Below are 144,179 nucleotides of genomic sequence, written 5' to 3'. Positions count from 1 at the left end.
CTACCTACAACCTTCTCCAGCTTCAAAATCAATCATCCCTTTGGGAATCATTGAAATGGAGGAAATATCAAACATTGATTTAAGCATTATCACCAAATGTGGACTTGTTAGATAGTTTCGGCTGTCAAAAGGGCTAGAGAGAGGGATGGACTGGCCAAAGCCCATGAAAAACTTGGGTTGAGCCTAAATAAAGGACTTAATTTGGGCCTATGCAGGCAACAAAAATCTTTGCAAGCTAGTCACACCATCTAGCTTTGTTGCTGTCAAATGATATCTTCAAGGGTTAATTAAATACTCATGACATTTATTTTTTTTTACTAATTAAAATTAAGATCCGATCCACATGGGACCTAAGAAGGCACATGTTCCCTTCAAAAATGAAAATAAACAACACAAAAACAGTAGTCATGAGTGCCAAGAAAATGAATACAAGACTGTCTTAAGACAATGATTAACCCCTTCACTCATGCCATGGAGGAGAATAAGAGTATGATGAAGCTTTTTTTTTCTTTTTTTTTAAATTTTAATATCCTCAAATCTCTACCCTTCATGATGAATTTTTGGCTGCACTACTGATTAAGGGTACTCAGTATAAGACCTCCTTCAAGACATTTAGATGAAGTAGTTATCACTTTTTGTCTTTTTTTTCTCCTTAATATACTTGCTGTCGAATAAACACGGCTACTCTCTCCGGATCAACCGGACAATTATGGCATGGATTTTGAATTTTTAGGAGGGGCCTGGTTGGTAGACTCCAATAATTCCAATCCGAACCCAAACGATATAAGATCGCTTGTCAATTATTTACATACTCGGGTGTTAAGGCTGCCATTTGGTCCACACTACATGGGGACTTTGAGTATATGCCACTCAATCAACCTGGACTTAACGAAAAATGGTGAATGAATCGATTGGAACTTAGTCGTTGGCATTTTTCTTTCTCAAGTACAATTGAGATGTTTCAATAGACGTGGTCCATGGCTTACCACATTTGCTGTAATATGCCAACAAATGAAAAATGTTCTTACACTCCAAAAAAAAAAGATTTGAATGGTCTGTTTCACGAGTATTGACATTGGTCATTCACATGACGCCAAAAGAGGAGCCGAGATTTTAGCCAACACCAAACCCCACTTTTCAACTCTAAAATTCGTCTATATGAACTGGCCTCAGCATTTACGACTGTCATGTCAAATAGTAGCATGAAGAAGATATGATTTATGCTTAAATAAACTTTCACATTGCCCTTTAGCAAAGAAGGGAGCGGTCATTAATCTACTTTTACATCTTTTTAAATAAAGTTTAAGAGTGAAATTAAAAGAAGAATAAAGGTAATTATAGAAATTTTCTTGTTTTGGAACTTTTTTCTAAAGGAACTTTAACACAGAAAATTATGTTATAACAAATATGACTATTGCATCCATTTTTCATAGTGAAATGAATCACTTGAAATTATTAAGAACTTTTTTGGCGGTGATTTTAAAAGGTGTTACTAGTTTTTTCTAACACTTAAAAACACTCTTTCCATACAAAAATTTAAATGGTTAAAAAATTAAAAATGTTTCCTAGAATTATTTTATCTATATTTATATGTGTGCTTGCATGTGTTAGAACAAAACTTTCCAATAAACCATTTTTTCCAAATTGCCCTTCGGAAACTACATAGAGTATTGTACAGAGTTTGTCTAGTGCACAACTTCACACTCCTTGAGTAGCCTCTTGCAAACTAAAGAAAATATCGGACGGTATATATCTAGAGGTGTCCAAGGGGTCGAGCTGCCCATTTTGGTCCATGGCCAAACACGACCCAATTACTATAGTGGCTCGGGTTGGCATGGCTCAGAGGAGAGGGTCGTGTTGGGCCTAAGGAAATAGTCCACCATGCCATCGTGTCGACCCACCATGTTGGCCCACTGTGTCAACCCACCGTGTCAGCCCATCGTGTTACCCCATTGTGCTAGCCCATCGTGCCGACCCACTTCACCCTTTAAATATCACTTTTTACTATTTTTAAAAACAAAAAACTAGCATTTTTATAAATTTTACGATTATAAATTTGATAGATATAAATATAAAAAATAAAAAGTATAATTATTATAAGTGTATAAAAAATAAAAAGTATCATTATTAGAGGTGTTTAAAGTAACAAAAAAAATTAATAATAAAAAAACTTAAGACAAAATGACTTAAAAAAATTAAATTAAAATTTTTAATAAAGTGAGTGGCCCATGGCCACAGCCCACTGGCACAACACGACACGACCTGATTAACCTATGGGCTGTGTCGAGCCACCTATTTGGCTTGCATGGACTAGCTTGGCCCGACACGAATTTTAAGTGGGTTGTACCCGGCCCAACATGACTCATTGGACACCTCTATTAATAATATATCCCCTTTCAAATTGTCAAATTAGCACCAAAGTTATAGAAAGAAATAAATTTAAAAAAAAATCCAAGGAAGATAAAGATGGGTTAAGAATGCTAAATGTGTCTTATGTCGACCTCAAGCTACATATCTACATATAATTAGGAGAAGCTTAATGAATTATTGACACATGCACTTGTCTCTTGAGAGAGTGAATGGCATTAGTAAGTAACCTTTCTTAGGCTCCACACAATGGCAACACATTCATTCCATGCGAGTACTCATGGAAGGTGCCACTACAGAAATATCTATCCCTTCTGCAAAAAGACAAACAGAAAATGAAGGCCACGATATCCATCCGTCTTGATGAAGAACAAATGATGGGAAAAATGGCTCAATCCCATGTTTCTATTTGGGGGCTATGAGAATGAATAGAATATGGATGAAGTTGATCTTTTAATTACACATACGAACTTCTCCTCTGCTTGGAGAACTTGGGATATGAAATATAGCTCCTTCAATAGTTTTTTTTATTCTTTATGCCCATTCTAGGGGAGCATTAAAGCAGGAAAATTTATAAGGGACTATTTCGCTTCTAGCTCTTATTTGAGCCACCATTGGTTTTTATTTTTATGCTGTGGGGCATACATACTACACATGGTGTCAAGGAATGATTATTGTTTCCCTGACAATCAATGAGTTTTCCCCTCATTATGGTCTTTTTCTCCCGTATTTATTATGTTGCCACCATATGAGATTTCGTACACTTTGTTAAGGTTCACCCAACTTATTATCTTCTGAGGGTATTTCAAGAATCCTGGAGATGATGGAGATGATAATGGAAGAGGGAAGCCCACCTACAAGGGTATTTGCTGTGTATGGGTCAACAACACCTAAGATGAATCTATCCATATTGATATCCCTTACTATAAGGACATGATGGACAACTTGAGGTTACAAATCACCAAATTTAGGTATGATGTGAAGGATGGTAGGACATGTTACACTCGGGAGTACTAAGTAGCCATGCAAAATTGAGAACATCAATCAGAGGAATGTAAATGAGAACATCAGTGTGTTGTGAAGGTAGGTCTTGGCATATTAAAAAATGGGGTCAGTCGATCCTAACACAATCTAGTCCTTCGGGTCATGCTAGGCTTAGGGGCATGCATGATCCCTTCGTATTTGCCTATCATTGTGCCCCATCATGTTAGCCCACCATGTTCACTCATTACATCTGCCCACTTAGCCCATTTTAATACTACTTTTGTTTTTTTCCTTTTTCATGTCAAATGTCATAACGTCATGAGCATCCCTTCTAACAACGATATAACATCTAGTTTAAGGGGTAAATAAGTAAATCAATTCCTATTTTTATTTTTCATGTGAAATGCAATTCTTACTTATTTCCCCTTTTTTCATGTAATTTATTAAAATATTCATGGACATATATTTCATTTTCTTTTATATTCCAACATTTTAAATTTATTATTATTATGATCAACAATAAATTCAAATATGATCTTTTCTATTTTTAAAAGCAAAGAATTAAAATTTTATAAATTTTATAATTACAAATTTCGATAAACATAAAAATAAAAAGTGTAATTATTTAAGATGTTTGAAGTGTCAAAAAGAAATTTCACTTAATAATAATAACAAACCTAAGACAATAGAATAACTTGACAAAATAAATTTAATATTAACAAAGTAGGGTGACCCATTGAAGTGACCTACCAACATGGTCCACTACCTCAACACAACATGGCATGACTATTATGTAGGATCATGAGTTGTGTAAGGTTGGCTCAACACGACCCATTTAACATCTCAAAGATAAATCCATCCGGCTCTCAAGCTCCACAAGTAGTCAAAGAACCTCTCATAGAAAGTCTCTATATACTATAGAGAATGGAAATAATGAACAAAAGATCATCCATGGAATATGAAGCATGTACAAATCTCTTAAGGCATGGTGACCTAAAGGGAAATGAAAGTACCCTTCTAGTACCACTATGAGGAGCTATGTAGAAAATCGAGAGAATCTAGAAGAATAGGAACTAACATGAGAAAGTGAATAGCCAAAGGTGTTCTAGACCTAGTACAAGAAAACCCTATGAAAACAAATTTAAGGCGACACGAATGAAAATTGAGAGTTAAAAACACTTAGAATATGAGCGGAATGAGAGTATGAAGAAATAATACGTGAAAAGATAAAGGAAAAGTGAAGAAATGACCATCGATACACCTTATGTAATAGAGACATTCGAATGCCCTATTTAAAATTTTTAAATATCTTATATATATATATATCCAACATTCAAATACTCCATGTAGAGCATTTGAAAACTCTATTCTTGCACACTAATAATCTTTTGTATGATTTCGAGCATTCGAAATGTCTATAGTGATATAAATTAAGCTCCTAAACCCATTTTAATCAAAACATTCACATATTATTGCTTAAAGCATCTTGAGATACACATAAGTACTTTGAGGATTATGATTTTTGAAAAATGATATAGTAACAATCTATAATTGAGAATGCCATGATATGAAAAAATGTTTACAAAATCATGAAATGAATCAAGTTAATTTGATTTCTTGAAATCAATAGTATTTCTAGTTTATATAGAATATAACATGTGTAATAATAGTAAGATTCAATTACTTAGTTAGAGATATTACTCGAAACTCAAATCCTTTGATTTATCAAACTTCACTATTTCAATAAATTAATCTAAGGTCTAGAAATGTATGAACATTCAATTTGATATCATTCAATTGGATTTCTACTTGCTACTTTTTAGGAGGTCATTGAAGAACTTTGCTTCCCCATGAATTACTTTCAATAATACTTCTTATGGTGCGACTTGGATATAGAATGAAAATTACCTTTCATCTACAAATGCCTACTCTACCATGGGGACATTTCCAATGCTATAAGTGATAGCTTTCATACTTGGTTTAAATATTGGAATGTAAGATTTCATTAAGGTGGCCTTTTTCACTTTAGGAACTTTAATTGAATAATATTTTAAATCATATGAACAGAATTAAACAATGTTCATCACTTTAAGAAACAATTCAGTACTACTAAGCACTATTTAGTATTAAGTTTTACTTAAAATTAAGTAAAACAAAAAAAAATCACTTAAATAGTTAAAGATCACTTATGTAACATTTTTATGAGTTTCTTATATTATTGGTTAATGGTTAACTAAAGTGGACAGCTGATTCACCTTGATTGTTATCTATCAATTGAGCAACTTGTTAACTAATAAAAGTCTCAATGGTCACCTAAAAATGCTAATGGTTGGTAAGTGGTCAATCACGATTTAAACAAATTGAGTAAAAAAATATGCCTAATGGCTAGTTTTCTAAAGTTATAAGTAGGACCATTGAAACTCATTTTATAACGAACCAACAACTTGCAAATCATTATTACTTTGAATTTAAACTTTCCATGAGCATTTATTGAGCATTAAACCCAAAATTTTATACTCTTTGATTGTACTCAAGTTTAAGTATATTTTACTTTATATATCTACTCTTCAAAGAGAGTTCTTTATTCCCATCTTTTCTTGAAATCTTATAAGAACCTTGTGAATATTGTAAAGAGCTTGTAAAGGTGTAAAGATGACATCAAGAACTTATACAAATCCCTCAGTGCAAGAGTATGAATTTGAATCTTGGTTAAAAAACACTTGAAGGAATAGTGAAAACTTCTTAGGGCTTGAATAAGAAGCTTGGGAGCATGGAGGAAGGTAGGATTTGCCAAACCACGATCAAAATCTTTATCTAAAGTCTCTTTCCCTATCTCTTAACTATTCTTTTCATCTTCTTATTGATTCTAGCTTTATACACATGTTCTTGCATAAACATCAAACTATAATAACAAATCTACATTATATTACTAAGATGAATGAAAATACTAACAATCTCCTTATCAATCAATTAATTATCTTAGAATTGAACAAATGAATTTAAAGACAAAAACAAATAAAATAATTCACATATAAAATTATTTTCATAAATCCAATCCTAAAATTGGTAATATTTTAGAAGGACAAATCCAATAAAGTATCTAAGAGAACATAACATTTATTTAAAAATAAATGTTATTATTGTTGTTTGTGAAAAACCGTCGAAAGTCCAATAAAAAACAGCCAGAGAAGGGTGAACAGATGTTTGCACCCAAAAAAAAAAAAAATGATTTACACTCAAAAACTTGAATGGCCTGTTAATAATTATTTGCTTATCATAATAATATAAGTAATCGATGGGCCTTCGAGTTAGTAAATACATGTCCACAGTCTCAATCACGTGAACCAACCACTAGCCGGAATTTTAGCCAACACATCCCCACTCAACCCTTAAATCCCATGATACACAGCCACTGCGCATGAATACCTCAGCTATCATGTCCATCACTACTCAAATTTTGGAATGATTTTACTAATTACTCTTATTATAAATTTACAATTCTTTGGGTGTGATTCTAGGAAGCCATTTTAACTTATGAAGTATTTTTTTTAAAAAGTTAGGTTTTGACAAAATTTTAAAAATATTTTTAAAAATATGAAAAATCATTTATAGTATTTTTAATAATATAAAAAAAAAAACTTAATAGATGATCTCGTAGAATTATTTTTATTAAAAATACTTCAAATAAAAATATTATCAAACACATTCTTAAAGTGTGTTTGATAGTAATTACATCGCTTCTAACGTTTTTAATATTTGAAAATTTTTATCTTTTAAATTTTAAAAAAATTAAAAATATTTTCTATAATCATTGTCAAAGAGACTTTTGAATTACGTTTATAATGATTTTAAAAAATGTTAAAAATATTAAAAGTACTTATTAAAAGTATTATTAAAGTTACTCTTAGAATATTAAATTCTTTCCTTAAAGAAGATAGGATCGATTATGAATCCGCGGTGTAAATAATTTATTTTTTGTTATCATATTTATTATATATTCTAAGTAATTATATTAACTCATATGGATTCAAACCCATAATAATTGCATTATGGTTCTTATAATATTTATCATTATTATTCTATGTCTTTGTACTAAGACTAATGGAAGGGACTGAACCAATATTATATTATACAAAAATTTTATTAGTTTTACAAGCGCCTATAAATTTATACAAAATTTCAATGTTCTAAATGAATATTTATGAAACTTAGAACATGTTTGGTCATGTGATTTTACAATAATTTTCTATTTTTAAAAATAGAAAATTGTTTTTAAAATTTTCTAACATTACGTGGTCGTTGTTTTTTGAAAACAATTTTTAAAAACAAAATGAAATAAATAACAATTTTTAAAGAATAAATAGGAGTTGTTTTAAAAAACAAAAGGAAAATATGGGTACGTTTGATCATGTTTTTTTATACTTGTTTTTAAAAATTACTTTTAAATTAAAGAATAAAAAACAATTTTTAAAAACAAATTTTAGAAAACATGACCAAATAGCCCTTATAATCTCGAACCGTTAAAAGTGTACGGTTAAATATATGTTATTAATAAAGATATAAATATTTAAATGACATATAAAGTAATGTGAAGACATGACATATTGTGATTAATCGGACCTTTTGATAAAAACCGATCTAATGTAGTAATGAAACTCATGTGAGGTAATTAATGGTTCCTTTGGTTATTTTTAAATCATATTTTTTTTTTAAATTTATATATCATGTTTAATAAAGGAAGTTTCACTTTTATTTCAACGTAATCTCTAAATTGATTTATTTTTAAATATTAATTATAAATTATGTGCACATGTTAAATAACCTAGTTAAAAATGCATATGATTTATGTACATAGATATTAAGTATAAGATAAAACTTATATTTATATACTTATATTATATGTAACGCCTACACATTAATCACATGGTTTTTCATATATATATGTTACTTGATATATAAGCATAGTTTAACATTGATGTCACTTTAAAGAATTAAAATGATTTGCATTCAAAATTAATTTAGTCAAAATCAGTCAGGGTTAATTGAAAAGAATAGCGTGGATACAATGAAAGAAAGCAAAAATCCAAATGTGGAAGATGGGATGAAGCCAATGGGCAGGTTAAAAACACTGAAAATTTCAAATGGGCGCATCCAAAGGGACATAGAACCCTAAAATTAAGGGGCGCTTTAGGCCAAAAGAAGAAAAAAAACGAGCGAGGTGGTGGGGACTGTGCCCTGTGCAGCTGTTGCCCTTTTCCGCCCTTCCGATCGCTCAATTATGACACCACCCCCCTTAACCGCATCACAACTCACAAGCAGCAAGCTTTGACCACCATCACTATCCCGTGTCCACCCTCTCGTCCAAATTTCAAAGCTAAATTACAAATGATGCAACCCCCACATCTCTGACACCCCCCATCACCACTACCACCACCGGCAGCATCCAGCGGGGGCTTCCTTCACCGTGACCGTCGCTTGCGCGTGACGCTCAGCTGTCGTCATCATCACTGCCCAGTCACGCGCCTCTCATCATACCACGTGTACGGCCAGCAGCCTCACTTTTTTCTTTTTTCTTTTTTTCCTTTTTTCCTTTGTGGGGGAAAGTAATAATGAGGCGTGTGGGGGAGTGTTGCCATTTGTGGGTGGGTCCCGCATACATGATAAAGATTCCTGCCCCTTCTGTTCACAGCGGGGACATCTCCGCCGTTTATCATCTTTCTCTCTCCCTTTCCCCTTTTGCCCCTCCCCGGTATTTACTATTTACCATCCCCCGATAATATTGAAAAAAAGGTCAAATTTAATTGTTCGATTTGACCTTGTTTCTTAGGCATGTTTAAAACGTTACAATAATGTTAATATTTTTGTTCATAAATTGATTGAATTAGCAAGTCTACGACTCTACTGTCCACCCTGGTGTAAAACATTATAATAATGCTGACATTTGCTGTTATTATTAAATCGGAGGAGGGTGGGGAGGCAGGTGCAATTCTGAAAATGCTCCGAGGAATGCTTCCAATTATTGGAAACTTAATAGGAGGCGAGTACAATTATTTATTCCTTTCTCTTTTTTCATCTTTCCACGGTTTTACCTCCCCCCATTGCGGCTTAGCTTGGCTCGGCTAAGCGACCGCGCTTCAACAGTACTATTTATCCAAGAGAAAAAATAAAAAACCGTAGAAAAGACAAAAAGAGAGCAGAGGAAAAAAGACAAAAGGTTGAATTCCGTGTAGCGAGTGCAGAGGAGTGTCCGGTGTGTCGCAGATCAGAACGTGGGTTTGTACTTTTCCAATTTTATTTTACGGGAATATCTTTCTAGAGATATTTTAGCAGATAGGTTTACCGATGAAGACGTGGTTCCAGGCCGAGGTCAGCATTCTCTGGAGGGTATTATTGTCAAATCTGTCTAGTTGGTACACAGTGGATTCAGTACACTGCAAACGGCCGTATTAAATTGTGATGCAAGTTTCAAGAAGAAGGGAGTGTAGGGCCCTCATCCACTGTACATAATCGTGTAGGTTAAAAACGTATGCAGTGCAACATCACATGAATAAACCCTTGCTATTTGCGTTGAAGATATGTTTTTCTTGTTTTTGTTTCCGTTGCTTTGAAATGTTGCCGAAATCAAATCAATTCGAAAGTTTCATTCAGTACTTACGTTTCTCTTTTTCTCTTTTTCTCTTTTTCTCAACCATATCGTATAGAAGAGAAGTGAAGTACCATGAAGAGACGGAATTAGATGTTGTTTCACATACACATGAAGCCACTACGCCCATTCCAAGCTTTTTGAAGGGCAGAGGGGTATAGCAGAGGGTACCGTCCTAACACATAAGAATATGGGGGGGGAGACGGGCGACCGAGTACTGACAAGGGTGCGTGAGGCAGAGGAGTGTGTTGGGTTGGCATGGCTCGGCACCGGTTCAGTCAGTGCCCCCCATCATGCCTCCCATGTGATTCCTTCTGCTAATGTCTTGAAGGTTGAGCTTTGAATGTAGAATTCTCCTAGGAAACGCACACCCTTTTTTGACTTGCATCATTCTATATTATTTGTTTATCCACCAATAAATCAATCATGCACTTCATCTTTAAAACCCAACTTTTTTTTATGGCGGAAAATAACCTTAGGAGGAAGTAGGTTGCAGTGCATGGCCCAATTAATTGACAATGCTTGGCTACTCCACCACGGATTCCAAGGCCTATTGGTTGAACACACTGGACGCTCTATTCCTATTTTCCAATTATTAACCATATTCAGGAGTGAGCCAACAACTTCTACGTAGATATCATTGGAGCTGATAGATTTAAAACGCTTCAAGTGTATCACATCAAAGGGCTATTTGGATGAGGTCCGATAGATATGGCATGCCATAATTTTTGGATAAGGACGTGAATATTTTGCAATAGAATTGTGGAGTATGCTGTCTTTTTCCCTCCATTATTGATACGCATAAATAACTATAAATAATTGATGTTCTAGAATTCATCCCAATTCATCAATAATCGCTGCGGAGTAATGGAGGGCGCACTGAAATCACCTTTGCCATAATAATTTATGGCTTTAATCTATTCTACTATGCCTGGTTTTCCGGTGAAAATGACACAGCGTGCCATCTCTCAATTTATAGGTAACTGGTTAGATTTACTTTTGGAGCTGACAACCATGTTTCTCCTACTCTATTGACCAAGTCACCTTTCCCCCTTTTCCCTTTTTTTTTTTTTTTTTTTGTCAATTTTTTTGTGAAATTTCAGTTCATGTTCTCAACAGGTCTTTTTATTTTTTAATCAAACCATTATTAATACAATAGTTATAAGTGGATTTGTTATACTATATGACTCATATTGAGTGAAAGTTATATAAAAAAAAAAAAGGTAAATGTCGGAATGGAGCAACGATATTTACCATCCAAGCTTGTATTTTTATTATTAAAGGTGAATGATGGGTTGAAGGGTAGGGCAACATTCGAAGATATTTTTAAAATTTCATTATATGAGGGTTAGTATAAATATCCTTTTATGTAATTTTAATTTGTAATATAATAAAAGTATTTTTTTCATGTTCTCTTGACATAAACAATCTGTCAAACCACGTTAAATATGTGAGTTTTCTTTTTATTTTTATTCTTTCTATTTTTTCATCATGAATTATTACACAAAAATCAACGAGATTTGCAAATAAAAACAAAGCTAGGAAGAGATTGAGGGGGCAATATATGAAACTTATATCAAGAGTATAGAATAACATCAAATTATTTAAGTAACCTAGTGGTAAGGGAGCTAATTTCTTTAAAATTTGAAGTTGGGGGCAGCTGTCTTGCCTGGATCCGCTAGTATTTGCCCATGGTGAATTTATTTTATAGTATCCACTACTTCCTTACTTTTGGACAGTAATAAAAATAACAATAATGCTTATAAATAATATATATATATATATATATATATATATATATATATATATATTAGTATCCACCAAAACCACTTGTTCTTTGTATCATCATATTATGAGGACTGTTGTCTCACACTATGGAGCATCGCATAAATAGTGTCCCACGATGTCGACCTCCCACATTTGTTTTTGGTCTGTAGTCTTCCGCAATGTCGGCCTCCCACCCATCCCGCCTTACAAAATTGTCTTTTTCACATGCCCACATACATGACAATCAATCATCTAATCTTTTTGTTTAGTCCAAATTCCAATTATGGAGAGTCACCATCAAAATATCTCAAGTAAATAAGGAACAATTTGGTAGCCCATTAAGCATTGGGCTAGATGGCAAGGCCTGCAAGTTTGGTTTGGGCCAAAAAGCCCATGTTTTGGAACAGTTTGCCAACTTCTATTTTTAGTTTTAATCCAAAATTAAAGTTGAAGTCGAAGTCAAAATTTTTTAAGAATGATATTACATTATAAAAAAATTTTAACATGAGAGAATTTTTTATATAAATCAAAATAGAATTTCCATGAAAATTTATTTATTTTTATTTTCCATATTAAGTTCTTTTTTAAGAAAATGTCGAGTAAAATTTAATCCTTATTATTTCATAACTTAAATTAACTTTAAATTAAATTATATTTAAGTTGTTGATTTCAAAATTATTACTTTAATTATTTATATAAATATTAAAATTATTTATTAAAATTAACTTAAAACTTATTTAAATAATCAAATTAACATATTTATCCTTATAAATTATAATTATAATAGAAAAGTTGAATTAACAGTGAAGATTGTGAAGTAATAAAAGAGATCGTGGAAGTGACCAACATAAATGAGAAAAAAATATGAATTTAAAAATAAATTAATTATTTTTAACTTTAAGTCTTACCATTAAGTCATTTTACTAAAAATATATTTAATGACTTAAATTAAGTTATTAAGTCATTTTAAATTATTAAATTGATTTATCAATAAATTATTTTTTTTTTTCTTTTTTGATAAAATAAGCTAAACATATATAAAAACTCTTATTAAGCTTAAAAATAATTTTCACAAAATTCCAAGTGAGAACTGGATTGAGCAAGGTGGCTCCTAATTATTATGAATGAAGAAACTTAGCTCTCTCGTCCCCTTTCATTTTTTTGTTTATTCCATGATGGAGTGGTTGCTTTCAGAGACACCCATTATGCTTGTCTCCATCTGGTTGAGAATGCCGACATCAAGACAACTATTTTTGTGATATTTAATATTCCTACACCCTTTTCCAAGATTTCATTTTCCAATTAAGTCACTTTTCATGGACATTTAAATCTCTAGAAATATTTTCCAACTACTAGAAATTTTTTTATCCTTTCAATAGATCTAATTAATTACTAGGTAATGAAGTGCATTTATGATCCAAAATACAAAAAGAAAAAATTACGTCAAAAGATTTCTAGATTGCTTACTTTTAATGTAATCGTCTTGTCTGATATAAATTAAGATCTAATGAATATTCTCTTATTCATAAATAAACAATCTGAATGTCAACTAAAAAGTCAAAATCTTATATAAAATGTCGATAAAATGATACCCTCTAAATAATTAGGATTAATATTTATTATAATATTTTTTTGTCTTAATCTTTTTTCTTGTAATCATTTTGTATCAAGAAAATTAAATTTTCTTTCAAATAATTATAATTTCTTTGAAATAAAATTGAAGCCAATATTTTTAAAATCAAAATTTTCAATAATTAAATCATATATACATTGATAATCAAATTATTTAAATCACCTTTATTTATTCTACATTATCCAAGATGATATTAATATATTATGGAAGTATTGAATATTCATAATGTAAGTCCATGTTATCACGTGGGCCTCACATGTCCACGTGACCTTCCAATTTTAAAAGTCTTAATAATTTATATATATATATATATATATATATATATATATTTAGAGCTTGAGCTCACCTTCTATTTTATTTCAACAAAAAGTGTGTTTTGTAGTAGAAGTTTGAAAAAAAATATTAAATACCAACATTTAAAAATAATTTATATTTCATGTGTTTTTAAGTTAAAACTCAGAAAGTATTAAGAAAAAAAAATTAAAAATAATTTTTATATATTTGTTTTTATGGTGAAAAATATATAAAAAATTAAATATAATTATAATTAGTTGAAAATTTATACATTTTAAATTTATATAATTTTTATATAATAAATAAAAATAATTTATTGATTTTGAATATATTATTTATTTTTATTTCCTCTCTTATATTTTCTTTTAAATTTTCTTCTTAACAAATATAGCCTAAAAGATAGTAATGAATTACATTTTACATGCATTTTCAAATAGGAATACTAAAAGAGGCTTTTCCCTTTATTTCTTCGTTATTTCTCTTCTTAGCTTATATTGTTTTCTTTTCCTTTTCCACCTCTCAACTTTTGAAAACCTTCACACTTTTCTCCTAACTTCCCAAAATCCAAGTCCCGTTAACCAATGATAATATTTTTGTTTTGGGTTTGGAGGAGGAAATGGTCTCTTCCTTTATTTTGATTAAACTAAAGAAGTGTAGTGTTAATGGTGATTCCAAACTTGGGGAAGATGGTCACAGGGTCAGTATCTTTTAACAAAGTAATGATTGTAACAAGGCATTAGGCATCTCCCAAAATCCAAGACCCACGTGAATGAACATACATAACTGAAAAGTCATCAAATGAACAGCTTATAATCCACAGCTTTTTGATATTTCTTTGAACTTAATCAAAGTTTCAGACAACTCGAAAGCAATCATTCTCTGTAGCACTAGTCCTATCTGTCTTTCTATTTTTCTTCTATTTATATTATATTTATTAATAATCTTCCTCTCCATTCGTAGCTGCCCATTGTCTTTTGCCTAACTACTCATTTTATTAAGCCACAGTCAAAGACACACTACTATCGTATCTGGTGTCTCCCCCGAACACCTCTCCATTCTTCCAGGTGACTGATGCCAAACGCTTCAGACAAAGGCACTCAATATCATGATGCCCCTCTGTCCCTTTCCTTCGTCCCCTTCAACACCCAAGATTTCAATTTTTATTTTTATTTTTTTTGAATTTCTTCTTGGCATAGACACAGCAGACAACAAGGGTCTTCTGAGTTTTAACCCATATCGTGTGTAGGGATGGCAATGGGGGATCTGCACGAGATATGACAGCCCATCTTCAAAGTTCATGCTTCAGTTTGTTCAATTAATCTGTAGTTATATTGTCATTTTTCTTTGTCTTTTCAAGCTAAGACTAGAGCGTGTGTGAGTGTATAAGAAGAATCTAAGATAAATAATTCAGTGTTTGTATGCCACGCTGTGTAGTCTTCATATCAGTTTGTGGAGACATGGAATGGGCTCCAAGCTTTAAACCGTAGACCCACCCTGGCTGGTTGGACTTTATCGAATTGAGGAGTAACTCGGAGTTTTCGTATTGCTTTTGGCTTGTTGCTTTGTTGTCTGCCAATACCCTGTTATGGGATTGCGGCTTCTTGCCTAATTTCTCAGTTCTTGAGTTGTTGCTATTATAAAATCACATGCAGTGATGCCATATTTTGACTTTAACCTTTCAGGTAATGTATTTTAAACATATGATATAAATAATTCCCATCATCAACTCAATTGCACATCACCTTCTATTCGGTCCTCTCCTAATCCATAACAAAATAATAATATATGTAAAAAAAGAAGAAAAACCCTCATATTCAAACACAATACCCACTTCAAAAATCATATAAACGATGCAAAAGCCTGGCATTTTCATAGAATTTGAGGGTGGGTTGAATTTGAATCCAAAAGAAAACAAATGAGCAGCAAGTGTTTGACAAAAGGTCCCCTAGGCCTTTCATGCGTAGAGAATGGTGCAGGCTCCACTTTTTAAAGTTTCGCTTTCGATTTTCAAACGAATAGTAAACGTGGACGTGCACCAAAAATGTCAAGTCATGGGGAGAAAAGGGCTCTTCATGGGGTCAAAATTCCAGCTATATATCTGCCATGTGATGCAGATCTTGTGTAGCACAAAGTGAAGTAGTGTGTGGCCTCGTGCCCTCTCCCACTCCATTTTGGATTCATCACCCAACAAAGAAATGGGTCCTCTACGTGAGTCTCAGCTATATAGCCCAGGGTTGCTGCCATTATCCTGATACGATTTTGGAGGATAAGTGGATGAAAATAAAATAATACCACGTTTGTTTTTGTACCACAATTGGTTAATTCCAAGATATGCGCGACAAATCAGTATGGTTTAGCTTGTAGAACATCAAATCAACTTTTTTAAATTCACGCTTTTGTATGACATGTGTAATGTATTTGACGCAATAATTGAAGATCATTCACTTTCATGATATTATTTATTCATGTCTATGATTTGAAAAGCCAGGTGAAGAATTCAAATGCTTAGGACTCAAGTTTCACTCCACCCAATGAATCATCATCATCATCATCAAATATCAAATATGCATGTAAGTGACTTTAAGTCTCCCTGTGTGATCAACTTTCATGGACATGGCCTACCCTAAATTACCCAACCCCATTGTGGTAGGCCCTTTCAACGCCCTGCACAGTTTGTTTTTGGACATTATGGTGCTTTTTTTCAAGTGGGGTTATCTCCAGTTTGTGTGTTCAGGTCTTAAAGCCTTCTATCCAAATTTTGACCTTTTTGCATCTCTTTTTTTTAACTACTTCGAGCTTTTTCCTCATACATACATTTTTTTTTATAAAGTGTTTAATTGCATGGTAAAGGGCTTTCAAGGTGTTATAAAGTATTTCTAGGGTTACTCACTGCAGCTCAAAATAGTCTTTTGAGATAGATTTTTGTAATAAAAAATTAATTTTCCTAATTTTATTAACTTATCATAAGATGATAATTGAAAATTAGCTTCAAATAGAAAAAGGAAATGCAAATTATGAAAAGGAGGCAAAACCCGAGACCTAATGTCAAATCAAGTTTTGATGTTATGTTGAATTATCAATTTTTCTAAAAATTTAATCTTATAGAATTTAGGTTCGATATGCATATCATGCTACTCAATATTTATGATATTAAATTTATAATTTAAAGGTCAAAATTTTTTAAAAAATATTATAAAGCTTGAATTTAAAGATGATTATTATTTATTTATTTAATAAAATTTATAAATATTATAAAAAGGCATTCAAAATCTTAACAACCATATCGTAAGGATCCCAATATTAAGTGATTTAATATACGGAAGTAGGCCATATCAATCAATGTTTTTTTATCCATAATTCTAAGAATGAAATGTTGGTGTAACTAAAAACTAGGCTAAAACCATCATAAAACCTTTGAACTAAAATGATATTGTGATCTAAAAATAAAAAGAAAAAGGGATAGAAATTCGAAACCATTGATGCTTGAGCACAAATTAGGTCAAGTCCTTGGTGCAAGGGGACATTGGGTGCTTGTACTAATGTAGTGGTTGAGACTATTTTTATCACTCACCTTTGAAAGGACAAGTGAAGCAAAGAAAATCAAAGTAAAATATGAGTTTATTTGGTCCCTAGTAAGTGGATGGATGGTGGAACATCCACTAGGGCTAATCCAAGGGAAATTTTGGTTACTTTTGATGATTAGAGTTTCGAGCTTGTCAACAGTTAGAATACACACACTTGAACCAATAACTTCGTGCTCCAATATTTTTTTGGGTGCGTTTGTCCCACTTAGATTGGGAGTATCATCATCTTCGTGTCTAGCCATCTTCTTTCACTTCCATAGTCCTTATAATAAGATTCCACCCTACAATATTTACATCTAAAGGTGTCTTCAAGGGGAAAAACAACAAGACCTTTTGGGACTTCAAATCTTGGATTTGGGCCTTATGTGGATGGTGGTGGGATATGTGCCCTAAAAACCCTAATAAAACTTTGCACCAAAATTGAGGGACCCCCATCATGAATGAGGAGGGGCTCATAGAATTTAATTTTATAACCTATAGTTATAGTCTTATTATCATAATTTTAAACTTAAATTACCCTATAGTTTATGACATAAAAATTAATTTATGGTAATGGTCGATAAAGGTGTAACAAAGTGCCCCATAAATCATGATGTTCTTGGACTTTATGATCTCATGCAAGTACAAATTTGGGCATTAGTTTGGTCTACTAAGGATAATTTTGTAATTTAGGGCAGTCACAGGCATGAGTACGGATGTGTATGAGCTGTGAATAGTGAAGACAACAAAAAATAAATTAGAGAGAATGGAGACATTTCCGCCGTTCGATGGTTGCCGGTGGATTTATTCAAAGTTTGAATGGTACGGAACAATGATGATTTTAATTAAACATAATTACGTTGAACGCCTTTTAATTGAGGAGTAATTATGGGATTAATCGCCGTTTGCTGGGTCCGTCAGTGGCGTTTTGGTAAATAGGAAAAGGAGCTTGTCCTTTGTGCGACAATTTGAGGGGAGTTGCGGGGCCCGGTGAGAATGGACCATTCTGCTGATGAGACTCAACAACCTTGCCCATTGGGTCCTTAACTCATCTCGGCTACCAGACTCTGTTTGTACCCATTATTCGGGGCTATTTTACTTAAATGCCCCTCTTTGTATCTTTTTATTACACTTGATTAAAACCCTATGTATTAGAGATAAAATTCAACTACTTGTAATGATGTTCAGAATGTCAATCTCAGTCTAAATAATTTTTTTTGGTTTAAAAAATACTATGCAGAAGGCGAAAAGAAAGAAAAAGTGAGAAGGAGCAGAGTGTGTCGTGTTGGTCATGATTGAATTTGAGCGACCTTGCCAGTCCACAGTACCCACCTCCCCCGCCCTCTTAAAAGCTCAAACCAATCTCGTCCTTCTCCCCCAAAATGGGCTTGGATTTATGCGATTTTCATAACCAAGGAGTGGAAAATTCTGTGACAACATGAGATACATGGGTGTGATGGTGAATGTGAGGGCCCCTGCACCCTCTCGCTTCCGTCCAAACGACCCCCACAACTTCCTCTCTCATCCCCATGCACCCTCCACGTGATTCCACACCTAACCTTCAAACCCCACGCTCCCTCCCCCTCAGTCTCCACGTGTCCCCCATGCATGGCCTGGCGAGATTAGGATTGGGAGTGTTTGGGAGAGGATGAAGTTGTAGTCCAAACAGCTTCCAAGTTTTAGGATCTCGAGCTGAGGCCTCCATTAATTGTTGGGTCAGGCCACAGCCCCCGTGCATACCCGTGTTCTGAAAGAAACACAAAGTTGTCGTAAGCAAATACATAAGCCTTACTACTACTTGTCTGTTTAATGCCCATGGGGCTCACGATGCGGTTAAAGCATATTATTTCGTATCATCCCAACTACGGAGATAGGATCCAATGCTTCTCACAAACGAATATACATTGTGAGAAAAGAAAACAGACGAGTACTTTTAGGAAAAGTACAGGGACCCTCAACCATCACTGTCCTGATTAGACAGATGGATGGAGCTTGATGAGGCAATTATCATGATGATGATCCATTATAGATGGAGTGAATCCCCCACACTTTTCTCAGTTCTCTCCCTCTCTCTCACACTCTCACTTGATGATGGCTCCTCGGTCCGCCCTTTCCATTGATTAGACTAGTCGCTTACCAAAATTCGTGTCAAAGTGTCAACGCCGTTAGATTTTCGAAATAAAGTAGTTAGCTGGTCCTTGTCAACACGTTCTCCGGTTCCTCTCCTGATATATTTTGGCTAGGAACCCAGCCCCAACACCAAATAATACAACCCACCAACATGGCGGGCTATGCTGCTTTCTCAATACAACAAGGCGGTGGTGGGTCCAACCCCCCATCCAATAACTCAATTCATTGCGTGAACCCACAGTTTTGGCATCACACACACCATTCCCAATCATAACATACACGCGGTTGTGAAAGAGAAAGGAGAGAAGAATAGCAAGTAAAGAGTGTTGGGGACTACTTGGGAGAGAAACGGGCAGAGAGATGGGCTTTTGTTTTAAATTCCCATTTCTCCTTTTCCATCTTATTTTTGTTTTCAACATATAAACACCATATAAACATCTCCCCATGAGAAAGCCCCACCACCGTCCGTCTCCACTTACATCTCAGACTCCTCTAAAACTTTAATATATTATCTATAAATACTCCCCCTATTCATAATTAAAACCCTAATTCAACTCAGGATGAGAAGGAAAATCAAGGGATTAAAAAAAAAAAAAGGAAAAAGAAAGGAAAAAGAGAAGATAATTCAACTAAAAATGAACCCATCTCCAGAATGTGTGCACGGCATGAGACGGGAGTTCCTTTTGCTGTAACTGGGCAGCTGCCACCGCCACCCGCTGTGACCTAAACAAAACATGTCGGAGCAGGGGAAATCCAGGGATTTCACATGACATTGCAGCTCGAGGTGTTCTCGTCACTGAAGAAATGGGTGTAGGGGTCGGGCTGAGGTGGGTATGGGGGAAAGTAATTGACTGCAGGAGGGGGGCGAGCATACATCATGGGCTGGAACCGCTCGTTGCCCTGTGCGCGTTGCTGGTTCATCATCATGGCAGCAGCCAGTTGCTGCTGGTAGTAGGGGTTTCCAGCCATCACCTCCGGGCCGGCTCCTTGGAAGTAACCAGGGGGGACGCCGCCGCCGTAACCAGGGGGGGCGCCGCCGCCGGCACCACCGGCGTTTATGGCGCCGGCTGGTAGGCCCTGCACTGCAGGCATGTTATTACCCATTTGGGCCATGGACATGTTGCCCATCTGGCCCATGGGCATGTTCCCCATGGGGCCCATGGGCATCTGGCCCATATTCCCTCCGCCAAGGCCCCGAATGGCAGCCATGTTATGCATCGCATTGGGCATGTTGTTCATGGCATGAACATCATTCGCGGCTCCGCCTTTCTTACCACCGTTACCGTTACCACCGCCGCCATTATTACCGTTCTTATTGTTCCCACCGCCAGCGTTGTTACCATTTTTACCCTCCGATGGCGCCCCACCGCCATTTTTGCCACCATTCTTACCACCGCCGCCGCCACCACCTTGATTTTGATTCCCTCCGTTACTATTACCTCCGCCACCGCCTTTCTTTCCACCATTTTTCCCATCATTGCCATTTATCTGAATTGGCACAGCACCGCCACCGCCACCTTTCTTACCATTCCCAACATTACCACCAGCCTTCTTGTCATTCATCATGGCCTGGGCATTCATCATCTGCTGGGCGTTCATCATACCATTCAACATCATGAGGTTGGGAATCTGAGTCCCCTGCCCATTAACCGCATTCGGTTTCATTTTGTTGGGAAGCTGATGGGGAATACCGTCCAACTCATCGTCAAACTCATCATCTTCAAAATCCTCATCATCGAACTCGTCTTCAAATTCATCCTCACTCATACCATCATCCTCAGGCAAGCTGAACTTGACGGATTTGGGAGCCTGACCCGGGTCCTTGAAGGGCATTTTCAGGTCCTTGAAGTGGGGCAGCTTCAGATCTTGGAAGCCTTTCATCTGCTGCTGGAGTTGCTGAAGCTGCTGCTGTGGGTTGGGCTGTCCTCCTTTCGGCTGGCTGCCGCCGTTGTTGTTTCCGCCCTTTTTGCTCCCACCTTTGCCGCCATTATCAAGTTGTAAGTTCTTCAACTGGTTATTCAGTTGGTTTTGGTTGTTGGCCTTCGGAGCACCCCAGAGCTCGGCATGTTTTCCAGCTTTGTTCAGCTTTTTCATCAGTGTGGCCGCGTCTACATTTCCTGAAACTGTCACCTTCCCCAGATCTGCATCTATTTTGGTTGTGTAAACCCCTACAAGACAAATTGTGAAACGAAAAGAATCAACCAAGAATACTGAAAATGAAACGGCCACACAAGAAAACAAGGAATCACACACTAGGGGCGAATTAATGGTAAATGTAAATCTGTATCTTAGAGAAAAAATCTCTTGAAAAATAAAGGTCTCAAAACAAGGAATTACCTTCAATTTTATGTAAGATTTTCTTGACCTTGTGCTTGCACCCGTCACAGTGAATGTTCACCTTCAGCACACAGGTCTGCATGCGCAAAAAAGAAATTAGAGTCCTCATTCAGAGTGAAGGGAAGAAACACCCAAAACTTCTGGGAAGTATCCAAACATAGAGGAAATAATGGGGATGCTTAAGAGGGGAAGAAAGAGAGAAACCAGAAAAGGAGAGAGCACTCGAGATCTTGAGTTGGAAAGAAGCAAAGTAGTGGAAGATAAGAACAAATGGGAAAATAAATAAAAGGAAGAAAAATGGTTTCGTACCTGGATCTTCAAAAACTCCTCCTTGCTCATATCTCCAACTCGAGTGAAACAAGAACAAGGGTACAATGATGGGAAAGATAAAAAGAGTGGTGCGCGGATAGACTTGAATAAGGAGAAGAAGAAGAACCGAAGACTGAAGAAAACGAATTACATAAAGCGTCCCGCACAAAAGGTTCCCCTCCGTTGCCTCTTTTGGGTCTTTCCCCAAGCAAACAGAGAGAGAAAATGAGAGAAAACAAAGGGGGTCTGAGCCCTCTGAGCAGAGAAAGTTAGAGAGACAACAAGGTCCAGTCTCTCAGATAGAGAGAAAGAGAGAGAGAGAGTTCAGAGGCGGTGGGTGGTAGACATTAAACTCCTCTGCTGTTTCTGCTTCCTCTATTTCAGGGTTAGAAAGAGAGAGAAAGAGAGTGAGTGAGAGAGCAGGGGGTAGGGCAAAGCCACAGAGCACTGGCGGAGAGAGAGAGAGAGTGGGAGGTTTGCAGCGAACTCCTAAGGCCTCTTAACCCTCTGTTTTGGCCTTTATTTATGATGCCATTTTTAGAGAGTGTAAATAGGAATTAATTAGTGATAGCCAACTGGATTGTGGCTTGGCTAAGAAGGGCAGTTTGGCTTGGCTTTCACAGTGGGCGAGCAATAAATTTACGCGGTAACACTCCAGATTTTGTTGATTTGGGATAATAATTGTGAATGAACCTTGTCAGATTTTCCCCCCAAATTTGGGTCCTACATTTATTTTTCTCATTTATTGTACCTTTTCCTTTTTTCCACTTCCCCAATTACCCTTTTACCCTCCCCTTAGTCAAACCCCCTTTTCTCTTCCCATGGATCCGCCTTTGGATTTGGATTCCCATCCTATTTGACCCGGTTCCAATTGCATCATTATTTTTTCTTTTCTATTGATGTTTGGTTTTTTTTTCTCTTCAAAAAAAGAAAAAGAAAAAAAAACTTAAATATTATTTTAATTTTATGTAATTCAATAAAATTTAACATTATTTAAAAAATAAACCATGATTAAGTTGAATTAGGGTTTGGAGTCGGATTTGAGTAGATAATTTAGGAGTTAGTCAAACGCTTAAGTAAATTCATAATTTTTGTTCGGTACCCTTGTTATTATCAAATAATAACTAAACATTCTCAACTTATCTTGAATCGACTATAAATTATTTTGTCAATCATATACTAATGAATTGTATATTTTTCTTATCGGTTAACGATCTTAATAGTTGATAAATCCATATTTTTAATAGAAATTAACTATTCTAAGCTTGAAAAAGTCAAAATCCCAAGTCTATAGTCTCACTATTAAACCTAAATAATTTCAAGTTTAAGGCTAAGTTTGGTTTGCAAACCTAATTTGACTTTTGATTTCAACCTCTAAATAGACTCAAGTTTCATTCTCAAGTAGTCTATGTTATCAAAGTATGCAGTGAAAGTGTGAATACACTTGTTTGCATAGTGATTGAAGTCTCATAACTATATATTTAAAAAAAAGAAATGCCTAAAAATAAAATCTACAAAACAATGAGGCTCAGAGGGGAGAATTACACAATACACTATTTCGACTTTTACTTCATTTAATTATAATATGGATGCATTTGAAATGAAAAACTTGTCTTGTGGCTCAAGAGAAAGAACTAGATTCTCTATTTCAATGAGTGACTCCACTTGATGTACTACTACTAAGATCATAGAGCAACCTTGATTTAATAGACTAATGTTGTATGTTATGCAATGATTGCAAAGTTTAAGTAGTAAAAAAGATATACAAAATTTTACCTATTCTTCAAGGATAAGTAAAGTATAGATAAGGAACATAAAACATCAATAAGATACAACTTTTGATAGATTTCATACATTCCTTCTTTCATTTCCATCATAATCTAGATTTCCTCAATATTCCTTATTGTGTTACGTTCTTCTACATTTTACCTTATTGTCCTCACATTTATGTTGTACAATCAAAAGCATTTCTATATTTTATGTCTTTTTACTCGCGATTTATGAATTTATAAAACTTAATACCTTTTCTTATTTGATAAAAATAATTATTTACATAAGTATGTATCCAAATAAAAATTCTCCTTGACAAATATTTTCTACTAAAATGATGAGTTAAAACCTAAACTATGAAACCTATACATTTTTTTTAACAAATTCCATATTGGATCATACTATGCCTTTCTTCGTGATATATGCTTCTACCTAGGAGCTTATTAGAATACTTAATCTTCTTATATATAAAATGTTATTCTACCAATTGTAATTCTATTGTGCAACAGAAAAATGATTTTATTTATGTAATGATCTATTTTTTTACATCCACATATTATCAACTCTATGTCCAATGAGCCCTCATAATTTTAAAACATGTCTATCCAATTAAGAGTAGTCCACTTTATATATAATGCTATGAACTCTTCCCCTAACTAATATGAGATATTACAACCAACCTTTATATAACACACTCATTATGTCCCATAAGGTTGGTCAACCACTTGGAACACTCAATGCACTCACTCAAAGTTCCACAATCAGGTCCAAGATTGACTATTGGGATTATACATATTCTTTTAATTATGTGAATGTAATTTAAAATCGTGAGGATGTATTAAACCTAAAGCAAATAATCTACATAAAAGAGAAAATAATAGCTACAAATGGTATTAGAATTGATCCCAAGCTCTAGTGTGAAACTTTGAGTGAGTGTTCTAATTGACTTCACAATCATGTAGAACACAAAAAGAATATTGTATATATATCAAGGGGTGAGATATTCCATACTGATAAAGGGAAGAAGTTTTCTACACTATATATGTAGTGATCTTCTCTTAATTTGATAGACATATTTTAAATTCATGAGAGAGAGGGTCATTAAAAAGGATATTAGAGTTAATCACAAACCCCATAAGGGGATTCTAAGTTCTAAGTGGCCCTATTATCTTTTAGGACAAAACAACTATGTTATGTCTACATTGGGGTGATTGTGATATCCTATATTTCACTTAGAGGATGATGTTTCTAATGTTTAAATATATATATATATATATATATATGACCCATTGGGCTTAGAGCAATTAATATCTACATAAGATGGATCGTGTCATTACAATTTACCAATCAAATTTTCTTTTCCTTTATTATGGATGCTCACAATCATGCACAAGGTATCTCTTCAATTTTGAAAAAACAATCTTAGCTCAAGTGATACTCAAGCCTTTCTAATTCAATTTTGGTCTAGTATTTTTAAAGTTACTCAAGACTCAGAATTCAAATAATCAATACTACCCTTATTTTATTAATTATTAATTTAGAAATTCTCAATTATTTATGATCTAATTGAAAATAACTATTATTTTATTTTATTTTTCCATTACGGATAAATCATGAATGATTGATTGATCAATTCAATTAATAAGTTCTAAGATTTATTCATATAGCTTCTTTAGGAAGTTGGAATAATTTAAAGGATTTGAACTTTTGGAAGTATCAATGAATCTACATCACTAAGTTGAAAATTAATTTCATTTAGTATTTTAATTATTAAATTAGTTCATATTAGAAACAACCATTTTGGAAAAGGCAATGGTGTAAATTTAGATTGAGACAAGCTTAGTCAAGCTAGACTCAAGCCTTATAAAGTGCATTATAACACATCTTAGCTAACCATCATATACTTGCTTGGGAAGTTCAAATAGTCACGTAACTAGCTTAGAAGTTGGAACCAACTGGCCTTGAAGCTCAAAAAGCTCAAAACCTAAGTTTGAAGGCACACTATTAGACCTAAAACAACTTCAAGTCTAAGGTTAGGTATTTTGGAAAAGTGCATGTGTGTGTGTTCGTGTTGAAGTGCATAAAGTTGTCAATCCCACATCAGAAAATGATTGAAACTTTTTGCAACTTATATTGTGTCTTACTTCCATAGTCTCTTGGGCTTGTGGAAAGGGAAGTTTGAGTCTCATACACCTATGAGGCTTAAGCTCATCTAGTGGGATTTTTTAGTTGGCTCAATCTAGAAACCTTAATGTGCATCGTCCTCATGCATCAAATGTAGAAAGACCCTCTACATACATGCACAATTCCAAACGAATTTTTCAAAGTTGAAAGTAATTAAATTTTATCATTTTTTTTTTAATTTTGGGTTTAACTAATTAATCCCCAATTAAAGTATGATTAAGTCATTCTCTAATTAGAGGTTTTAGTGAAGTTGAATCGTTAAATCCATATTTAATTAATTTAAGTTAATTTCATTTAAACATTTTGAGTTGTTCAACTTCTATAAGAGAGTCGTGTTGGAACTCTACATATAAAAGCCCTACCTCAGAGTCCACAAAAAAATATTTTGTTTCTTAATTTGTTATTTGTCTCTATTTCTAACGACTACTTTATTAATTGTTGACTATTGTTGTCCTTTTTTACAATCCATCACACTAATCGTTGTGGTCCTTCTCTATAATCCATCATTTTAATTTTTGATTCTCTGTTTCGAGCGACTACTGCAATCTCTTATTTGACTTACTAATGCAATCCAACCGATCTGGCGATCTTAAACAACTGCAATGATCTATCATTGTCCCATTGACACAATTATAGTTGAGCCACCATAACATTACAATAGTCGAGACATCATAGCATTGTTGCAACCAAGTCACCATAGCACTACTATTGTCTTCTTGTAACCATATTTACTATTACAGTTTTCTAGCAACCTTTTTGGAAGTGACCTTCCATTCTTTTGTCTTTTAGAGAAAATTCATATTGTTCAAATTGTATTGTACCTCATTTAAGGAGTACACCTTCGACAAGATTTCTGGTTGTTAAATCTTGGAGGCCTCCCAGATAGGACATTAGTCTTGTTGGAATGACTAGAAAAAATCGTTTGAAGCCTTGAATCAATAGGGTGCATTAAAAAACTATCTATAGATACTAGATCTATTGCAATCGAAGCATACAAAAACAAAAATAAATCTAGGTGCTAAAAAAAAAACAACACATGTGATTTGGATGTTCCTAGATAAACTTTTATTTGTGAAGAGCTTAACATAGATCACGAATATCTTGCGATCTTCCGCCTAATAACTCTTTTTCCTAGATCAATAAGGATGGTGAGGTCCTCTCTATGGGGATAGAGGTTAGGGTTCTTCTCTTTGGAAGATTGAATAGCAAAAGATACAAGTCATAAACCCTTAAAGGGGTTTATATAGGCTTTACCTATTGGCTTAACTGACTTGAACTTGTCTTAGGTTTAGGTCACTTAAAATAGCCCTCTAGGTCCTTATTAATTAATTAGTTCTATTAGATTTCGATTAATTAATTAGTTCACTCAATAAAAATCATTCATAAGCTCTTATGTGACCTTACATATTTACCAAAATGTTCTTATGCACACATATAAATAAAAAACTCAAATAGGCCTCAGAATAAAGTGCCACAAAGGAATACAAGCTTGAGCAAGGATCATTGAAAACCATAGGAAAATACTATAAGAATGGCTAGGTAAACCATCCTAAGCCCTAAATCATTAAGGTGAATGCAAAAATTATCCTAAGCTTCTATAAATCCATGCAATGAAAGCATATAGATATTTAAAAAATAGATCCATGAGAATAGAAGCAATAATTGTGATCTAGATGTTTTCAAATCAATTTTAGTAAAAGAAGAGGTAATGCAAATCTCGAAAACCACAAGATATTTCACCTAATAACTTTTTATTTTATTTATTTTTATTTTGACACGTGAGGATGATAGAATCATCTCTATGAGATAGACTAAGGGTTTCAATTTCTAGAAGATTAAATGGAAAAATACTAGACTTAAACCCATCAAGGGGTTTATATAGGTTTACTTGTGGGATTAAGTGATTTAAGCCTAAAAAGTTACTTGAACTAATATTGGACTTAGTCGTTTGATGACTCTTCCTTGATCTTGGCACACTTCAAGTGGGAGGAAGTAGGGGAGATGGTGGAAACCATGATTCTCTTTCTCTCTGGTGGTGGAAGACAACTTTATGGAAAAGTTCTGAAAAACCTAACCCTTAAAAGGGTATTTGTAAGGTTCCCTAATAGGCTTAAGTAACTTGAGCCCAATAAAAGAGTTTGCATGCAATAAATGGTATATCATGGATACAAGTTGTATTTTATTGTAATATCATAAGATATTGAAGTGCATTTAACTCCTTATAATAGAATGTTGAATCAACAGCAAAATTAGATTTTAAAAGAGCTAGTATTTTCCTATGGGTCTTAATGGTCTTCACTTGAACTTTTCATTCATTGTGACATAATTTTTTAGGGAATTTTAGGGTGTCTAATTCATATGTGTGCATAAGGGCATTATGGTAAAAAAAAAGGTTGCATTGGATTTTATGAATGGTATTTTTAGACTAAGATAATTAATTAATTGGAACCCAAATAGGACTAATTAATTGATTAGGACTCAAGTAGTCTAGATTAAGTGATCTAAGTCAAAGTTTCCCTTAATCCCACTAAGAAGTCTATATAAACCCCCTTGGGGATTAAGGTTTTATACTATGCTCGTCTTTTTAGATTCTAGAAAGAAATCCCAACCTCTTCCTCTAGAGAGAAAACCACCCCGTTTTTAATGTCTAGATTCATTAAAAAGAATAATCAAGTGGAAGGTTGTTTGGTTTATGAGGCTTGTGAAACCTACAAAGTCTCTTTATTGAATTGAAATTGATCTAGAAACATCTAAATTTAAGGTGAAGCACCCCTAACCTTTAGATTTAGGTTTGACATGTTTTCCATTGTGTTTAAATTAGAGAGCCCTAAGATTAGTTACGTGCATCCTAAAAGATCCGAGGTTGGGAATAAAGTAATCCATGTATTTTCTACATTTACCTTGTTAGATTATGAATATTAATTCATAAGGTGTCTATATGGAGTGAATAATAGGTCATAAACTCAAGTTCTTTCATCTTATTGTAATATTATAGGATATTGGAGTGCAATTGATTTTTTATAATGTAATGATGAATCAATTTTAGAATTGGATTTTAAGGGAGCATGTATTTATCTACGGTCCCTAATAGCTTATAATGTTAATACTCCACATCTGAATCCAATGAAAATACAAATTTAATTCTAAGTAAATCAAAATTTGAATTTTCAATTTTAATTATAAATTAACTATTTTTTTCTTTGAAAAAAAAAATCATTTAAAAAATAGATTTTTTTATCTAATTTGTTGTCATATAATTACTAAACATATTTTTTATTTTTAAAACTAAAATAATAAATTATAATTATCAAACATATTTAATATTCAAAAAAATTAAAAACATAGTTAACAAATACTTAATTTTTTTTACCTTAAAAGAATGATAAAATCCCAACTAAATGGCATCCTTAGGTTTTTCATTTGGATTTCCACTATCTTTCTCGTTTTATTTCTAACCTTTGGATTTCCACTATCTTTCTCGTTTTATTTCTAACCTTATTGTTGATTCTAATTAAAAAAACTCAAAGAACGTTTCGAAACTATTTACCAAACAAACTTAATAACATAATTTAAGTCATTAAACATATATCTTATTCCATATGATATGATTGTTTTTAAAAATAAAACAAAATAAAATAATCAATTAATAAAAAAGGACAACTTAAGCTCGAATAAAATTATAAAATCTAAAGTGTTGTTTGAAATGACACTACATCTTTAGTAAATGTAAGAGAATGTAATGATAATTTTCCAAATCCACATAAAACACACTAGACCAAAAAAAAATAAAAATAAAAATTCCAGCTAAAGCTGCCTAGCAAGAGACTGATTTAGGAGGCCTAAGTCCACTTTGATATATGAAATTAAATGAACAAAATGAAAGAAAATTCAACCATCTATGAGAACCCTACACCCTTTCAGTAATTTTTCAAAAGAAAAGGCAGCAATTTCTAATTTGGCTAAAAGCTTGCTTAATTGAAAAAGATCATGTTAGTTAGCTTAGAAACTATGACATCCAACAAAAGCTTCTCATTAGAAAATCAAATTGCAATAGTTTTCTCATTTTCTTTTCTTTCTTCTTGGTACTCATATTTTAATTCTTTTGAGAGATCCTTTTCAAAGAAAATGACATCAAACAAAGGCTTCCTCTTAGAAAATTAAATATCTTCTCCTTTTCTTTTTATATGGTTAGATTTCAAATAGTCATCATTTATATATATTTAATTAATTATTTTTAACTTTTTGAATTTTAAATTTATTGACACATGATAGAAAGGGTGTTGGTAGGAGGTGTTCACCCAAGAGAAGGACAAGAAAAAAATAATAATTGAGAGTTGGATCTAGGAAAAAAAAAATGGAAGTAGAAATTATTTAATAAGATTTCCCTTTTAGTAGGAATTTAATTGACTACTTTTAACTTTTTGAATTTTAGATTAACAATTGACAAATGGGAAGAGCCTTGTTTGGTTGTACCATGCCAGCCTGATCACATGGTACACTAGAGGTATTGGATACCTCCTCAACTATATTAAAAGCCCATTGGGTCCAATCAAGTGTTGATTTACTAGAAATTAGGGGGAGAAAGGTAGCCAAAACTAACCCTTAAATGAAGATAAATCAAGGTTTGCAATGGCCATTGGGCTCTTGTTTTACAAGCAAAATATTGATGTCTTCCTTAAAAGACTAACCAGTGATGACACCCTCATGGCTTTGTCCTTCTATCTTTTTTATTTCCCAGTCCCCACTTTGCTTGTAAAAGGAATGTGAATGTGACAAAGGGCCCAAACATAATGGCTTTCCTACCCTGGTTTAGGCAAAAGAGAGCATGGTCTACTTTAAGCAGAGGCTTGGATCAGAAGGGTGGTTGCTGGATCAGATGACCATTCAGCCCCCATTTATTGTTACTAATCTGCCTCATAGGCTAATTGGTAATCAGTGTTTCATTGGCTTAGCTACATTCCCAGCCAGCTCTGGCCAGCTAATATGTTTCTCAAACCTAGAATATAAATGGAAATGAAAAGTTAATTCAGGAAATATGCATTGATTTTGTATCAAAGTTGTTTCAAAAAGGGATTTTTTTTTTTTTTTTTTTTAAATCAAAGAGGGTATAAATAGATTTGGGGTAGATGGTAGATGCCTTTTTGTGTGAATGGGACTCAAGAGGAAATGTGGGCAATTATGCAGTGGGTTTACCATGTATGTGCAAGGAATCACATGTGCAGAACATGGGTCCATGGGCAGTGATGGGTATATATGAGATTGAGGAGATCTTTCATTTATAACCATCTAACCCTCATTTATACTTACATGCATCTTCACATGGCCCCTGCACTTTGCCTTCCTCCCAACTCTAGATTTCTGCATTTATAGGCAAATTTTTGGTAAGGATGAGGCAGAAAGTTTTGTTTACTTGGGAAACCTTTCCATTGGTTTTCTTTCTCTTTACTTTTATTTTCTTTCTCCTGCTGTATCCCATAATCACAAGAGTTATTTTCAATTTTATACACCCTTCAAACCTAGACCAAAAAATAGAAAAAATCTACCTTTGAAGAAAAACCTCCAAACTTTTTTATTTTCTTTTCTGTTGAAGAGGATTAGTAGTGGGTCTGTAACTGACAGACCTCAAATTCAAGAAAACCAATTATGCAGTAAATGCAAGAATTTTCAATTTTTCAAGTCTGGGATTGGATTTTACTACCAATTCTCCGCAAGCAAATGAAGCCAAAGCCTAAACCGGAAAAGTGTAGATGAAACTCCTTCCATATTTACTAAGTAGTGATTCCTTCCACCAAATCTTATTATTCATTCCAAGAATTCCACAGCCCCACACGCACCTCAACCAAATGCAACCAGACAAGCTAGATGAACCCAAATGAATAAATCTTTCTACTAATGATACCCACATCTTTCATCACCACTTGCTTAGCTTCTTCGCCAGTTTTCACGTAAGAGGCTTAGAGTGCTTCAAGAGGCAAAACAGGGAGGCAAATGACCCGGTCACTTTAACAACCATACTAATATAAGAGCTATTAAGAATATAACTTTTAATATAAGGATGTGTACACTCAAGCATACATTTAAGAAGCTGTCACATCCTCAAGAATTGAATGGGGTGGTCCCAGGATTTGGCCATCCATTCAAGAAGCTGGGTTAATGTTGAAGCCCTGGTCAGAGCCATTAGTCTTCATCAGAACTAGGTTTTCTACTATAACTTCAACATTCAGCTTTTCTCCTAGAATTTTCAAAACTATGCAAGGAACAGAGTAATATGAAAATACCCTGCATTTCAAATGGCAGCTCAATACCCTTTTTGCCTTCCATATGATCATGATACAACCACAATACACTAATTGATAATGCAAATGAAGGTACAAAAGATGCTGGAAATACCCAAAAATGACTTAGTCATGAACAGATCTCAAGAAACAATTTGCATACCCCAATTTGCAGAGGCCATGACTTTTTACAAGAGTCTGCATTAGTAAAAGTGGAGAGCAGTCCCACTCTTCCTTGAGAAGCTAGCTGCACAAAACTCCCAAATCTGATGTGGCATTATCTCTTCCATTTCACATCAACAAAGCTATATGTGGGTGGAAGTTCAAGAGATACGAAGAATGATTAGTATTATTGCAGTGCCTAGTATCCTTTTCTGTCAAGCAAAAAACCTCTCAAGGCCCACTTACGCTTTGGAGATTCTTAATCTGTAAATCATAATGCTAACTTCTATAGCAAATATTCCCTTGCTTTTTTTTCTATTTTCTGGATAGCAAATATTCTCTCTCAGCCACACTTTTTGGCTGCTAGCAGAACAAAGGAAAAAGGGCAATTCCTTAGAATGTTCATCCAGTCTACTAGCCTTCAAAGTTCTCTTTATTGCTTTTTGAATCTCCATACTCACTACTGGTTCTTCGTCCCCCTTTTAATAAATAAATATATACCCATTCTTCCTTCCCCAGGATGAAAAACTAGCTGAAATTTCAACCATGGACCCAGTCATACAAGAAAAGGCAGTGGAATGAAGAAAACTCAAACGCATTTCAGCATTTGCATAGATATCATGTCATCAATCAGTATTGACAGGTAGAGTTGTTTATAATAAAAGAAAGATTATTCAAAGAAACATGCAACCTCAACAACAAAGGGCTTCTTCAACCAATGATGCGTACACTTCAAACTTAATTTAAAAAGCCATAGTCACTTTGCAGGAGCACTAAAAAATGAACCCAATCAAAGATTGTAGAAGACAATATACAGATTTGTACATAGGTGGGAATTATAAAGCTTTTGCCTTTTTTTGAACAAATAAAAAATAAAAATTCAAGTTCTTTCCTGGAAGAATGGATTTAACACAATCATCTTTACAGGGCACATCTTTGGGATTCAAAAGCTGAAAAGACGATTAACAATATACAAAGATTAGAATACATATATAAAACAGGCATAACAGGCCAACTCACATACGCAGAAAGAATACAGCTATCCTATCATATAAGAAAAGAATCTCTTACTGATCATTATCAATCTTAATCTCTATAAGTTCCTCTATGGGCTGACGGCATATGGGGCACTTATTCGACTGGAGCCTCAATTCTTTTGCACACTCGCTGCACATACACTGAAAATTGCAACATGTTCAACTTGAGAAAAAAGTAACCGACATTTAGCAGTGGAAAATAGAGCAGGTGAGGTATAGAAAGGACATTTCAGTTTGTTATTTACATTCATTGTCACAAGTTTCTCCAATATGGTTAAAACATCTCAGTTATTGCCCTCCAGCATTCCAAACAATTCCCCCCTAAATACCCCACTAGAAGTCCACTATTTTCTGAGAATTGAAACAATTGCTAATAAATGACACTCTCAAAAAATAGTGGAAATCTTGTATATTAGCCTTTCTAGGGACAATAAATATCACATAAAAGCATTGCAAAAGGTTGATGCATGTAGGTAAGTCTGTGTGTATGGGTGTGTGTATATGTATTTGTGTGTGTACGCATGTGCGCATGAGCGTGTGTCCTCCAAATGCTAAATCTACATCATTTATAATGATTGAAAGAAAATCATACAGAAGGAAGATCCAAAATTCCAAGTCTAAAGTCAGAATGCCATCTAAATAGCCTGACTTTCTTCACCAACCAGGAAACAACAATAGTATGACTGACTAGATGAAATCCTAGGTAGCGTCTAAGTAATAGCAAACAGATGAACAGATGAGACAAGCTCATGTGCGATCGACAACATGTCAAGAATACTGACGTAAAATCTACTCTTTCCTCTCTGATTTTCCTTTATGTAAATCATCAATATCAGACATGTGCTCCAGCATATTGGACTTGAGCCCATCTCATATCACTTTTAACCATACAGCTCCTCATCCTATGAGTGCATAGGCAGTATATAGTTGCTAACCAAAAATTAAGTCTGAATTTCTTTCAATATAATATAGTGGAGACTTACCATATGTCGGCAAGGTAAAACAGCAGTATCCTTTGGTTCAGTCATGCAAATCACACATTCCTTCCCAGAGTCATTGTCATTAAAGCCTTCTGATGCTGAGCTTGCAATTCCATATATCTCACGCAGCTCATAGCGAACCTCATTGACCCACAATATCTGTCTGATTACTCTCACTTGGAAAGGGTCCCCATTGTGCTTCTCTAGGACAGCTTGAGTAATCTGCATGTGAGGGGATGTACGTGGTGTAGGATCACCACTATGTTCATCAGTTGGATGAAGGGGGAGAGATGTTTCAGCAGAGATGACAAGAGGAAATACATCTTCTCCAGGTGATGGTTTCGAGAGATCATCCAACTCAAAGAAGCCTAAGTCAATACCAGTTCCAGAAGGCTGACGAAATTTCTGGCCAGGTCCTTTCTGAAAAGGGATTCTCACTGGCATATAGGCTTCAGGAAATAGTGGAGAAAACCTACAGTTGGACTCTTCCTTGGCAAAGTAGTAAATGGTGATGCTGTCAATTAGAAAACACAATTAAGAACAACATTACATGTACAATTGAAACTCCTTTAAGATTCTAATTGCTCGGTAATAGTCAAAGCCAAAAGATTTATTTTAAATTATAAAGCATTTGATTCATCATAATTTTTCCAAATAACATTTAGAGTGCAATAAGATATGTTTCTGCAGTACTTCAAATATTTTAGTGCATTCTCCAACTCTAGCCGCCCATAAATGTATAGGCTTGAATAAACAGTGAATAACATGGTCCAACAGGGAACAAAAAAGTAAAAATGTAATGAAAAAAGGCCACTTAAGCCCATGTATCAGAAGGACACTTTATCCTTCCACAGAAGCAAAGAAGGCTTCTTGTACTCCCACAGTGATACCTTGCTACAACCATAAGAAGCCTCCAGCAAGGAATTATCACACTTGGGCTAGATAAATTTGGGCCAGTCAGCTTAAAATATTTTAGTGTAGGCTTATATCCACATAAAGTTAAAACTTCAAAGCCAGTTAAAAATAAATGCTGACAACTTGGGATTTGTAATCATTACCCCTTTCTCAGAATGTTCTTCATTTTCACTAAACCAACTCAAACAAGACAGGAAACAAGAAACTAGTGTTGGAATACATTGGGACATGATAAATGGTCTCATGTTCTATAATATTGAAGGCCAAAAGATTTATTTAAAATTAGAAAGCATTTGATTCATCATAATCTTTCCAAATAGCACAAAAGAATGCATTACACTCAGATTTGAGTCTGCAGTACTTCAAATATTTTTAGTGCATTCTCCAACCCTAGCCCTCAAAATTATAGCCATGAAAACAATGAACAACATATTCCAATGGGGAACAAAAATGAAAAAAAAAAGGCCACTCAAGCCCATGTAACAAAAGAGAACAACATATCCCTCTGCACAAACAAAAAGACCTCATGTCCCCACAATGGTAGGCTTGCATACTTTTTTATAACTGAAATAAGGTCACGAAAGCCATGATCAAACTTAAGCCACAATTTTTATTTATTTATTTATTTTTTTGATAGACAACAAAAGCATGTATTAAGAAGCGCCAAAAAGAAGGGTGCACCTTATGTATTTTTTTTTTTTCGATAAGTAAGGTGCACCTTATGTATATAGGCAGTATGCACAAAACATCACAAAACAAGCACCAAACATATACAAGGTTAGCCTACAAAAGCAAGCCAAGCTAACCACAAAGAAGAACATCTAAGAAATCCAAAATAGAGGGGTTCTCCATCTCCAGTGAAGCATGAGACTACTCTAATAGCAATTTAATGAAGAACTCCTTCAATCTTTGGTATGAAAGCTCTCCATCATTGAAAGTCCTTCAGTTGCGCTCTTTCTAAATGCACCAAAATAGACAAATCAGAGCCATGCATCAAACTATTTCTTCTCTTCTTATCTAGCCCCTTAAATTTCCATTCAAGTAGGAGATTTCTCAATGAATAGGAAACACCCAATTCAAGTCACAAACTACTAACAGAAAAGTCCATAGCACTCTTGTCATATCACATGAATCAAGATGTGATTAGGTGATTATTCATTGCCTTTACGAAGGCTGCATTTGTTGACCATGGGTCATCCCCTCTTCATTAACTTATCTGCAGTTAATATCTTCCCGCAATCAGCTTCCCATGCATTTTTTTTTTAAAAAAAAAAAAACACTCTAAGGGGAGTTAGGGATCCCCAAATCTCTTTGGCTGGGAATACTAAATTATTCTCATCACTTAGGATTTGTGGTACAGCCTAACACTGAAATTTCCCCTCCTATCATCTTTCTAAAGTAAAGTGTCCGCTCCTTTCTGCATATTCAAAGGGTAAATAAGCTCTAGAAATTGGGTCACCTCCTCTATTTCCCAATCTTGGAAAGATCTTCTAAATTGAACTTCCCAATTGTCATCTTCAACTCCTCCTCCACCTCATAAATCTGCAACTAGGGCATTTTTGGTGCAGGTTATTTTGAAAAGCATAAGGATTGTGTCTTTTAACTTAACCTCCCTCGCCCATCTATCCTACCAAAATCTTGTATATTTATCATTTATGATTCAGATAATTAATTTAAGATTGAAATTTTCCTAACCATTTCTAATGTCTTTCCATAGGCTCATCCTAAAAGAATCCCTCACCCCTTTGGTAATCCATCCCCCTTCAATCTCCCTAAATTTTCTATGTATAATCTTCCTCCACAAGTTTTGCCTCTCAAAAGGAAACCTCCACAAGCATTTGCCTAGCAAGACTTGATTAAGGCCCTCCAATCTTCTTAAACCCAACCCTCCGTACTTCTTATCCTTACAAGCATCTAATCAATTTATCAAATGGATCTTTCTTCTTTCTTTCGTATCTCCCCACAAAAAGTCCCTTTGAGTTCTCTCTAATCCAATTCTTGTTTTTCTAAGAATTGCGAAGAGGGACATAAAATAGATAGGAAGATTTGATAGAGTGCTCTTAGTAAGGACTAGTCTTCCTCCTTTGGACAGGTACTACTTTTTCCAAGCAATCAATTTCCTGTTAAACATCTTCTTTCGATTGAATCCCACCCACCACAAGACTTACTTTGCAACCAAGATAAGAAGTAGGAAGTCTCCCTACTTTGCAACCAAAAAAAGAAGTCACTCTATCCACATCCTCCACCTCCCTCACTAGAATAATTTCACTTTTTTTCATATTTATTTTCAAACCTGACACTTTTTCAAAGCAAGTGACTATTAACATCCAATATTTCAATTGATCTACATTATCCCCACATAAAAGAAGAATATCGTCTACAAAAAATAGGTGTGAGACTTGAATCCCTTCTTCAAAAACTTCGATCTATCTCTTAGTCAACTGAGTTATTTTGCAATTCAACAAAATATTGGACTTGGTTCTTGGTATCATAACGATATTAGCTGAGGTAGATGACTTGGCAAAGTCATACCAGCCCCTGCTAAGATTTTGAACCCTATTTAAGTTGGCTACTTATGTGGTTTGAAACTATCTCGGGGTTAAAAATTAACCTTGAGAAAAGTGAATTGATCCCAATAGGGGGAGTGTTAATGTGGAGAAATTGACTTTAAAATTGGGATGCATGGTTAGGGAGCTTCCAAAGTAGCTTGGGGCTTCCTCTTAGAGCTCCATTCATAGTAAAGTCAATTTAGGATAACGTGAAAGAAAGATTTCACATAAGACTATCATTATGGAAAAAACAATATATTTCAAAAAGGGAGAGGCTTACTCTAATTCAAAATACTTTGTCCAGTTTGCCTATTTATTTTGTCCTTACTGAGCATGCCCCCCAAAAAGTCAAATTGAGGCTTAAGAAAATTCAAAAAGCATTCCTTTGGGAAGCATGGCTTCAGAGAACAAAATGCATTTAGTGAAATGGTCAATTGATAGTAGGGAGATAAGCAAAGGGGACCTAGGAATCAGATCTCTTTCCTCGCTTAATAAGGCTCTCTTAGGAAAATGGTGTTGGAAATATTCTTTGGAAGGAGAAACCTTTTGGAAAAGGTCATTCGAGGAAAGTATGGAGAAGATGAGGGGGTTAGTATTCTTGCAAAGTGAGTGAAGGGTATGAGGTTGGGGTATGGAAAAATTACAGAAAAATATAGGATTTGATTGGGAAGAAAGCATCCTTTGAGGTGAGAAATGGGAAGAGGGTGAAGTTATATGTCGTGCAGTGATGAACCCTTATGTGGCTCTTTTCTACCCTTGTATACCTTAGCATTATCAAAAGAAGCTTGGAAGGTGGATCTTTGGGACGATCTAGGTGAGGGGGGCCACTTGGAATCCTCATGTTGTTAGACACTGGGATGATTGGAAGTTAGATAATGTAGAGGCTTTTTTCTCAAGGCTACAAGGAAGGTCCACAAATAGAGAAGAAAAAGATAAGAGTGGTATAAATGGATTCTAGGAATGGGGTATTCTTTGTCAAATCTTTATATTCCATTTTGGAGCTAGGGCATGCAACCCTTTTTCTCGATGGCCATTATTTCCATCAAAGTTAGGTTTTTTTTTTTTTTCATGGGAAGTTAGTTGGGGTAAGGTGTTAACTTTAGATCAACTTCAAAAGAAAGGGTGGTCATTGGCAAACAAATGTCTCCTTTGTGCAAAAATAAAGGCATTATGACAATTTTTGTTTACCTTGATTGACATTATGTGGGTCCTTCCTTCTATAAGTCAAGGAGACTCTTTTAAGTTAGTGTGACTCCTTTGTGGGAAGAAAACGTAAGAAGGTTAAAAGAGCCACTCTCCTATACATTTTAGAAGAAAATGTAAGAGTGTTCAACAGTGAGAAACAATCAATTCAAGAACTAAAGTGTTTTTTCCTTAAGAATCTAGTGTTATGGGTTAGCATGTAAAGGCCTAATTTGTAGATTGGGCGGGATCTAGCTAAGGGAAGGAGTAGTTATTTTAATGTTCTCTCTCTTTTTGGTAATGTCTTTTAGTACCCACTGTATACATTCTATGTACCTTATATATATAATATTTTCTTGCTTACTGATAAAATAAAAAGAGAGAACTTTACCAAAGTTACTAGACATGTAAGGTATGGCTCCCTACAAGTGGGATATGAATGGGTATTGATTTTCCATTTTTTTTTTTGGTTGGTAAAACAAAAAATGTATAAAAGCACCTAAAAGAAGGTGTCCTAACATATAAAAGACACCTTGTCTAGACAAGGACAAGATAAACAAAAAAACCTTCCCCTTACTTTAAGCTCAACCAATCTACAAAGTCCATCATTGTCATTGAGTAATCCTCTATTTACATCCTAATCCAATTTACAAAAGCATACAGAAAGTTATATTTGATTGCTTGATCTGACTTCTCAATGTCATTAAAAGTCCTCTTGTTTCTTTCCCTTCAAAAGAGTCCAAAACAAGCACAAGGTGCAATCCTCCACGCTTTTTTTGTTTCTTCTCCATAAAAAAGTCATGTCATCCTAAAAGGTTCCTTCTATTGAAAAGTGTATCACCTAAAACAATTCAAAGAGAGAAAATAACAATTGTCATAACATACTTGCTTCAAAGCAATGGAAAAGCAAGTGATTCGTCAATTCCTCCTTACCTTTGCACAACTAACACCTATTCAGCAAAGTCCACCCTCTCCTTTTGAGTTGTTTCAATGTTAAAATTCTCTCGTAAGTTACTTCCCAAGCAAAGAAGCCAGCCTTTGTTGGTGGCCATGTACTCCACACTACACTTGCTAGGAAGGGCTCTCTATTTTATTTTATTTTTATAACTGAGTAACCTTCCATAGCCAAGCCCTTAGAACTCTATGGGAACCCAAACCTCGAGGTGCTAACCGCCCCTCAACAACCAGCATCGGGTAAATTTAGGGTATCATCAGTGGCAAGATTTGAACTCAAGATCATATGCCACTTTCTAAGACCACACTTCCTAGTGTTTGCCCATACCAACAAGGCTACACTTGCTAGAAAGGGCTCTTTATTTCCCCTAACCAAGGATGAATAAAACGTTCTAGCTGAAAAATTGCCACTTTTGGCCTCATTCTATCTCAATTTTTCCTCCATTTTCCTTTTAATTGACAATGTTTTCAATTTCCATAGAAAACTCCAATTCCTTAAGCTCCCAATCATTGATATGCCTTGAAATGCAGGGGCTTCAACCTCCCGCTTCACCAACCTGCCCCCACGCCTTTACTACCCACCCATCTTTGTTAGATGCAATATAGAATAAGTTTAGGAAGACATTTTTTAAGGGTAAATCATTACACCAGAGATCTTTCTAGAATTCAACCCTTCTCTCATTCCCAATTGTAAAGCAAGATCTACTTTTTATTCCTTCCCACTCATTTCTTATGGCTTTGCTCATCCCTACACTCCATATCCTTCTCTCACCCTTCTCAAACACCATCCCCTTCCTCCTCTTCGGACTTCATTATAATGATATGTTTTCAAAAGGACTTCCATGTAGTAGCAAATCTTCAAATCTGCTTACCAAGCAAAGCCTTGTTAAGGTTCAAAGATTACAGACACCAAGACCCCTAACTTTCTTTTCTAAGCAGACTATGGTCCAATTTATCGGATGAGGTTTTTTTCTCTAGCACACAACCTCTCCATAAAAAGTCTCTTTGGGTCTTCTAAAGTCTTGAACTCTAACCTTCTTTTTTTTTTTTTTTTTTTTTTTGATAGATAAACAACGATATATATAGAAAGGGCCAAAAAGCCACAAGGACATGAAATATATTGAACTAACCTTCTTGGAATGATGAACAAGGACATGAAATAGATTGGAAGGCTCAATAAAGTGCTTTTGATTAGGGTGATTCTCCCTCCCTTAGAAAAGGGAATAATGATTTTAAACAGTCATCCAATGTACTGAAACCTGATCAGCTCATAACAAGTATCAACAATGTTGCAGTAATTACCATATCGGAGATTTTCTAGCTTGACAATTAAGGCCACAGTTTATTGACAAGCAGTGAAACAAGATGGCATCGCATGGTTAGCTGCTATATCTCCTAATCCTACACAATTAGAGGTTTGTGGGGTTTCTTCATCAAAAAAAACATCTTATGTGGTTGGTGTTACTGGACAATTCATGCATCCTTGTCAAGTAAACTATGAAGTACTAGCAACACAAATCCTTTTTCACCATTAAACTCCATCTAGAAAAGTATAAGATAATCAAATCCTTCTAGTGCCTTCAACTTGCACATCACTTCTTCATGCTAGTGTTGTCATGGATCTTTGTTTTCATAGTCAACCCATCTTAAAGAACTTTCCCTCATCCTTTCCTCATTTGTAGGGATGGCAACGGGACGGGTTCGGGACAGGTCGCCCCCATCCAAACCCCGCCCCATTTATTCAAAACAATTCTCATCCTCGTGCCATTTAAAAAATTAAACGGGGCGGGGCGGGTATGATAAATTGTCAAACCCACCCCGCCTTGCCCCGCCCCGTTTAACTTTTTTTTTTAATTTTAATTTTTTTAAAAAAAATTACTTTTAAAATTTTTAATTACATTAAGATAAATATATTTTATAAATAATTAAATTATTATATTTTTTATAGCTTATTTTATTAAAAATATTTTTATTATCTATATATTAAAAATAGTAAAATAAAAATTAAATTAAATTAATTTTAAATTTTAAATTAAATTAATTTTATATATAATTGGGGCGAGACGGGGCGAGGCAATACCCGAACCCGCCCTGGATTTTAAAAAAAAATCCCAAACCCATTTATTAAAATTCAACCCTGTCCCATTAGGGGCGAGGCAGGTACCAAAAAAAAACCCACCCCATTGTCATCCCTACTCATTTGAGGTCACCACTACTATCATATTAGTATTGTCTTGGACTACAAGTGTTCATTTATCAAATGACATTCAAGAGACGTTTCTACCCCAAACACATCCTATGGTATGGGTGACATCCTCCTCAATCTTTCTCTCCATATGGACAATTGATCCAAGATAAGAACAACAGTAACTTTTAGTTATTCCATAACCACCAATCTTCACTATATTCCCACTCCACTTCTAGTGCATACATTGTTTTATTTCTACTTACCCACAACCTCTACATCCTAAAGTTTTTCACCATAATTAATAACACCTACTTTGGTTTGTAACCAAACCATATGAAGAACACACGGATGATAGAAAATCTTCATGAATATGCATACTAAATTCAACCATGAGTGAAAAAGAATTAATGATGATCCTAGATGTAAGCCTATTATGATTGAAACCTCAACACTCTTCATGTTTGTTACTACTCTATCCTACATATCATCAATGATATTAATAAATTTGATTAATATTCTATCGTCTTCAAAGCCCAAATATCCTTGTAATCCTATTATTTTATTACCAGTCAATGAGTATCATTCGGGCAAAGTTCTTTTTAAAATGTATATCAACCATTTAAGGAAGAAAATAACTTCCAAATACATTCATTGTTGAATACATCATAGACTCGAGATTGAGGAGTCATAGAGGAGTTGTTTGTAAGTTAGACAGAGAAAAAGCCTATGCTATGTAAATTGGAGCTTCCTTTTAGGGGTGATGCCAAAAATAGGCTTTAGGAAAAAATGGATTAAGCGGATTCAATTTAATATCCCAACAGCAATGTTTTCAGTTTTGGTAAATGGTGTGCCTCAGGGTTTTTTTAAAGTACATAGTTGAGAAAGAGGACCACCTTTCTCCTTATCTTTTTATATGGCTCTTAGCATTCTCTTGAGAAACGCATGGGAGGGTGGCTTCATTATGGGTTTCAAGGGGAGGTGGAGCAATGAAGATTTCTCACCTTCTATTCACTTATGACACCATTTTTCTTTGTGAACCTTATCTACCGCAATTGACCTATATGGCTTGGGTTCTATCTTGGTTTGAAGCTTTTTCAAAGCTAAAAATTAACTTAAATAAAAGAGAACTAATTCTGATGGGAGAGTTCCCAATTGTGGAGGAGCAAGCATCAATATTGGGATACGGAGTGGGAAAGTTGTCTACCACTTAGGCTTACCCTTGGGTGCTCCCCTCAAGGCTTCAGCTAAATGAGATGTGGTATAAGAGAGGTTCTCCAAAAGACTAGCTCTATGGAAAAGGAACTTACCTCATAGTTGATGGCTGAGCTGGTCCCTTTTCCTTAACTAATTTTATCAAGTGGTTAAGCTCTAATTATTAGATCAAGGTTGTGGGTGATCCCTTCAAGGCTTCAACTACTTGAGATGTGACAGAGAAGGGGTTCTCCAAAAGACTAGCTCTATGGAAAAGGCACTACCTCATAGTTGATGGTCAAGTTAGTCCCCTTTCCTTGATTGATTTTATCAAATGGTTGAGCTTTGAGTATTAGATTGGGGTTGTAGCTTGCTTTTTTTTGTTTTGTCACTTGTATACTTCCAAGATACTATGCTTGCTTTTTCTTCATTAGTGCCTTTAATATATTTCTATTCCTATTTGCCTATCAAAAAAAAAGGAAAAGAAAAGGCAATACCTCTCAAAAGGGGAAAGACTCACTTTGTTAAAAGTACTCTTGATAGCTTTCTGATATTATTCATTGCCCTTTTTGTTATTCCCAAGTTAGTGACTATGAGACTAGGAAAAGTTCAAAAAGATTTCCTATGGGAAGGGACTCTCAAGAAAAAGCCTCATGTAGTGAAATAGTAAACAATTTGCAAAGATAAAAGGAAAAGGTTTAGGCAATAAGGAGTTGTCCATTCTCAATAAAACTTTATTAGGTAAATGATATTGGAGATTCACTTTGGAGAAGAATATGCTTTGGAGAAAGGTCATAGTGGGAAAGTTTAGGGGGGAAGAGCCAAGAAGATGGTGCCTTTGGCTAGGGAAAAAAAGGCTATAATGTTAGCTTATGGAAGTCGATAAGAAAACAATGGGAATTTTTTTAAGTTAAAACAAGATTTGAGGTGGGTCATGAGAGAGAAGAATAAAAGTCTAGCATGATATATGGTTCAGCAATGTTCCATTAAAGGACTCTTTTTCCATCTTTATTCTATTTTGCAACTTCCAAGGAAGTTTAGGTGGATGATGTTTGAAAGGTAGAAAGTGAGATGGTCATGTGGAAGCTAGAGGGCTACAACACTTTTTGTTCTCCTTATTTGGCACTTCATGGGTTCTCCCATATTTGGTGAAGAACTTGTTAATGGATTGGAATGGGAACTTAGTACACAAAAAGAAAAGAAAGGCATGGAGACGGCTCTCAAGAAATGAAATCAAAGAACCTTCAAAGGGGTGCAATGCACTAATCAATCTCTCAAGAATTCCCTTATATCTAATCTATACATGTGGTGTCAAGGGTATCTTATAATTGATGGTCCAACTTGTCCACTATTCTTGATAGATTTTACTGAGTGGTTGAACTATAAGTACTAGATTGTGGTTGTGGTTGTAGTCTACTTTTTTTTGTTTTCTCACAAGTATACTTTCAATATAATATGCTCGCCTCTTTTTTATTGGCACCTTTAATATATATTTATTTTTATTTGTTGATGTTGGTTATGGCGACCCAATTAGTACTTTGGGATAAGTGGGCTCAAAGGACCTTGCCATGGTGAGGTTCCCTAGTTAACAAAGATATATATAAAAATAAAATAAAAAAAATAAAAAAAATAGAGGTGCTCATCATCACCTTTTATCTCATCTTCCTTTGTTCAAAAATGGGTTAATAGACCAAAGATAATTAACATTTTATGCAAATTCTACATTTATGAAGTTTGAGATTCTTTAAATGAATGATTGGCAGGAGATCAAATGAATTATGAATTTCAAAACCAATCACCAATGTGTTTGTTGCCTAAACCTAGGAACAAATACCAACCATCCGCACCACTTATGACAAAATTCCTGGACGTCAAAATCTCCCACCAACTATAGCATGATATGTTCTTTTTTTTTTCTTTTTTTTTAATAGGTAAGAGAGTATATATATATATAAAGGAAACACCAAAATATTGTCCTAAAGTATACAAGAAGTATACACCAGCCACCCAAAGTGGGAGAGAAAGAAACAAAAAACACCATATGCCCTCACTTAGAACCTAGCCAATCAATAAAGCTAACAAGAGAACTAGGGTCCATATCTACAAACACCTTAGACCAAGACCACAAATTATAAACAAATTTTTTTTTCTTCCTTTGGACCAACAACTCCGCATTACCAAACACTAACATGTTCATTTCCTTCCACACCATTCAAAAGATACATAAAGGGGTCATCATCCAAGAGTTTTTACGAGTTTTACCCACAAAAAATCATGCCACCTAAGGAGTGCCTCCTTAACTGAAGAGGAAAGGACCCAAGATACACTAAAAAGAGAAAAAAGTAACTATCATAGAATCCACGTATTTGCACAGTGAAAAAGAATGTGATCAACAGCTTCTTCTTCAGAGTGGCAAAGAAAACATTTATTTGCCAAAGAAACCCCCCTCCTTTGAACCTAATCCAAAGTTAGTGATTTCCCTCATGTTGCTTCCCATGTGAAAAAAGCCACCTTTGGTGGCGCACAAGATCTCCAAATGATACTCCACAAGAACAATAAAGGGTCACCGAGGTCGAAAATAAAATAAAAGGATCTTAACTAAAAAGTTTTCACACCTCAAAGCCGTCTAAATCATCCTATCTTCCTCATCCCTATACACCCTTTTTGCTTGAATCTTCAACCAAAAAGTGATCCACTCTTTCCACTCCTTTTGCCTTCGAAGTTCCAAACATTCGCCCAACCATCCCTTCAATGATACTCCAATCATTAAACAACCTAAAGAAGCAAGGAGTCCAACCACCCCTTTTGCCTTCGAAGTTCCAAACATCCACCACCCATGCATCCTTAGAAATGGTTAGGGCAAAAAATGAAGGGAAGAAAACACAAAGTGGCTCATCTCCACACCACTTGTCCTTTCAAAATCTTACTCTCTAACCATCTCCCACAGAGAAAGAAATTATGTTGTTTAAAAGATCTGATTCCTTTCTTATGATTTTCCAAAAACCAACGCCATACCTACCTCCCACCTCATGGGATCGCCACCCCTCTTCATCCTCAACATACTTCCGACTAATAACTTGCTTCCAAAGTGCCCCTTTTTTTATTAGCAAAGTGTCAACTCCACTTATAGAGGAAAGCTTCGTTCATCACTAAAAAACACCTCACACTTAAGCCCCTCCTTCCTTCTCTCTGAACAAATCATCTTCTATCTTACTAAATGGGGTTTCTGAACAAAAGCCCCACCACCCCAAAGAAAATTTCTTTAAATCTTCTCCAACTACAATCTAGCTTGCCTTGGCATGCAAAAAAGAGACATGAAATGGATAGGCATGCTAAAGAGAGTACTTCGAATTAGAGTAAGTCTCTCTCCTTCAAGATGTACTCTCTTTTCAACATGGCTAACCTTTTGCGAAACCTTTCTTCCACCCCATCCCAAACTGTCACAAATTTGAAAAAGGCCCCCGAAGAAAGACCCAAGTAAGAAAAGGGAAGATCGCCGATTTTGCAACCCAAATCCAAAGCCAAGTCATCTATCTTGTCCATCCTCCCCACAAGAATTAACTCACTTTTATCCAAGTTAATTTTCAACCCATAAATCGCCTCGAACCACATAAGTAACGAACTCAAATAAGTCATCTAATCTTGTGATGCCTCATAAAACACAAAAGTGTCATTAACAAACAATAAATGGGAAATCTGAATCTCATCCCCTCCTCTACCCCTCACCCACCACCTGGAAAGATAGCCACCATTCTCCACCTTCTTCAGAAGACAACTAAACGCCTCTCTAGCAATCACAAATAAATAAGAAGAGAGGGGTCCCTTTGTCTCAAACTCCTCGTGCTTTGAAACAAACCAATTGGGATTCCTTTGATAAGAATAGAAAATTTTGTTGTTAAGATGCGCCAATTTATCCATTCAATCCACTTCTCCCCAAAGCCCATCTTTCTTAACACCAACAAGAAGAAATTCCAATTTACATAATCATATACCTTCTCAATGTCAAGCTTACAAAGAACACCACATTCACTACATTTCAGCCTTGAATCTACAGCCTCATTAATGATCAAAGTTGCATCCAAAATCTGTCTACCCTTAACAAAAGCGATCACTTTACCCATTACCTTCTTAAGTTTATTGGCTAAAACCTTAGCCAATAGCTTATAAAGGCTGCCCACAAGGCTAATTAGCCTAAAATTTCTCAAGTCTTCGGCACCACCTTTCTTCGGAATTAGAACCAGAAGAGTAGCGTTCAAGGATTTGACAAATCTGCCCCCCTCATGGAAATTGCTAAAAAAGCTCATCACCTCTTCCTTCACAAACTCCCAACTAAAAAGCCAAAAATGTCATAGTGTACCCATCCAAACATGGCACTTTCTCCTTGCCTAGGTCTGAAAGAGTAGTGAAAACCTCTTCTTCCGAGAATGGGAGCTCCAACTATGTAGCCTCACAGCCTCCTAGTCTCTCAAAAGTCAAGCCACCAATGTTAGGTCTCCACTCCCCTTCCTCAGTCAAAAGGTTTTGAAAAGACCCAGCCACACTACCTCTTATTTCATTCTCCTCAATGAGCCAGCAACCATTCACTTTAACCTTGGCCAACCAGTTTCTCCTTCTATGGGCATGCACCATCTTATGGAAAAAATTGGTGTCACTGTCGCCCTCCTTCTACCACACTTCCTTTGATTTCTGCTGCCATAAAATTTCCTCCCTAAGGACCCTTTTTTATACTCTTCCCTTGCCTCATTTATTGCTTCAACCTCTTCCAAAGATAGGGTTGTAACCCTCTCTTTATCATCCCAAAATGCCACTTGGTTGAGGGCCACTTCCTTTTTGGCTTCAATAAAGTCAAACACATCTTTATTCTAGGATTTCAAAACTACTTTTAAAGCTCTCAGTTTAGCAACCAAAACAAAACTATAGGAACCATTAACATTAAGACCCACGCACAAATTTTTCAACAAATCATTAAAACCCTCCTCCAACCACGTATTCTTGAATCTAGATCCTCTCCTCATGCCTCCCTCGTCTAGAAGAGCGGGAAAGTGGTCAAAAACTGATCTAGGTAAAACACATTGCAAGGCCCCTTTGAAGAGGTTATCCCAATCTTCAGACACCAAAAATCAATCAAGTCTAGACTAGGGCTGATTATTCAACCCAACAGTCCAAGTGAAAAGGCCCCCCTGCAAAGGGATATCTCTAAGCTCTAGATCCTCTGTAACCTCTAAAATCTCCTCATGGCTAAGGAAAGACCGTCTCCCCTACAACACTCCCCAAGAAACCTTATCATGTTGAAGTTGCCTCCGATACACCAAGGATCACTCCATAACCTCCTAATTGCCCCAAACTCATCCTAGAAACACTCTTAGTTCCTCCTACACATCAGGCCATATACCCCGGTAAAAATTCACAATCCACCATCCTCACAATTTTTAAACTGCATGAAATCAAGTAACTCCTCACTTCCACTCCAACTAACTCAAGCACCTTGTTATCTCAAAACACCATAATTCCACCTACTACACCCCTAGAATTGACAACACTTCGCTGTAAATATCTGCCCACCCCAAGGCTATGTACAAGCCCACTAGACATCTCTTGAATTTTAGTTTCCTGCAAACAAACCACATCCATCCTTTGCGACTTGATCAAGGACTTTATAATCTTCCTTTTGTCACTATCCTTAGCCCCTTTCACATTCCAGGACAGGATTCTTATCTTTATTTGCATCCCGAAACAAAGGCCCCACCAGATTTTCCCAACCCACTACCAGTGCTTGAACCCTTATAATTCACTATCCATTCAAGTTTCTTGAGTTCCCTTTCAAACCTAGAAGACAAGGAATTCGCCCTCCTATTAGCCCCTACATGACCCTTTTGATCGATTCTCTCTTTCATCCTCTTGAGTAGGTATAGAATCTCCCCTTCAAACCTCCATCGACATGCCTAAGCATCAGCTAAACTTAGCAAGGCAACTGGAGGACCACCCTTCTGACAGCTCCCCCTCTTTCCCTCGAGAACCAACATTTACCTCCAACACCTTCATGGAATCCACCCTCATTGGGACAAGCGCAAGCTCCTTTGAAAATGTGTCGTCTGCCAACCCAAGGGTTTGCTCCTCCATGCATTCATTACCCAAGGCACTATCATCAACAAGATTACTCTCAAGGGATCACAGTCGGCATCCCCTAGCAAACCCTCCAACCCACAAATAGCGTTGGACCACATTCCCCCACACATGCCCAAGATCCGATCGGACATCAAGAAAGGAGTAGAAGCAGAGAGATCCCATAGGCCCAAAGAAAGGAGAAGAAGAGAGTGAGGAACGGTGGAGAGTTTCCCTCCACTCCTCTCCAGAATAACCCCTCTTAGTTTCCTCCAACTAATTCGGTGGAGTGTTCAAAAGTCTTGGTCTCCACCGCAAACCAGCACCTTCCTCTCAAACCTCCTCTCAACTCAGCAGTCATCTTGTAAGCAAGGAAGATATATCGAGAACAAAAGTTGCAAGTACTTTTTTTTTATAGGCAATATAAAAATGTATTAAAGGAAAAAAAAGGTACACACAATGTATACAAAGTAACCCAACTACGGAAAAACAGCACAAGGACACAGAAACTGCAAGTGCGCTTTACACAGAGCCTAAGTCAACTAACGACATAGCCAGCCCCACTGTACAAGTTAACCCAATCCCAAAGAAGGTACAAAAAAGAATTTCTGATCAATTGATCCATAGTTTCACAATTATGAAAGGCTCTCCTATTTCTCTATATGCTCATCAAAATTCTATCACAAACAAGTTCCCTATTGATTCCTGATTTCGGAGTTGAATAATTACAAAAACCTAGCATTTAATCTTTACAAAAGGTTATTTCTTCGTCCCAAATTGAATCAACCCGTGAAGAAATTCATCTTAAAATCAAAACCCAACTCAATAGCTTACCCAAACGATCAAATCATTCATACCCACAAAACTATTCCACAGAATAGGGAATATAAACATTAATTAAAAGAAGTCATTGAAAACATTACCTTCCATCAAATAAGGCATCGAAAATAAAAGAAACCAAATAATGATCAGGGTTCTGCTCATCGACCTCGAGTCGCAACGTATCCTTATGCACATTCACATCATTCCTGACCTTCTTAGCATTCTGATGTTCAACATAGGGCGGCGGCTGCTGGGGCAGCGGTGCCGCCACTGGAGGCCGAATTGGAGGCCAGTAATTGCCGTGATTAGCGTAATAAGGCTGGTAATTGGATCGAGCCATCATGGGGTTGGCATAATTGCAGGAATTGTAGGGACCAGAGCAGTAGTAGGAGGAAGAGTAGATTGGAGGGGGATGCGCAGGATAAAGGTTGTGGGGTGGGTATGGGGGTGGAGGATAAGGTGGATTTGAAGTAAAAGCATAGTTGTGCGGCTGAGGAAGCGAAGGATTTGAAGGAGGAGGAGGTGGAGGAGGGAGAGAGGGTGGTTCCGAAGGGTAATAGTAAGAAGAAGAGAGGAGTTGAGGTGGCGGCGGTGGCGGCGGCGGAGGCGGCCGATTTTGTAGATAGTTGTTTCTCCTTCTGTTGCTCCATGAAATCCCCATGTTTTGGTGTTTGGACAACAGGAAAGCAGAGGCAAAGAAAACCAAGAAAGATATCGGAAGTTCAAGACGGGAAAATGTACAGCTGAAGAATAAGTTAACGGATCATTTTTCAACCCGAAAGCCGAAATTAAAAATTAGAAAGATTTGACTCACAAAGAGAAAATTGGTTTAGTCTCGCTATTTCTATTTTACAGAATCTCGGTCATAAGTGTGCGGAAATACCCATTATACCCCTCAAATTTTTAATTAGTAAAAGTATATGACTATTGTTAATGAATTTTTTTATAATATGTTTAAATATATTTTTACGTGTGATGTTCTTGTCATGTACACTTTTTACACAACTTGTTGTAAAGAATGTATTTTGTATTTAAAAGACACAATCTTTTTCAAAGGTTGTATTTGGAGTCTTAAAACACAACCCTTTAAATAATGTGTCTAATATTTTAAAAACATATGTCATCTAATAAGTTATCTTCAAATATAAAAATGGGACCCTCATGATATATTCATTCATCCATCCTTCTACTCTTTCTTTTTTCTTGTCATTTAAGTTCTCCTTTAACTTTTTGTCTTTTTTTTTTCTCTCAAATATTTGGTATACAATATAGTACAAATCACTAGGTAATTCGTTGTTTCTTGTAATTTAATGAAGTATTACTATCACAAAAAAGTGATAGTTATATTTTAAGAGACAATTGTCAATAAATCGTAAGCACCTAAACGAAACAAATTTGACTTAAGAACAAAGCCAAACACTAACCTCAATCAACCTTATTTGCGAGTTTCAATTTTCTACTTATTTCATTTTATTTGTATATTTATCATACACACTTGTTATTTATATATTTTCAGTGATTTAGATGACAGTTAACAAGATAAAACGTATTATGAAAAACAAATCCTTACAAAAGGGAATTGTGATATCTTACACATACTAAAAGAATAAGTATTACTATCACAAGAAAATGATAGTTGTATTATAAGAGACAATTTTCAATAAACCGTAAGCACCTGAGCGAAACAAATTTGGCTTAAGGACAAAGCCAAATACTAACCTTAATCAACCTTATTTGCGAGTTTCAATTTTCTACTTATTTCATTTTATTTGTATATTTATCATATACACTTATTATCCGTATATTTTCAATGATTTATATGACAGTTAACAAGATAAAGCATATCATAAAATGCAGATCCTTATAAAAGGGAATTGTGATATCTTACACGTGCTAAAAGGAATAAGTTTTTATCATTATATATTTAGTAGGTTTCTTTCACTATGGAAATAATATAATTAGGTTTGGTATAACCAAGTTATCATTTAGCGTAATTAGGTTGTTTTAATGACACGTTTTTATTTTATATAGGAAGTATTTAATGTTACTAGAGGAAACTCCTCTTACCCCCCTTTTTTTTAATGTCTTAAAAAAATTAAATATCTTCATTTTACCTATTATCATTATATTATTAAAATATATATTCTCATTGAAACCTATTTAAATAGAAGGATGGCTACAAAATTTCCAAACTTACCCTCCAAAAGAGGGGGGAAAAATAATTAGCCTTTTAGGTAGGATAAAGAAAGAGTTGTTTGTATGGTGGGATGTGACCGAGTGATCCTCTGGTTGTTGCACACTAGCAACCAACCACACCAAGACATTGTTGGCATCAACTCCTTGAAAAAGCCTTCACCTTTCTAATAATTCAAATTGCCAACAAAATTATTTGGAGCAATAAATCACCTTCACACCCATCCTTTTCATCGTTTCCCATTCAGTGGGAAAAAAAATGTTGGGCACAATTTGCGGAGATGAAAGTAACGCGGGATTATATTAAGAGTAGTTTGATGGTTATTGTAAGAAGCATTTTCAGTATTAAAAGTGTTTTTGAAAATTAGATATTTGATCAAATTTAATAAACGCTTTCAAAGATTTGAAAAATCACTTATACTTATAGTGTTTTATCGAAAAATAGTTGTAAGTTGTGATATTTTATGTTGGATGGGAGAGTTCCTTTAACTTTGTAAACGTATTTTAAAGTTGTGAGGACACCTTTGGATTCAAAGTGGAACATCGACCTTAATATGGGAGTTTGTTTGTCCCCGTGAGAGGTGTCTATATGTTTGACCTCATAATTTTATATACATAACAAAAATGATGTGTTAGTATAAATTCTTTTTAACTTTATAAATACGTTTTAAAATTGTGAAACTCTTTAGAATGCAAAACAAATAATATCTATACCATTGAGTGTTTTTTACTGCGAATTGTTATATAAATAATTATCTTAAAAATAGAAAATATTTATGAGAAAAAACACTACAAAACATATTCTAAAATATTTCTTCTAAAAATATTTCCACTAAAAAGAGGAAAAACAGTGCAAAACATAATCCAAGAATGTTTTCCTAATGATTTTTAGGAAGATTATCAATCAAATATATCTACAGTGCTATTGCCATTGATTTTTCAACTTTCAAAAATTGATTTACAATCAGTAACTCAATATGATGTATTGGTGACGTATCAAATGGGGTTACAACCCATCTTCCACTGACTAAATTAACCGTGTTGAATTCATCGAGACTCCTATGGCAGCATCCCGTGTTGAATACGTCAAGCTTCTAAAGCGCTTGCTTGTTGCCTAAGCCTTGAATTGATTTGGAGGATCTTTCTTGGAACTTGCTTTCACTTCTTGAGTTCTTGTTCGATTCTCTCAACAAATATTACTTCTCCAGATTTTGGGAATAAATTCTATGGAAAACAGATAAAAACTGGATCCAACAACTGCACCAATTTGATTCTGTAAAATCCCTTGGTCCATAGAGATTAACACTTACACCTCAAGCCTTGAATCACACAGTTTCAAAAAAAAAAAAAAAAAAGCAAGCATATGGATTACAAAGCAACATTATCCTGATCAATGCTTCTTCATATCATGTGGTCTAAACTTACAATGAAAGGGAGCAAAGAGAGATTCAGCAAAAGTCAGGCCTTGGTTTCTTGCGAACCGATATGCAGCCCCTCTGATGGTCTCTGAAAATTCTGATCTCGGAGCAATCTCTCAGGTCCTCCAGACTGATGTACTGCTGCTTGACCATCCGTGTGAAATCGCCCACGCTGTCGTGTATCCAAACGTAAGGGTGGCAAGTTTCGTCGTAGTAGTAAAGCAGGCTGTTCATTCCGCCACTGCTGCCACCCCTACCGGGCATGTGAGCCTTGTAAATGCTCTTGCATTTCAGTCTCTTTGAGGCACCTGGCTTCAGTATGTGACCCTTCTTCAATATTGATCCCACCCTTATCTGCAACTCCACGGGCCTGTCACTGAGGTTCCAGATCCTGGTGCCAAGTCCCGAGGCATGCGTATGGTCACGACATCCATAAAAGCAACTCCCAAGCGGAAATATCCCCAACCCCCCTGGCATTTCTTCTATGGTCTTGGAATGTCTCTGGTCACCTTAGGCGTGGGAATTCTCACGCCCATTGTGTTATAAAAAGATGGTTAATCCATGAATAGATATGCATGATCTTTTCCCCAGATATTGGTAGGGTCCTCAAGACCCAATTTTGAGAACAAGGCAGCGGGAAAGCTACTATATAGTACATGGAAAATGAATGGAATGGCGGGGACTGGTTTTCCTTTTGTGTGTTGAGCAAGGAAAAAGAAGAAAAAGAAGCCAAAGCACCCACCATGAATTCAAAGATTCATGATGAGGCCGCATATGATGTTGCTTCACCTTTCATCATTAGAATTTCATGCTTTTCATATACTCCTGTTCGGAGTCTCTGGAAGTTGGAACAAACTTTTTACCCAGCAGGAATTTCAATATCCAGCATCTTGTATCCACAACTTTTGGTAAATCCCAACACCACCATCTTGTTGATGACTGTAACTGCAATATTCAATTGTGTGACAGGAGCCTGATTAGAAACATCCAAATAGCCAGGCGGGGAAGAGTGTTGGTTGGGGTTGGTGACGGTGGTTAAGCCACCCTTGAGGAATCTGGGAAAAAGCCGAAATGAATGGGACTGATCCACTCAGAAGCACCATCTGATCTGGCTATTTGGTCGTCTTAGAAGAGAATTTTCTTATAGACATCAAATGGCAAATGGATTAACGATGGGGACTCACATTAATTTTCTCTTAGAATTTTCTCAGATGATCCAGAAAAATGTCAACTTGAGTGCTCCTCATGGGGACTCACATTAATTTGCTACCATGAATCACCAATGATGTTACAAGTAATTCCCCACATTTCAATGTATGCATTTTAAAGTTAAGCAATTTACTTTACCTTAGTTTTCAGGCGGGCATACCCAATAAGACACTTTATTTTAATTAACACCATACAATTTTCAGGTGAGTAGCCAAGGAGATAGTTTAACAACATACAGATTACAGGCTTAGGATAACAATTCCACACTTCTTTTCTAGTTTCCCAAGCAACAATATAAAAATTGATTAACAAAGGGAGGAATGCAGCCAAGGAAGGGTAAAGACTTCTTAGAAGAGAAAAACAACGGTAAAAGAAAGCTCCCTGAAAGAACCAAAACACAATCATATCTGAAGCAAGATGGTTTCAAAAAACATCAATTTCATTATTTTTTTCAAATATTTTACTGATTTCCAATGGAACAAATACAATTAAAACACATTCTTACCCATATAATCTTACATTTCTGTCCAAAACAATTCGTAATGAGAGAAGATGAGACTAAATGGATAAAAATGGAAAGCACCTAGTGCTGCAGACAGTTGCTAAAGTAAAAAAAGAAAAAGGGGACAAGGAGTCTTTTGAAGAAGGTAGGGGAAGAATTTACAGGACGTGTATTTCATTTTTCTTGATTGTCTTGAGTAGGGTCTATCTTGACAACTAGAGGCTGCTGGAGATCCAATGATGGATTAGATACAATGGGTAACTGCGGGGCAGCTACAATGCCATCTATATCCTCGTTTTCAGCCAAAGCTTTTTCCAAAGCAGCCTTGGCAACTTTAGTAACACAAACCATTAGAATCACTGCAAACAAAGCCAAGAAAAGAAAACAAATTAGAAATCTGAATTACATCACTCAAATGTATGAAGTACACAACTTTGGATCATTCTAATCTATTCCTTGCCTTTAAGTTTTGTGGTAGAGTCTATCAAACTTTATTCTGGTTAATATTCTGACTCATATTCCTCCATTACATCCATTCTCTTCTTTGGTGATACTGGGATGTTACAAGGAGGTGATCATAAATTCCTTGAACCTGTGATACCCAGACTTTTTAACTTCACTCAAAATACCAGGTGTCAACACATGGGTGTGGGTGAGGTTTGCTTCCAATTTCCCTATTTTTAATTTTATTATTTTCTAAAAAATAAGGACAAAAGAGAAAAGAGAGAATTTTCTTAACAGGGATATGTTCATTTTTTGCTTCTCATAGACTTTTTAAGTTATTTTTCCCTTTTCTTATGTCATATCTAATTTTCATTCACGATCATTTTCAGCCAAAATTTGAAATGTGAAGAATTAGACGCTTGGACACGCACCCACGCTTGACACTCGTACCCAAACCCATGTAACATAGTTAAGAAGCATTATTTTCCCAAACCAAATTGCTCTAGAAGCAATTGTGACCAATATTTAATTGATTCTTTTCTCTTTAAAATGTGAAATTAAGAGCCTATTTGGCAGAGTTTCAAAAAATGGTTTTTGAGAACAATTCTTCAAAACATGTCTCACTTGTTTTCAGAAACAAATTTTTAACTCAATTCTGAAATGAAGGTATAGTGTATTTATATACAATGTAAACATTCCCAAAAATATTCCCCATATTTTCAATTGTTTCTCAACATACTCTTACCAAAAAAAAAAAACAAAAAAAACCTTGAAAACACAACAAATTTGTTCTAAAAAAACATGTTTTAAAAACAAATTCTCAAAAAATTATTTTCATTAAAAAATTTATCAAATCTATTTTTGAAGTTAGAAAACCGTTTTCAAGAACATTTCCCAAACAGAACCTAAGCTTCTGTAAACATAGGTATGATGTGATTATTAAGCCAATGAAGGTATATATTCCTAAGCTTTTACCAAGCAGCCTTCCTGAGTTTTCATCTCTACTTGTGCGTGCATGTGCGTGCATTCACATGCATACTAAATTGCAACTTACCAGATATCACAAGGCCCAACCCTATAAATATCTGCATCCACCAAAAAAGACAAAGCAAATATCAGAATAGAAGATGAGAAGAAGATAAATGTGAGCATCCATAAATCCCTAAGCTTAAATCAGCCAAAAAAACAATATATTCCTTCCTGAGGCCTTACACCCATCATGGAAAAATAAAACCCTGATTCCAAGTTCATGCACCTTTAGAATAGAGGTGCTCAGAAACTAGGCCAAGGCAAGTGTCAAGCAACTTGCTGACATCAATAACAGAAAGATGAAACTGTTCAAATGTACCTCTAGAACAGTGTAACAAGTTCAATTTTATCATATCAGGTCTTTGAGATTAGTTCAATAATTTAAAAAGATTTAGCAAATCTAAACAGGAAAAAAGAATTAGATTCTCTTACCCAACGAGAAGTTGAAAACTCATGCCATCCATGTGTTACATCAGAAAGATCCTTGAGAGTGGTTCCAATGTATACTAGAGCAAGTGTTATTGGCTGCAACGGTAACAGAGTGGGCACATCAACATACCATCAAAATTGGATCATTTAAACAACTCTTGGAGGATATGCATGCATAGCCTGGGAATTCAATTCAACAGGCACTCCAATAATAAAGACAACTAAACCAAACAAAGACAGATGATACTTGTAATAAATTCCATTTTTGAAACCATACAAGGGCAGAAACTAATGTGCAATTGTGATGTTTGGTCCAGATATTTTCTTCTTTTTTCGTTTTTCTTTTTTTAAATATCAAGATATCAAGAGGAATTGCACTGGTCTGAAAGGGACAAACCCACAAAAGTACCTTCACGTTTACTGCCTGGTGCAAGCAGACATTTTCTAGATTTACTATTATAAGTGGAAGTGGCGGTATATGCTAAATTAATATTTTTTTTTCTTTTTGATAAGTAAACAAGAAATTCATTAGAAAAAGGCTAAAAGCCACGTAGCATACAGGGAGTATACAAGGTGGCTATATATGCTAAATTAATATGAAGCCTTGCAGCATATTTGCTGATCTATGCACACAGCTCTGGCCTTTTTTTTTTTTTTCTTTTGAGGCACTGTTGATGCCAAATTCAAGTAATAAAGCTAAAAAAATGCCAACATTTGTGTGGCAAAATTATTCTAACCATGGAAAGTTTACTTTAGAGTAATTTACACCTAAAAGACTCAGATCAGTGGTTACATTGCAGGGTTCAGGGTGGGTTTTAGCAAAGAGCTCAATGGAAGGGAAGACCACCTTGCCACATGAGGTAAGTACACTTGCATTGAAGCATGCACGTGAATTGATGTGTGTATTACCATGTGTTTCTGTGTGTCCATTGAAGTCTGTGCATGCATGCATGCGTGCATGCATTAACATGTGTTTATAGTGTCAACTTCTTATTCTTACAACCCTCAAAAACTTCTTCTGGGGTTCACACCACAAAGCATGCCTTTGTATAAGATGTCCCCTTCATATTTGACAACGATCAAGTTGAATGGAGAATGGGAGCTATCTCATCCATATGGTACTGTTTCATTTATTATATAATGAAAAGAAAACTGGATTCGGGTGCTGCTAATATATAATAAATGTGACATTCATTCATGAGATAAAAGTGTGAGGAATGATATCCAACAATAGGCAAAATAAGAAATCCAATTTCGGATGTAGTTCAAATCCAGGCTACTAATATCCTATTAATGTGGCATCATGTCCGCATGACATGCGAGGGAGTCTAATCCAACGATGGGTTTGAAAAAATAGGGTTATCAGCAAGGTCAATAAGTAATGTAAGAATAATAAGTTCAATTCCAAGTGTAAGTTGATCCACACACACACACACATTGAAAAAAAAATTAAGGAATAATGATAATCAAATCTATGTAACATCTAAGATTTATGATAATATGAAAAAGGATTAAATCATTGGCACAACATCACTAAGAATCTTCAGTTCAAGGGTGGAGAAGATACCATCATTCCCAACCAGGAAGCCAGCATGTACTCCCATACTGGAACTGGAGTCACAGACAGGAGGTAATTCAGCATGTTAAAAGGAAGTAAGGGAACAAGCCGAAGCAGCAAAACAATCTGTTGAATGAGACACAGATTTCTTAGAAGAGGGTGAGATAAAGCATAAATGTAGATAGCAACTAAAATAGCATGCCACTATAAGCTAGAGGTTCTTACATTAACAGCCCTTTCAAGCAAAAAGCATAATATTAATTGGTCTTTCAGCCAGTGTATAAGAATCTAAGGACAACAATTTATTGTCTTATTAGCCTTTTAACTAGAGAGTACAATGTTAATCCAGACCACCTGTGTGTGGATATATGGGTACCACTGGGTGAAAACAATCAGTTAGATATGATTCAGGCAGAGACAGTCAGGCACTCTCTTGACTAGAGATCACTACAGAAAGTGACCACCGAGCTAAATAATAAATGGCCTAGCACATAGACAGCCTACCTACAACCTAGGAAGGTACCCAGAAGAGAACATGAGAAACTCCTAAGCAGCTATGGATCATTTTGATACAAACTAAGAATCTTCATAAAAATGCTCGATAGACACTACCTGATAGCAATTTGTCAGCTTGATCTTGCAAAATGGCTGATACTTCTACAGTCTCTTACATTTAAATGAGGTGAATTTTTCAAATATATATTGGTGCACAAAGTAAAGGATAATTTATGCATATACACACAACATTAGAGGAGTCTTCAGATGTGGATCCTATGTATTTGTTAGGCCCCGTAGATTGTTTGAATCCTCACTGAGTTTTTTGTGGGGTTGTGTTCAGCCCTGATAGGCCTTGTTTATGCCTCCAGTGTACCTAGGCTGTGCCCCCTTCTCTTCAGCCCCTTTTCAATTAAATTCCTTCGTGTGTGTGTATATATGTATGTAGGTATACCTATCAAAATATATATATATGTATGTAGGTATGGGTGTGTGTGTATATATATACCCCATGGAACTTGTAAATTTCAATAGATCGAGTGACACACTCAATCCATAGTGCTACCTAACTTCGGTACACTATTAATATTAAATAGATTTGCAGTTGAACCAATAGTTTCATTGTAATAAATCCCCATACTTGTTACCCAATTGGCCACTATGTTCTCAAAGGACTTAAAGCTGCATACTTTTCCATCTATGCAACATTTTGTTGCTCTTAGAAATAGTTCTATAATATAAGTAATCCACTGCCCACCCTCTTTAGGAAGTACACTCAGAGAGTCAGAATCCTCAAGCTTTTTATCAGTTTTGACACTATGAACCAGGACAAACTTTATCCTCTTTTGGATTAGATACAAAATGAAATTTGGAACAATCAGATCAAGTAGATGCACTGGTCAAGAACATAACTCAGTTTCTGCAGATCAGATATAGTTATACAAACCTTAAAGCCAGATCTCTGAATTGCAATGGCAACTGCCCGGAATTGAGGATAATCCTTTAACTTGGAGATAACATATGACCTCCCAATCTACATAGAAATACCAGAATAAGACACATATACAGATATATACAAGATAGAAAAATTTAATAAAAGAACATCATAAAGGGTTTATAAGAAGAAAAATATCATCAAAGAAGTAATGATAAGAATATTAGAGAAACAATGAGCAGCAATAGAAGCTATGAATACTAGTGATTGGTCATGAAGGCATATACCGTATGATGCTGTATACAATTTGGCAAGATCCTATTTATCAATCACTTCTCAAGTAGTGAAGACTGGAGGAGTGTTAACAGATAATAAGATATTAATAATATTGGGTTCTCTATACTGTTGCATACACATTGCACAGAACAACAGAAAATACACTCCATCATACATTGTCAGAAACTTACCGTTCTGCCAAGAAGAAATGCAGCACCTGCACCGACAGTGGCACCAATTGAATCGGCAACAAAGCCCACAGGCAACCCAAAAAGATAGCCACCACCAAGCTGGAAGATAGAAAGCAGATACAACATTAATTGAAGCTTTAATTGGGAGGGCAGGATGCAATCTTCTCAGATAGAGCATTTCTCAGTAAGGGTCACATGTAAATTGCCACATCCAATATCAAACTATAATCAGGGAAGAATCAAAAAACTTGAGAAGGAAAAAATACTAAAAATAGAGGAAGATATCATTCATGGCTATTGTCAAGGTTTGCTAAAGAAAGAGTTAAAGAGTACACACAGTTGGAATATGGATGCTTCAGATCAATTCATAGAAAATGACAAACAAAAACTCATCTTATTGGTAACCAGTTGATTTGAGATATGGGAAGCTGGGCATGCAGATGACTTCTTGTTTCCTTAGTACCATGCAGTCAAGCATCTTCACAGTCTCAGACATAATAGAAGCTTAAAAAGATATGGTCCAAAAGAACAAAATCTACCAAGGAAAAACCTATGTAATAGTGTATCAAGAGAACGTTTGAATTCACTCATGTGTGTATATTTCGCATTCCAGATATGCAATTTGCAACAATTCAGTAGCTTAAGGTTCTGGGCTAGTAAAGATGAGCACTTGCCAATGCACCACCTGCGCTGTAGATATTTTAAGTTTTTGCTTTGTATTACTAATGGCTGAAACTTGCTCACAGTTTCTGCATTAAGAAGAAGCATTTAGGTTCCTCTCTTACTATCTTGCTTGACTTTGATGGCATTGGTAGGCAGAAATATGCTTTAACACCATGATTTTCTCAGGTTGTAATCTTCAATAAACAATATAAATTTCTGTAACATTTTTAAGCCATGTCGTAGTGATGAACTTGTGTTTAAAAAAAAAAAGTGCCAAGAATTGAGAACATGGACTTGATGTTTCAAAAGTGGAATAGTGGAGACCATTTAAACCAAAGAATGCAAAATGAATGTCGGAGCAGCTACAAACTAGAACTTTGCAAAATGAGCACTTATTTATGAAACAAAAAGCGGTAACCAGGATCTAAAAGCATTAGAAATGGATTTAATGCTTACAGTAAGTACTGAAGCTGGAACTGCCAGGACTGTCAGAGGAATGTAAGCAACAGCCCTGCAAAATTTCCAAAAGAAGTATATAATAAAGAATAAAAAGGTAATGCTAAAAATATTAAACAAGTGTGTAGATAACCAAGCTGCTGCCCAGAATCTATTGGCTATTGCCAAAATATTGGTATGATAGATATAAAGAAGTTCTTTAAAGTTAGGAAAAATACAGCTCTGTAATAGTGTAAGACAGCAGCTCTTCTGCAATTTAATAAATGGCATGTAGTGTGGAAATAAAAATAGCTCTATTTTCCCAGAAAAAAGGGTATGAATGCATACATGTGTGTGTGTGTGTGTGTGTGTTGGCACCCATATAAATGATGTATTATTAAGAAAGACATCATAACAGCCAGACTTATGCTACATGGACTCAAGAAGGTAGCATAACACTAATAGCAATAGTTTGATTGTCAAGGATCTTGATTTTCTTCTTCCCCATCATGGTGTGAAATGAAGTTTTTACACCAGCATCTAACATTGGTGCTCACTAGATTGGGAATATCAATGTCTAGTCAGGACCAAATCTAAAGGATACTTTTCTCTTTCCCTAAGTGCATTGGATGAGATGTTGCAATTACAACAGCGTTTGAAATCTAGTTCAGTCCAAAGGAATCTAGAGAACAGGTGTTTACAACCATCAAATGGCTTTTTTGGAGCTTTTTATATATTGCTTTTCATTTGCCTATCAAAATAAATAAATAAATAAATAATCATCAAATGGTTTAGATATGACCATGGAGGTCCTTGGCAACACCTCTATATTTGAGGGGAACTTGTGCAGATTTCCTGCTTCTCCAAATGTTAAACTTGAAGAAAATATCCATGCATAATTCAAGGTGACATTTGGAGATTTGATTTTCTTGGGTTGCACTTGCTCTTTGTTTTCCTTTTGAGCATTGATTTTTCCCCTTTTTTCCCCACCTTGTGCTTTGGGAAATCTCTGCCTCCCTGTTTGTTTTCCTCCCATATTTTTCCAAACAATTCATTTCCCATAAGGAAAATATGATGTAGGAAAGGAAAATGTGACATAGGACCACCTTAAGAAATATCCAGAGAAATACCTAACGCACTCAGACTATGTTACTCCCTCAGTAAGATGTGTCTGTTGGATAAAAACCCCATAACAGACATCATCCAAGTATCTCATACTAATTTGGTTCAAATGTCTGACGCAGCAACTTCAGCACTCTAAGAGTCAAGGGATTGAATTTTTCCAAGGATTCTTGTTTTGATCTTTCAACATTCCAAAGTGCACTCAGTTTTCTCTGATAACAATAGAGTTAAACGCACAATGTTATCCACATCTGAAGGAGATCCCATGATAAAGTGCAAATGTATAGATAACATTATTTAACTCATCTCCTCTTTAATTAAAGCAAAGATTCTGAATGAGTTGGTGTTGTGTTTTTTGAATGTCCATTTTCTCATCAACTCAAAGAAGCCTAAAACTGCAACATCTGTGCAAAATGCAAGTAAGATAGCCTTTTTACTAGATTATTAAAATTATTTTTTTCCCATATATTGTATTAAGAAATAAGGAGTACCCTAAAAAGGAGGTTGAAAACAAAAAAGAATCAGCCTTCAGGATTTACACAATAGTGTAAATGAAACACATTATAAGGCTGCCTTCATATTATGGTCAGCAGATGCAAATGCAGGTGGTCAAACATCAAAATTCTCTAGACAGAGGAAGAGCATTATAGTTGTGCTCCATGCATTTCTTATATGGGATGTAGTTATCCATGCATACATGTGCTTCAAATGAACTTATCTTCGATAGTCATGTGTCATTAAAAAAAGTAGAGAATTTAGAGTTTACAATTTAAAAGATGAAAATATCACTTTATCATTGCTTTCAAAAAAATTTAACACAAGTATAGCTCCTATACACATCAGCTGTCCTCTTCAGTTCATCAAACCAGATTACAAGAGAGAGTTCAAACTTGGATTACCATACCTATGTCAAATAAAGTCATACAAGGTGTGAAGTAAAAAGGAAAGGCTCATTCAGATGCCATCACATACTTTGACAAACTATCTTTTAACATGTTCCATCAATAAGAAGCAACTGCACTTAAACCATTCTCACAACAATGATGAAAAAAAAAAAAAACAAAACGAAACAAAACTTTCACAACATATAAAAGATGGGTTAAACACAAGGATTCGCTACAAGGTAAATTAGTGAACAAAAAAATATTGCAACTCACTTACAGCGCAAGCGGACCCCAAGGTCCAAGATCTTGCTCAATCCATAATAAGAAGTCCTTCAGAATCTGTAACAAGCAATTCTTTTCAGCAAATTGAAATTCAGAAAAAAAACATAAACATCATTGTCAGCAATGATACTATGATTAATCCCAAAATATTCAATTTATCTACATGATTGGAAAAAAAATATTCATGGAAAAAAAAAACAAAGAAAAAGAAAAAGAATCATAACAGAAGAAACTTCCCAATACATTCTTAAGTATCAATGTAAATGGTGATAGTCTGATAAAAAAGACATTGAGTTACACTAGGCTGTATTTGAAAAAAGAAAAATTAAAATTGGGACTTCAACAGAATCTTGATTGAGATACAAATATGCCCACAAATATCATTTCTTCCATGTGATTTCAAGGGCTTGTTTACTACCTTTTTTTTAACCTAATAAATGCTGGAAGTTTACTTAAAAGGCTTTTGCAAAGTGAGTAAAATGGCAGAACACAAGCCCCCTAAAAAGCTAACGATGCTAGTTGACTATGTTCCCCACCACCCAAGCAAACATCAAAGTTAAACTTACCACACTTACTTGAAGGAGCTTGGTAAGCAAAACACAGCTTGCCCTCCAATCAATTTATAAAATGGGAATGATGAAACCCCAAAAGAATTATGAAACTAGCATATGCACTCACTTAAAAAGATTGCTTATTCCCTATCTCCAAATAATCCATATGATAGCCACTACAGTGCTCTTCACAATCCAACTAACTCAATGAACCTTCAATACTGGGGAAAACGTAGCACAGGAAAAGCAAGTCCTCTCAAAGGTGCCTAACGAACGTCCAACAATTTGAGGAAGAATCATTCTCTCTGAATAAGAATCTCCAGTACAGAAAGAGATGCTCAAGCAATTCCCTTTGCCCTCTTACACATAAAGCATATATTAGGTGAAGGAGATTTAAATATATTTATTTTTTTTAACACATCTCCTATGCTTATCTTATGTCGAGCAGTCATCCAAGTGAAATTTTAAATTTGGTAGGTGCTAGAAAAGGCCCATATGTATAGAAAGGGATTCAAAGTTTGAAGGAACAAATAGATTTTGAACAGTAATTGCAAGAAAAAGAGGCATTACAATTAAAATCAAAACTCTATCAACATTCTATTAATGAAGGTTAAAAGGCAGACCTCATTAAAACAACAAGAAGCAGGACTGGTAGGATCGTCCTTAGTTTGTGGTTATATGGCATCCCCCATCAGAAGGAAAGAATAATTTGCAAAATATTACATTGTCAAACCTAGGTGAGATATCATTGAGATCGAGAAAAGAGGAAAGAAATGTCCCACTGCACCAAAGTTTTTTTAAAATGTAAAATTATAATACTAAGAAGAAAAAAAAAAAGAAAAAGAAAAAAAAAGAGAGAGAGAGAGAAGGTTAGCTGTCTTGAGGGGGAAAGGGAGAGGGAGAGATTGAACAGAAAACAAGTCAACATCAATCCATCCCTACAAACCCATTCTAAGAAAGCAACCAGATACCACAGGCTACCCAAGCAGGATAAAAGTACACTCTAAAGTTACCAGATTGAAGCTCCTCCATTAATGAAAAAGTTAACACACCTGTGAATCCTGGAGACCCAACACCTTCCCAGAGTTCACCAAGCCCATAATCTCATACATGAAGAGCATTTAAATATGCTCCCATGTAACCATCTATGCATAAGTTAAAATGGCCTTAATCTACCTCTATCAGTGGCTAGGTGAAACTAGGGGAAACACTACCCTAAGCCCTTTCAAGAGTGAAAACTACACCCTCAAAATTTTGGGGGAAAAATGAATCTGCACATAACTACGTAAACTGTTTGCCAATCTGCTAGGCCTAAAAATCCAAGAGAAAGGAATAGAAAAGCATTTGAAAATGAGGAGCATTCCTCCCAAAGGCTAAAACACTCTTTTGTTTGTAATCTTTGATCTTGGACCGATATGCTTATAGATGATGGTCCTTTGTCTTCAATTAGCTTTGTTGATTGGTTGGGTTCTTATTGAGAACGGGCATTCCTTTTTGTAGCCCCCTTATTCTTATGGATGAGACTTTAGGTGACCGTTGTATGCTTCCTGGGTATCTTGGGGCGCTCTATAAGCACTTCCTTTTTTATTTACACTTTTGTTTTACCTAAAAAAAAGAAGAAGAAATCCAAAAGAACAAGGATCTCATCGTTCTTAGGTTCCACATAGTAGAAGTGGAGTTTGCAATACTGTTATAATGAATTTCAACAAAACACTTTCAGAAGTTCAACTCTGATGAGAGAAGCATGAGGGGAGAAGATGCTAATGGCATCCAACCTGGAGCACTTCCCCTACTTGAATCAATTTTTGCATTTTTCTCTTTGCCTCTTACAACCCTAAAACTTGAAAAAGAGTTGCAACATAAAACAATCTTCTGAAATTATGTCTACATTGTCAATTTCATCCCCGGAAATTCTTGTCCTTCTCCAATTAGCCATCGACTAGAAGAATTTAGTATTATAATTGCATCTCCTACCCAGTGGCCCTCTTACCTCGCATTCACATCAACTCTAGCCAGCACCCATTTAACGTCCTTTTAGACTAACACGAGACTCCCACAGTTTGAAGTCTTACGTCTGTTTCAATTCACTTTATAGTTCGTTTTTTATGATCTCATACCAAATGACCAAATGCCAATGCGATTTTACACACATAAGCGTAATATCTCTCACAAATTCAACAACCCGCCTCACAAGCCAACCTAACATTTGAGGAATAACCTACCAATGAATTCAATCAGCAAGAAGCAAGCACCAGTGACTCAAAATGCCAACCAAAATGGCACAGCAAATTAAACAAACCACCGAATCGAAACCCAGACAACAAACCCACTTTTAAAAAGTACATCAAAACCCTAAAAAGGGAAAGAACAAAAAAAGGACGCATTAAATGATAAAAAATGAAAAGGAAATAGACCCAGATGGGAAAACCGAACCTTTTCAACAGGGAGAGTGAAACAAGCGACGGCGATGGCGGCAATAAGGAGGAGGAGGAAGGTGATCCTGAGAAAAGAGAGCCATGAGAAGGCCATGGAAAGCCTGCGACGCCACGGCCTGCACTCCTCGTCGCCGTCTATGTAATCCGATGATGATTGCTTGAAGGACAGGCGAAACCTCAACCCCTCAAGGTTAGCCAGATTTCGATTTGGCCCTCAGTTTTGCTTCACGTTTTTGAACCCATCAACAATTTTCACCTAACCCTTTTCCTTTTCGCCAATTCCAAAACAATTGCTCTCTCTCCCCACCTCTATCGTCCCCTCTATCCCCAATTGTTTTGAGTGGGTACGTCAACAGGATAAATCATAAAGGCAACCTTAGGCGCGTGCACCCACCGCTTGTTCTTCCTTCGTCTGCACTCTGGACTCGCTGTTAGAGGTATTCAGGCGCGTCAACCGCTTTTCTTTTCATACGTCCGGTTCGGGTTTGGACACTTGTAACAACTAACAAGTGCTTATTTGCCCTTTGTGATTACCAGGTTCTTTTCCTTTCGATTCCTTTTTGAAAATAAATTTTTTTCGAGTGTCCAAAATGTAATTAATTTTAATCATAAAAAATAATAATAATAAATTAGACACTTTTTTAATAATAATAATAATTTCTCTCGTCCATTAATATTGATAAGAAAAAGTCCTATCATAGATTTAGAAATCGTGTTACATTTTTATATGTATGTTTTGTTTATATGATTGCTTCGTAAACTTTAAGAGTTATTATTTAATAATTTAAATTGATTTTAAGTTTAATTATTTTTAAGTTATTAATTTAAATTTTATTCACTTTAAATATTAAAATTATTTAAATAAATAAACTTAAAATTTATTCTTACTCATTAAATTAATACATTTACCCTTTTTAATATTAACTAATATATTATTGTCATTTATTTTAATTCATATATTATCTTTATTAATTTTTTAACAATAAAATTATTTATGAATCATGATTATTAGTATTATTGATATATCATATGATCTAAAATATTTATTATAAAAAATAAATAATGGATATGAAATCATAATTTTAAAATATATTTTCGTTAATATGGACAAATGAAATAAAAAAAAAATATTTTAGATTAAAAATAAATTAAATATTTTAACTTAGTAATTTAAGTTAAAAACGATTTTAAGTTATAATCTCCAGTTATTTTACCAAACATACTTAATAACTTAATTAAGTCGTTAAATCATATTAAGTTATTAAATTAATTTGCTAAATACTCCATTGCTCATATTCTAATTTTATCATTTATAAGTCATCCAATAACTTAAATTTTTTTAAAGAGATTATGATATAATAGTTATTTTTATCGTACTTAGTGAATGTCTGATAAACCAACTTAATAACAATATGATTAAAATAAAAAATAAAAATAATTAACTTATTTTTAAATTCACATATTCATTTTACTCTTTTTTTTTAATCTCCATTTACTATAGTTACTTATACAAAATCTTTTATTACTCTACCACTTTCATTGTTACTGACCTTTCTTTATCTTAGTTATAATCTATGATGATAAATGTGACAATTTGATAATTTATAATAAATTTTATCAAATAACTCTAATACTTAAAGTAATAATTAAGTAATAAGTTTTAAGTTAATAAATTAAATATATTTTAATTTAAAGTAAACTTAAGTTATTAATTAATAAGTATTAAAATGTATCAAATACTTATTTAAATTTTTTTTTTATAAAAATTGAAAAATAACACTAAAAATAAATAAATAGAAGCAAATGATTTTTTATTTTTTTTTAAAGAAAGGGTCCACCACATCCATCGAAAGATATACATGATGTTACATCAAAATTAACTTATGATACAAGTGGGAAGAGTATTCCTTATTACACCTTTGAAATTAAGATATCGATAAAAATATTTATCCAAATAAAATATCTCATCACTATTTTGAAATTATCACTTCAAATAGCTTCACATACAAGTCATAATTCTATCACTTATTGATGTCTTGAAATTATGGGTTCCAAGCTAAAATCCAAAAATATATATATATATATCATTGAAAAATAAAAAGAAAATAATAATAAATAAATAACATGTGATGGGGTCTGGGGTCAAACGGCAAACTTCGAGGAAAGCGAGTTTAATGTCTTCAACCTTAGGCGCCCAAATAGGTAAACCAAATATCAGGGAGAGAAGTGTAATATCCTCTTTTCAAAATAGAAAAATATAAAATTAATTAATTAATGGTTTCAGTCTTCTAGAAACATTTTCTAAGTGGGGTCATTTTTGGAACTTACCATAATATTGTTTCTATCCATAAAAAAATTGCCAATACTCGGATGGAAACATTTTTGAAATTTTCAAACACATTTTTATATCTTTTAGTCAGAAAAATAGCTTTTAAAAAATGATTTATTATTAGGAAACGTTTCCGAAACAATTTGGGAAACATGTGATCAGATTTTACTTTTAAAATTTTTAAAGACAAAAAAAAATCTTTCGTGCATAAGTTTTTCTATCAATAGCGAAAATAGCTTTTAAAAAATGATTTATTATTAGAAAACGTTTCCGAAACAATTTGGGAAACATGGGATCATAATTTACTTACTTATTTATTTATTTTTAAAGAAAAAAAAAAATCTTTCGTGCATAAGTTTTTCTATCAATAGCGTGTGACTTTGCTTAACTTGAATACGAAGGCTCAATATCCAATCGTAGCTCGGTCCAGCATTTAACCCAACTGTAATGTGAATTCGTTTTCTAGACTCCATTTAAATTTATTTAATAATAAAATAAAATAATATTTTAAAATTTTTTCTTATTTAATTCATTTAAGATTATGAAACTTACACTCTACCTGCTTTCATAGTTCAAAAAAATAGTTTTTAAGAATTTTTAATAATTATTGAAAAATATTTTATAATATTTTATAAAACAAAAGTTTATTTGATAACATAAAATATTTTTAAATATAATTTTTATATGTAGTTCTTATTTTTAATAATTTTATTTGTCTATATAGTTATTTTTTAAAATAATTATAAAAAATAAGTTAAAATAACATTAAAAATATATAAAAGATGTTATTTAAAAACACTTTATTTTATATTATTAAAAATGAAATACAAAAAACAATTTTCTAGTTACCATATATGTTTTCTTGTTTTTTTTTTATTTTGAAAAACAAAAAAAGATTTTGACAAACTAGAAAATTGTTTTTTATTTTTATTCTTAAAAATAGAAAATTAGATATTTTCAAATAATATATTTTAGTTGTTTTTACTTTTTTTTTTTAGAAATGATTAAAAATAAAGTTTTATACATAAAAATTATTTTTAAAAATATTAAAAATAGATTAAAAATATTTCAATCAAAAAACAGGTTTAAAAATTGTTTGTAAAAACTAATTTTTAGAATCGTTTTTCAAAAAACAGTTATCAAATTAAACCTAACTTCTCACGAAAAAACAAAAACACAAAAATTATTTTTAAAAAACTTAATTTATTATTCTAGGGGCCTAGTTGATAGGTTTGAGTAGGTCATGCAATTGAGATAACTCACGTTTTGTTGAATTAAAAAAAATGTAATAACAAAAATGACTATTAAACTATTAATCATTTTAAATCAACGTATTATCAACTTACATTGAATGACTAATGAATTAAAAACTTTAAATAAAACAAAAATAAAACATATGATTAGGCAAAATTATACGACACTTCCAAGCAATTTCCAAAGCAAGCATTAAAAAAATGTAAAAGGAAATCGAGTTGACTAAATCTGAATCCAAGCCCAACACTAATTTTGTTAGGATTGACACTTTTCTAAGGCAATCCAAACTGTAAAGGAAAGTTTCAAAGCCCGTCCAAGATGTGCTTCAAAATTTTTCAACATCTTCTTAAAAATGGAAAAATAATTTATGGTCATAAATTTAAAGTTGCATTTATTTGATAAGTAAATATTTCATTTCAAAGTGTGAGATTATCAATGTTGGTTGTGTACATGCTTTTTATTTAGTTTCTTATATGAAGAAAAAATAGAAGGAAAGTAGGTGATTCTTTTTTATTCATCATTTATTTACATAATAGATCTAATTTTTATAAATGTTATTAGAGGATTGTTGGTGATTTTTCATTAATTCATAAATAATATTTCAAAGAAATGATGATTTATTTTTATTAAAGGGAGAATTTCACAGGAGTGCTTAAGTGGGCCTCGTGAGAGCTCAAGCATTTAGGTAATTTTCGTGCTTTTATTTATATTTTTTAGATTTTCATGTTTTAAAAATGTGTTATGAAACCTGATTATATAGGGTCACTATATAATAAACCTAATAATGCTGAAAAATGCATACGTCTTAAATTGTTATTGTATAATTGTGCGTCCAATGTATAATTGGATTTTTATTTTTATTCCTATATATCACAATCTGATCAAAGTAAATTCATATTTGATCGAAAATTAAATTTTAAGCTTAAAAAAATCAATTTACACCTATCCACCCCTTCTTTTCTGTATGCAGAATCATAATTTTATTTTAATTTTTCAAAGTGTAAAGTGAACAAATTTGAAATTATATTGTATTTGGATGAGGACCTCCATTAAAGTTAAATTGGACTAGAAGATTCGTTGGTGAACGTAAGCTCAAATGAGGAGGCAATAAACTTAATAATGAAAACAATGAGGTCAAAGTTATACTCTCTATAGCTTTTTAATAGTGCGAGTCCTAATGAAATCCACAAGATAATGATATTTAAATGTGTGCTAAAAAAGCTTGAGATATATTATTTGTTACTCATGAGGGCACTTCTACTATGAAGTTCTCCATAATCCAAAATGTTGCCAACTAAGTTTGAAAATATTATAATACAAAAAGGAACATCTAAAAAAAAGTAAAAAATTATGTCGAGTTACGTAATATTGCTAATACAAGTTTCAATCTAGATGAGAAGATTCCTAAATTTAGAGTAGTTAGGGGAATCCTTAGATTTCTCTTTGGGAAATTTGGACCTAATGTAACATGATAGAGGAAAATAAAAGATATTGATTTTATAAGAGTTGATGAACTTGTGAGATTCCTTTGAACTTATGAAATATCCCTACCTAATTCTAGAAGTCTGAGGGTACGATGCTAAAGCTTCATTGGAGGAAGGTAATAATTACGAGGAATCAAATTAATAATGTTTAACTTTTTCTAAACCCTTTTTTTTTTTAATAAAAAGTTTAAGAAAACAATACAAGCTCACAAAAAATTATCACAAAATTAGGACTCGAAAAAAAAAAAACACACTAGGCAAAGGGAAAAAGATAAGGATTCATATAAAAACAAAAGAATTGAATGTTTTAATTGTAAGGTAGCTAGAAAGTCATGCAAGTGACTTGGAGTGGTAATGAGGTTGATGATCATGAGTTATATGACTCCTATGAAAGCAAAGACAAAAATAATTTGGTTGTATTTGCTGCATTTATTACTAATTCTAATTATGATCCTTCTAAGAAAATCAATCAAAATGATAAAAATAAGTTTGATTTTTTTCTTCTTTTTTTATATAATATTCATGTTGCCTATAATGCAAGAAAGCCTAAAAATCAAAGATGAAAGTATTAAAATGAGTAGGAAGGCAATAAAAATTAAAGAATTTAATGATGCACTAAAAAATGAAAATGTTAATCCACTTAATGAGTAGACACCTTAATATATATATATATATATATATATATATATATATATATATATATATATATATATATATATATATATATATATATAACATAATATCATAATTGATAAAAATAATATTTTAACATTTGAATTGGAAAATATTGGGAAGGACATGACAAGTACTAATGAGAGATTTCATCCAACTCTAAAATCCTCAGTGAGATCATTAAAAAAAAGGGAAATCAACCAAAAACAAATATGGCCTTATGACTAAGGTGGATACTGCCACTAGTAGGTAAACAACCCTTATAAAAGCCAATGAAGTAGCTCTTTTTTGTGGAAGCACTCTCAATCACTAGGTCTTTTAATAAGTTTGGACATGACCAAAGTAGGTATTATAACAAGCTTTTCTATAGGTTTCAATTTTTTCTTTAGGTTTCAATTTTTTCTTTAGAACTGGATCTTGAACACAAATAAAAGTAATAAGTCTTCCATTTAAGTCTAGAAAGTAGGAAAAGTTAAGTAAAAAGGTCTTTGAATATTAGTAAGGTTTGAGTTAGGAAAAATCAACTTAGGTGTAATATAGTACTCACTACACTTAGGGTCAGAACACTTAGAAATTTGTATTTTGATAATGGGTGTTCTAAGCAATAACATGGGATAAGTCACTTTTACACTATATGTATTCTAGGGTATTGTTAGAAAAATTAGGCTAATCCAATCTATGGTAATCACCCTAAAAGGGGGGTGAATAGGGTGATGGTCTCTTTTTGCAAATTTAAACTATGGGAATGTAAGAGACAATTATATACAAATATATAATAAACAATATAAAAACAATTGCATATAAATTAAAAGAGTAGGGAAGAGAGAATGCAAACACAAGATTTTATAGTGGTTCGACGCAACTCGGCCTACATCCACTCTCCTCTAGCTTCAATCCTAAGCTTGAGGTTCCACTAATTCAAGGCTTCTAAACCAAGCCTTCAAGCAATACAATTGGATTATGGTTCTAATCCACCATCTTGGACTTTTGGTTCCAAACACCCTTTACAATCCTCAAGAGATACCTCACTCTTGAATAACCTCTCAAGTGATACCCCACACTTGAAAATCTTTCTCTTAAAGATATACAAATGAATGATCTCACAAAATCCTAATACAAAAACTTTAAGCTTAAATAATATAAGAAAACTAGGATTGAATGGCGTACTAAGGATAAGCAAGTTTTAGAACAATGATGCACTAAAAAACACTCTTCTAAAGCTCAAATATATTCAAGAAATGTTTGGGAAGGTTGAGCTCATGAAACATTGAAGATTGAAGCCTTTTTATAGAAGAAAAAAAGTCAAACTAGCCGTTGGGGGTTCGATCGGTCAAGCTGGGGGTCGATCGGTTGACTAGTCGTTAACATTTAATACTTGGTAGGTGACCGTTGGACCTCGACCGGACCTCGATCGGTTGAGGTTCAACCTTGACTGGTTGAACAACCATTTTGGAAGAAAGAGAAAAATTTTTGCACCCTTGACCGGTTGAGCTGGGGGGTCGACTGGTTACTGTTCATACCCTTGACCGGTTAAGCTGGCGGTCGATCGGTTCCTCATTCGGTTCAACCGGTTGAACCGTTTTTGGCTCAAAAAACTAGTTTTTTCAACTTAAAACCTTTTAAACAAGTTGGAAAGACATTTGACACAAGGTTTTAGTTGAAAACATGAAATCATCTAATTTTTAAAATATTTAAAACAAATTAACTCTTAGATGAGTTTGGTGCATAAGTAAATAATGTAATGCATGAAAATTCTAGTGTACCAATAGCCTTACAAAGAGATTTTTTGAAACTTGGGTCTTGAAAAACACTTCTCTTTGAGGTGATCTTTTTTTTCATGATTTCTCATTGGCTTGAATTGTTTTTGTGATTGCCACTTTGGAAATCGTCTTGCCTAATCACACTTGAAATATAATAATTAATTCTAAACCTTATTTTGTTATCATCAAAACTGAGATTAACCAAACCTTAGTTTCACAAGTACTTTAATTCAATTAAATTCTTATGATGAAGGCTTGAAACCTAATTTAATTAGTGTTAGATTTGTGCTCATGGTGTCAAGTTTTCTAAAATAAATGTAAGATCTTAGAAGAAAATGAGGAGTGTTTACATTAGATATATAAGTATAAATAATTGTTATGTAATTAATTTTAGTCCAAGTTCTCCCTTGGCTTGTATTGCTGCTAAAGTCGAACACGGTATAAGTTAGGACAAATAAACTTTTAGGATTCAGTCAAAATAGTCATTAGAAACTATTTTGAGGTGTCCCTAGGTTAAGTGCTCCTAATAACTCAATTTATGGCATATGAATGAATAAGCAAGTGAAAGGATCACATAATTGAAGACATTAGGACTTCTAGGCCACTTAATCTATTACATATGGGGCTTGTGGGTCTTATGTGTAGGATATATAGTAAGAAGTATGTCTTTGTTATGGTAGATGATTATAGAAATACTTTTGTCCCATTCCTTACAAAAAACTTAAAAACTATAAATCGTATTAAGACTAATTCGTTAGAGCACAAAAAGAGAAAGAGCTACCTATCACAAGGATTAGGAGTGATAGGGAAGAAAATTCAATAATGTTAAGATCGAGCTTTATTAAGAGTAAGATCATAAAACACAAACTTTCAATTTATTTATCAAATATACTTACAATTTTTTGTATTGTTTCTACTATATATTTTTATATGATTTCCCTTTAAAAAAAACAAATCATTTTAATTTAATTTTGATTTCTTATTGAGTTAAATATGAACATAGTTGCACTTTGCTCTCTGTTTTTTGTTGGGCCTTACTTAAAAGGTGTCAGCATTTATTTTTCTTGTTTAATATAAAATATAAAAATAAATCCTTAAATATTGGCTTCCTAATTCAATATCCCTGTGCCAATGAGTAGACACCATTACAAACAACCACAAAAATGTTTGAAAGGATACTCCAACTTGAGAAACCCCTATAGACAGGACACAGCCACGATTGGGGGTCGAACGAGCCCAATAAGAATTTTAGGCCCCAACCGTAATAGAAACTGGGGCCCAACCCAACTCTATATGGGTTCAATCGGAACTCAAATTAAATGACCAAACCCAATATGGCATAATCACTCTAGGGGCTCTTTCAGCCTCTTTGCACAAGTACAACAATTGAAATTAAAAAAAAAAAAAACACAAAAAAAAAAAATTCTACAAGTTGGATTACAGTGGAGCTTGTCTTTTGAAAATACGAGTTCAACTAAAAACAAAAATGAACTCATTTTTTTAATAAACGAATTTTAAAAAAATGAATTATTTTTTAAAAAGATGAACTCAATATGAAAAAAGTGAAGGCTTCTCGGGAAAGAATAGAGAAGGATAGAACGGAGTATACCAAAAGTGTTATATTTTTTTTATATATAGATATTGTTTTTGAATAACCCTTTTTATTAATATTTTAAAATAAAATTTCCATTAGAAAGTTCCATATGTTGTTTTTTTTTTAGTTCTTGACCTAGTTTAAAGGAGAACGATTTACCATTTGCATTTTTGTTTAATTATTTTTATATTAGAATATTTTGTTATGCTAAAAAAGATATGTTAATTATTTTCATTGACATGTAATATATTTATATTTATTATAAATTTAAAACTTTCTATACATGTTCTCTTAAAAAGAAAAAAAAAAGTGAGGAGTAGGGCTTGTTTGGAACAGTTTTGAGAATAGTTTTTTATTCTTTAAAATAAATAAAAATATAAAAAAACATGATCTAATAACTAAAAACTGTATTTTTTTTCTATTACCATTTTAAAAAATTATTATATAAACATATAGAATAATTAAAAATAAAATATTAGATATAAAATTTATTTTTAAAATATATTTAAAATAAGTTAAAAAAAATTTAGGCTTTTAAATAAAATTTTACTATACAAAAATCATAAAACAAAATTTTTAAAACTATTTTTCGAAAACGGTTAGTAAATAAACCCCGATAACCACTTGTCAAATTCTTTTTAATTAAATCAAGTAAGAATATAAAATAGAATTCTATGCTCACCCCATTTCAGAGAAATTGCCGGACTATCATTATATAAAAGGAGAAAAGAAAAGAAAAGAAAAGAAATGAAAAGCTAAAAGTGAAAATGTCGTTGCCCCAAATTTATTATTTATTGAAAAGATGGAATGGGATTAAGTCCTAATAATTCTTCCTCATCGCGCATGACAGCTTGCATCTACTTTATATGCTAAACGACAATTTCTCAAAGTTAAAGACTCTTGTCCTATAATTAATTACTTTTATCTGATTAATCAAGAGAATTGTGGAGACCACCATCTCCAAATGTCCAAATCTAATATGGATTAACGTATTGTTTTGTAAAGTTGGTTAATGGTTAATCTGTTCCAATCTTATGAAAAGAGAGAAGACATTCCGAGGTGGTTAATGGTTGGTTAATCCGCTCTAATCTTATAATATATAATAAGATTAAACTCGTGAATTATAACATAAAAAAGAGAGAAAAATTACGAGATGTTATAACTTTTAACCCCGATAAGCTGACTGGACAGCTTGACTTTCAACATCAACAAAAAGTAAAAAAATTGATTTAGGTTTCAAAATCTAACGGATGAAATGATAGAACAAATGAGGTGGCTTTTCAATTCTAATTATCATTTGGTAGCGTTTATAATTCAGGAAATACAAATACACCTTACTATAGGAAAAAATTATCTACAAATATATGTATATAGATATATGGTCTAAGGAGAAGTCATGGACATAAGCTTGACAAAAATTATATCAATAATCACAAATAAAAAATCAACAAATGTCAAAATAAGTGAAGTGTGGGGTGTAAAGCGGGGAGGCCAAAGGCCACCGCAACTATGTTGTCGCATTAGATCGGGGGCGCGGCCCAATGCTGCATGTGGGAAGTCTTCCTGATTTGAGTGAACATAACTGATGGAGAAAGTGTCGCCCTGGCGCGTCTTAGCATCAGCGTCCCTTTTCGTGCTAGCTTGCGCAGAGCGCGTTCAGCAGCACGTGCGCCAGCATTATGTCGACGAAGTACTGGTGGCCGATCTGGCCGTCCCTCCACTTCATCTTCGCCGGCTTCCGGCCGTAATGTACGCCGTCGTTGCACCGATTGTCGAAGTGCCAGGGGAATGTCATGTCGAAATCGTCGATGACGCCGGAGAGTAGGCCGGCGGTCTTCAAGTTATCCAAAACAACCCCGTTGAACGCCTCCATCTTGCTGGGATTGAAGGCCATCGTCCGCGCGTAACCCCCGGTCGCTACGGTGGTTCGGTATATGACCTTGGGCGGCACCAGCCCCCTAAGTCTGATCGACTCCAAGATTTCGGCCCAGAAGGACGCCGCATCTCTCGCACCAACAGTGAAACCCCTAAGATTATGCCAATAAATGCCGTCGTGTAGGCCTGAGTTCATGATGATAGTGTCAGGCACCGTACTCTCGTTGAAATATCTCTTCAACAGGTCTCGAAAGGCGTCGTTTTTGAGAGAGTTCAAGCCCTGGTAGTTCAGGGTTTCGTTCCAGTGCCCATTGAAAATGCTGGTAATGCGAACGGTCTCGGAGGGGTTTTTCGGATTCGTGAAATTCATGTCGAAACGTCTCGGAACCGATTCAGTAGGCAGATTGAGGATGAAGTTCAATATGTTTCGGATAGTGTCGACGTGATTCGAATCGCCCCAGAAGAAAATCCATCGATTCTTCAAGCAGTTCCAAGCGGAATGAGCCGAGAACAATCTGAATGAACAATGTGCTGAGTAGACCCACCCATTGCTCTCCAACATTCCCAATGAGCCGTCGCACCAAGGATTCCGGCACGGGAAGTTCCACGGTAGACACCGGTAACGGCCATCGTTGCTGATCTGGCAATCATCGTTCCTACCGTGCCGCGTCCATCTTCCGGACCAGACTTCTCGAGTGAAGTCCGATTTTCGACATGTTTGCAGTTCCGGCAACTGAGCTGTGGTGTTGTAGAACTTGATCGGAATCCTACGAAGCTCTCTGTCGTAGGCGAATCGCCCCGGTGACAATTTGAGACCCTCGAAATGCCGGAAAAGGAGGGTTATGCTGAGATTGTAATTTCCGGCAAAATCAGGATGTACTTGAAGCGACAAAGAGTATGAACCATTGCCGAAATCCTTAACCACCGGCCGAGACTTCCATATCTCCCCAGAAAGATCAGTTTCAAAGTAATCGCCACCCAAACAAAGGGGTTTTCCGGCATCATCCAATGCATGAAAAACAAACTCGTGGACTTCTGCGGCGGATAGCTCAATCGATTGTCGACCATCCAAACCGGGAATAGCAATCTCCACGCTACGTATATCTCTACACGGCTCACCTCCTGGAGCTAGCCACCGGGCAAGGAGATTCGACGTCAAATTCGGTTCCAACTCAACGGAAATCCAACTGGGCTGGGTCAGATTCTGATACGATTCAGATGAACCGAGGACAAAGGCTGGTTCCGGTTCCTGTACCGGTTCCGATTCCTGTACCGGTTCCGGTTCCTGTACCGGTTCCGGTTTTGGTTCCGGTTCAGTGTGGGTAAGATTAGCAGGAAAGGGAGGCTGAAAATCAAGGTCGCTTGGATGATCCAGCGAGTGATTCCCAACGGGTATGTAAGAGAGAGTAACAGTGACATTTTCGTCGTTATGGGTCAGATTCAGGTGGGCGTGTGTCAGATACTCTCGCCGGAATCTCCATGCTTCAACAAAACTCTTTACATTACACCCATCAATAGTCCAAACAGCCACCATTGCCAGAAAAACCACCGTCGTCAATGCACCAAACCGCCAATGCAGGAAAAGGTTTGACCGAGGAGTCCATGGATAAGATGACACCGCTGGGCAGAACACTTTCTCCGGCATCTGAAGCCCAAGAAATTTAACAAACCCAACAGGCAACAACATCAAAAACTAAAAATACTAAATTTTCCCACACATTCCCCCACCATAAAAATTTTCTATTCACGAGAAACCCCTATAAAAAGAATAAAATAATCAGTCATAAACTTACTGTTTGGCGTCAATATCGGAGAAAGCTTTCCCTTTTTTTATCTTTCTTGGTTGCTTTCGGGCTTTGTGAAAGCTGGAACCACCGATCCAAGCTTTCGCTCCTGAGACATTCGGAGATAAAGAGAGACGAGGTGTACGATAAATATATAGAGAAAAATAAATAAAATTTTATTTAAAATGTTTTAAAAACGACAAATTTTGTATTCACGATATTGCCCTCGCAAGACTGTCCTAATGAATAGTAGTGCACCGACAGATAGAATACTATGTACAACTGTACAAGGGTACGTCGGTGTGAGTGTGGGGGCATTTATGTCTTTTCACTTGATTGAATAATTGTTCTGCATGGTGGGTTGGGTGAAGCCACCACCTCATGTCACGTGAGCTTGTTATTTTCCTTTTATTATTTTTCCATTTATTTTTTAAATTTAAAATTTAAAAATATCAGAATCCCCTAATTGTAGAAAAAATCTCATCTATATCCATAAATTCCTTTATCCTCCTTCCTAAAAATTGTAATTTAATTTCCAAAAAAAATTAAACATTATAATGAAAATAAAATTTAACAAAAAAAAATTAAAATTATCACATTCCAAAATTTTATTTAAAACAAATACCATTTTCTTTCTAAATTATAGATGTTGGATTGGAAAAACTTTGAATTTATTTATTTTAAAAAAATATCTTTGACCTTTTTATTGTTATTATCATAGAATTTTCTATTTTGGTGAAAGAATTTTTTGAATTTATTTTTTTTATAAATATCTTTTACCTTTTATTGTTATTATTATAAAAATTTCTATTTTGGTGAAAGAATTTTTTTGAATTTAATTTTTTTTTCTAAAAATATCTTTTACCTTTTTATTTTTATTATCATTACAATTTCTATTTTGGTGAAAGATTTTTTGGCTAGGGGGAATGAGAAAATAGGCTAAATTGATATTTTCAAATTGGATTGGATTAAACGTACTATGTATCATGTGATTAAATAAAATTTACTTAATATTCTCAATCTTCAATTCAATATTTATTTTCCTATTTTTAGAAAACATTTATAACTCAATCAAGAAAACGACATGTTTTTAACATGTTCTTTACCTAAGATGTATATCAATTGAAAGTGTCTTCTTAATTAAGCTCGTATTTAGAATTTTTTTTAATGATATCTTGAAGAAAATTGTAAAATTTTTATTTTTATTTTAATATAATTTAATTACATAAATTTTATATCAATTATACTATTTATTTGGATAAGAGAAATTTAGGGTTTGTTTGGTTAACTGTTTTCCAAAATAATTATGAAAAATAATTTTTAAAAAATGTTTTTTGATTTTTGTAAATAAAAAATTTATTTGAAAATGTAAAATATTTTTAATTTATTTTTAATATTTTTAAAAATAATTTTTATATTTAATATTTTATTTTTAATCATTCTACATATTTGTATAATTATATCTTAAAACAATCCTTAAAAAATAAGTGAAAACAATTAAAAGATAACAATTTATTTTTTCTTCCTAAGAACAAAAAAAAAATGATTTTTAATTGTAAAATATGTTTTATGTGTTTTTTTGTTGAGAGAACATAAAACTATTATAAAAAACAGTTCGTAATCAGATCTTCACTTTTTTTCTTTTTTTTTTAAAGAAAAATCATTCTTTATCAATCTTGTTAGAAAGGAAAATCTTTTAAATTATTTTATTATCATAAATTTATATTGCATTTCCAATAAAACATTTTATATTTGTACCATATGCTTAAAATGTTGAAATAGAAAATGAGAATAAAAAAATATTTTATTTTGATTTATTATTGTATTTGGATTGTTTTTTTTTTTTTTTTTTAAAGAATGGTAATAGGAATGGAAAATTTATTATTATAAAAGCAAAAAGTATTTTTATTGGAATTTTGATTCAATGAAAATTATGTTTGGTTTTTGGAAAATGCCATGTAAAAAAAAGAGAGAGAGAGAGAGAGAGAGAGAGAGAGAGAGAGAGAGAGAGAGAGAGAGAGAGAGAGAGAGAGAGAGAGAGAGAGAGAGAGAGAGAGAGAGAGAGAGAGAGAGAGAGAGAGAGAGAGAGAGAGAGAGAGGATAATAAAAATAGAAAAAAAAAAAAGGAAATTGAGGAAAAAAATAAAAAAGGAAGAGATTTATTACTCTATCAAAAAGAAAATATACATGTATTTGCCTTCTCCTCTACGTTATCAATTTGTGACTAGAAAATCTGATACTTTTCAAATCCTCCATCCTTGTCAACGTACCTTAAAGTACTATGTAACTTTTTCATCTTGCAACCTTTTTCTTTGCCACATCTTCGGCCACTTGATGGCTTTCCCTAGCAATCTTTAGTCCATGAAAGTCATGCTCTAGTTCTTATATGAAGTGAGCAAATAGGTAGGGATTGGCATTCATTCTCATCCATTATATTGAGTATCCTAATTTTGAGATTGACAATCATCACAAAATCACATTGCATTATTCACACTTTCAAGTTGGTCTTTGTCTTCCTTTTCACCCTTTATTTTGTTGGTTTTTTTATTTCTTTTGTCTCCATTGGCAAGTTCATCATAGTGTGATTTGATTACTTATTGGTGTCTCGTGAAAAATCACAAGTTCAACTTAGATTTAGAACATGAGGAAGTCTTTTTTGTGCACATTTAAAAAAAATTGGAGAAAAAGAATAATTATTTCTTATCTTCTTTGAAAAACAAGTTTTTTTTGTTCATAACCTTCCTGATAGCAACAAGGATTGTGAGAATGAGGGGTTTGTGAAGGTGATCACATGGGAGTAGGAATTTGATTGCAACAATGAACTTAAAAATTAGAGCGTTCCTAGATGTTTTAGCTTAATAGGTAGATTTTTTCTTTTGCTTTATTTAAATTTCCTTAAAGTTTCAATTTATCAATGAATATGGGGGCAAATCTCTAATAAGAATCACATTTCTTTGAGTACAATCATGCATCCTGTTGCATATATCATTATATACACAGGATCAACCATCCTTGTGATTGCCACAACCTCCCTCATGAACTTATTGAAGTATATTCTACGTTTCTTGGTTGTATAGGCATTTCAATTAAGGGTTAAAAAAATGTCCCCCCATAAAGTTGCTCGTCCATCCATGTGTGGCATGCCACTTTCACCAACACTTCATGTACTTCTAGTTTGTCATCTGGCATGATCTCGTTTTTAAGGAAGTGGACATAAGGAATCCTTCAATCTCCTTCATCTTCTTTAAAGTAGATGTCTCATTTCTTTTATTGCTCTTTGCTTTCATGACTAGGTTTTGACAAATAATTAAAGGCAAATAATGTGTTACACAATTAGTACTTGTCGAGGCAAATTGTACCAAAGAGTCTACATCTTGATTGACCTCATGTTAGCATTGCTAAACATCTACCCTAAGGACTTTGTGCATAAGTTTTTTAACCATCATCATTATTTGCACATTCTTGTATCTTTTGCATCAAATGTCTGTTCAATTACTTAACAATCAATTGAGAATCAATTCTATTTTAGAGATGGTGGATCTGGACTACTAATGTTATTTGTAACCCCATAATTAAGGCATTGTATTTAGCCTCACTATTTGAGACTTCAAAAACTTAGCATTATGACCCATTCTAACATAGCTCCTTTTGGACTATTTAATACCATTTTGGCACCAAAGCCCTTTTTAGTTGTTGCTCCATACATTGCAAGGTGCCATCATTTTCTATCTACCACAATATCACTCACTTCACCAATTTCCATGATAGAAACCCCTTCAAAAAGTGGTAATAAGGTGAAGGGTCATGGGTTCAAGTCATGCAAATTACAATTAAGAGGTCAAAATGCCCTCTCCAAAGCTTGGGATAACATGGGGGTATCATCATGTTTCTAAAAATAGAAACTTTGAACCTTTTCAAAAATATAAATTACTAATATAATATTTTTTGCCATGAAGTTAGATTCATGGCTAAAGATATTATATTGTCATGAAATAATATTCGTTGTAAAATGGGGTTTTACGATCTCACTAATAGGTTAAAACCATTGAAAACCTCAACATTTATTCAATATTCTCTTAAGGTTGAGAACTATGTAATATAGTAGTTTGGTAAAGTTATGACTACTTGATAACCAATGTCATGACTTACCACTTTTGTTTAATGTGTAATCATGCACACTAGTACATTCATCATGAGAAACTCATTTTGATGATCAAGATAAGTTATCCCTTTAATTAAGGGGTGATATATTATAATCTCAAATTGACTGTTTGAATCTATGAACCAAATGTGAACTATTCATTAATTTGCAAGAAATTCATGACTTAAATTCGATGTAACTTTTAATATACCTAAGTCATGTATAATGCAAGTGATGTAGGCCTTGAATGCTCAACATAGATATTGCATGAAAAATATAATAAAGGAAAATTGGAATCACAATATAAAATTAATGAAAACCATTTATTGCTACATTACATCATGTTTCTAAGAATTCTATCTTAACACATGTGCAATAGTAAGTGTAATGCTTAGTTATATTCTTGCTTGTTGGATCTGCAAGTGGCTAAGGAGACCATCAAGAGTCAAATAATTTACTTAACTCTTAGAAAACAAGTGAGTAAAGGGCATTTAGTTTGGTAAATTTCATCTCTAGATCCTTACTTATGATCTTAGTTATTCGTTAAGTATATATTCCTTTGTCTTAATGGATTCTTTTGGCTTTTTATATGTCTATCTCAGACCTTGTCTATTATTTTTCTCTTTACTAGTTACCACTAAAATTTTAGAAGTGCTTGCTGCTACCTTTTCTTCAAGGCTTGGAGAATTATAAACTCTAGTAAAAACTTCTTCCATATTGATCGATTTTTTCTTACGAAAGAATCGATAAAGATTTGAATACACAAGCAAACCTCTTTGGACAACTATTATAGTAGTGGTATCATTGTAATATTTTACTTCGATTAGTCCCTCTCCATTTATTATTTGAACATTGAATAGAGAATTCATATCCTAACACGAAGGGCACATATAATTCAAAACAAAAAGTGTACTAAGCTTTCCATACTCCTTCCATAGCTAGAAGAGTCAATCCCTCTTCTTGATGAAGTTCACACAAACCTCCTTCCATGGCTAAAATACTTTTGTTGGATTACATTGTTCATGAATTTTCCTTCATATGGTGTCAAAGTGTTGGACTTGAAGATGCCTTCTATTTTCTTTATTACCTCACTATTTACAATCTCCAATGAATTGAGGACTACTTGGGGAATCAAATTGCATATTTTCACAAGGTACTTCATCATATTTTGACTTTTTCAACTAGTCAACCGATATACCATTATAATTATTCCTTGGTCTCTAATGTACACTAAAAATTTGTCTTTTCAACCTTCCTACTTTTCCTTTGAGAATAAAATCTGAGGGGACTCCACATATTTCGCCATACCCAAATATAAAAAAAAATCATAAAATCAAACATGAGGATGCATAATCCATTAACAAACCAATTGATGAATAGAAATTAATGCCAGTGGGTGGATTTTTCCATAGAAACCAACCTAACGCCACTTTGTTTCAACCTTTCAACCTTCAACCTTCAACCTTCAACAACCACTACAATAAGGGAAGAAGCTATCACCTTCGACACACCAAACCCATTGAACATTGCTTTAAGACTCTCACCAATCACGCTTCCTGTCTGTGGCTGTCAAAATCAAGTCTGCTTCCCTCCAATTTCTCCCTGCCCATTTCATCTTCCATCCGTACAAGAGTCAAGGAAGCTTTCCCCTTTTATTATTATTATTATTTTTAATCCAAGTCAAAAATGGATTAGACTCCTACGATGTTGCCTTCAGACACGTGTTAAAATTTTATTCACTTGGACACTTTTTCCCTTTCAGCATCATTCTTTTTAAAAAGGTTCAAAGACTAAAAATTATATTTTTCTTAAAGGTAAATTATATTCAAAGGTGGGAACTAGTCATAATATGCCACGTATATTATTTAATTCATCACATACTTTCAACAACCTAGATTACAAATTTACAAGTTCGAAATCAAGAGGACATCCTGGCACTTTCCTTATAAAATACAAATATTATATATATATATATATATATATATATATATATATATATATATATATATAATATTAAATCTCTCCTGCCATATTAAAAAGAAAAAAAAAAAGGAAAGTAAAACTTAGGTACCTTGACCTACTGTCATCTTTATTAATTGTACCGAAACTTAGGTAGCTTGACCTGATTGTCATCTTTATTAATTGTACCCGTAGGTTTAGCTAAAAAATTAATGGATTTGATTAAGACCGTTATTAAAAATTGAACCTTTTTTCAAAATTTTTTACCTCATTTCTATAAAAATATCCTCATTTTTATTTATTTATAATATTAACCTTTTATTTTAAAATAGATGTAAAAATAATTGAAATAGTTAAAGCTATTTATATTAAAAAATGAATTATTTTTTAAATAAAAATATAAGAAGGGCTAAATTTATAAATATGATGAATATTAATTTAAAATTAAACAAAAATAAAGACGTAAATCGTGGTACGCATCTTACGATAACCAAAGATGCCCATTGAATAAGGTCTTTATAATAATAGGAAAAATGATCAGTCAAAAAGTGTTTGCCTGATGAAGCAGGCAATCCAGACGGAATCCGAGAGAGAGACGTGTTGGGCTTACACTTGGCCAGGTGACGCAAACCATAATGAAGCCAAGAGAGAGAGAGAGAGGTGGGCGTGGGCCATATGGGAAAGCAACACAATATTTTGTTAGTTGGAAAGTGAGGATGGGCATATGGGGTGGGGGGCGGACAATTGAAATATGGCACAATCTTGAACAACGTGACCGCACAACCCACAACCCACAACCCAAGCCCCAATCGTTATAAATGATCCGACACTAGGGCCCCCCCCACTGCCATATGAGTGCGACCCTAAAACAAATAACATCTTTACAGGGACGAATGGCAATAAATGCCTAAATGCAAGCACCACTACGGTACTCAATAACGTTTGAATGTGACCCAGAAACAATTGACCTTATAAACCAACCATTTTCAATCTTGTTGCATTGGCATATTATAGACCAAGTTGAAATCTGGATTCGTCAACCCTTGAAAGCTTGTTAAATGGAAGAGATGGATTGAATGGTTGAACATAATTTAACGCACTCTGGCAATATTTTCATCCGAAAATACTAGAAGGGTGTCCTAGGATTCGAATGGATGATCTAAGAGATCAACAAGTGGTGATTGGAAACCAACCTAAACCCAAAGCGGTAAGTGATGGTATGGACAGATACGTTTGATTTCCGAAAGCTAAGCTTCTATAAATAATAGAAGGTTGATGATATTCACTCAACGTCTAGCATATTCAAAAAGGGAATAGAATTAAAATAACAAGGCAAAGAATGGAAATGAGGAATAGACAACAACAAAAGAGGAAGAAAATGAACAAACATCACAGAGAGGCATCATTTTAGTTCCATGGATCATCCCACCCCTTTGGTCCCTCTCTTATAACGAAATCAATTATGGCTTGGACAGCTTCCGCGACTCTGTTAGAAAGAGAGTGATTACCCCATTCAATTTCAACTTTCTCTGCGCCACCCAAGGCCCTGCATAATCTGCAAGAGTTTGGAACATACTTAGTGATCTGACAATATCTCTCTCTCGAGTTAACAAAATCCCACTCACACACGCTGCACATAGCCACAGAAGGATGTTTAGCATGGCTACTGCCTTTTTGTATATCTTTTCCCTCTCTTTATTCTACTTCAACTTCTAAGGACTTGGGTTGCCATATTTGGGAGATTTCCAGTGCAGAAGGGTGTTGGAACCCTTGCATCATTAGAGATTTCCCAGCCTGGCAGTTACCTAGTGTAGTATGTTTATTAAGAAGGATTTATGAAGAGAGGGGCCTAGAAAGGGAGATGATAAGACAGTTGGGGAGAGACCTGTCAAGGTAGCTAGCCCAGTTGGTCAGGACGAACATTAGGGAATGTAGTCTCAGTAAATGACATATGGTCCTAAGTTTGAATTTAACCACAGATGATACCTTAAATTCACTCAGTACTGATTGTTAACGGACTATTAGCACCCCAAGGTTTCAGTCCCTATGGAGAGTCTTAAGGGCTTGGTCATAGAAGGTTCCAAAGTTATCACCAAAAAAATAAATAAAAATGTAGGGGAGAGCTCTGAGGGTAGGAGAAATTTTCTGCTAAACTATGAGTCTTTGAACCACCCCCAGCCCCCTCCCTCACCCTAAAAAGGTGGATTTTTTTTTTCTTTTTTTGGTGTGCGGGAAGCGATGTGAGCCAGAATTATTGTTCTGTACAAAAATGAATAGGGCTCATCTAAACATTTTCTTATCCATTGTAGGAAATCCAGGAGTTTGTGAGTTTCGTTGTTCTCTACTCTTGGTGTCACTTGGACGTTTCCAAATACAATAAAGAAATCTTATTGGGTTGGCACTGGAGTTGTGTGTGGAAAAGAGGGGGGAAACTTGGGAGAATTGCTCCTCTATGCCTTTTTTGAAGCTATTTGGTGAGAACTGAATTGCATAAGGTGGACCATTCAGTTCAATTGTTTAAAGCTTCTCATGTTTCTATCATGTTCTATGATGCTGTCAGTTCATAGATGTCTGCCTCTTGTCCTTTTTAGAATTCATGAACTGGTGGGGGGCCTTGTGGGTGTTTTTCTTCGCACCTTTTGTATACCCCAATGCACATGATTTGCATGTGCCCTGTTCTTTGCCTTCAAAAGGAAAAGAAAAAAAGAAAACCAAACCTGCAACTTTCTGTGCCAAAATTCATTGAGAGCTTTTGTTCTTACCTTTCCACCAATGCTTTCTTATCAACGTATTCAGGGACATATTCATCAGCCATAGAAAAGATAACCTACAGAAAGAACACAATGAAGTTGCATTTATTTTCATCATTGTGAACTAAGCAAACACTCTTTCTATTCAAGGAACACATTGTGCTTGTCCCTAGAGAGATACTGGGGCAGATCATATAGACAAGTTCCAGATTACCACTTTAAGGGTATCACAAACTTTTCCTGCATCTCTTTGTCTTCATTTCTTCAAATAATATGTATGTGTGTGTGTGTGTGTGTATGCTAACTCGAAATGGTGATGGAACTTTTAAATTCCAAATAGTAGACTCATGACAATCAAGAAATATGACAATACATGCCTACCTGGCAAGGTGTTTGGACATATGCCCGAGTCTCATTCTCAGCTGGTCATCACTAAGGTCAGAACTGAACATGTCATCATCCCCCATGTATGCACAAAGGGAGTGATACCTGCAAGGTACTTGATAGCTCAGCAGCAGAGAAGTGACACAGCCTCTTCATAACTAAGCAAATTTCTAACACATCCACAGTTGAAAAACAATTCCTGGAATAAAATAACTTTTAATTGAAAAGAGAACTTACCTCCTTCGTTTGCAAAACAGTATATAACTCACATTGTCTAGAAGTTAAAATTAGAAATGTGAAAATTCTAGGAAATCCTAATATTTTGTGAGATGTTTGAAAAAGAAAATATATTAGACACTAAGGCAATGGTGCCTACTGACATTCTACAATTTAATGTACAACTTCAACTAAAGAAGCTTGTCACATGCAACTTTACATTCTCATTTTAAATTCTGTGAGTCTCAGATTAGAATAATTTAATTGAAAAGCACCTCATAGTGTGTAAGGTAGCTCAAACAATCTCTACTGATTGATATTTTCTTCAATCTCCTGTTTCTAATAAAGCAGCAACAAAATGGGGATGTGAATAGAGATTTTGCAATTGTAGAAAACCTTGACATCAAGATAAAATATCAGGTGGATGAAAATGCAATTCCAGAAAAAATTCCACATGCATTAATTTTAGAATTTAACATCATTGTAAATTCCCAAAAACAACAAGAAGATGCAAAATCAATGAGGAAAATGAAATCCTGAAAACAAGATTATTCTGTGGACTATTTCCTCATGGATTACTATATACCAAAGTAGCAACTGTTAAAACTGTTGATAACTGAATTTTGATAGTTAACAATGAAGAATATATGCCTGCATGCCACTCACCTATAGGCAGTTATTGGGGCCCCTTCATCTGCTTCCCTGGGCATCAATTCCAATCCCCGGCCTTCACTAATCATGGTTGAAGCCAGGTCAATCATAGCAGCTGTTTGAGGAAGCGTTGCCCTGTATTCCCGGTCACTAACCGGAGCCTGAAAATCCCAATTAGCAGTACGATAAATGCTGAATGTAAATGTATAACACGTAGGCATGATTGAGGAAAAAAATTGCTGCAATAGGCAAGAACAGGGGATTCCGCATGGCAATCATCCCACTTCATAGGTGAAGAAAAGCTTATATGAATCTTGAAAGGAGTTATATTTTCCTTGATTGGAATGTAAAATTGCTTGCTATTGGAAGCTTACATGTGCTCTTATGTTTTGCAGTCTTATTATCATATTGAGTAAGTTCTCACATTTTTTCTTAAACAAAAAAATAAATAAATAAAGAACATCACTGTTCCATAGTAAATCTTTAACTATATGGCCTAAATTTTTCTGATACTGAATAGCATTAAATAAGAAGTGGAAAAATCCAACATAAGTTCTATAAAAATAATCATTATTATATTAAAGAACTACCCAACTTTTCTTGGTGAATTACATGACATATATAAAACATCATGTTCTCAAACTATTTAACAGCTAACTAGACATATATAAAACCACATGTTCTCAAACTCATGCAACATCTCCAATCTCTAAACCTGTGAGCTCACTCTTCTGTAGATTGACTTTCATGCTGGAATCAATTTCAAAACAAATGAGCACTTACCATAAGAACATCAATTGTTTAGTCTAGCCTCATAGGAAAGAAACATATCACCCACAAAGAGAAGATGAGAAACATCCACATCCTCCCCCCTTGACTCCTAAGCTCAAACCACTAATAAACCCACCATACACTACCTTGGAAATAACACAACTAAGGGTTTGTTTGGAGATCATTCTTGAAAACAGTTTTCAGTTCTAAAGAATAGAAAACAATTTTCTAACTTAAAAAATGCATTTGGCAAATTTTTGACTGAATATATATATATTGCGAATTTGTTCTAAAAACAGATTTTCTAGAACAATTTTGAGAATTTTTTATTAAGTGTTTTGAGAAACAAATGAAATGATGAGAATATTTTAGGCACTTTTGCATTGTACATAAATGCATAATACTTTCATAGAGAACAAGTTGAGATAACTATTTTTCATATTTGAGTTCCCAAATAGATTTTTGTTCCTAAAACAATCGGGAACTATTTTAAATATTTTTCTCAAAAATAGTCTTTGAAAGCATTGCCAAACAAGCCCTAAGAGTTTCCACAACCACCACAATTAAGTATTATATATATATATATATCAAGAGAGAGACTCATTAACTATAATAGAAAACCTAATAATAGAGATACGAAATCTCATGTATTCCAAGACGCCATTTTCCAACCATCCAACCTCCTAGAAATTCTATTTTAGATTCCCTTCTAAGGGAAGACCCAAATAGGACAATAGCCACTCTAACACTTTACAGTCAAGTGTCGAAGCCAACCGAGATAACAACTCTTGGTTGACATTTATATCAAATAAAGTGCTTTTCTCTAAATTGATTTTCAACCTTGATAATTGCCAAAAAAACCAGATTAGCTTAAGATTTTGCAAAAGTTCCAAAGAGGCTTTCGAGAAGAAAATAGTGTCATCTGCAAATTGTAAAATTGAGACTCTAGTCCTATCCTTGCCGACTCTAAACCCATCCAATACACCACTTTCCTCTGCTCTGGTCATCATCCTACCGAGGACATCTACTACAATAGTAAAAAGGAAAGGTGAAAGGGGGTCCCCTTGTCTTAATCCTCTAATGGCCTTAACCCAACCTATGACACGTCCATTAATTAAAACTGCAAAATTTGTTTAAGGCAAGTATTCCCTTTTCCATGATCTCTATTTTGTGCTAAAACCCTTTCTTTTAGGCACTTGGTCTAAAAAACCCTAATCCATATGATTGTAGACCTTTTCGAAATCAATTTTGAAAACCACTCCCTCCCCTACTCTTTTTCTCATCAACCTCATTTGCTATCAAAACGGTGTCCAGAATTTGTCTCCCTTCTATGAAGGCTCCTTGAGATAAACCTATTGTTTCAACAGTGTCCAAAACATGGGTCTACCACCCCAAGGCCCATGTTAAGTAACAGCATTAACCAGAATTGCCAATTGACATGATCTTTTGCCTTTTCAATCCTAATGCACAAGCAAATTTGCACTTAAGTTCTTTTCTCTAGAGTCAATTGCCTCAAAAGCAATCAAGGTTGCACCATTTGTCCACCTTGTAGGACTCAAAAATCTCCTTACCTTCTTAATCAGTTTGCCAAAAGTTAAGCCAAGAGTTTGTAAAGATCCTTAACCAAGCTGATGCTGGAAATCCTTGGGTCTCATTTGTGATAGTTTCTTGCTATTGATTTTACTTAGAAGGTTAAGTTGAACCTAAATTCTTAAATATAGTTGATGTCTTGTAAACAAATAGCTATAAATTAAAAATACACCGTCTTAATCAAGTTGCATTCACATTGTAATATAATTACTTTAAATTCTTATCAATCCACTTATATTCATTTATTTAAAAAAAAAAAAAAAAAACTGCCCTCTGATTTTTATTTTTTTTGAAACATTAATGTGTAACTTTTTTAATACAAATAATGACTAAGTCTATTAAAATTTTAAATAAGATTTCTTATGAAATATTTTTTTATTTGAAAGTTCTTTTGAAGATTTTCTTTAACAGTTAAGTTAGAAAATTTTTTCTCACTAGGTGTTTTTTTCAATTATTAAGATTGTAAAATTATGTTTATAATTTTTATTATTAAATTAAAATGAAAACTTACTTTTACTACAATTTTTAGATATTTTGGTTCTTTGTAATTTTCATCCATCATGTGATTAATTAGGCAAGTTAAATTTCCTTTTGACTTTTTTATTAAATTTTATAACATTTGCTGATATTAGGTGATTAAAGTTTATTAACAACAAGAAATGAAAGTCTTTCAAAATAGGAAAATATGTTAATATTAATTTAATTCTTTTTCTTTTTCAAATCTTGCACCTCACCCCAACTGAAATTTTTGGCCTCGCCCCTGCGACAAGGGTAGCATTAAAGAACACCGAAGAAACTTCATCAACTCCCTCCTCACTGCGCTCCTTAGTTATCCTCAACATAAATCTTCTACTACCATTCCACTTTATCCAGGGCCATATGTCAATGATAATCATAATCCTAATCCAAACCTCTTAGTGAGGCATCAAGAAAGTGATTTGTGCCATATGCTAATGCTACACACACACAAAACAGTTTGCAGTACCTGGAAACTTAACCTATAAAGTAAAATACACCATTTTCGAGTTTTTCTCCTTTGAACCTTCTTGAAATAGGCAGACAGGTTTAGATACAGTAGATGAATCAAATCCAGGAAATAAGTTACAAGCTCACCTAAATGCAAGAACTGCTTTTCCAAACGAGGTTTTCAGCTTCCACTATCTTGGATTTGTTCAACTTAGGATTCAGGTTCATTTAGAGAAAACTATTACCTATTTATATCAAGTTTAGGTACACCTCACCTCCATCAAAAGAGGACACTGGGAAACAGACTAGAAACCAAGAGAACTGTTCTCTCACTAAGATGCCGAAAATCTCTATTTGAAGACAGCTGATATTGTAATTGTTGAGCAAATATATGTTCATCTACCAAAAAATTTTGCAGACTGGAGTACTATAAGTGTCAGCATAGTTTGAAAACCAAGTGGACCGACACATGACTTGGATGGGACCATAAGATTAGATCACAAATAAGACTGGATTAATGGGAGTTCTGAGTCTTAAAATTTTCATGAGTCCCAACAAGCATCAAAATGTATCAAACTGCAATTCTCTTATGGATATATGCAACTTTGACACTAAATAAAGAATAAGCAACTTAAATTTGATTTAAAAGTACCTGCAAAATAGCAGCACGAACTGCTCTGGAGCATGCAGCATTTGTACGCATGTAATGCACGATATCCTTAATTTTTTTACAAACAGGAAGGAAATTAATTTTATTCCTTTATAAAGCTCATGTAATAATAATTCAGATGAACTTCAGATACAATACAAGTTTGAAAGGAAAAGTCACTCACTTGACAGCCAGTACTATGGCCAAGTAGTACCACACCCTCAGAATCTTCCTTGTTAATTAAATAACTGATTAACTGATCAAGCTCCACGGCATCCTTAGGGTACATGGTGCAAGAATATCTTAAAATTTATGCACACAGAACAAATGAATGCAGAGAATAACAAGAAAATATCATAATCTAACATCTTGTGGTAAAATATTACTCAAAAGGTTAACTGAACGAGAGTACGAAATCACATCAATGCTGCCTGGATGTGCATTCCAACTCACAGACTTGAAATATGAAGATATATATCTCTAAAAAACCATACTGCAAAAGTGCAAGTTTAATACATAATACAATGACATCCTCATTGTGAGAGTTGTTAACCAACCAGATCCAACAACTTGAGAGTGCAGACAAGGAATATCATCCACATGCAGTGGGGAACAATAAATGCACTAGTATGGAGGAATGTTTTGGCTCAAGTTGAAGGAAGCAGAAGGACAAGTTGAATATAAATAGAAAGTGGGATAACACAGTGGGAAAAGATGAGATTATCAAAGATCTCAGAGGAGAGACAGATCTAAGTAGAGCCCAATGGAGAAAAATAATTCATGAATCAGACCCTAAGCAGCAAGGATTAAGGCCAAGTTGAAGATTTTATTCATTATATAATCTCCAAGAAACTTCCTTTTGAGTGCGGGAAGGAAAATAATGCAATAACATGATATTGAACATGTTTTATTCATAATTGTTTCTCACTGTAATTGGCAATTGAACCTTGGTGATCAATTATGACTAGATGATTGGAATAAATACATTCAGCTTCCAACATTCAGGAGGTACATAAACAAGAAGATATCTAGTTAGGCAAGGCCTTCAGGCTACAATCAAGCATTTAGACAAGGCCTTTAGGCTACAATAAAGCATTTAGACAAGGCCTTTAGGCTACAATAAAGCATTTAGACAAGGCCTTTAGACTACAATCAAGAGTTGCTAGCTATATTACAGTTCGTAGATACTGCTGCATTTGTTTCAGCCACTAGGCCTGCTACCAAAGCTACAACACAACCTCTTTAGTGCCTGTAGATCACTTGCTTGTTTGCATTAAAAACTGTTCCTTAAAAGGATTAGCTATACTGATGTTTGAGTATTTTCATAAGAATCACACTAAATTCAATTGCAAAAATCAAAGCTAAAACTGGTAATTGGAAAAAGAAAAAGAAAAAAAGAAAAATGAAAAAAGAAAAAGAAAATGGAACCCAGTTCTTAAAGGAACATATTAGCTAAAAGCAACATAAGTTACTTGTTTCAAGCTGGAGATGCCATATCCACTATAAGAAGATGATAGAAGTAGTTGAACTAAAGACCATTTCTCATTCTCCAATGCCATTGCTAAAGGTTCCAAGTATCTGGGAATCAGAACAGTGATAATCTATATCAGAAAATACAAAGGTCTAAATAAATGATTGTATTTCTACTAACCAGCTATTCTTATGAAGAAATCTAGTAATCAGTTATACATTTATGTGCAACTGTGTAAGTAACTGTACAAGTGCAAGGAAATTTCTTTTGAATTGTAAGCCATGGCAATATCTTTCCTTCTTTCTCCATAAAATAATAATTATTATTATTAATTTTGATAAGTAAGCAAAAAGAAAGATATATTGATTAAAAAGGCTATACAATAAGATATACAAGTTGTATACAAAGGAAAAACCGTAAAGAAAATTATGTGGGCTAATATTTCTAAACATGGCCAGAAAAGATAGTGGAACCCATGCAACTTCAGCAGTAACTTCACGAATTATATTTCCCATAAAGAGAACAACTCAAACACTAACCAGTTAACCCAAAGGCCAACCAATAATAATGTAGCCAAAGGTTTTAATCTTTTAGGCATTAATTGGGAACCAAAAGCCAATCTTCCAGGAGATATCAAATTTTGGATCATAAACTCTGGTCCAGCATTATTTGAAAGGACTCATGGAGCTACACTGTGTCCTGGCTACAACATAACAGTCATGGCACAGAAGGCCGTAGAGAAGATTCTACAATATTCAGAGTATAATGCTTTTCAGAGGAGGGAAAAAGGACAACCATACTTTGTTTCCACAGGAGAAAAATGCTGAGGAAGAGCTGTCCTCCAAAAGGAAGAATAAAAATGACTAACAATAGAAAATCGAAGATGTTTTGAGTAGAATGACATTTTGAGTAGAATTTTGGCCTTTCAACTTCTAAAGAGAAATGCCAGTTTTCCAAAGGTAGATGCAGACCTATGGAGTCACAGTGGAAGTCAATCTTCTTTCTCTTTTCTCTTTGGGCCTTAATCTGGCTCGTGGTTGATGGGATTTTAATGAGCATGATCTATTTAATCGGAGACGTGCTTGCTCCTCTAGCAAAAGGCCTAAGGATGTTCATATAGAGTGAGAACTCCCTTTGACAGGTTATTTCAAGCCTAATTTCAATTGTTGCTCTCTGGGTGATCTAGGACATCTTGGCATTGAAGTGTCTTTCAAGAGCATAGAAGCATTGTAGTTAAGGTCTTACCAAAAAATTCTAGAGAGGAATTAGCCATTAAATTCAAGTTTCTTACTTTAATGGAAGGCTTAATTTTGCGAGCAAGACAAACTATGGCATCATCTTGCTCGCATGGTCATACAATGGGCTCTTAAGGGAATCGTGGTCCATGCAAATAATTTCTTTGGTATGAAAAACCATCAACTTGACTTGAGTTATGAGGAGCTTATTCTCATGGATATCCTAGACATCCAATCACACTACAAATAGATTGTCTAGCCTCTTATATACTGCCCTTTTTGAGGTACTTATCTCCACCTTGAATTGTACTTTTTTGTCATTTACTTTTTATCCTTTTCCACTCATAGCTTGCTTCTTCTCTTGGATATCTTAGACATCCAATCGCACTATGAATAGATTGGCTAGCCACAAGGGCTCTCATATACTGCCCTTTGTGGGGGTATTTATTGTCGCCTTGAATTGTACTTTTTTGTCATTTATTTTTTATTCTTTCCCTTTGTATCGTTTTATCCCTTTCTAACTGTTTCAAATAAAAAATAGAGAGATAGGGAGAGAACAGAAGTTCCATAAGGAGATTCTATCATAAATGCTCAACTCTTAACAGCAAGCATGTTCTCTTTGTTTCTTTTAATATTCCTACCTCTATTTTTATGGGTTCTCTTTTTCTTTGGGATTTTCAGTTTATGATATTAACAAATCCATATAGCCCACATTTGACCCTAGGCCCTAGTTGGTTTTCTTTCTTTTATATTGGACTTCCTTTAGTACCATAAGTAAATATTTATATGAATTATTCTATGTTCTTATTTGGGGATAAGAAATGGAAATGTTATCTGAAAGAAAGGAAAAGGAACAAGGAAAGAACGTTTTCATACTAGGACAGCAGGAAAAGAAGGTAAAGAAAAAGGAATAGAGAACAATAAGCCACACTGCATCATAAAGATGACCAGTATGGCAATTGCAAATAATGGCTTCCCTCTTGTCTTTGAGTACACATCCAAATAAGCAAATCTAGAGATCGAAGATATGGTGCCACTACAACTCCTGATAGGGTCTACAATCTCTATCAGAAGGTAGAAGTATCTTCACAAACCTAAAAGGTCCAATTAACCTAATGAACCAAAAGGAATGGCTAAGTATGGTATTCATATACATGCAAAAGTTTCAAAAAGTTTTGCAAGTCATTTAAGTTTCAACATTTGCAGAAATGGCAAGTTTCATGGGTTATCTTGTAAGCAAAGAATCAACTTGGACATTGTTTGCTCCAGGATTGAAGTCCATTTTTATGGCATCCCCTTCATGCATAACTCCTCAAACCAACCAAGGCTTCCTACTAGATTTAAGGAGGCTTGATATAGGAATCAGTTCATGGTGGATCAAATGCACCCCAAATACATTGGCATGAGTAACCGTCTAAAAGGTTACCAACTCAAAAATATTTTCTTCAGTATTATATAAAGCCAGAACCTCTTTAGTGTCTTCATAGTGTCTCTCCCCTGTTAAGTACAGTTAATGACCTTCTCTTTAATGCTAAAAAGCCAATAAATGAAACAGTAAGTTGATTAAAACATTTCAAGAAACAACCGTCTATAAGATGATCTTTTCAGTTTCTTGGGTGTATTATGTGGCATCTAAAAACCAACCAAAAAAGGGGAAAACCACTATCTTAAAAGATTTCCCTAAAATTTGTCTACCAATATTGAACAGCTCTCAACTTCTCAAACAGGTTACCACACTTTCTCTCCCAAGTGAGACCAGTAGAGTTCTGCATGCCATCTACCACCTCTAATATTAATAGAAAAATAAGAGAATACATTTATTGGAAAGAGAAAAAGGCCGACATCCTTCCATGTTATCAAAACCAAATTATAATCCTATTCATAGAAAGCAAAGTCAACACTGTAAAGAGTGAATCCTGGTTCCCAATCTACAATAGATTTTTTATTTACAATTTTTCCTTGACATGAGTATATTAAAAAAACCAAACTAAAAAGTCATCAATTATGGCATCTTCTATTTTCAAACCCTGAAGTAGTTTGTTTTAGTAATTCAGATGATTTCATGCTACTTTCACACTGTGAAAGTAGATCATTCTCTTTATGTGGACTGATCGTCTTATTTAAGAGTGTAAGACACAAGGTATGTAGTGATGCACTAAACTCAAATTCCCACACCTTTTAAAAGTTTTTCCAACAAACACAGGGCAATTTTAAATTCTGTATTTGTACATGTATAAGTCCAGAAACTTATGCACTGTGCTAAAGAAACTGATCAGAGGAGGATTGAGTGAGTGCCTTTCAGTAAAGATTGAGTCAAAGAACCTTTCTCATTTCATCAGTAAATTAACAACAAGAAATATGGAATAATTTATCGTTTCAATAAATTAACAATATTAATAATTTTAAAATAAAAATATAAGCATACTCAGTTGCCAGAAGACCATCTGTCAATCCACCGATAAAAATGACTTGTTGTTTATAGTTTCCAGTTTTAAATGCAACCTGCAAACAGAAGAAAAATATCATGGAGACATCAAGAAGAATTTTAAGAAACTGAACCATGAAGCATTTTAAGAAAGCATGGCTTTCCCTAACTAAATTTGAGCCCACTATTAGATCCAAAATATACAATATAGCAACAAATTTCAATAGAGCGAAGAAGCTTCCTCAAATTCTTGTCTCATTACCACAAGGATAGACATAAAAAACTTTTAACTCTTATAAAAGCTGAACATTTTTTGTTAGCCTAACATTATAGCACTACCAACATTAGTCAAAACCAATTTAGATTTTGACAAACTTCGTAATGTCACTACTAATTACATGATGAAACTGACACTAGGGAGGTTCTCATAGATATCATGAACACCCATTTATCTCAAACCAAAAAATATACAATCTAAAATCCAGTTATCCAACGTGATGCTAAAATCTCAAGCTCTTGAAACCAATGATAGAAATGAAAGCGCTTAAACATGAAAGTCATTTTGAAGCATTTCCATTCCAATTTTCGGAGAAACAAACAATTTAAAATAGAAAATTTTTAAAATATTGGGTACTATTGCTTGTCAACTAATCTTCTCTCTAAAATGCATTTAGAAGCTATCTGTCATTGAGATGAACAGATTCTTTCAACTACCAAGCATGTCAAGCCTCTGATATGCATAAAATAAAGTATTGCATTAAAATCATTGAAACAAATCACTTAAGTTTTCTCGTGATGGGAAAATACCACTGCAACAATTAAATTTTCAGAATGCTATCTACCCAGCGCTATACGGATCTTGTTTAAGGATGCCCAAGTTAGGGCTGTTCCGTACAATGCTACCCAACTACCTCGAATTCAAAGTTAAATAACACTAACACTTAAAACTCAAGCCCTTTCAGAACATAAACCTGATCCTGAACAACGATATATCCAATGTTGAACAATCTAAATTCTTTTTCTTCGGAAACCAAACAGAGCTTAAGAACAAGAGTCAAATTATAAAAAAAAAATAATAATAAAATAAAAAAATCACCTGAACTGGCTTGGGACCGTACTTGAAGAGAACGCCATGGAACTGGTTTTTCCGATTGACGGGGCCTCCGGAACCGGAAGGGTCGCTGGCGACGGAGTTGTTTGCCATTTTGATGCTACCAGACTTATCAGAACGGCCGCGAACAATGCCCGAAAACCATGAAGTGGTTGAGGAAGATGATGAAGAAGGCGATGACGACAGCAGAGAAGAAGACGATGATGCAGAGAGATTCATATCAGATGCTATGATTGGATCCCATTACCCTTAAATCTCGACGATGTACGGACTTCTAGGTTTTCGCTTCAAACGCCGTGACGACGTGACTGACTGGATATGTCAGATGAGTCAATGTTGTGGGTCGGATTCGGACCACTTAGTTTGGACTCATGAGATTTGAGGTCCAACAGTGAGCCCAATTTTGTTGGCCGGAAGGCTTGCTTTGCTAGTGCGTGGAGCATACAACTTTTCGGACGACAGCTCACACGAAAGCTCAATCGCAGCCCAATCCAACCCGTTGTCGACTCAAGCCCAACCCAAATACCCTTATCTATAATCGAATTCAAATTTATTAGACTTGAGATGGTAAATATTAGTTTAAATTAGTCGGATTAATTGGATTGAATTAGGGACAACAAAAGGGTGGATTCCAATATAAATAAATAAAAAAGAGTATTAATTGATTAAAAATGATGAAAACTTTCTAAATTTGTAAAATTAACATTTCTCATTTCTGAACTTGAAGAGTAACTCATTTTTTATAGAAATACCCTTCAACATTTTCATTATTTAGATGTATGTTTTAAAAGAAAGAGTTACTTTTGTAAGAAAAAGATGAGGACGTTTTTATCAAAAATGGGTATTTTTTAGATTGAAAAAAGGTGAAGGGTTAGTTTTCTAAAGTGGGGAAGATTTCATCCCTTTTAATTGATTATCCCTAATAAAAGATGGGACGAAATAGGATAAGACAATACTATTCCTAAACCTACCTCGAGTTTTAATCTTAAACTTATTCCTAACTCATGCATTTTCCTTCAAATTCATCATAATGAGGGTTGGACAAGATAGATATTTAATTATTTTCAAAATGGAGAAGTAATTGTAAAAAAAAAAAAAATCAAAATATATTATCAAATATCATTTCCATATCATTTACTTTATTATTGAAATTACAAAGGATTTTCATTTCCCTTTGGCCCGTCTAATCGTCCAAACGATCAAGAATTTAAGAAGACCCTCCAATGGCAGGCATGATACAATCCCAAGCTAATAAACAGGGTTTAAAATTTACAAATTTCAATGGGCTCAATGCCACGTACATGAATTGAAATAGTGAAAATCACATTGTCAAGCGTGAGCATCAAAACCCACTTAGGAATTAGGAGTAACCAAACCAAGTATTTTAAAGTTGTGGCCTACCCAAGCCCACCACTTTCCACTATCCTCCATGCTTCATGTGGTGAGGTCCAAAGTAAAAATGGGGTCTTTGCCAAGGGGAAAAAAAAATAAAAAAATTAACAGATACCTCAAGAAGTTGGGTAGAACCAGAGGGACTAAAGAATGTGGCAAACAACATCTACCCATATGTTAGGCAACCTTGTTGGGTTTGATGATGGAAATTGGCTATAGCAATTTAGATACCTAACCTTAATAACTAATTTACTTTACACTCTGAATAGTGGAGTAGATTTGGTTCACATTTGGCACTATTTTTATTATTTTCTAAGATTTTTTTTTAATATTGTTAATTAAATTCAATAATAATAAATTTTTTCATGTTCAATAAAATCTTCATTTACACCTGTGGTATCTGGGAATCGGCTGATAAAATTATAGCCACACAAATGAAGATTCAACTCTTACTTTATTTCAATAACTAATCATGATTTATGATGAGAATTTGTATGATAATAGTGGAGTCTAAGTCAAATCATGAGCTACACCACATCATTGATAGAGAAAAAAAAATGATAAGACAATGGTATTCATCATATATGTTGTGAATGTCCTTTCAAGAATTGAATTTACTAAAGTCTATCTTGGAAACTATGGCATTATGGGTCACAATTATCATCCACTATATATCTTACCCTCAATGTCAACCTTTAATTGTGCAAATTCAACAAAACTCACATTTACAATAGCTTGAAGACATTCTTAAGATCATTTTCAAAGTAATTTTCGCAGTTAAAATCCCCCATTCCCCATCACTAATTTTCATTGATGTTGAAATCATATAAACTTTTTTCATTTAAGAAAACAAGAAAAGAAATAAAATATGGTAAGACTATCTAGGCAAAAAAAATATGTAACTTAAGTATAAAGTTATTGTATTAGGCATATAAAGCTGACATCAAGAGAACGCACCAATACTACTAAGAGGCTCAGAAAAACTCGATATTGCTCACAACAAGCATCGTCAATTTATATTAAGAAGTTAAATATCCTAGATAAAAGATAAATCACATGAACTTTATCATGTCCTAACTAATAATGCTTTGGTGCAGTCGTATGAATATAGTTAAAAATAACCGAAAGCAAATTTTGCAGCTTTCTTGTCTTTTAGATTTCTTCAACTAACAAAGACTATGTGAACTAGTAAAGACTATATAAATGCTTATAAGACATCATGTGAATACATTAGAGAACAAATTTTGTTTTTATTAATAAATTTGATAAACCTTTCATTTTTTTTTCCCCTTAATTGAGATCCTTCTTAAAAGTTTAGGTACCCTAGTATAATCTAGAATTACAGCTAAGGGGATATGTTACCATTTAACTATAATATTCATGTGGATTTTACTTCTTGATTTCTCTTACACAATTTACTAAAGGATTTTTGAACTTCTTTTGGAAAAATGTCATTAGTTATTTCCCAATAGAAAATCAATATTTGAATCAATTTGAAAAATTCATTCATTTGTATGGTAATTGAAATTAGATGAATCAACTATGAGTGAGCTTATCATTTGGGTGGTATGGGAAATACCAAGCATGAATATAATCATGATAAGGAAAAGCTTTATCATGATAAGGAGAAGCTTTTGGGAAAATATTTTCATTTTTGAAATACTTAATCTTGCCTAGGTTAAAGTCCCATTTAGAGGCAAATGAAATATTCTTTATTAGCAATTTGAAAAAGCAATATTATACTTACTAAATTATAAGTTAGTTGAGTGGAATCTATTACTGTTAAAACCACTTTGTAGAATTTAGATAAAACCCTACTAATTCAGTAACATTCTTATCAGAGTATCATTCTCAATGATCATAGCTTTTGTATATGAAAATTCCTTTGTGGTAGAAGGCATATTAATCCTAAAGGAAGATTCTTGCTTCCTTTCCTAAGGAAGCTTTGTTTGTCTTCTAGAGCCTTGCAAGACTTCACAAGTAAGGAAGCAGGCAAAACAATTGGCTTCTCCTTTAATGTATTCTATATCAAAATTAAAGATTGCAAGCAAAACTTACCATGTAGTAAAAATTTATGTTGATACTAAATTTTTTACATATTTTGTTTTTTAAAGGTTTTTTTGCACTTTTGTAGTCTACTCTTAAAAAAATATTTTTTGTTAGATAGATTATCTTGGAATTTCATAATATACAAAACAATGGAAAGAATTACTTTCTTAATAGTACCATAATTTTCCTATGTTGGATTCCATACTCTTGAGGTAAATCAAGAAGAACTTCTTTTTCATTCACTAGATTTTAGAGGCATCCATTTCTATTATTTTTGAGTTGTAGGATAAGGAATATTCAAGCATGGGAGTTCATGAGCCTCAACTTTTATTTTTTGGATAGGCTTAGTACACCTATCATTCCATTCAAGAAGATTTTTCTTTAGTTTTTCAAAAAGAGTTTTAGTGTTAAGTGCTAAGTCTTTGCATAAGTATGCAATATAATTGAGACTTCTTAAGAACCTTTGTAATTGCTTTTTATCCTTTAGTACATTAGGAAAATTTCTTGAAAATCTAGTACCCCTGTCAATAGGTACTATCAAATCTTGGGCAATGGGCCCTAAAAAGCAACCCTATCAATAGGTACTATGGAATCTTGGTCAATATGTCCTAAGAAACAAACTCTTGCTTGAAGAAGATTTATTTTCTTAGCAAAAATAACCAAACATTCTCTTTTAATGATTTTGAGAAACTAGTTTAAAAATTTCTAATGTTGATCTAAATTTTTAGAAAAGACTAAGAAATTGTCAATATAAACAATGATGAAATCTATATAAGGATTAAATTTATTGTTCATAATATTTTAAAATTCAAAGGAGACATTCTTTAATCCAAATGACATTATGTTTTGTTTCATTCCACAATGTCCAAATGGTACTATCAATACAGTTTTGTATCGATTTTTTCGATGACCTAAATATGCCAATACCTACTTTTCAAATCAAATTTTGAGAAAAAATTAGCTTCATAAAACCTATTTACATGATTCCTTTTATTAGGGATAAGTCAATTTTAAAGCTTTCTTTAATGGTTTGTAATTGATAACAAGTCTTACATCTCCTCTTATTATCTTAATATCATTTTCACATAAAAGAGCTATGCTAAACCATAGACAATGGCTTTTTCTTATGAGTTTTTTTCTTTAATAGATCTTTAATTTGTTTTCTACAAAGCTCAAGGTGTTGATTACTCATTTAGATGGTTCGGGCCTTTGTGTTAACTTTTCTTTATCAAATCCTTCTTCATAAGGGAGCTAAACCACATGCTTTTTTCTATCCCAAAAAGCATTTGGTAGATTGAAGCATACATGAAATTCTTAAATATCTTCTATATTTTTCTCTATATTAGCAGTCTTTATCTATTTGTCAATTAGTTTGTGACTTACTTATTCTTTAAGGTTAAAAATAAAAATAAAAATTCCTTATTAAGTATTCTATTCTTGAACCGGTTAATTTTTTATTAACTTTGTTCCTCGATGAAGTTGAATTTGACTATATGCCCTTGGATTTTTATTCTAATCTTGATTCATCTATCTTGATGGGATGCATTATATTGAGAACAAGGAATCCAAGGATAACTTTTTGAGTACAATTTTTTACTAATATAAACAAACTTTCAAGGCATATTCCTCGTTTGTAGACCCAGGCATCACAAAGCTTATAGTTGACTACTAACTTACTCTCATTCATCATATTAAGAATTTGGAAGGTCTTTGAGAAATATTTGGACAATATTAATCCTTCAAATATGTAGTTTAGATCTACTCGTGAGTCTATTAAAGTTATCGATTCAAAGGTGCATTCTTTTTTAATTTGAATAGTTACATAAGTAAACCGTTTTTTCGTGATTGTTTTTATCAAGAATTGCAATTATGGTTTTGTTAGATAGGGTGCTGGTGACTCAATTTGAATAGTTCCTTTAGTCTTTTATATGGGCTTATTTGTTTCTTTAAAAAAAATTCTTATGAAGCATTTTTTCTTCTTATAAGGAGCAAATTTATTAAGCCTAATTTTCCCTTTACTTTTATTTTCTCCTTTTATAATACTATAAGCATATTGATTGCAGAAATCTCCCATGGCTTTTGACTTTGTTGCCTTTCCATTCCTCCATTGCTTTTAGATTGTATTCCAATTGTAAATATTAAGGACAACTTTAATAATTTATGAGGTTATTTCTCCGTACGTATCCTTTTCACATGGAGATTCTTTCCTAATGCCTTTCTTAGAGCTTAATTTTTTTCTATAATCAACGATGGAATCCTATTGTTGAACCTCTCTTTCAATAATCAAAGTTATGATCCAATCTTGTAAAAACCTTAGTAAAAATGCCGTTGATAGACAAATGTTGAGGATAAGCCTCTTAGATCATTTGTCCAATGTGTTCATCTGGATCTATTAATCTTACTTGTTCAAGAATAATAACTTGAGCTGGTTTTCCTTCATAAAAAATATCTAGTATTTCCATTCTTTTAACTAATCTACTAGAAGTTAATCATTGTTCCATTGAAACTTATATCCTCTTTTTTTTTTTTTTTTTTTAATTTCGAAGGAGATTTTTGTAATGTTACTTTTACTTCTGGATTTGAAAAAAAACTAACAAACTTATAATATTCTTAAGCTTAATCTTTTTTTTTTTTTTTGTAGTGGCTTGAACTTCACTTGTCCGAACGGTAATGAAAAGAATTTTGTCCACATTTTTTATATACGATAATATGATCATAACTCAAAATTTATCTTATAATAATAAAAAATAGTCATAATTTGTAGTTTTTATTTACTTTTTAATGAAAATTAACTCTTATAAATTAATTAAGTAAATTTTATTTAGAATTCTAGTTTTACCAAACAATGTATATCGAAGTTAAACACCCTATTTGCATCCACTTTTAAGGCAATATTCCTTTTCTTTTATTTTTCTTTTTCCTCATTATTATTATTATTATTTGCTTTAAGCATGAGATGAAGAATGTGGCATTATTCACCAACCCTATGTTTGATTTTTAGAAAATTTGATGGAACTATGAGGGAAATAAAATAGATGAAAATAAAAAATAAATTTAAATTTAATAAATTATTTTTATATGTCTTTTCAAACTTATTTTACTTATTCTCTCTTGTTATATAAAGATTAAATAATTTTAAAATATATAATTTTTTTTTACAAATTTTTATTATTTTTAATTTTCTTTAATTTTTTTTTTACGATGAAACAAAACATGAGAAAATAATTTTCCTTAATATTTTTCAAAAATTAAACATAGTCGAAATGTTTTGTATTTTGTAGAGAGAAAAAAATGGAAGAATATTCGAGAATATACATAAACCATAGAATGTTTTGTATTGAAGTTAATTTAGAAAAGAAAAGTGAGAGGGCTCACCATATTACATATAAATATGACCTTACGAAGTTGGGTTGAAGGACTATAGAATGTGGCAAACAACACCAAGTCATTTATTAGGCACCGTAAAAGTTGAAGCATTTTTATAATAATATTGGCAACCATATTGGGTTTGATGATGGGAATTGCCTATTGTCTCAAATGATTAGTTTAATTTTCATTGTGAGTAGCAAAGCAGATTTGGTCCACATTTAGCACAATTTTTATTATTGCTTAAGAATATTTTTATAATTAAAAATATTGTTAATTAAGAGCGTGTTTGAGAGTGTTTTTACTTGAAGTATTTTTAGTAAAAGTGTTTTATAAGGGTTTTTAAAAGAATATTAAGAGTGTGTTTGATAATAATTTTAGGTTAAAAACGCTTCCTATAATCACTATCAAATGCACTTTTAGAGTACATTTGAGTGTAATTTTAGAAAGCGTTTATAACATTTCTAACAATTGAATGATAAAAATTTTTAAGTATTAGAAATATTAAAAGTGTTTCATAAAATCACTACCAAACAGGTCTAAGAGTGTGTTTAACAGTAATTGTAAGAAATGTTTTTAACATTTTTAATATTTGAAAAATAAAAGTTTTTAAGTGTTAAAAAGATTACAAACAATTCCTAGAATTACTATCAAACTCATTTTTAGAATGCGTTTGACAATGATTCTTAAAAGCGTTTATCGTCTTTCTAAATACTTTAAAAATAAAAAAATTCAAGTATTAGAAATATTGAAAGTGCTTTATTAAATTACTATCAAACGAACTTTAAGTATTTTTTCAAAAAAATTATAAATGATTTTTCAAATTTTCAAAAGTATTTTCAAAATTTTTTCAAATACTTAATATTTTTTTCAAAAACGTTTTTTAGACTAAAAACACTTCCTGCAATCATTGAATTTTAAAATCAACAAAATCAAAGATGATATGCTTTTAAGATTTACCCAAAACTAGTCAATAAAAATCCTTTAACAATTCAACAAAAGTTTCCATGGTAGAAAAAATCTTCCATATTGGAATTAGGTCCATAGAATTATGACCACACAAAATGAAGGTTCAACCCTTGCTTTATTTCAAACAATTGATACATAGTCAATGATTTGTGATAAGAACTTGTGTATGATAATAATGGGTCCAAGTCAAATCAAGATCTTGACCATAGTCATTGAAAAAAAAAAGAAAAACAAAACAAATTAGGACAATCGTCATATGCGCTATGAATGTCCTTTCGAGAAATAAAATTGATTAAGTCCATCTTCAAAATTTTAACATTATGGATCACTATTTATTATGGGTCACTATCTTATCCTCAATGTCAACCTTAATTTCTCGAAAGTCAACAAAACTCACATTTACAAGACATGGAAGACACGCTCAAAATTTCCATCAAAAAAGTTTTGATCTTTGAAATCACCCGTACCACATCAGAATTTCCATTAACATTGAAATACCATTTTATTTTATTTTTTAATTTTTTTTCTTATAAGAAAAAAAAACAATAATATAAAAAGGTATATAACAAAAAACATGTAACTTAAATATAAATATCTTATATCATAAATATAAACATTGAGACTGTGTTTGATTTCTATAAAATATTTATAATGTTTGGTTTTATTATGGGAAATATGCAAGAAAATTAAATATATTTAAAATTAATGTATTATAAATTTATTTAAGTTTTATATAATGAAGAAAAATAAGTTAAATGAGTTTGAAGAAATATTTAAAAATAATTTATTGATTTAGATTTTTTTTTTATTCACTTTTTCTTTCATTCTATTTTTACTCTCTATTTTCTTTCATTCTCATTTTTCAAAAACCAAACATGGTCTAAAAAGACAAAAACTTCACATTATTTAATTATATTTTCAAACTCTACGACTATATTTGATTTTTAAAAAGTATTAGAAAAAAGAAAAAAATGTTAAGAAAAATCATTTTCTCATATTTTGTTTTATTATAAAAAATATAAAAGAAAATAAAATATAATTAGAATTATTGAAAATTTTGTATATAAGAGTTAAATAAGGGGACAAAATTTGAAATAATATATAAAAATAATTTATTGACTTTAAATTTATTTTTTATTTTTCTTCTACTTTTTCTCTCCCATTTTCCTTTAAATTTATTGGGAACAAACATAACCTAAAATTATTAAAGCAACTCCCACATGTTTTGCAATGGATTGCTCCACTCATTCAAAAATTATTTTATTATTATTTGTTGGTTTAAATGCTTCAAATAAAAATGTTACCATTGACCAATACCCATCTCAATTCCTTCTCATTTTTTAATAAAATAAGAGAACCGGCTTGTATACATGTGCATTGAAATGGTCATAAAGAGGAAGGCTGAATGATTCTAAACCCTAAAATATGTATATATTAGATGGGTTTTTCTTTTAAGGTTGATAAATCATAAAATATACTTGTGTGGATTCGACTAAAAACTATATATATAGTAACCCCATTATTGACCCACCTCATGATTTCCTTTCCCAACTTTTGATGTTATGACCATGGGAAATGATTCTGAAAAGATAGAAATGAGAAGAAGAAATATTGAAAGGACTAACACTTGGGTTGGACATGGATGGTTGACCCTTTTGCACTTTGTTCTTCTTCAAAGAGAGCGTGCTCATAAAAGCACATAATGGAAAGGCTAGTGGAGAGTATATTTGACATGCTTTTGGATTTTAGCTTGTCCTTGATGACTAAAAATATATTATCATTGTTATAGTTGTTTTAATATCCATCTCATTATGTTGTTCTAGTGGCACTCCCATTTGAATGTTATTTAAAAAGTCGTTTTATGTGCTCTCGCGCACGCACGCACGCAGGAAAATTAATCATTTCATATCATCATTGTCAAGAGAAGAAACCATTTTTTTTATGTGACCTCTTTTGTGTCATTCCATTTCTTTTTTCAATATAAATCGATCTTCTCATTTGACATATATTTCTTTGTGATCTTCAACATAAACTATGAGGCAAGTTGATATTTTTGGCATAAGATAACGTTCAAAATTCTTCTCCTTATGATCATTTCAAAGTTTTGATTTAGAAGATTTAAAGATAAATATTGATTACATACTTGATACGGAGGTTACTTTCTATTATATTTTTAGTTATTTGGCATTTCCCATTTTTTAACTATTATGGGTAAATCCAATTAAGTCGAGGTTGAATCAAAATTTGATGTGAACATATGGAAGTAAAGATTGGTTGCACGCTTGATATGGAGGTCACTTCAATTATATTTTTAGTTATTCGGCGTTTCCATTTTTTAACTATTACGAGTAAATCCAATTAAGTCAAAATTGACTTAAAATATGATGTGAAGATAAAAAAAAAGTAAACATTGATCACATACCTAATATGGAGGTTATTTTCAATTGCATTTTTAGTTATTCAGTATTTCCTTTTTTAACCATTTTGGGTAAATCCAATTAAGACGAAATTGACTCAAAATTTGATGTGAAGATACAAAAGCAAATATTGATTGCATACTGATATGGAGGTCACTTTCAATCATATTTTTAGTTATTCGGCATTTCCATTTTTTAACTATTATGGGTAAATCCAATTAAGTCGAAGTTGAGTATGAAAAATAAGTTGATGTGAATTGAATGAATTATTATATTGGTATTAGAGTGATGTATTAAAAATGAATTTTATATAGAATCGTAATGATTTGTTAGTTATTTAGTGTAGATGGGTACTCTTGATTGTGGAGTGCCCATCATTGCGAATGTGGGTTATTCAAATACTTAAAAAGAAGTGATCATCGTGATCTTATTATAAGATGATGCCACTTTAGAATTTGAATACCATATCCTCACTTGGCTTGCTTTGGTTAGATGTAGTAGAAGCCCAATGAATACTCTATGATTTTCTATCTACCCTACTCTAGTCCCAAAGGCCACAGGTTTTACTTGATTATAATATTCAACACCTATTTAGTAGCTACTAAAAAAAGAACCAAGAAAGAAATAAGAAGTTGATACAACCATCAACTGTCATGGACCTTAATATTTAGAAGCCTTGAATAAGATCACCTCTTTATTACCATATGTTAGTATGTTAGATTCGTTAATTTAGATTAGTAATTTTATTCTAGATATTATTGGATTAGTCTACATATTTTTTAGTTTTTGAATATCATCAATTCTTTTAGGGTTTGAATATAATCAATTCTGATTATGGGTTATATATTTGGAGCATGAGGTGCTACTTTGAAAACATTAAGACAAATATAGGTGCTAGTTGATGTTAGACCCTTGGTTGAAGGTAGCATTTGGTCCACGTAAATGTATGTATTTGATTAGATCCATGGTTTTTTTACATTTGCAGAGTTTCCAATAGGTTCTTTAGGTGGTTTTCTATATATATTGCATATTATGAGAATTTTGATTGATTTGTTTATTCTTATTAATGAATATATTAATTTGATTGTAATAATTCATAATTAAGTAAGGATTAAATTTTCTACTTAAAAATCAAGACTACCTATTCAACCTCTCTAGCTCGTTTTGTGAATTAAGATAATAATATTCAATTGGCAACAAAACATATTAAATTTTAAAAATTAAAAATTTTCTAAGTCCTTCTTAATCTTGATTCATCCCGTTGCGATGAGTAGGATCATCCATAAATAATGTATCATACATTTATGGAAACAACAATCATCATTGAAAAGCTTATATGGAGTTTTTCATAAAAATTATAACTTAAATGGGTTTGGAATTCTATTGAATTTGAATGGAGACTTTCAACAAATTTTGATAAAACTAGTAGATCTAGGAGAAAAGTTAAGTCGAATCATGGATGATATAAAATTTAATAGCAAAGGTAGTGAAGCAAACATTTGGGCCCTGAATAACATCTTTAATGGTGTAAGCCTTAATAAATTTCGCATAATATTAACATATAAAAGTGCTAAAAAAGATGATCCTTAAATTTAAGATGTTTAAAAAAAAAAAAATTTAACTATCATTGAGAATTTGTGATATCCCATATCGGATAGAAGAGAAAGTTCATAACGCTATATAAATATGAACTTCTTTTAATCTTGTAAATACATTTTAAAGCTCTAAAGTCCCTTTTGGACTTAGAGACAACAAATCTCTTACAAAAAATGGCAAGAAAGAAAATCAGCACCTCATAAATTCACTTTTAATTTTTGTATATGTTTATCATTTTAATTTTTTAGGTTTAATTTTTATTTTAAAATTAAAGAGATAAAAGTTATTGGCAAATAACTAAAGTATAAAAAAACTTGTTTACTATTTTATAAAATATAAATCTTAAATAAAAATTAATTTTATAAGATAAATTATAAATACAACTTTCATTAATTTTAATAATTTAAATAAACTAACAACCAAAAATAATCAAATAAATTTTTTAATGAAACTTTCAAAAATAACATTTTATTTAAAATCTTATTTGAAAATTTGAATAATTTAATTTTTATTTAGAATGTAATAAATAATGTGTAAGTAAAAATAATAATTTTATTGTTAGTTTTTATTTGACTATCCCAAACTTAAAAATAGCAAGAAAGTAATATAAAGAACTTAAAATGAAATCGAGTCTGATGATTGTGAATTAGATGACTCCTATAAAAATAAAGATGAAATTATTTTGATTGTTTTTATTACATTTGAAGTTGGTTTTGATTAAGATCATCTTCTTTAAATGAATCAAAATGATGAAAGTGAATTCTATTATGGTGATATTACTCTTGCATTGCCATGCCTCGTATGAGGAAAGCCTAAAGATAAAAGTTGAATATGTTAAAATGAGTAGAAAGACAAGAACTTTATTACAAGAAAGAAATTTTTTTTTAATAAGGTGAAATTTCTTGAGATTAAACTCAACGTTGTAATCGATAAAAATAAAGTTGACACTTGAAAAGATGAGAAATGACATGCAGGTGGTAATGAGATTTTATCTATGACTCAAAATATTGAATGAAATAATTAGTAAAAGAGAACTAATCACTAACCAACGTGGTCATGGTTATTTTAGTTAAGTTTGAGACTCTTGCTAAAAGGAAAACAACCTTTGTAAAGGCTAAGGAGAGTGTTTTGTTTATGAAAACATCTTCTAATACCATTTCCTTATGCATTAAATCCAGACATAATGAAAGTATTACAAAAATTTTATTTAATAGGTTTAAGTCTCGCATAAATAGACTAATGAATGAGTCAAACTTGCTATGAACCAAAAGTCAAATACATATGTCTCTAAAACTATGTAAGTTTGAGTTAAGAAAGATTAGCTTAGGTGTAATGTAATCCTCACTTAATGAGCTAAATTAGCTAGTTTAGGTTCACAATTTTATTTCCAAATATTACTAGATTTACTTGATGTGCTTTTTAGATTTACAGTGGCCTTTGATGACATAAGATCATCAATTTTGACTCAATGTCATTCAAGTAAGTATATTAATTGTTGTTTTGATGTGCGTAAATTACAAGAAGGAAAAAGAAAAAAACCGAAATTTGCTAAGGAGCGGTTAAACACCTAAAATACTTAAGCCCCCATTGCAAACACTCAAGCACTCGAAGTAATTTCCATTTTTTTTTTTCATTTTTCATTTCGTTTTTTATTGATATTATCAAATGTCATCCAGTAAAGTTTTCCTAATATAAATACGTCTAATTGCATTGAAAAAATGCGTCCTAAATTATTATTATTATTCTATGTATTTATAATACTCTCAAAAGCCTAACGCATATTCAAGCTAGAGTCACGATGGTTGACTACATCCCCATACATTTATCTCATATAAATAAATACATCTAATTGCATTGAAAAATGGGTCCTGAACCACTATTATCGTTATTCATCTATGTATTCACGATATGTTTAGAAACCTTACGCATACTCAAACCAAAGTAACGATGATTGATTACATCCCCGTATATTTATTTTCTTCGTCATGAAACTCTTTCTCAAAGTTTCAAAATTCAAAAAAAAAAAAAAAAAAAAAAACAAACCCTAGTCTCGATGAACCAAGCTAGCTTGGTACCACTAATAAAAATGCATATAAATCTTTAAAAAACATAATAAAAAAATCGTGAGAGAATAAAGGATAAAGGTTGCACATTTCTAGAGAACTAAGCTAATTAAGTAACAATTAATTAATATAAAGTACTTCAATAGTAGTTTCACATGGGTTCTCGATTTTTGTTATTCTTCCTTTCGGTAGTTCCTTAGAATTATGGTCCTCACGACTGCATGAAGACAAATTATTTTAATGGTTCCTCAAGTAACATTTAAAATATTAACAAAAGTAGCTAAAGGAAAAAAGTTACAAGATTCTGGAACATACAAACAATAACAATTTGGAGCATTAATTCACTCTTAAAAGTCTATTAAGATTCCAAATTTTGACTAATTACACCTGAACAGTTCTTAAATTCTTTCTCCCTCCAATTAAAAATTATATTTTTTTGTAGAATTGGAAAAAAGAAGGAGAAAAATGGAAAGCAGAATAATTGTCATTTGAAAGCTAAATAATATTTGTTGGGCGGTGAAGAAGATAGAAAAAATATTAGTCAAAGTTTCCAAATGGAAGCTAGCTATTGGCCATTTCATGATAGGTGCCAAAATGATAATTTAAATTTTCTATAAAATAATGTGATTCATCCATTTTTCACCCAATGTTGTGACTCCACGTAACACTTATTATTCCCATGTGTAAATAAAAAATTATTTAAAGCAAGTGAAAAAAAATTATTTTTGAAAATTATTTTTAAAACATCCTAAAACAAACCTTAAAATAATTTTAGAATAGAATTTTTTTTTTATGAAAAGCAACTCTAAAGCAACTATACTTACTTTTACTCGTATTTATAGCTCAAAATCAGAATCATTGTATGTCTAGACATAAATACCTAATAATAGGGTATAATATTTTTTTTTTATATTTTGTGTTAAATTGTGAAGCCTATATCAGTTTTATTGTGCTTCTTATGAGATATCAAGAATCGAGTTTCTGTTGAGCTTATGGTAGGGATGGCAATGTAATAGGTTTTTTCGGATACCTGCCCCGTCCTTAATGGGACGAGGTTTAAATTTAATAAATGAGTTTCAGATGGGTATGAGATTTTTTTTTTTAAACTCGGGGAGGGTTTGGGTATTGCCTCATCCCGCCCCGCCCCAATTATATATAAAATTAAATTAAATTTAATTTAAAATTTTATTTTACTATTTTTAATATATAGATAATAATAAAATTTTTTAATAAAATAAGTTATAAAAAATATAATAATTTTATGATTTATAAAATATATTTATTTTAATGTAATTAAAATTTTAATTTTTTTTTTTTAAACAAAAAGGCTAAACGGGGCGGGCGAGTATGAGAATTCCCATACCCGCCCCGCCCCGTTTAATTTTTTAAACAAGATGAGGATGAGAATTGTTTTTAATAAACATGGCGGGGTTGGGATGGGGACGACATGTCCCGAACCCGCTTCGTTGCCATTCATAACTTATGGGAATCGAACTGTCCAATCATTACATGAGATTGAAAGGAATAGCGTATCAGAAAATTTTTTTTATGTGATAAATAATAAATTTATCTCTATTATATATTTAACTCTTTTTATTTATTTATTTATGTTTTAGGGTTTTTGTTTAGAGAGTACGATTGAAATTAAAATGGTTTTTTTTTTCCAAAAATTTCACCATTATACATTTTTTTTTCTTTGATTATTGGATTGTTGAGTATTTATGTATTCTATGGATATAGAGATCACATTAATCATCGAACCATGTTAAAATATCATGTTTTTTTTTTTTTTTAATTTTCTACTCATTTATACGCGCAGTTTTGATTAACACTTTGTGGTACTATAATATAATATATGTTGAATTTATTTTTTAAACAAATTAATTTTTAAAATAAATTTCAGGTCCTTTCACCAACTTTTTTTTTCTTTTAATTATAATTATAGAGAGAGCATCAAAGAAACACAGTGATAAAAATAGATTATTGTAAAAAGAAATTTTATTTATTTTTCAAATTGTCTTACTCCAAGAGAAGTGTTTTGAAAAGGTGGCAGAGACTAGATTCTCAAGAAAGCTTACATATATCTACATATAAAAGAAAAGGTATCCACACCCACTAAAATGAAATTCTTTTTGCCCACCGCTTTTTGAAAACAACTCTGCCTGCCGACCCATTCTGATTCTTGTGCAGTGTGGCTCTGTTCATCCTCAAACGAGGACATGAACTCCAACCCAAACTCAGAACAAGTCATTTACAATACAAACAAACGCAGCCTTACAAAGACTCGAAGGTTACATACAGACTTACAGAGTACTGGAATGTACACAAAAATTAAATTTATAAATTAAGATAGAAAAAATGGAGATAGGTATATAAAAAGTGAGGGGAAGTCTCCATAGAAATGATGGAGCTGTCCCATCTGAAAAAATTCTTGGTTTTATAATATGAGCTACATAAATCTATTGAACCACTTGGCACAGGCTTACAAGTCCTCGGCACTTCGCCACAATAAATAGCCAGCCCCATCTTTGGTTGCTACCTGCAGCCAGCTGATTATTATTGAGAGCTTCCAGGAAGGTGATCACTCTCCCTCTCCATTTTCTCTCAGTCATTGTCATAATCATCTTGACAAGCCCACAAACAAAATTTCATTTTCTTGACCCCCTTATTTTCAAGTAGTGTTAATAGAGATACAAGATAAGCATTTGTGTACAGTCTTTTGTGGGTGGTGCTCAGCTTGTGAGGAAAACAGTAGTGGCTTTTGCGTATAGTACTTTTGAGAAAGCCCTTGGGTTTCTCACACCTTTGCTTGTTTGTTGATTTCCTTCACTATCGTCTTTTAGCTTTTTTTCCGCCATAGCCACTACTCCGCTCCATCTGCAGATAAAGTGCTTGGTACAGAGTCGTACAGTTTTCGGGTCGCCGCGTCGTCTGCGATATTTAAGGTATGGTGGTCCTGGAGAATGGGTGTGGGGTACAGTTCTTTTGAATTTTTTTTGAGGGTTACTAAATTTTGTTTTGCGTTTGATGAGCAGAAGTGTCAGACATACTCTGATCCATGATGAGGACTATCTTGTCTGCCTGCAAGCAAGTACAGACGCCCCTACTGGATATTTCAGGGCTCAACTTGGAGCTCTTCAATCCACGGCGCCGAAAGGAGAAGGTAGTGTTCGTGATAGGAGCCACCGGCACGGGGAAATCGAAGCTTTCGATTGACCTCGCCACGCGTTTTCCATCTGAAATCATAAACTCCGACAAAATGCAAGTCTACAAGGGCCTTCACATAGTCACGAATAAGGTGACAGAGGAGGAGTGTCGCGGCGTCCCCCACCATTTGTTGGGGATAGCTGATCCTAATACCAACTTCACCGCCATGGATTTCTGCCACCACGCATCACTAGCCATCCAATCCATCACCGCTCGCAACCGCCATCCCATCATCGCCGGTGGCTCCAATTCATTCATTGAAGCTCTAGTGACTGACGTCCCTGAATTCAAATCAAGGTACGAGTGCTGCTTCCTCTGGGTTGACGTCTCATTGCCTGTACTTCACCGCTTTGTATCAGAGCGAGTTGATCGGATGGTGGAGGCGGGGTTGGTGGAGGAAGTAAAAAGAATCTTCGACCCGGAGGCCGATTACTCACGGGGAATTAGGCGGGCAATTGGAGTTCCGGAAATGGATCAATTTCTAAGAGGCGAAAGAATTGTTGGGGATAAAATTGCAGCTCAGTATCTGAGAAAAGCCATTGCTAAAATCAAAGAGAACACCTGCAAACTAGCTTGTTCCCAATTAGACAAAATTCACCGGCTGCAGAACATCAGGGGATGGAAAATACATCGCCTGGACGCCACTGAAGCCTTCCTAAAACGAGGGGACGACGCCGAGGAAGCGTGGGAGAAGCACGTGGCAGGGCCGAGCATGGACATCGTCGGCTGTTTCCTCCGCCACCAAGACTGTGTGCCCAACATTGTGGTTCCGGTTCCGGTTCCGTCCACTGCCATCATCGGCTCCACCGTGGCCATGACCGCTGTGGCGGCCGCCAGTCACTAAAGGCTGTGGGACCCACAAAATCTTACCCCCGCAGTAATAACACGACACCACCTGGTTGGCCGCCACGTATCATATTTTTCCGTTTTTGTTTTTCTGGTTTTCGCCTTTCTGGTATTTTGGAGGTTGGTAAGATTAAAAAAGAAAAAAAATTACGGCGGCTCCTAAGGAGATCGCCATGATGGCCGTTAAGCAGCATGCTTTGTGCAGCCGTACGATTGGAGAAGGATCATTTTAGAAAACAGAGAGGGTGCCTACTTAAAATGCGCGCGCCTATTTTCCGTACAGACTTTGGTGCGTGGCGTTTGTGGAGGCACTTTCTTTGTGGGGTGGGGCCCATCCCCTATTTGTGAATTGTCGATGTGGGAATAGTAATAAAGGTATGGACCCACTGTTGTGTACCATTTCTTTCCCATGTATGGAAGTGAGACGAGAGAGAGAGAGAGAGAGAGAGAGAGAGAGAGGGACAGGATGAGATGAGAGAAGAGATGGAGAGAAGACGTTTTTGGTTCTACCTGTGTGCCACCTTTGACATTGGGTTGTATATGTATTGGTTGTATAAGTCTATGGAATATATATAGTTTTGAATATGATTCCAACATCTTTAATTTAAAGTGTTGAAAAATGTCTCAAATTTGGTTTTCTTTCACTCTTACATCAAATATTTTTTAAATTGATATTTTATTATAACTAGGTTTTTAATTATAAAATAAAGTTATAAGGACATTTTTATAAATATTATAAGTAATGAATAAAAAGAATGTTATAAAATATAAATGAAAATATGAAGACGGTATGCAATAGATAAAGACGTAAAAAGAAAAAGAAAAAAAAACATATGATAAAAATAAGAGAGGAAAACACGAAATGTTTAGGAACTAATAGTTATATCCGTTTTCTATTCTTTGTAATGTTCTTTATGAGATAATATTGTTATTTCTCATCTATAAATTTGAAATGATTTATCTAACTACATTAAAACTTTGTGTGCCTTTATACATATATTATTTGATCTTTGTATTCTTACGTTTATGTATGACATATACATAACACAAAGTGTATAAAATTTATATGGAATGGTAGATCAAAACAAAAGCATAAGCATGGTAGGCACGCGACCTTTGGAATATGCAACAGGGTCGATTTTGTAGTCTTGAAGAAGAGTGGTCCTTTGAAATGGTGGAGTGAAGGGTAGTGATTGAACCTGTGAACTACCCAATTATTCTATGAAAAATGTAAGGGAAATTTTGGTGGGAATAAGAGAGTAGGGACAAAAGGCAAAAGGGGTTATGTATTGGTAGGACCAATCCAGACACCATTGTCGTCTTCATGCCACATGATTCCAACTATATAATATGATCTCCATTCTCTCCATATATCCCCACTCACCACCCCATATTCAAAAGCCTTATTGTGGACCCACTATAGAAAAAAACCTCTTTTGGCTTTTAACGGTCTCTTATCACAAAAGTTCACCCGTTGGATCAATATTACCTTTTGCCTTACTAGCTAGCTACCCTAACCTTACCTTTGCATCCCAAACAAAAGGAATGTAATCATTCTAGTTTCTAAGCTTCTAAAGTCATGGGTAGTGATAGTAATACATGTACAAATGTGCTCATGAATGTGTAATCAAAATAATATTTTTACATTGAGATTGACAAAACGAATTGATACATGCATCGACCATAAAAGAGCAAAGACCAAGGGCAATTTTGTGTTGTCCTTTATTTTTTTTCTCCTTTCTCCTCTTATCTTTTTCAATTTACAAAAAGTTAGGGTTGATTGAGATGTGATGAATTCATGTTGACCAGAGAAAAAATTCACACCTTTCATTACCATATCAAGTATTTGTTCTTAGTAAGCAAATTACAAAATAAAAGTCAAATGGACCACTTTCAATCACTATCTTAACATACATCCAGAATGGTTAAGCAATGCATATATATGTTTAAATTGATAAATTTGTAGTTTTCCAAAAGAATCTAATTTTGTCTTTTTTTCGTTCAGATTAGTCAAAGATTTACACATCCATCAACGAATCAAGCGTTTGTTCTCAATGAGCAAATTACAATATACAGGTCAAATGGACCACATTCGATTGCTATCTTAATATACATCCAATATAGCTAATCAATGCATATATGTCCTCAAATTAGCAAATCTATAGTTTTCCAAAAGAATTTAGTTCATCCATCTTCGAGAGTACCCACAAAGGACACCACATTTCTATCATGCAATAATGCATGGTCTCGACATGCCCTAAATCAACCCCACATAATTGTTATAATTTTTTTTTTATTAATTTGTCATAAGTAAATAGATTATATGAAGGGTGTTTGATAAATCAACTTATTAACATAATATAAATTAATAACTTAATTTAAGTTATTAAATGTATTAAATATGTTTGATAAAATAGCTTAATATTATAATCTAAAATTAAGAATGACTTCGACATATCATTTTAAGTATAATTTAATTTAAAATTAATTTAAATCATTAATAATTATGTATTATGTTTTATCAAACGTGGTCAACAACAATAAATTAAAATTTTAAAAAAAAATCCGTATATACAAAAGGACAGAAGTGTTAGGCTAAAAAGAGAATCCATAAGGTGGCAAATGCCTCCAAGATGTCTTACTCAAGATTGAATCAACATCCTCCGACCTTACTCTTAGGAGGGTGAAGAGCCTTTGGTTTTTTGACTTTTTCTCTTTCTTTGAAACTATTTTGGCAGGTCTCTTGTACTATTTGCATACACGTAATTCTTCTTTTGGTTGGGTATTGGTGGTCTCTTTCATATGATGAGTGTGCCCAACTCAAAGGACAAAGACTGTTTTGGCTTAAGAATTGAGACATGGGACTCCATCCACATGTCCTTCAATTCTTTAGCCAATGGAAATTGATATTAACTTACCTAAAGTTTCATCCCCATCCAAAGGAATCCACGTTTACCATTAAACTATACGTATACAGTAACTACCTTTTTAGCTCTCACATTAACCCATTAATTAATTGGTTAGCTATTTTTATTATTCATACAAATATTGTTTGTTGGCTTAAAAACCCGTACCTTTAACAAACCAAATAAACTAACTCTCACATTAAAGTTAGAGATCAATTCCGATATTATTTGTAATGATTTATTCCATCATATGTAGCTATTGGGGTATAATAATGTCGCTTTTAAGCTCAAGAGTGGGTTATTTAAATAATGACTCTCAGAACAAATCTATGTCATATGATGTCAAATGTTACAAAATATTCGACCTACTTTCATTGATTATCAATTGGTTTTCATATAAGATAGTCAAAACTTGATCCAAAAATTAATATTAAAACCAAAGTCATGAGTTCAAATCATGGGAGCCTCTTATTGGGGGAGGGATTATCAGGGAGCAACAAATGAGATGACCAAAGCCTGATCCAAGAGTAAATATTATCTACTCTAAAATAAAAAAAAAAATTCCGATTTTAAAATGCATTTATATGATTAAGAACCATCCATACATATATAATACTAATTTTTTTTTCCCGACACAATATGGGATATCACAATATGTTTGGCATATTTTTCGTAGTCGGGAAACAAAGACACAACTTATTATGCCGATTGAACTATTTTGTATAGTTTGTAAAATGATCCCTTGCCATTAGTGGCATACTCTAATGGATGCCTTTTCCCATATTGCTTCAGTGGTCTAATCAACATATATCACAAACTTCTACCAGACCTTAATCAGATACAGCTAGCTACAAGCATCTTGGAATAACTTTTTCCGTTCGGTTAATGGAATCAAAATTTATCTTTGTCGATTCGATACTCTCATCTGAAAAGAAAACTCGATCAATTTATTATATGAATTGTTATTGTGGCTCCATGTTTTTTCTTCTTCAAATCATTTTCAGTCCTTCCCCTGATAATATTCTATTCATCCAACGTGCTTGATTTTTTTTTTTTTTTTTTTTTCCAAATCGACTTATTCGATGCACTGTCATAAAATAAAAGACGTGAAACAAAATTGTCCTTTCGATTTTTTACTTGGGCTGTGTTTAGAATATTTTTATTTTTATTTTTAGTTTAAGTAAAATTTTTAAATTAGAATAAAATATCATAATTTTTTTGAAGTTAAAATGGGATTTTGGCTTCTGTGAGGTTAATTCAAATGGGGCCTTAATTGGGCTTAATTGGGCCGAATTGGTTTACCCTGCCTCAAGGCAATCTCAAGAGTTGGGCTTCATTGGGCCTGTTTAGCATTTAACCAGGCCAGACATGAAACCTTGGGGCTGGGCTTTGGAGGCTTTCATACTTGGTTGAAAGGGTGCTTTTGGTTTGTGTAATTTCTGCAAATTAGGGTTTGGAATGGCCCTGTTTGGGTGGTCTCCATCGTCGTTCTCATTGCTTCAATCCCATAAACATTCTTCGAAAACCCTAATCGCAGTTTCAACAACCACCAATCGCAAAATCCATCCAGTTTCAATCTCGTCTGCGTCGCCCGGTCTCCGTTATCCATGTCTCCGGTGCTGCGCAACTGACGATGAATCTTCTTCAACAAGAATCTTTATAAAAGGTGTCCTCGCCTCTTCACCGGAGTTCATTGCCAATTTTCCACTCATTCTTTTAAATCCATTTTACATGAAAAAATGAACATGTTGTTTCTGGCAACTGTTGCAGGACTGCCACAATCCACCTGTGAGGGAAGTCTGAAGAAGGCATTTTCACAGTTTGGGGAAGTCAGCAAAGGTTTTTGTTCCTTTTTGGCTTTTTCTTTCTCTATTTTTGGAAGTTACTCCAGTAGATTATTTGAATACCTTATTCAACAATACAGAAATTCATAAATGTCTTCAATTTTGCAATCAAATATATTTCACAGAGAGTACCAATCCCCTAATACATGCCACTAATTGAATATTAGTATGGAGAAGTATCTTTTTCTTAGATTATTATCAATTTTGTGTACACTTCATACTTTTTTGAGCTGGGGTTTTGAAACTTGAGAAAACTTGACTCATATCTATGGAGATTAGAGGCACCCATATTAGGAACACTTCCAAGGGCTATTTTGTGTAAATAAATCATTTGTGTGGCAGTTTGACATTTATGAAAATCGTTGGAATGAATGAAATTACTTGAAAAGAGGCTTGCAAAGATGTGTACGGTGTATCAGCTTATGAATGGGGAATTTTAGTCCATGGGATGTAGCAGGTAATCCATGGAAATAGAGTTAATGGGTTTTATGATGTTTTCATCTGAACAAACTTGACGAAAGAGATGGTTAAAAATGAGGTTTGATTTAATGGTTGCTATAATGATAGAGAAGTGAGATAGGGAGGTGCATTATCAGCTCATACTATAAATGGGTGTCTCAAAAATTCAAGCTATCAAGTCTCTTTAAGCTTGTGTAGCCTAGCCACAGCTAAATTTGTAAGCTTAGACTCATTTAAAGGAAGTGAAAACTTACTTCCCTTAAGAAAGAAGAAGAAGCATTACCACATTTGGAAAATTAGAAATGTGTGCAGTTTAAACTCTTCCACTGAATGACTCCCATGCTAAATATTGAGATGGAGATATTAGAATTTAGAAGTCATTTTATGTTTGAAGTTGCTCCAAACACATCCATTCTAATGTTACACATTCCTGCCAATCTGATCATTAATTACTCCTCTCTCTTGCTAATCATAATCTTGCAGTGAGAATCAAGAGAAATAAAATTTCTTCTCAACCTTTGGGATTTGCATTTGCTTGGTTTACGACTGAAGAATCTGCTCAATTGGCTGTGAAAATGATGGATGGAAAGGCATGCATCTTTGATAATATTTTGTGTTTCGCACTAAATTTTTTGAGGCAATAAAGCCCTTTTCATCAATTAGAAATTGGTTTCCTGTTCAGTTTTTTCATGGCAGGTTTGTATTTGTTAAAATTGCTAAGCCTGGACCTTCCAAAAGGCATGTGAAGGCAGCACCATACAAGTTCTAATGTAAGGATCTTCCAAAATTCTCTCTCCTTTCAATGTGTTCAGAAGTAACTCCCAGAAAGATTAGCTTCTCATTAGATTATCTGAATTGCTTATTCAACAACAAAATTCATAAATGTCTTTTATTTTGAAATCCAATGTACAATTTCACAGAGGACCATTTTCATAATGTATGCTATTATTTGAATCTTGCTAATTTGGAATGAGTGAAATTACTTAAAAAAAAGACTTGCAAGGACTTGTATGAATGGGGAATTTTAGTCCATGGGACTTGTTTGCTAATTCAGAGATACGGAGTTGGCGAGTGTTATGATGTTTTAGGCAAAAATGTTGGTCTTGTGATAGTTGAATAAGTTATCCAAACTAGAACAATATGAACCTGAACTACTATCAACAAGCCTTATATTTGTGAAAAAGGGCAAGCATGTTGTTGTACTCACTCAATTGATCGGGCAGAGAATTGTCCTCTGAACAAGCTTGGAAAAAGGGTGGTTAAAACCGATATTTGATTTAATGGTTGCCATAACAATAGAGAAAGAACATAAAGAGGTAGTAGTATTCTTTTTGGTCAAAAGGGTGTCTTAAATTCAAGCTATCTTTTGTTGATTTCAAAGGTACCAAAGTCTCTTTAAGCTTGTGTGGCGGCCACCTACTTTCTAAGTTTACACCTTAAAGGAAGTGAAAGTTTTCTGTCCTTTAAAAGGAAAGAATATGACTCCATTGTGCTGTTTAACATCATACAGTGATAACTGCCGTGATTCCTTCACATGGATAATCATTTTTTGTTTGAAGTTGCTCCAAACATATTCGTTCTGATGTTACAAATTCCTGCCAATATAATCATTGATTACGCTTCTCTTATGCTAATAGTCATGTTGCAGTGAAAACGACCTGCCAATATAATCGTTGATTACTCTTCTCTTATGCTAATCATCATCTTGCAGTGAAAACGATGAGAAACAAAATTTCCATTCAACCTCTGGGATTTCCATGGATTAAAAAGAATCTGCTCAATTGGCTGTGAAAGTGATGGATGGACCGAATGGTATGCATCGTCGGTAATAGATCGCATTTCTCACTATAGTTTTTTTAGGCCATAAAAGCCTTTTTCATCTAATGAAAATTGGTTTTTCTGTTAGGTGTTTCCATGGCAGGTTTGTATTTGTTACAGTTGCAAAGCCTAGACCTTCCAAAAGGGATGCAAGGGCAGCACCATACAACTGTACAAGTTCTTACATGGACATGTTCAGCTTGGTTTGGAGTTGTAAAATTGGTAACACACAATTGTTAGTGTCTTAGATGTTCTTCGGTGTATCACTCATCAGTGCTTCACCTCTCCTCCACTCTTTCCCTATTCATTTGTAACTTGTGATCTTCAAAGGGGATTATTTCATTTACATCCTATAAGCTCTGTTGTAAATATATTTAATCATCGTAAATTTATTTTATTTATAATTAAAAATATTACTAAAGATTAATTAAAATTTATGAGGGTAAATATGTTAATTTAATAATTTGAAATAAATTTTAAATTATTTTTATCAAACAACTTTCATGCTTAAAGTAAAAAAATCAGTAATAAGTAATAAGTTTTAAGTTAGTAGTTTACGAATAATTAAGCTTAATTTTATGAAATTTAACTAAATAATAAATTTTTAGTAAAGTTGTCATCATGAAAAAACTATTGTTTTTGTTTTGAGCATGAATTATTACTTAAAAATTATCCAACTACCATCAATTTTAATAAGAACTTAAAAATAATTAAGACATTAAATATTTATTAAAATCAATAATTTTTATTAATTTTAAAAATGAAAAAGTTAGGAGCAAAATTCTGTTAAAAAAGCAAATATAAGAAACAATTTTTTTGAATTATTGTGCATAAAGCTACTAAGTTTTTTTTATATAAGTACTGTTTATATTTTTAATTGTCAATCAAAATATTGTATAAAAAATAATTGAAAAAAAAAAATCTCAGGAAAACAACTTATTTTCATAATAAATTCTTAAAATTATATTTTATCTCAAAAATTTATCAAACTTACTTGTTTAATAAAAGTTTTGAAAAATAGTTGTTTAAAATAATTTTTTAAAATTGTTTTATGATATTTTATAAAACAAAAATTTGTTGAATACTTAAAATATTTTTAAATATATTTTAAAAATAATTTTTATGTGTAATATTTTATTTTTAATCATTTTAAATATTTATATATCTCAAAGATGTTTTTTAAAACATTTATTTTTTATTCTTAAATGAAAAAAATAGAAAATAATTTTAAATGAGGTTTTTTAGAATTTTTTTTTAAATATTATTTTTAAAAATAGTTGCGTCCAAAAAAGTTTCGTACTCTTATTTGTCAATTTGAAGAATAAAAGACCGATGAAGGAACATGGTAGCAGGAATTCTAGAGTTTTTTATCAAAATGACCCATTTATTAAAAAAAATATAACATCTAACCACTTTTTGAAACTTATGTTCAAATTGACCTCTTTGGTGTCATATAGGCGCCATATAATTAAAAAATATTTTTTTTCATCATCATTTTAGTTAAATCCTCATTTGACAACTGAGACTTTATTTTTGAACCGAAGCCTCGATTGACAATTGAGACTTCAATTTTTAACTAAAGTCATAGTTGTTAACTAAAACTTCATTTTTAAACTGAAGTCTTAGTTGGCAATTGAGACTTTATTTTTTAACTAAAACCGCAATTACCAACTGAGGCTTCATTTTTGAACTAAAGGCGCAATTACCAATTGAGACTTCATGTTTGAACTAAAGTCGCAGTTGCCAACTGAAGCTTTAGTTAATTTTTTTTTAAATTTAAATTTTAATTAAAAATTAGTAAATTACAATTTATGATTGAAATTTAAAAAATATACTTAAATAATAAATTATTTATATTTAAACTTAAGAATCTAGTATTACTTCAACAAATATAAATTGATAAATATAATATATTATAAATGAATATTTTATTTATTAATAAATTAATAATCTTAAAATAATTAACTTATATAACATATAAATAATATATAAAATTATATAATTTATTAATCTAAGATATTTAATTTGTTGTTTTTTAAGATATTAATTTATTTATATTGTGACAAATTTATCTTTATCAAAATAATAATATACTTTTAAACCACAATTGCTAACCAAGATTTCAATTATAATTTTTTTATTTTCAAATTTAATTAAAAACTATTAAATTAAAATTTATTATTGAAATTAAAAATATATACTTTAATAATAAATTATTTATATTTAAACTATTATGTTGATAAAGATAAATTTGTCATAATACAAATAAATTAATATCTTAAAAAACAAAAAATTAAATATCTTAAATTAATAAATTATATAATTTTATATATTATTTATATGCTATATAAGTTTATTATTTTAAGATTATTAGTTTATTAATAAATAAAATATTCATTTATAATATCTTTAAACTATTATGTCGATAAAGATAAATTTGTCATAATACAAATAAATTAATATCTTAAAAAACAAAAAATTAAATATTTTAAATTAATAAATTATATAATTTTATATATTATTTATATGCTATATAAGTTTATTATTTTAAGATTATTAATTTATTAATAAATAAAATATTCATTTATAATATCTTCTATGTTCAAGTAATACTAGATTCTTAAGTTTAAATATAAATAATTTATTATTAAAATATATATTTTTAATTTCAATAATAAATTGCAATTTAATAGTTTTTAATTAAATTTGAAAGTAAAAAAAAATTATAATTGAAATATCACTTAGCAACTGCGACTTAAAAATAAACTATTATTTCGATAAAGATAAATTTGTCATAATACAAATAAATCAATATCTTAAAAAACAATAAATTAAATATCTTAAATTAATAAATAATACGATTTTATATATTATTTATATGTTATATAAGTTTATTATTTTAAAACTATTAATTTATTAATAAATAAAATATTTATTTATAATATCTTCTATTTATCAATTTATATTTGTTGAAGAAATATTAGATTCTTAAGTTTAAATATAAATAATTTATTATTTAAGTATGTTTTTTAAATTTCAATCAAAAATTATAATTTAATAATTTTTAATTTAAAAAAAATTAACTAAAGCTTCTGTCGATAATTGTGGCTTTAATTCAAAAATAAAGTCTTAGTTGGTAACTACAGCTTTAGTTTACAAATGAATTCTCAGTTACCAATTGAAACTTTAGTTTAAAAATAAAGTCTCAGTTGATAAGTGCGGCTTTAACTAAAATAATTAAAAAATATATGACACTTACATGACACGTTAAAGATGTCGATTTGAATTTTAAAAATGGTTAGATCTTTTTTTTTATATATATATATATATATTTTTTTTTTTATATATATATTAATAAATGAGACATTTTGACCCACAACTCGGAATTCCATCACGTGTTACCGAGTGTTGACTTACCATTTTGCCTAATTTGTCAATTAATGCATTATTACGTGTACAGACAAGCCCTAAGTTTTAAATTACAGTTTTACTCTTCCTTTCAGATATTTATATATGATTAATATATATATATATATATGAAAGGAAAAGGTGATGCATGAATATACCATTTTACCATTTTATCCTTTGAACCAAGTATTATCCCAAGAAAGGAGGACAGAAAGCCCCTACCCTGCATTCAACACGTGTACAGGAAGTACCGCGAGTCTAATTCTCGTTCTCATTCGGGATACTGCAACTCTCCACCAAACCAGGAAGAGAGAGAAAGGGAGAGAGAAGAGTCTCTGGAGCTCTGATTCTTTGAATCTGAATTCGATGCAGCTGATTAATGCTGTGGCCGTTGCTCGGATGGCGACGAGAAATCTCGGCGCCGAATCCCTCGGCGATGGTGACATCGCCTTCGGCTCCTTATGGTTCTTCATCTATGTCGGGATCTGCTGCTTCCTCGTCCTCTTCGCCGGTATTATGTCTGGTCTCACCCTAGGTCTCATGTCTCTCGGCCGCGTCGATCTCGAGATTCTTCAGCGCAGCGGCACTTCTGACGAGAAGAAGCAAGCAGGTCCCTTCCTTTCTTTCTCTCTTCTACTTTTCCTCCCAGCTCCGTTTGGTTTGTTGGGGAAATTAGGAATATGAACGTTTTGAAACATCTGTATTTGGTAATTTTGGTTGAGTTGATGCAAATTTTTTTCATTATTGCGAGATAATCGCCGTAAAACCATGGCATGTAGATGTTTGTTTTTTCTTATTTTCTTTCCAAAATCTGTTCAGAAATGAAATGTAGAGTGGTAAATACAAATCAATCATTGAATTGTAATTAGGTGGATTGAAAAGCCTCACAATGGACAGTGTGAAGATCAATAGGAAACATGTAAATAAGCCAGAGAAGCCTGACAGTGGAGGGAGATTTTATAGAAATCGATGAAAAAGAGGTGATAGATATGCATTGAATTCAAGCCTGGTGATTGGAAATGGATCCTAGGGGTTATAGAAAATGGAGATTTTTTATCTATACATTTTTTTTCCTCAACCTGTATTACCGAGCATAAATGAGTGGCTGGTCCTAAATATTAGCAGAAGGCAAAAATGGCTTTATTCTCTCTTCCATCTTACTCTCCTGTGGGGTTTTAGCACAATAAGTAGGGTTATCAGCTGATGATGTCGCTCATTCTAAGTGTTATTGTGTGGCAATTTCTTAAATCTTATGTTTCTTTAAGAAAAAAAGCTTGCTTCATGGCATTTTTTTTCTAGACTGTGTTAATATTATTTTTTCTATATTCAGCTGCTATCCTTCCAGTTGTTCAAAAGCAACACCAGCTTCTTGTGACTTTGCTTCTTTGCAATGCCTGTTCCATGGAGGTAACCGTTTGAGATTTCTCTTTTAGATGCATATGTGATAGGCTCGCTTGTTTTCTATGGAGCTTTAATTGTAAGCATGGTAGGCTTCTTCTGCTTCTCAAAATTGAGATATCTTCCAAAATCCAGTTCATCTGTTCATTCTGCCCCAGTGAAAAGAATATTATGTGTTAATCCTGCCATACAGGTTGGAGACAGAAAAAAAAAAACAAATTAAATGAGAACCAAACATGTTACATTGTGCAATAGAAGTTTTTAAGAAAGAAAGTAGAGCGAGAAAATAGCGAAAGCTGAAGTGTTCATCTAGATCTGATATTGTTTGAAGACAGCATATTTATTAAATGAGTTATAAGGGGCCAAGTCACAGACATTAAATGCATAGTGCTAATATACCCACTGTTAGCTTTAGCTGATATTTATTTTATATTGATTTCTGAACTGGTATTTGCTTTCTGTTAGAACTTAGAACATTCTGACATAAGCTTGAGTTTTACTGATAGCAGACTGCTTTACCCATGTGCTGCCTGCAGGCCCTCCCATTATACCTGGATAAGCTTTTCAATCAGTTTGTTGCTATTGTGCTTTCTGTTACTTTTGTCCTAGCTTTTGGAGAGGTACATTGCAGTTCTACACTTCCATATCTTTTTATTTTTATTTTTTTTGGATAACTTCTACACTTCCATATCTTGGCTTTAAGTTAAATGGAGTTTGATCCTTCCTTTACCATTGCTTTATCAGGTTATTCCACAAGCAATATGCAGCAGATATGGACTTTCTGTAGGTGCAAATTTTGTATGGCTAGTCCGTATTTTAATGATAATTTGCTATCCAATTGCTTATCCAATTGGGAAGGTAATTTTCACTATACTTTGTTGAGATTTCAGTAACTTTTTATGAACCTGAGTTTGTTTATCAAGATTGCTTAGAAAAGCTCCACTTCCTTATAGTTCATTTAGCAGACCGTTTTTGTTTTCTTGGGTCAATCATTGTCAAATAGTGGGTGACGGAAGAGGAGGTTGTCCATATTAGAGAAGGATAAGTGAACTTGTGAGGTGGTTTGGGGAGTTGTAGGGTCAAATTGCTCCTACATATCATATGGGGGGATAATTTTATAAGGCAACTACAAGGATTATAATCATGTTCCATAGTAGGAAATGTTGGATGGTCAAGAAACAACTTGCCCATAAAATTTGTGTAGCTTGAAATGGTTGTTGAGATGGATCAGTGGCAAGACAAGAAATTACAAGATTAAAAATGATTGCAAATCATGAATATTAAGAGGCAAGGATGAGATGAGAATGACATGAATTAGGAGCTAACATGTGTAAATCTGAATAGAGTAAAAGGTTTTGTGCTGTCAACAAATGGTTGGATGAGGCTCTGTTGCACATACTTAAGATATTGATAGTTTTCTCACTCTTATAATGGATATTTTGTTGGTGCTTTGCTTTATTTGTATATTTGATGCTTCTTAATTCTCTCCATGCTTTCCTGCCTTAAATATATAGAAATTCTGGATTTTGATTAAGTTTGACAGCTACAACCATTAGAATTATTGTTATTAAATAAAAACAGTAATGGTGGAGGGCTGCACTTACGCTCAATGTTAAATCACGTTTTGAAGAAATGGATGCTTTTCCTCTCTACCTGTGAAAATAAATGGCCTTCCAGACCTCTTTCTTGCCTATTGATTTATCTTTTGTCCCTGTACCTATATTCACCTATGTAAACCTGGTTGTTGCAGAGTGAAGCCTTTACCTAATTTTAGCTTCCTTTATTTATTCCTGGAAAAATATAAAACCAAAAGGTTTCACGCCAGTTAACATCTTGTTACTAATTTGAGGTTTTCTTTACCAACTCAATTTTTTTTATTGTTTAGCATGATATCTTACTGGCTAACACTGGGAATTTGCAGTAGCTATAAATTGAGTTTTATGATTTGACTCCAGATTCTAGACTGGGTACTTGGTCATAATGAAGCATTATTTAGACGGGCTCAATTGAAAGCACTTGTCTCCATCCATGGCCAAGAGGTAAATTAAATTCTGGAATTTGTTTCCAGCATTTCATATATATATATATCATATCATATCATGTCATGTCATATCATAACGTGCCACAATCATTATCTCTAGGCTGGCAAGGGAGGTGAACTCACACATGATGAGACAACAATTATAAGTGGGGCTCTCGATTTGACCTTGAAGGTAGGAATGAGATTAAATTTTCATGTCAGATGCTGTTGGTTTATTGTTTGATTGCTTGTCCAAAAGTCATTGCAACACTTCTGACGGTGCAGCCATTTATTTATAGAAAATAAACACTTGGAAATGCAGATGAAATTATGAAAGATGTTGCATACTCGTCTGTTCATCCTTGTTCTTAAACTTGCACTTTGCCCATAGACAGTGGTTGAACTATGCAAGTGGTGGTTCTGTTGTTTTTGGTACATGTAAATACTAGTTAATCCCTTTCTTTGTGCAAGTCATGATTCTTCATCTTTTTCATGATGGAAAGTTTAACTGTATGATATGCATTTTATGAACATTTTTTTCCCTTAGCCAAGGGTGGGAGAATTTTTGGGATAGTGAATTAAGTTTTCCCATCAGAATTTTATTGTTAATTCAAATTAAGTTGTGGATATTGCTTCAGAACTGGTCCCACTATGCACCTCGCTCCAAAATGGCTTACCTTTGCATTTAATCCTCACTTCTGACTTCAGTCTTAAAATATTGAGACAACTGATACACATGCAATCAGCATCCTAACGTCCTTTTCTTTGGCGAGCAGACTGCTGAGGAAGCTATGACACCAATTGAGTCAACATTTTCCTTGGATGTCAATTCAAAATTGGACTGGTAAGTCCTAACTAAACTTTTGTTGCTGGTATGCTTTTTGCCTTTGTCAATTTGTCTTGCTTTTGTTCTACTGGTTTTTGGTCTGTTAAGCTCTTAGTATTAGGACCCTGATTAACCTACTACTGCAGACACTTATATGATCCTGTCAATAGCATATGTAATTGAAAGGAATAATCCTGAATCTCAAACAGTTGGGATAATATTGCAAAGATGCTTATAACTATCAGAGACATGTTGGCTACATGGATCCTTTTTGCAATTCTGCTATCCAGGAGCCATATCTATTGTTTAAGCCAAGGCCATGTAAACTTTGAAACCAAAATTCTCAATACACAGCGCAAACACATAGATATAGTGGCTACATGAATCCTTTTTTCTGTTCTGATTAACCAGGGACCATATCTGTTGTTTAAGTTGAGACCAAATTGGAAACCTAAGCTAATATTATTTTATTTTATGTTTTTTTTTTCAATTTTTTATTTCTGGAAGTGGCTAACAAAATTAATTTTAAAGTTCATAAGGGCCTGCTGATTTCTTCCCTCCCCTTTCCTTTTTTCTAAAATGAGTCTGGTTATCCACCCTAAAACTGTCCTCCTTTCTCCTTAAGTAACATCGGCAGTTGTGGGGCATAAAGAATAAGGAATTTATCTTAGGGGAAGGGGTGGAGGATGTAACTAAAATGCAAAATTTAGTCTATTGGTAAGTGTATTTTGCCTTCTCAAAAGAGGTCAAGGGTTCAATCTATCCACAATCAATGTTTTACTTTATTTTTTTGGGAGGGACATGTGTCTTCCTGGGCCTAGTTGCCTCCACTAATGGGCAGGGTTGGGGTAAGGCGTTGATGGAATTAGTCACTTAATTGGTATACACACATGGCACATGTATGTAGAAGCCCTAGTTTAAAATCATTTCTGTATATATGGAATCAATTAATATGTTATCAACACTAGAATCATCTCATCTATAGTTCAGCTCCCAAAATTTGTGGAGTATAGCCCAATGGCAACTATACCTCTTCCTCCATTTTTGCAAAACAATCCAGATAGCAACCATTTGTAATTGGTCAGTCCCTGTTTTGTCATCCCTCAAAAATGTAATGGCCAGGATCTTATTAAAAAAAATGAAGAAAAAAAAAAGCAAGGGCTAGGATGTAGTTTTATGTGTGGGTTTTAGTTCACTGGTTGACAAAAGCATTAGTCATGACTATCTGGCACAGCCTGGGTTACAGGGCTTCAGTGGTTGCAAACATTGTTATAGCACTTAACTAAAACATTGAACACCTCATGGATCACATCATACAGGAATTCACTATTATGATGATGAAAAGTATATATATTCAGGCAGACACCTGAATCACAATTGTCAATTATTTGTGCATAAATGGTGCTTATGCATACTGTAATAATGTCAAAGTGATCTAGACAAATAACTACATATATCAATAAGAGTGTCACATTGATGAGCTTGAGTTTTGATGCCTGGATGGTCTAAAAGGTGGCAACCATATTTATGGCATGTTGCTCTAAAACTTGCACAATTGGACTTGTATACTCATCAAAGAATAGGCTACACTTGTGTCATAGTCAAGGTTGTTTATTTGTTTATTTCATTCTGCACTTTGTTGTGCTTGGCCTAGAAATGAATGGGTTTTGGGAATGCAATGAAAAAATGTCTAAATTTCTTTTAACATATCTCAAAAGATGCAACTGCCCAATAGTTAGTGTATGTGTCAATAGTTGTAACCATTCCCCACCTTGAAGATAAAGGCTTTGTATCTATTGGATGCCTGAAATTTCAATGATCACCACCTGTTTTCCATTTTATTGTTATTCTGACTAGAAATTATGGAACAAAAGTATATATCATATCCAATATGTTTTCTTTAACTTTTTTCTCAATAAATCAGGGAAGCAATGGGGAAGATTCTTGCTCGTGGTCATAGTAGAGTTCCTGTCTATTCTGGTAATCCAAAAAATGTTATTGGACTTTTACTGGTAAGTAGTGGAGCTTAAAGCTTTCAACTAAGTTTCATGTGTTGAATGTACTTTTGGTTGGATTTGAGCTGACCTTATAAAGGGGTGGCTTTTCTCTTTGCTGGTTCTTATCCTTCTCAATCACTGGTTGGAATTAGGTGAAAAGTCTTCTCACTGTAAGAGCTGAGACAGAGACCCCGGTTAGTGCTGTTTCGATCAGGAGAATTCCAAGGTGTGCTCACTTCACTTTAAATATGCACTTATATGCTATTTCTAGAACATAAGCATGGGATGTGAAGTGTCCATTTGCGGGATGTTTCCTCAGGGTGCCAGCAGATATGCCTCTATATGACATATTGAACGAGTTTCAGAAGGGTAGCAGTCATATGGCAGCTGTGGTGAAACCTAAAGGGAGAAACAAGAACGCTCCACAGGTCATGGATGGAAAAATAACTGAAGAAAACAAAATCACAGGTGCAGATTCCCAGTTAACTACTCCTTTGCTATCCAAGCAGGATGAAAAGTTGGAAAGCATTGTTGTTGACATTGAGAAGGCTTCAAGGCCAACCATTATAAACAGGCAATCTCAACATAGTGATGCAGCAACAAATGGATTGCCACGGTTGTCTGAAGATATTGAAGATGGTGAAGTTATTGGCATCATCACCCTGGAAGATGTATTTGAAGAACTTCTGCAGGTAATCCACAGTCCATTGATGTCTCACTTCCATTTTTTTGAGTTTCTCCTTTTTCTTATAGTAAACCATACAGTATTAATTTTCTTTACTTACGCAGGAGGAGATCGTAGATGAAACTGATGAATTTGTTGATGTACATAAAAGGTATTGTTGGATTCAAGAAGGGTTTAGTTGTAGTAATGTAAGGTGATTGCCCAAAAAAAATAAAAGGGCTTTTCCACTGTTTTTGCAGAATACGTGTTGCTGCTGCTGCTGCTGCATCATCAATAGCACGGGCCCCATCCATTCGGAGGTTAACTGGCCACAAGGGAGCTGTAAGTCAATATTATATATTACTTGTTTTTGCCCTGGTTCACTTTGCATTCCTTATTTTTCAGCATACTGGCATAAAGTAAACAATATTTAACCATTGAGAATCAGGTTTCAATGCACATTCTGTTGTGATTGTGATTGGATGCTATCTAGATTGCTCAATACTTTAAAATCCTACCAAACAGGTCAACACTGATTTTGCATTTGGCCCTACAAGAAGGTAAATCTAGTTATTAAAAAAAAAAAAAAACAGATGCTTTAGGAACATGGAACACCAGAAGTAATCAGGGTTTAAAATATCATTAGTATGGTCAGTGGTTTGTTTCTTAAATAGTTTGCATTAGAAGGTAAATTTAACCAATAAAACAGCCTTTATAATGAAATAATGGCTATTACATTTCTAACTGTTATATTCAAATATGTTTACATAAAGATTTTGGAAAGATTGTGAACCGGCAATTAATTGGTGATGCTTTCTTCACACACACCACATATACAGGGAATGGATGTAAAAGATTTTGTTGCATGCTGCATTCACATACTGATACTAAATGTCCAAAAATCATATGAGTTTTGGCTTTTCACTTTCTAGATAAACTATTGCAAATGTAGTAACTTGAACTAAAATGATTCTCCAAAGATACAAATCTTCATTTTTCTTTGGAATTTTTCTTTATAGGTCAACTTTAGTACTTAGCACTATCAAATATTATTTCCCTTTTCAATGCTAGATTAAGTTCTCCCAGTGAGAGAAGCTTATTTTGTTCTCTTGCAACAATTCCTCAGGGAGGGCAAACTAAGCAAGTGCAATCTCCAAAGAAGTCTATTGAAGAAGATTCAAATTCTGCAAGGTTACATGGGAATCCCGGGGAGTCCCTTCTTGGGAACAAGAGATGAAGAGAATTTTGGACTGGAATGTAAGTTTCCATTAGGCTTGGAAAGTGAGGTTATCAACATTTTGGGAAGAGCATTGTATGATCAGATTATGATGTTAATATGCTTTCTTTTTTTATTATTTCATTGTACAAGATGAATTAGTGGCAAAACATGTGAACATAGTAATACTGTTTCAGTCTAATAGAATAAATTTTTTCAGAAAGAGAAGGTCAAGCAGGCTGTCATGTAAGAGGTACAAAATACTCGCACAGCCTTTCTCAAGGGCTGTAGATGATATATATTCTTTATAAATTAACTTCTTGCTATATATGCCATACAAGTTTTTTTCACTCAGGGGGATTGGCGATGGAGAGGAAGAAGTGCATCTGAGATGGGGTTATGTGCAGGGTATTTTGGATCAAACACAAACAAAGCTGTAAAAAGGGTGAGGTCTCCCTTGTTATATAAGGTCACAGAGGTATTATATTGACAGATATGATACAAATACCTCTTGACATACAAAGACGAAAGAAACAGGGACAACCCTTTCTCCTAAAAAGAAAAAGGGAAGTGTAAACCTCTATTATACACTGATGTTTCAACACCAGACCAACCTGTCTTACCGGGACATGGTAACACATCAAGCTTTGCACCCGTCCCTTGAAATTCAAATGCCTCAACCCCAAAACTTGGTCATCTCAGCTATCAAAAACCACAGCCCAACGCCGAATACTCCACCCACCAAGTTTCATCATCGACGGCATCTAGACTCATTCATTCCAACGTAGAAGAATCACCACACATCTCCATATGATATAAAGCCGGCCACGCTGCTCTCTGATGTGCTTTGAACACCATCGTCGACACTCTCGCCATGACCGGAGCTTTGGCATGCACAACGGCAAGTGCTGAGCCATGTGTATGCGCAAGCTACTTGAGCTTTGAATCTTTGAATGGTGTAGTGGTGAAGGTGATTATGATCTGCAGGCATGGACTTATATAGAGAAGAAAAGATATGTGACGAGACAGTAGATGGTGGGTGACAAGTGTTTGCCCCTAATTGGCCCAGCATCACCTTGACCCATCTAGATTAAAAGATGACAAAACAAACCAGTCAGCTTGTCCCCTTTGCCAAACTCCGGAAAAGGACTAATTATATAACTTAATACTTTGTTGAACAAGCCATCTTTGTCTCCCCACGCCTCCCATTTGTCCTACTGTGTGTTTTGTAGCAGCAGAGGCACCCAATATCCGGATTTGTATGGCTGCATTCTTTAAGACGTTTCCCACTGTGTTTGCCAAAGTTTGGCAATTTCAATGTCTCCTGGGCTCACTCACCCCATTACCATGTCCAATCGAAGGATGTCACTCTCTATACTCGTCAAAAAAACCCACAAAAATAAACCTCTCAGCCTGTTACTAGGATTATTTCAAGAAAACCATAAGCAATTTTCTAGTATTTTTTTTATGATTGCATGGGATTTGGATGAATGCGTATTAGTCTAAGATAGTCGAGGTGGAATCATTATGGGCTTAACCCCATTTTTCCATGTATACATGGGCTTAAGCTCATCTTGGGTTCTGTCTCTCACCCTGCCCGACAAACCCAAAGGTCTGAAATCAAACAATTTCGCCTTTCGACTACTTTTTCCTTTTCAATCACTGAACTGATGCTCTTTCCATTGACAAACACAAACCCTCCTGTAAGTGAAGATCAGATCTCCGCACATTATCATGAATACCTTATTCAGACTTCGCAGGAAAAAGTAGGCTGTCGAGTGTCGACACGCAGTTGGGCGTAGATTAGCAACAAGCAATATGCTTCTAAAAGTAGGAAAAACAAAAACATTAACACCAACACACGTGCATAACGTTTACAAATTACAAAATTACAAATCCAGACTTGAAGAACAAGCGGCTGCATCATCTTTGAACTCAACCATGTACATGGTATTATGAGAATATCGTATAATTCTTAGGTTATTCTCTGTGTTTGCTTTTTTATAACGGTTGATCACTGTGCATGACAGAGAGGAAGAGAGAGGGAGAGAGAAAGCTGTTCAAGGCAAGTTGTATTCTTCCATTGATTCTATTGTTTTTGGGAGTCTACAAAAAGTGGAGGGTATACACACAGACAAAAGGAGCTAACAAACCCTAGACAAGGGAAGGAAAAATTAAACAAGTTAGTTACCACCCAGAACTGTATATAGAATATATATTAGATTGAGGTGATGATATCTAGGAGTACTTGTGCCAACGTAGAAGCATAGAGATGCAGGCCCTCATAATGTACAGCTTCCCTTTCTGTTGCTTCACCATTCTCTTCCACTTTGCAAATCTCTTGCCCATTACTTTCTAGTTTCGCTAAGCATGAGTGCTTGAATGTAGGGTAAATTTATTGAGAGCTGATCTGAGGGTGACAATAGATTCTACTAGCAAGATTAGATCCACCTGGAGACTTAGAGGTCTGATCATGGGGTCAACTTGTACCCTAAGAACACATCTGCATCACGTGCACTTTCTATCTCGGGTTTTAACTTCACCGATTCCTCAATCAGTTAAACATGCCGGCCACTCATCGCCGCCTGTGCTAAAGCAGTTGTAAATAGCAGACAATTGCCTTATCTTCTGTGGGTGCCAACCCCACATCCATCATCTTGTTTTGGAGACACATTTTTTTTTAAAAAAATACTGGCTTTACAAACAGATACAGTGAGTGAGAGATAAATTGGGTGTGGAACTTTTTGGAGACGACCCCAGGGAGGCGACCCCATCCCCCTTCAAGAACAACCTCACATGAGCTCCTCCTATCACGAAATCGGTGAGAGGTTGAGAGCTGTCCAGTGTAGCTAGCACACAGTCCTCCCAAGTCATCAATGGGATTCTAATCAAGGGTCCCATTCCACGCGTCCGTCCAGGTCCCAGTGCCATGTTAAAGAATGGCAAGGAAATGAATCCATACCTTATCTTAAAGCAAAAGGATCAAGGATAAGATCTTTATATTATATCATGTAAATTTTGTGGACCTTCGGGATGAACTGAAATGATATCCAGCTAATAAGGGTCATGACCTGCATAAGTTTCAGACAGTTTACTCTCATCCATTGGAATGGAACTTCATTCAACCCAAAAAAAGAAAAAAAATCAAACTTGGTGGGGAGTCTCCTTTTGTTGCATCTTGATCGTATCGGGACGTACAATAATGGGGGAAGCAAGCAAAGCCAGATGTGACCAGATGATCAAGCACCAAAATCACAATATTCCCTTCTGAAGGAACATCAGGGGAAAAGAACTAGCAGAAAGAGAGGAGCATCAGGCTCTTGAAGTTGAAGTTGATGGATGAACTTCCAACTCAATAATTCCATTACAATCTCTGGTTGTTACCTGTATGCTATAGTCCAAAAAACTTACCTAAATCAGATCTGGTAACAGATCTTAAGGAAAATATTTGTTAATTTCTATAGAAAGTAAAATCTCGACAACAAGTGGTATGGGTTGATGGTTGTTGGGTGATGTTGTAGTGTATGATAGTAATGACAACATGCTCTTTATCATTCAAATAATGCATGGTTTGGTGTGGATACAGATTGTTCCAAGCCCACCATCTCGTGAGGTTCAAAATGAATGATTCCATTTTTAATTCTTCATTTCATTCAATGCAATGATAGGATATGCTTCAACCAAAGAACAGGACAACAGATATTTAATTAGGGGTGGCAGACAGTGGAAGGAGTACTTCCCTTCCCTAGCTTGCTTCTTCTCCGGAGCATTTCACATGAAACATCATTATGTCTTTGCCTTATACATACTTGTTCCACCTTAATGTTAGGTTTCAGAACATCCAACCTAAAAGCTTCAGATCTACATATACATGTTGATGTATAGTATGTTCTTACTTTTTATGAATTATTTCCATGGCCTGTTGGTCCTCCTGTATATACCACGTCTAGTTTTCTCCTTCACATGGTATCGGACTCACAATATCATATGGGGCCTCGTTTTTATACTACCAAACTTTACAAGGATGATTGCAGCAAATATCATTTTTTACAAGTCTAAGAATTGAAGCATGCCATTAATCAAAATATCCATTCTTAACTAAATGTTCTACCAACTGGCTTGAAAATTAATCTTTCTCAAAGACACCAAAACTGCGATATATTTTCATATTTTCTTATCTTAATTTGTTGAAGCCATTGGGTGTTTGATGAAAGGCCTTGCATGTTTTCCTTTGGTTGCTGTTATCATCAAGGACCTTAAGGATGGCAAAGGGCTCGTGTTTGAGACGGCGGGCTCATCCCAACTCTGTCCCTTTAAGCTATGTTTGGTTTTTGGAAAATGAGAGGAAAATAAAATAGAAAGGAAAAGTGAAAGATTAAAGAAAAAATGAAGAAAAATAAAAAATATATTTAAATTCAATAAATTATTTTTATATGTTACTTCAAACTTATTTTAAATTATTTTAATTCTTTCATATAAAAAAATAATTAATTTGAAAAAGTATACATTTTTAATTAATCATAATTATATTTGATTTTTTTTTTTTTGTATTTTTCATAAGACAATCAAATATGATAAAATTATTTTTCTTAACATTTTTTCTTTCCTTAGTACTTACCGACAATCAGACATAACCATTCTAATAAAAATTTTAAATTTATTTTTAAAAAAAAATTAATTACATTAAAATAAATATATTTTATAAATAAACACTATAAAAATTTATAATTTATTTGAGAAATAGCTTTTCAAAATTATCTTATGTGTTAAAAATGAAAAAATGAAAAAAAAAACATATAAATAATTGCATCACCTTTTAGCTTGTCATAACCAAGCATGAGGTGTCAAAATACATGTAACCAAGAATGATGTGTCACAATGCATGCAATCCATGCATAAAGTATTGGAATGCATGAAACCAAAAGAACACTAAGTCGTTGTCATCATGTGACACCTAATTGGACATGGTGACTTATGGATCTACTTCACCTACTCAAGCAATTATGAGGATCAAACACATCGTCACATGTCATCTCTCCATACAATAAGAAAGATGATAATCTTTTCCTTTTGGTCAACATCTAAATAAGTTATGTCATAAGCTAACTTGCTTTAGGTTTCCATTCGCACCACTATAAATAGGAGTGTTCATCTATCAAGAAAGGAACAAAGAGAAGTATGAAAGAACTCTTATAATATTTCTATTATGAAGGTTGGATATTCGAATCATCATAATAGAAGTACTACGATAATTCCACTTTGAAATTCTTGTTATGCGTGATCTTATAATGCATGATTGTACTTGGTTTTAGAATTATATATCTCATGCCTATACTGTCATATGTACATATTATTTTTCAAACATCATAAGATATGATTCAAAAATGTGCTAATCAAATGCTATGTTTATATACATATATATATGTGTGTGTGTGTATGTATATTAATAGTTAAGATGGTTCTAATTTGTTGATCAAGAAATGATGTGTATGATTTAAGGAAGTTCTGTCTAAGGAGGTTGGATTTTAAGCAAACCTATGGTAACCCCCTCCAATATTTCCATGGAACTTACCCAACACATATTAGAAAATCACTAGTGCTATCATTAGCATTATTTTTTGTGCTTTACTACTATTGTTGTGATTGTTACATACCTTAGACCATTATCATGTCATAGAGATGAAGGGGCGTATTGTAGCCAATTGATCTTGTGATCTTTTATGCAGATATATCAAAGGGCATTGAAGTAGTTTATCTAAGAAGTACACTAAGAGATCTAACTAGGAGCATTGTGTCTATATGACACCATGTTATAGGAGATTTATATCGTCTATGGACACATATATGATATATGTTGATGAAGGAAGAGACAAGATAACAACAATATTTACATGGTATTGGAATGTGCTATTAGTTGGAATGACATCGTACCCATCAATAATGAATGTGCTTGATTGTTATGCATCGAGTTATCCAATACTATATATCTATGTGATTATTGTACTATATATTATTTATGATGAATGTTATTTGTATGATGAAATTGTTTTTCTTGTTTGGATTGACCATCCTAAAACCTATATTAAAACATCAGCGTCAAGACCACCTAAACATAATCACCACCCACACATCCCAGTTGTCGTATTACAGTTACTGTTGGTGATGTACCCCCTTCCTCCTCTTTCTTTTGCACTATTGTCGATTAGTAGCTATGGGTTCTTCAAATGGAGGTGATCTTCTCCTTGATGATTTGCATAATGATTATTTTGACTTTATGTTTATCTTTTTAGGCTTTCTATATTAGTTTTGGGCTTATTTTATCAAATGGGCTTAATTTTAGGTTACTTGTGGGCTTTAAGGATATTGGACTTTATTTGAATTATTGGGTTTATGCTGTTTAATTTCAATCTCATTACTTTGGGCTTGAGATTTTAATTCTTGTATGCTTTACATGTTATATTGGACTTGGTATTTGTTTCTAATTTGAGACTTGGCTTCTATATTACATGAGCTTATTTGTTGGTGAGAGGTGACTTTTGGAGGAAACTTGGATGTCCACGACGTGAAAGGCTAGATGAAAACCAAGCGGAAGGCTATCCCAATAGCATTCTTCTATACTATTGCTTGCTATTTTTGCAAATTACTTATTATTAATAGATTTAGTTTAAATTATTTGTTATTCCTATTTAGAGGTTTGTTTCATTCACACACGAGTTTTTAATTATTATTATTTTTAACTCGAAAGGGTTTGAATATTTCTTTATCCCACCCTGATTATATATGATTGTTAGGGTATTTCTTTCAATAATTAAATTAAAAGTAACTTAATTTAAAATTGTATTTTTTTGTTTGTAACAGATAAAATAAGAAATTATTTTTTCATAAATTAATTATATAAAATTATAATATTTATTTATTTATAAAAATGTATTTATTTTTAATACAATAATTTAAAAAATTATAAAAAAATTCAAATTTTAATTGGGATATGTAAAAGTGGGTGTGATAATTACTTGGACCTTAAGATGAAGTGGGGATGAGTGGGGATGAAGGCTATGTTTGGTTCTAAAAAATTTGAAGGAAAATGTAAGGGAAAAAAAATATAAAGGAAAAGTAAAAGGAAAGAAAAAGTGAAGAAAAATAAAAAAATAGATTAAAAGTTGATAAATTATTTTTTATTACTTCAAACTCATTTTATTTATTTTAACTCATCAATATAAAGATTAAATAATTTAAAAATACATAATTTTTTAATTAGT

The 144,179-nt window shown here is 33.5% G+C and overlaps 8 protein-coding genes and 1 long non-coding RNA gene across 9 annotated transcripts; 3 read left to right on the top strand and 6 right to left on the bottom strand.

Moving 5' to 3' along the window:
- Positions 1 to 19,606: 19,606 nt before the first annotated feature.
- Positions 19,607 to 22,510, bottom strand: LOC117914405 (heavy metal-associated isoprenylated plant protein 33). The gene is made up of 3 exons (XM_034829749.1): positions 22,028 to 22,510; positions 21,719 to 21,794; positions 19,607 to 21,549 (listed from the first exon to the last, which is right to left on the bottom strand). Exons 1-3 carry the CDS (start codon positions 22,055 to 22,057, stop codon positions 20,144 to 20,146), a joined length of 1,512 nt encoding a protein of 503 aa, XP_034685640.1. The 5' UTR covers positions 22,058 to 22,510; the 3' UTR covers positions 19,607 to 20,143.
- Positions 22,511 to 32,997: 10,487 nt separating this feature from the next.
- On the bottom strand, positions 32,998 to 51,132 carry LOC117914879 (probable E3 ubiquitin-protein ligase LUL4). Its single transcript, XM_034830393.1, has 4 exons — positions 50,440 to 51,132; positions 34,439 to 34,949; positions 33,490 to 33,596; positions 32,998 to 33,368 (listed from the first exon to the last, which is right to left on the bottom strand). The coding sequence occupies exons 1-4, from the start codon at positions 50,997 to 50,999 to the stop codon at positions 33,362 to 33,364; spliced, it is 1,185 nt and encodes a 394-aa protein (XP_034686284.1). The 5' UTR covers positions 51,000 to 51,132; the 3' UTR covers positions 32,998 to 33,361.
- Positions 51,133 to 53,488: 2,356 nt separating this feature from the next.
- LOC117914881 lies at positions 53,489 to 55,181 on the bottom strand. The gene has a single exon (XM_034830396.1). The coding sequence runs from the start codon at positions 54,424 to 54,426 to the stop codon at positions 53,980 to 53,982; it is 447 nt and encodes a 148-aa protein (XP_034686287.1). The 5' UTR covers positions 54,427 to 55,181; the 3' UTR covers positions 53,489 to 53,979.
- A 435-nt stretch (positions 55,182 to 55,616) lies between these two features.
- Positions 55,617 to 67,829, bottom strand: LOC117914880 (TVP38/TMEM64 family membrane protein slr0305). Its single transcript, XM_034830394.1, has 9 exons — positions 67,387 to 67,829; positions 64,398 to 64,459; positions 62,136 to 62,190; positions 61,017 to 61,115; positions 60,562 to 60,648; positions 59,130 to 59,246; positions 57,566 to 57,658; positions 57,159 to 57,189; positions 55,617 to 56,019 (listed from the first exon to the last, which is right to left on the bottom strand). Exons 1-9 carry the CDS (start codon positions 67,480 to 67,482, stop codon positions 55,835 to 55,837), a joined length of 825 nt encoding a protein of 274 aa, XP_034686285.1. The 5' UTR covers positions 67,483 to 67,829; the 3' UTR covers positions 55,617 to 55,834.
- Positions 67,830 to 77,754: 9,925 nt separating this feature from the next.
- Positions 77,755 to 80,259, bottom strand: LOC117915357. Its single transcript, XM_034830919.1, has 2 exons — positions 80,150 to 80,259; positions 77,755 to 80,001 (listed from the first exon to the last, which is right to left on the bottom strand). The coding sequence occupies exon 2, from the start codon at positions 79,999 to 80,001 to the stop codon at positions 78,118 to 78,120; it is 1,884 nt and encodes a 627-aa protein (XP_034686810.1). The 5' UTR covers positions 80,150 to 80,259; the 3' UTR covers positions 77,755 to 78,117.
- A 7,213-nt stretch (positions 80,260 to 87,472) lies between these two features.
- Positions 87,473 to 100,788, bottom strand: LOC117914867 (UPF0613 protein PB24D3.06c). The gene is given in 10 exon segments (XM_034830374.1): positions 87,473 to 87,795; positions 89,003 to 89,067; positions 89,372 to 89,385; positions 89,388 to 89,479; positions 90,257 to 90,402; positions 94,221 to 94,286; positions 94,402 to 94,494; positions 95,690 to 95,795; positions 99,349 to 99,425; positions 100,445 to 100,788. Coding segments are annotated over 10 exon segments (1,041 nt in total). The 5' UTR covers positions 100,679 to 100,788; the 3' UTR covers positions 87,473 to 87,647.
- A 16,080-nt stretch (positions 100,789 to 116,868) lies between these two features.
- On the top strand, positions 116,869 to 118,960 carry LOC117914155 (adenylate isopentenyltransferase 5, chloroplastic). The gene is made up of 2 exons (XM_034829376.1): positions 116,869 to 117,256; positions 117,347 to 118,960. The coding sequence occupies exon 2, from the start codon at positions 117,370 to 117,372 to the stop codon at positions 118,360 to 118,362; it is 993 nt and encodes a 330-aa protein (XP_034685267.1). The 5' UTR covers positions 116,869 to 117,256; positions 117,347 to 117,369; the 3' UTR covers positions 118,363 to 118,960.
- Positions 118,961 to 122,701: 3,741 nt separating this feature from the next.
- LOC117913991 lies at positions 122,702 to 125,764 on the top strand. Its single transcript, XR_004651194.1, has 5 exons — positions 122,702 to 122,936; positions 123,041 to 123,109; positions 124,057 to 124,343; positions 125,285 to 125,385; positions 125,480 to 125,764. It is a non-coding gene; the product is annotated as an uncharacterized LOC117913991 (long non-coding RNA).
- A 3,273-nt stretch (positions 125,765 to 129,037) lies between these two features.
- LOC117914848 (DUF21 domain-containing protein At4g14240-like) lies at positions 129,038 to 137,148 on the top strand. The gene is made up of 13 exons (XM_034830348.1): positions 129,038 to 129,409; positions 130,130 to 130,206; positions 130,734 to 130,817; positions 130,942 to 131,055; positions 132,153 to 132,236; positions 132,339 to 132,410; positions 132,994 to 133,061; positions 134,968 to 135,055; positions 135,193 to 135,266; positions 135,360 to 135,732; positions 135,830 to 135,876; positions 135,965 to 136,046; positions 136,831 to 137,148. The coding sequence occupies exons 1-13, from the start codon at positions 129,166 to 129,168 to the stop codon at positions 136,939 to 136,941; spliced, it is 1,518 nt and encodes a 505-aa protein (XP_034686239.1). The 5' UTR covers positions 129,038 to 129,165; the 3' UTR covers positions 136,942 to 137,148.
- The last annotated feature ends 7,031 nt before the right edge of the window (positions 137,149 to 144,179 follow it).

Source organism: Vitis riparia, chromosome 5 (genome assembly GCF_004353265.1).
Source record: "Vitis riparia cultivar Riparia Gloire de Montpellier isolate 1030 chromosome 5, EGFV_Vit.rip_1.0, whole genome shotgun sequence".
Classification (NCBI taxonomy): Eukaryota; Viridiplantae; Streptophyta; class Magnoliopsida; order Vitales; family Vitaceae; genus Vitis; species Vitis riparia.
The sequence above is the reverse complement of the archived record's forward strand: the minus strand, read 5'-3'. Positions and strand labels throughout refer to the sequence as shown.

Excerpts from the sequence above, each read along its gene's own strand:
- LOC117914155 (XM_034829376.1), top strand. The coding sequence starts at position 117,370 with ATGATGAGGACTATCTTGTCTGCCTGCAAGCAAGTACAGACGCCCCTA.
- LOC117914405 (XM_034829749.1), bottom strand. The coding sequence starts at position 22,057 with ATGAGCAAGGAGGAGTTTTTGAAGATCCAG. Across the intron at positions 21,795-22,027 it reads AGGAGTTTTTGAAGATCCAG|ACCTGTGTGCTGAAGGTGAA; the intron begins GTACGAAACCAT and ends TTGCGCATGCAG. Across the intron at positions 21,550-21,718 it reads AATCTTACATAAAATTGAAG|GGGTTTACACAACCAAAATA; the intron begins GTAATTCCTTGT and ends TTTGTCTTGTAG.
- LOC117914881 (XM_034830396.1), bottom strand. The coding sequence starts at position 54,426 with ATGCCAGGGGGGTTGGGGATATTTCCGCTTGGGAGTTGCTTTTATGGA.
- LOC117915357 (XM_034830919.1), bottom strand. The coding sequence starts at position 80,001 with ATGCCGGAGAAAGTGTTCTGCCCAGCGGTGTCATCTTATCCATGGACT.
- LOC117914879 (XM_034830393.1), bottom strand. The coding sequence starts at position 50,999 with ATGGGGATTTCATGGAGCAACAGAAGGAGAAACAACTATCTACAAAAT. Across the intron at positions 34,950-50,439 it reads GATGCCTTATTTGATGGAAG|CATCACCATTTACTACTTTG; the intron begins GTAATGTTTTCA and ends TCTAATTGACAG. Across the intron at positions 33,597-34,438 it reads TTTTACCTTGCCGACATATG|TGTATGTGCAGCGAGTGTGC; the intron begins GTAAGTCTCCAC and ends TGCAATTTTCAG.
- LOC117914880 (XM_034830394.1), bottom strand. The coding sequence starts at position 67,482 with ATGGCCTTCTCATGGCTCTCTTTTCTCAGGATCACCTTCCTCCTCCTC. Across the intron at positions 62,191-64,397 it reads CCTTGGGGTCCGCTTGCGCT|GGCTGTTGCTTACATTCCTC; the intron begins GTAAGTGAGTTG and ends GAAATTTTGCAG. Across the intron at positions 59,247-60,561 it reads TTCAGAGATCTGGCTTTAAG|ATTGTTTTGCTGCTTCGGCT; the intron begins GTTTGTATAACT and ends CTCATTCAACAG.
- LOC117914848 (XM_034830348.1), top strand. The coding sequence starts at position 129,166 with ATGCAGCTGATTAATGCTGTGGCCGTTGCTCGGATGGCGACGAGAAAT. Across the intron at positions 131,056-132,152 it reads TTGCTTATCCAATTGGGAAG|ATTCTAGACTGGGTACTTGG; the intron begins GTAATTTTCACT and ends ATTTGACTCCAG. Across the intron at positions 132,411-132,993 it reads CTCTCGATTTGACCTTGAAG|ACTGCTGAGGAAGCTATGAC; the intron begins GTAGGAATGAGA and ends TTTGGCGAGCAG.